This window comes from Uranotaenia lowii, chromosome 3 (assembly GCF_029784155.1).
Source record: "Uranotaenia lowii strain MFRU-FL chromosome 3, ASM2978415v1, whole genome shotgun sequence".
NCBI lineage: Eukaryota > Metazoa > Arthropoda > Insecta > Diptera > Culicidae > Uranotaenia > Uranotaenia lowii.
The window spans coordinates 315,839,860-315,984,038 of NC_073693.1; the positions used below are offsets into that span (position 1 = coordinate 315,839,860).

A 144,179-nucleotide genomic window follows, 5' to 3' on the forward strand; every position below is an offset into this window, starting at 1 on the left:
TGCTTTTCGGGAATAGACACGGTTTTTTTACGCGATTAGTATTTCAGTGTAGGAAAAACTTGGCTGTACCATGAAAAATTTATGACAAATGACCAAGTTGAATGAAATCTTCTTATGATAAAAATTCAAATAAAAAAAGCCGGTACTTGATTTTTATTCGTTGTTTTTGCCATTAAATTTATTTCAGGAACTAGGAAATAGAGGCTCTTCCACGCTTAGAAGTTGCCAACCTCTGTACTATGGGTATTTTGATGAATTGATTGTAGATAAGTTAATCAATGGTAATAGAAAACATTATAGTTTAAAAAAAAAAATTTCTTAAATAAATTTGTATGATTTAAGAATTAAAATTGCTTTCAAGTTTCATCATTCATCGCACTATCACTATCCTTCCAACCCAGCGTAGCCCTGTTGCGAAATATCTTACGTTCGAAAACCAAGAGTAACGTTCAGCGCAGTCTTCCCGGAGCACCATTACTCACTGGTCTCGAAAAGGTATCGAGCAGGAAACCGCCTGCGCTTTTCCCTAATATCTTCCTTTCCTCATTTTCGAATCCAAAGGATTCCCCTCCCACCGCCAACCGGATGTTCTCAGGTGCCCATCGATGACTAGCTGGGCGGGTAGAAACAATTCGAACCAACCAGCCAGCCAGCCAGCCCAGGCGCGCAATGAAGACGAATGCGACGGTGACTTCCGGGTGCACTCCCTGGAACGATTTTGATAGCTTGGAAGCGAGTGAAAGTTGAACGAATCTGATTAAAAAGTTACCAGCATCCGGTTCGATTCTCCTCATTCGGCAGCAGCGGCAACGACAGTTTTTGGTCTAGGTGGTTGGAGGATTTTTTTCCCGAAAGGAGCTTCTATTAATGTGCCAAGAATGTGGCGCGTTGCAATTGAACCTCCCGAACTTTTAGATTGCATTTTAAATTTAACAAATTTGGAATGAATCCTATATGTAGAATTTTTTCACGTTCGCTTTAGCCGATGACATGAATCGATTTGCCTATGGTTTACAAAGTTGATTGAAAAAGGTTTCGGTTGAAAATTTATTGCCATTTTTCAGTTCTGTACTAAATAGAAGTAAAAAGTCATGACCTCAACTATTTCAGCCGGCGATTCTTTGATGGGTGATAGTGGTCCTTAAAATCTAATCCTTAAATCTTATGATTTTTTTCTTATCTAGGAAAATCGATCTGAAATAAAACGCAACTCAAAGGTTGCCGACTTTTGTCCTGAATTTTATTTCCTTAAAAAATCTAAAGGTAAATCTTAAAATGCGTAGATTAAATGAATAAACTTTTACTGCAGTTGACTGACTCTGGTGTTTTTTTTTTCCAACTAGCAGCCAAAAATTCATTCTCCACAAAAATAATGACATCGCACTAAAGATGGATTACCATCATTTGAATATCCTTTCGTCGATGTCGATCTCACTCAATCCCGGATACAGACCATCACCGTCATCACGGGACGCGACAGACACGTCCCGGTCGCCATTCTGTGCCTTTGCCTTTGCTGCCTAAGGTTGGAATGTCAATTGAGATGGATCTCTATCTCGGCGGGTTGTTAGCCCAGCAGCTGCAGACTGACTGACTGTGCGAAGATTGTTGTGTGGCTTTTTTTTCGAAAAGAACCCCCTCTCTGGAGCCACCCACTCACAGCTTCCGGCTCTTCTTCTACAGCTGACGATGGGTGATACGATATCCCTCAAAATGCGTATCCATTTGAATGGAACCCCTCCTCGAAGCTTATTCTAGTAATTTGACGAAGGATGACGGCAACGACAAACATTCACAAAAGCTATCCATCCAAACCGAATGACAACGATCCAATTGGTGCTGCTACTGCGATGTTGAAGTTCTGGTGAAGGGGCATTACATAAACCTTAGTCCTTGGACTCCGGGATTTGCTGCTGGAAGTTTTGTTGCAGCACCGATGAATGTTTTCCAACCCAATAATAGAAGGTAGTGGCCTTGTTTGGCCTGCAGAAACGACGACGACGATAGGAGAAGGGACGATTGTTTGGTGATCCTTTTGACCGAAGAACGTATGCAAAGTTCTGTCGTTCTGTGCTTTTCCAATGTCGCCACCCTTGAAGCCATTCCTCACCCCATGGTTTTCTTTAAACCTTCTTCGGGCGGTCATTCGATGCATTTCAATGTGGGTGGTGGGAATCCTCAGCCTCGAGCGAACGACGTTGCTGAAACCGAATCGTTAGATTTACATCTTAGTACATTCGGTGTTACTATTTTTACTTTGTCCACCGGAGATGTTTAGGGTGGTCACTTTACTCATTTTTTTAAATGTCATCAATTACAAAGTTTACGAAAAAATATGGGTTTTTCAAAACTTCTTTGCTTGATAAACAAGAACTACAATGGAAATATTCCAAAATCCTATATCTATTGAATCTTTAAAGCTGACTTTTTTTTTTGTTTTTTTAACACGACAAGCATCTAGTTGTACATATGCGATAATCCTATGCCTACGACATTAGGATTCATAATATTGAAATAATGATGAACATAGTGTTGAAAAATATTGAAAAGATTGAAAATTATTAAATTTTAGGTAACGGCTTGTTTATAAAAATGGATTCATTGAGAAAAATACTTATTTTGAATCAATTAATTATTTTTTCATTGAAAAGAATTTGAGATTTGGCCTTTATTTCAAAGTTTCCGAGAAAAACGCTGCATTGGAAAAGTTATTGTTAGTTTAATGGACTACATATGTGCGAACATGTAATTATTTTCAGTGTCACTCGCTTCAAAAATTCGGGAAATTTATTATTTAAATGTTTAAACTCTCCATTTGTTCTTCCAAACTCCAATATTTAACCGAACGAGAAAAAAAAGAAGAAAATCAAACACTCTGTCATTACCGTAGAAACGAGGGGGTGGAAGGATTGGAAGTTTAATCTACTCCCCCCCCCCCCCCCCCTCTTTATGAGGTTAAAAAAATGTCAAGCAAAATGTTTTGCTTGCAACTCAAAATTTTAAATTTTTTTTATTAAATTTTGATGAACAATTAAAATTATCCAAGAGTAAAAATGTCGACTCAGAACTGAAGCAAAAACCTCTTAGGATTTTATATCAGGTCCACAATTCTAGTACAGTTGTAAAAAATCTCTCTTGTTGATGAAAAATTTTGTTCCGAATACCAAATTCCAATAAGATAAGACTAAGCTAACCAGATAGTCCTGATGTTGCCCGATTTTGTTCTCTTTATTATGATTATGAATAATATGATTTTTGTATTTCGCATAAAATTTTGTGAGAAAATTTCATCAAAATTAACATGAACGATTTTTTGGAAACCTTAAATTTGGTACAAAATGAAATTCTGAGTTTAAATATAAAAATTAGGTTTCAGGTGCTTTTCTTCGTGATTTTTATTAAATAATTTTGACATTGGCGGACATTAAGGAAAATAATGAAATTGCACGCCCCGAATTTTAGCGGAAAAAATCTGATATGCTCAAGATAGATTTATTTTGGATACTGTGATTCCAAGTTTGCATATAAACATCAAACTCGATGGCTGTGATCACATTTCAGATATATAATAATTTATTTTTGTTGGAATTCAATTTTCATCATCATTGGGGGAAAAACCTGATTTGAAGATTGGTTTGGCATTTGAAACCTTAACAACATGTATTTTTCATATTCGAAACTCATCATTTCTGAATGTGAATAATAAAAATTAAACTACAACTATGACAACATTTCAAACATTAAATTCTTTCGCAAAATTGAAGCTTGAGCAACTTTCATAATCGTGTTTAAGAATTGGAAAATCCGATACAGTTTCATCATTTGCTATTTTTATTTAGATTTACAATTTGAATTTCAAATAAATGACTAAAGAAAGTATTCTTATTTCAAAACGAGAATCCAAAATTCAAATAAGAGACATCTGGTTTGGATACAAATTTATCCTGTTGATTCATAATTAAAAAAATTATTATCCGGAACTTTGATTAAAAATTCGCCGTCAGATTCGAAATTCATATTTTGAACCCATGTTCAAAAGGCAAGATTCCGATCCGGAATTAAATTAAAAAAAAAAATCAGATTCAGGTTCAGCTCGAAGTGAAGTTTTATAATCAAGATAAACAGATCTATGTGAGAATTTCATTTAGGAATCAAACTGCAGAAGATCCCTGTTGCTAAGTTTTAATTCTAGATTCTTTAAAATTTCAATAGGCATTTCAGTCAGAAGGAAGTAAATACTAAAATTCACAATTTTTCCGACGTTTCGACATTGGTTTGGTCTTCCTCAAGGGATATATTTGCATTAAAATGTATGTGTTCCTTAGTATATCGAATGTGAGGGGAATTTTAGCTGGTATCTAACCTTTTCCTTGTATGATGTTGTCACTATGGTCATAATTCTATAAAGTTTCTAACTGATGTGGAACAATCGATACTCTCAGGAACACATTCAATATAATGCGATGTATCCCTTGAGGAATGTCAAGACCAAAGGCCAAAACGTCGGGCAAATTTTAAATTCTAGTACTTGCTTCCTTCTGACTGAAATGCCAATTTAAATTGTAAAGAGAGATAATCATCAATCGCTAAAAATTACTAAAAATTATTAATTCAAAATTTAAATTTTTATATTTTATCAAAGTCAGTTTGGCAAAACAAACCAACAGAACCCACAAAGGAATTTTACTTGGATTCATCAATACTCACATGGTTCTTATTTTAAGGTAAATTTTTTATGATTTTCATTGGTCAAAAAATTTGGATCTTATCTTCAAGCAAAAACTAAGCTCAAAATATATTGCATTGGTATTCATTATGCAAATCAAAAACATACACCGTCTGAGATAATGGCTTAACAGACTGAATAAATCAAAACTGCTTAGTTATTCAAAAACAAAGTTCTGAACTTAAATTTTTAATTTAAGCCTAGTTAACAAGGAAAGAAAATGAACCTGATTTGATTCTAAAATATAACCTCTTACTTTTAATTCTAAATATTTTGTGGTTGAGCAGAATTCTGCCATTTTTTGATAATTTTAATAGATAGGGGAGAATGAGAATACTGAATACTGAAATGTTCTTGAAAAAATTGCCAAATAGAACAAAACAACAATCTATTTTTCTAAAAAAAAAATTATTTTTTTTTAAATTATAGAAATTTAATAAAATGTTACTTGAAAATGTTTCTTATCACTTTCAAACATTAGAGTATAAGATTAACTCCTTAGAGTCATATTTTCAAAGCAATTTCAAACTCCCAATTAATTTTAAGAAAAGTTTTGCAAAATGTTTGTTTTAGAGCACCCGGATCAAAGGATCAAGTCTCCTTTAACTTTCAAACACCTGAATATGTTTTGTTCACGATAACGCTTCTAATTCATCAAAGAGTTCCTTTTTGATAAAACTTTTGCAGCATATAAATTTGAAATAACACGCTGTCAGAAAGTGCTAATAAAGGCGATCTGCAATTTTTTTTCCAAAAAGATATGATGAGAATGAGAAAAAGGGATCAAGTATCTCTATTCTACTCTACACTTTAACCCGCAAAGTTCATTATTTATTTGAATCTTCATAAAAATTTGAATTACCAGGACCTTTTATCGAAATTAAGAATTTATAACTAATACTTAACTTTAATAGAAATATTAATCAAAGCTACATAATTATATAAATTTCAATATACACTAAGGTTTTTTTTTACGCAGTATAACGTATAGGTATCCGTCGTTAACGTATAGGACTTGGAATATTTTCGCTAAAAAAACGTGTTGATTCGCGAGAGCCGTGTAGAAGAATCATATCCATGAAAAAAAATCGCGTGAAAAAAGCCGTGTTAGAAAAACTGAGCGAAATCAAACCGCGTAAAAAAGACCTTAGTGTACTCTTTATGTAGTTTTATTGTAACTAAAATCAGCATGTTACTATAATGTAATTTATGTAATTTTTTTTATATTTTCTTAATGTATGAATTGTTCAAGCAAAACTGATATGAGAAAAATTTGTCATCAAAAGTACTTGCACAAATCCAACTTCAACGGGCAACACATCATCAATTTGAAATCGGTTTTACTCATATGGAAAATAAATATTTCTTCATATTTTTAACAAATATCAACCAATGTATTGGAAAATTCTATGTAAAAATTGAATTTTTATATTCATAAAAAAAATTACATACTGGGGAATAAAAAAAAAGTCTCAAACCGTAGCTAGAATTAATTTTTTTCTTAAATGCATTTTATTAAGTTTTTTTCATCATAAATTCTCAAAAGTTGGAAATTCTGTAAGTCGTAAACAAAAGTGACTCAAATGAATATTCACATTCAATATGAGGGAAACCGCTTTAAAATTTACAATACTTTGCCCGAGATTTTTGAATATATGTAACGGTGTCTTTTTAAGGAACGAATTTAAGATAAATGAATCGGCCTCTCTGAATATTTGCCACATTAAACAGAAAACTCTTCCCTATCTAACGCACTATTCAGGAAAAAAATCAATCAGGGGATCTAGAACAACTCATTTTTCGAATATTTGCGAACAAAATGCACGGGAGATTTTTTTTTAAATTTGAACAATTTTTTTTTCAAATCTTAAAATTTTCCATGTTTATGCTAAGATGTTCTTTCGAAAATAAATAATGAATCCAATTATTTTTAAGAAAAACATTTTAGAGCCGAAAATTTCGGCCAAAACTGTGAATTTTGACAAAATAAATTTCATTAATCAATAGAAAAATCAATCAATATCAAAATCTCAATGCAATTTTGAGTTGAGGGAATAAAGTTACAATTCAATCATTTATCGTCAGATTTTTTCTCGCTCAAAATATATTTGTATCACGTACCTTTAAAGATGTGGCTTTAAAAAAAAATGATCACGCTGTTTTAATTATTTCTTAATGTTTTTTTAATTTTTAGGCAACGATGTTTAAAAAAAATATTTGAAAAATAATCATATTCAGTAATATTCATTTTATTTGGCAAATAAAACATAAAAGGTGCTGTATAAAACTTTTATTTCTGCTTCAAAAATGATTTTTTTGCATTTTTTTAAAATTAATCATGAAAGGTTTTTTGAAGCTTAAAATATGATTTTAAAATCTCTCAAAGATTTTTGATGAAAACATTTATTTCTCAATTTATAATGTGTCATTTCTAGGTTTCGAAAAAATTTCCATTTGATTTTACCAAGTTTTTATATAAAATTGCCCAGAATTGTCCGACCTTAGCTACCTTAGCCTTAGCTTTATAGCCCGTCAAATTTCTGTAACCTTTGGAAACTGCATTCTGTATTCGATAGAAAAAAAAACAAGTTTTAAAATGAAAATTAAATTCTGTTAATTTATGTTAATATTCTATTTTTACAGCTTTTTCTAAAATTTAGAGTTTATAGGAATTATTATCAGTTAAAATTTTAAAAAATTGCTTGTGTATTTTGTACAAAAATCTTGTTCTAGTCTCTCTGATCATTTTTTTTCCCTGAATATTGCGTTGGATAGGAAAAATCATTCTCTGTAATGTTGAAAATTTGCAGAGATTCCGGTTTTTAATTTTTAACGGTCCCTTAAATGATGCACAAGTACCTACTTTTTTTCTTTTAGAAAAATGTCATATTTTGATCATAACGTTAACCCATAACGTAAACCATAACGTAGATTTTTTTTTAAATTAAGTTTTTTATTTCAACGCCTGATTTTACGTTTGAAATATGAGTCAGTTGATATAAATCTGTTCTGTTTTTGATAATTTTGTAAACTAGTTTTAAATATGTTCTTCCAGTACAGTATGTACACAAAATACCAACGTTATTCAAAAACTCAGCGTTACAATCTTCTTCAATCTTGTTTTTAATTTTAAGAACTATCAGCTTTGAAATTCTGAACTATATACGTACTGGAGGCATATTTTAGAACATAAATAGTGAAATTATGATGATTTGTCATACATTTTGCCGAGAATCTACATACAAATGTGAAGCCGATTGCGTCAGCTTGTGTTTCAACCAATTGAGCTGATGCTTCCAGAAAGTAATTATTTCACCTAATGGAACTAATTTAGGGGGTGCCTCGTCAAAAATAAGGATTTTATTATTTTGGACCAGTCTTCTTTGCTTTAAATACAGTTTTTCGAACAGATAAGCTTTTGGCTATTTTTCTTTTCATTTAACCTATAGGTTTATTTCATAAAAACAACAGCTGTCTTTTTGCCCACCTTTGATGAAATAAAAATTTGGGATTTTTTTTAAAATAAGTACAGTTGCGTTTTGAAGCTTGAAATAAATGAGCATCTCTAGAAACTTATAATGTACACTTGATACAATTAATTTTTTTTTTTGAATTATCAAAAAATACCAATGAAAATTATTAAAAAAATGCTATTGAGAATCAGACTTCAAACTCACAGCCTTAAGTGATAAAAGAATGTAAGATCAATGCTATTGATTGAAGAAAATATGATTCAAAAATGCAGTTTTCACTAGTAAAGTTTTTTTTTTATTTACAACATGTTTCGTTACCCCTTCCACTTTAACAAAGTGAGCCGAGTTATCTATATAAAAATGGATTTCTGTCTATCCGTCTGTCTGTTCTCTATATATTCGGAAAATAAAGATTTGCTCGAAACTTGGCAGGAGGGTGGTTTGAGGCCGGGAAAGGTTCCAATTACAGTTTGAGACTCCTCCCTCTAACTTGAAGGGGAGAGGAGGGTCTCCCAAACAAAAAAGAAATGTTTGCATAACTTGAGAATCATTCAAGCAAATGGTACTAAATTTGTCAATAAAATATTTTTATTATTATTTGACACCCCTTCCTTTTTCAAGTTACGTGATATGAAGGGGGAAGGAGGGCTACCATAACTCGAGAATAAGTCAAGCAAACGGTTCCAGATTTTTCATGCTAGGGTATTTGGAAACTAAAAATGTTTCAATACTTGTTTGAGACCCTACCCTTCATTAAGTGAGGAGAATTGAAAGAGGGAGGGTGGCTTTCATACAATTTTAATTCCATAAATCGATAACTATTCAAGCGTGGAAATTTATTTAGACGTGAGAAAAGGTTCAATGATTATTTGAAACTCCTCCCGGATTGTATTGCAAGGATAATATGAGGGGAGGGATCCCAAGTATTTTTTTGTAATATTATATAACTGATCAAGCAAAGGGCATCAAATTTGAAATGCGAGGGTATTTGGCTGAACGAAATGTTTCCAAGATGGTTGAAGCCCTTTTCATCTTTCACTGGAGAAACGAAAGGGGGGGGGGGGGGTGGAACTCTTAATTTTTTTCGCATAACTGGAGAAATAATTTAGTAAATGGAACGAAAATTGGCATGGAACGATATTTGAATACCGAAAAGGACCCTATGGTTGTTGGAGACTCCTTCTTTATCCTAGTTGACAAATTGGAGGAGGAGAGGGGACCACCACAGTTTTTCAAATACGAATTTGGTATGGGATTGTATTTTGATATGAGTTATCTTATATATAAAAATGGAGGCATTTTCTTTGTAACAACATCACGTATGAATGGTCGGTCGGAATGAAGTGAAATGTGGTATCCAATGGGGGTCATAGATGGTTTGTATAAAATTTTTGTTTAATTTTTTTTCTAATTTTATTTTACAATTATACAAGAATCTCACTTTTTATGTGAGGGGGGTCCCCATACAAAGTTATCTCTTCTTTACATCTTCTTATATATAAAAATGGAGGCGTTTTCTTTGTAACAAAATCACGAATAAACGGTCGGTCGGAATGAAGTAAAATTTGGTTTCCGAGGGTTTTTCGGGTCAGAGATGGTTTGTATAATAGTTTCCAGAATCTCAATATTTATGGAAGGAAGATTCCCATACTAACTCAACTTTAAATGGGACACAAGCCGTACAATGTAATTTTGTTACGATTTTCATAAAAAGCGATTCGCGAGCACGATGCATCGAAGGACATGTAGATGAAATAAAACATTTATTACGATTTATTTATTAAAAGGTAAAACGAAGTTTACCGGGCCAGCTAGTATTACTATAATTATTTGGGACCCTTCCATTTTTACTGAGCTGTTGAATGCTGAAATAGATCGTCATTCATGTCACTAATGTTTAATTTGTTCTCTCAATTGGTTCTGGAGATAAAGTCGAAATAGCTGAATGTGCAAAGCCGAATAAGCCGTCAGTTTGTTTTTGGTTATAAGTTTAATCTTCGAAATGATCAAGAGGCAGAACTGAACTGAAACTTCAGAGGGGGTAGTTTTATTCTATGGATTGGATTTTTGCAAAAATATTTTAAATTGGCATAAACGGAATCAAAATAACTTCACAGATCTGCTAGAAAGTGTTGTAACTCTTTTAACGGAGGTTAAAATAGTTATTTCCTTTATCTTTCAGCAAGATGATGTCGTGATTTATGTCCCAAGAGGACTATGAAAGGGTTTGCGGAAAGAAAGAACAATTTTCCCGAGAAGCCGGGTCTTAATTTTGATCTTAATCCTCTTTAAATCTTAACAGCTTACATTCCAGATGGGCCTTAGCGGGAATTAGAAGTTGATATCAGTCCATAAGCTACACACATTTGAAAGAAACTAAGAAACTTCCAACAATTTCAAACAATTAAACAATCAAAGAATTCAATCAGCAATTATTTAATCTAAAAAAAATGTAAAATTTATATCTTATTTCTAACACTATTTTTACAATAAAAACTATATAAAAACCATTTTTATTTTTTGACATAAATTGTAAAGTGAAGAGTCAATAAAATTATTTCTGGTAACGGATTTTTTTCTTGACAAATTCAAGATCTTTACAGTAGAGGGTTGAATAAGGAAGAAGAAAAAGCATTAAAAACCTTTAACATTAGTTTAGTCCTCACTCTTAGCAGAGACAACATATTTGATTTAAGGTTTCATCGGCGTATAATTTAGTTTCAAAATTAGTGTCATTTTTCAACATGAATCAGCAGAAAACATTAAATAATGAAATGTAAAACTTTTAATTCGCGAAACTCAGGAGAAAAGTTGAAATTCACATCTTTTAATCAGAACCACCCTAAAACCTAAAACCGCCCAGGCTTAAACCCTGAGGGCTCATGTAAGTGTGACCAAAGCAAAAGATTGCAGCAGCATACGGATGAGCATTCGGCAGAGGAAGCACCAACAAAGAAATCGGAATCCTTTCATTCCGGCCATTGCTGAAGCCCCCCAACTGTGTGTGGGTGTGTGTGCTCCTCATTCTTACACCACTCTCTGGAGCCACAGGGCTGCTGTATTGCAAACAAACAAATAAATTTCCTTCCTCACGACAATGATAACAAATGGTAATTTATCACGAATTGTTTTCCAATGTCCTACCTCTACGAGTCTGGCTGAAGCGGGCTTGGGTTTGGAAAATGGGTTTTGGTTTGTGTGGAACATTCCCGTCGTGAGATGAAGGGGGAGCTTTTTTCTTTTGCTGTAACAGTTTTTTCTCCAATTTCGTCCTCTGCTACAATACACAGCCATTTGGTTAGCGGTGAATCGTTGAGCGCATTTCTGTTGCTTTTGCGGGAAACCATTCGTTGGAATGACTATTTTTTTCTATTGCTGCTATGTCTTTTTCCGATTCCGGGGCAACCAATCTCCAGGCGAGAAGATTATCGGCGAATGCACTTTGTCCTTCGATTACCGTTTTCGTATGAGGGAAGAACAAGTTTCAATTGAATGAATGTTGGGAAATCAGCTTAGCAAATGTTTTCAATTCAATGAAACTTTCCTTCGTAAATTGAAAAAAATAATTTTTACAGAACAAAATTTCAAATTTGAAAATTTCACTTTAAATTGATAGAGAAACTAAAATTTCGGAATTTTTTTAGTAGCTATAAATATTTTGAAGAGATGCTGCATCCGAAATGCTACTCAAGTCCAAAGGATTATTTCACTTTCCTAACTTCTAAACAGAAAGACCACCGAGCAACGAACGAGTGGGTGGTCATAAAATTCAAGTTAGATTGTTTCATTTATCGTATTCGTTCATACATAGGAGGACATTCCCATACCCGGGTGCAAGATGAAATAAAAAAATAAGCGTTTAAAAAAATAAACCCCTACGCTGGAGTGGACTTTATGCACTGCAAAAGTTGGAAGACATTGTGTTCATTGAATGGGAGTTCGTATGTTACTTTGTTATCGACCATTTTCCAGTGTGAAAATGTAATCGAAAATCAATCGAGTGGTTTCCACGGTTGAGTACGAAAGCTAATTATTGTTGCTAATAATTGTTTAGTAAAGAAATTACAGAACAAATAAAAAATACAGTTAAAAAAGTTTAAATATGTTAACTTTGGGATATATTGTTTGTAATATATTTTTAAATTAACATTTATTTTTAATTATAAAAATTAAATTAATTATAAATCTTGTTAAACTTTGTCATATTTTGTCTAAATCTCTTAGTCAGGGAACACTGCGTTTCATACATTGAACACAAGACATTATTCAAAATTAGTAAATTTTTAATTTTTTTAAAATTTTTTAAATTTTGTCAATTTTGTCAATTTCGTCAATTTTGTCAATTTTGTTAATTTTGTCAATTTTGTCAATTTTGTCAATTTTGTCAATTTTGTCAATTTTGTCAATTTTGTCAATTTTGTCAATTTTGTCAATTTTGTCAATTTTGTCAATTTTGTCAATTTTGTCAATTTTGTCAATTTTGTCAATTTTGTCAATTTTGTCAATTTTGTCAATTTTGTCAATTAAGTCAATTTGTCAATTTTTTTCAATTTTGTCAATTTTGTCAATTTTGTCAATTTTGTCAATTTTGTCAATTTAGTCAATTTTGTCAATTTTGTCAATTTTGTCAATTTTGTCAATTTTGTCAATTTTGTCAATTTTGTCAATTTCGTCAATTTTGTCAATTTTGTCAATTTTGTTAATTTTATCAATTTTGTCAATTTTGTCAATTTTGTCAATTTTGTCAATTTTGTCAATTTTGTCAATTTTGTCAATTTTGTCAATTTTGTCAATTTTGTCAATTTTGTCAATTTTGTCAATTTTGTCAATTTTGTCAATTTTGTCAATTTTGTCAATTTGGTCAATTTTGTGAATTTTGTCAATTTGGTCGATTTTGTCAATTTTTTCACTATTGTCAATTTTGTCAATTTTGTCAATTTTGTCAATTTTGTCAATTTTGTCAATTTTGTCAATTTTGTCAATTTTGTCAATTTTGTCAATTTTGTCAATTTTGTCAATTTTGTCAATTTTGTCAATTTTGTCAATTTTGTCAATTTTGTCAATTTTGTCAATTTTGTCAATTAAGTCAATTTGTCAATTTTTTCAATTTTGTCAATTTTGTCAATTTTGTCAATTTAGTCAATTTTGTCAATTTTGTCAATTTTGTCAATTTTGTCAATTTTGTCAATTTTGTCAATTTTGTCAATTTCGTCAATTTTGTCAATTTTGTCAATTTTGTCAATTTTGTCAATTTTGTCAATTTTGTCAATTTTGTCAATTTTGTCAATTTTGTCAATTTTGTCAATTTTGTCAATTTTGTCAATTTTGTCAATTTTGTCAATTTTGTCAATTTTGTCAATTTTGTCAATTTTGTCAATTTTGTCAATTTTGTCAATTTTGTCAATTTTGTCAATTTTGTCAATTTTGTCAATTTGGTCCATTTTGTCAATTTTGTCAATTTAGTCAATTTTGTCAATTTTGTCAATTTTGTCAATTTTGTCAATTTTGTCAATTTTGTCAATTTTGTCAATTTTGTCAATTTTGTCAATTTTGTCAATTTTGTCAATTTTGTCAATTTTGTCAATTTTGTCAATTTTGTCAATTTTGTCAATTTTGTCAATTTTGTCAATTTTGTCAATTTTGTCAATTTTGTCAATTTTGTCAATTTTGTCAATTTTGTCAATTTTGTCAATTTTGTCAATTTTGTCAATTTTGTCAATTTTGTCAATTTTGTCAATTTTGTCAATTTTGTCAATTTTGTCAGTTTGTCAATTTTGACAATTTTGTCAATTTTGTCAATTTTGTCAATTTTGTCAATTTTGGCAATTTTGTCAGTTTTGTTAGTTTTGTCAATTTTGTCTATATTGTCAATTTTGTGACTTTTGTCAATTTTGATAATTTTTTCAATTTTGAAAATTTTTGTCAATGTTTTTCAACCAAGCCTACAACTTTTCTATTACTCGGTATTTCACAAACTGGGAACCGAAAATTTAAACGATAACGGTGGTGCGCACTTTTGAGTCATTCATAACAATCATTCGTGAAAGTTTCTAAGCAAATTTGTCATTGCACAAAATTCGACAGCCAGAGCAAAGCAGCATGTCAGCCAAAATGTCATCCGGTTCGATCGTTAAAATATCCGGCCTTCCCTCAATTCATTGTCAGCAATAATTTACGAGCGCGTCCGTCAGTTTAGCCGAACAAATTTGCATCATGATTGATGTGAAAATTTTTGTGATTTTGGATTGTTTGGAAAGCGCAGTGAAATAGCAACAAAAAACAACCAATCACTTTCTTCTAAACGGCCAGACGAGAAGAAAATTGCCGCATTTTTGGAACCGGGAAAACGGAATTCATTCTGATATAACAGCATTATGAAAATCGATTGGACCTAGGAATGTTTTGAGATTCGCAGAACGCCTGCACTCGAAGAAGTGTGTTAAAAATACACATTAAATCCACTTTCTTTTTGAAAAAAAAAAACAGTAAAAAACGAATCAAAAACAGAATGCATGTCAAAATCAGTCTAGTGCCTATTGTTGTTTTGATTTCCAGTAGATGTAAGCTATTTTGAGTGACTTTATCAAAACGATTTTTTTTATTTCCCCCCCTACTGTCTCTAGTCTCTAGAAATGAAAATATATGGCATTGGTGCCAAAAACTGGGAAAGCAATCCGGAAGCATGATCCATTTTTCACACTTGATTGCGCTTGAATTGGCAAAGACGACTTTCTTCCACAGGAAAAAAAAACCCATCCAATTTCTTGGTCTAAATTTCTATTTTAAAATCTGTCACCGATGAACGAGTCTCGGTTGACTGTCAAAAGCAAACAATAATCCTACTTTCATCTTTTGGTTGACTTTCAGAAGGGTTTTCTCCGATCAAATGGAAGAAGCAAAAAGACAGTCAAAGAGATTTTTTTTTGGAAAAAGCATATTCTAGCCTTCAATAAAATCTTCCGCTTTATGAGTTAACATCTGCCAGTTTTGGGTCTCTCATTTCCTTAATCCCAATATTTTCCACAACTCGCAACTTTTCGGTGGCTGAAAGTGGCACAATGTGTTCCAATTTCGATATTTTTATCACCCCTTTTAACGGGAGGGAAAATTTGATTGGAGGGCTTGGGAAAATGGTACATGTGTACAGATTTTATTTTAAATAAATTTTGAAGGTTTGAGAAGTATGCTCTTGGTACCAAATTTCAAAATGTTCTTTAAAAAATTTGAAACCTAATATTTTTAAGGGTTTTCAAATTAAAATTCTTGAACGTCAAAGTTGAAAAGAAATAGAAAATTAATTCAGCCGAACGATCAAACATTGACTCTGCTCACTGGTGAAACCGACAGATAATTTAAGCGGCAAAAGCAAAAGCTCTTGTAAGACATTTTGTTTTCCTATAGAATAGACAATTTACGATCTTTCCAAAAAGGAAAACAGCTGAATGGTGAGATAAACTTTCATCGAAAGGTAGTGGTGGTGACCTGGTTAAAGTTTCTTAGTGAAAATTTGCCGCAAAATATGTTTGCTTCAAGTTTCCGGGTTTCAAACATCCCTTTTTTTATTTCTAATGGTAAATAAAATTAATTTGGTATATTTCTTTTGTTTCTGTAGATTTTGTATTCATTTCGTCCTTGAAGTTGTAGGAAAAATGTGCAAAATTGATCATTTTAGAAATTTAAAGCCAAGCGATTCTATTTATGTAAACTTCAATTGGTTATTAGTTTATTTGGGTAAAAACATCAACGGATCACCTGTTGATCCTAATGATTGAATGATTGAATGATGGAATTGATTCCAAATTATCAATTTTGAAAATATTCTAACCAGAATTTTTGGTTAATAAACAAAAAAAAACAAGAGAAGTTATTTTTCGGGCAACAATGATTGTGAAAATGGAGGGATTGAAAAAATGGCTGTATATAGTTCATTGTGCTTCAAAAAACTGGAAATGTCCAGACATTTCATTTCAAAATGTTCATCTCAAAATCCGGCTAATATCCGGGCAAATTTGGACAAAACCAAAGAACTATGCAACAAAAATCATGGAAAGAATGCTTGAAACAATGTGTTTTTCATCGAAACATATCAGCAGATTGATACCGTATTTGAGAATTTTGAATATTTCGATTATACTTGCTCTAGAAAAATTGTTTGGGCTGCAAAGATAAAAAAAATTTGATGACACCATTTGAATTTTTGTTTGATTTTACAAATAAAGTGATTAAAACTTGGCCGTCCGTTCATCTTGGCTTGAATGAAATTTTCCCAAATTTTGTTTCAAATATCCTGGCAAGTCCGGGTAAAACAAGTAAATCTGGCAAGTTTAGTCATGCCAATGAAAAAAATAGAAATGTTTGTAGGAAATGTTTGTGGGATAAAAAATGTTAACGGAAAGCAAAAGCTTTCAAAGTATTGAACAAACTTGAATTCTATAAAATGAATTGATAATTAAGTTCTTTTTTGTGGAGAAATGAAGAGTCATTTGAAATTTCAAGGAATAGAAATAACTGAATTCAAATAAATGTTGAAAACCGTTGAAAAAATCCTTGCTTTGTCTCCCAGTGGGACCTGAACCCTTATTCTGGACCATTGTTATCATATTTTTCAACAATTATTTTCATCGAATTCAAAACCTTAAATATTAAATTACACTGTTCGATTTGTTTTCCCATATAAAAGATTCTCTGGCTGGATGATTGAACAAAGACTACTAGGTTGTTTTTCGATTTTTTTTTTTTTTTCAGAAAAAGATAAATTCATCAAAAATATTTTTAAATAATTTTTAAAGATATCCGTGATTTTTTTTAAGTATAAAACGTTTGAAAACAAACTTCAGCCAAAGTTAAAAAAAATGATTTCAATCTACCAACTGATTTTTTTTAAGTTTAACATTCATATCAAAAAGTCGAAATTATTTTTTTTTTGACGAATCCATTTAGATTCGAAACAAGAATTAAGATAAGTTTTTAAGAAGTTGTCAATGAAATTGGATTTCGATTAAATATTTTTTTATGTCTGAAGATTTATTTTTAACAATTGTCGAAAATTCTGAGTTTAAGTTCGAGATATTCAGAATCATTTAAAGAATGTACAAGATAAATTATGATTCAAAATTTCACTTTTTATGAAGAAGAATCATAGACTGGATTAGAGTCGGTAGGTTTTATTAAACTCAATTAAGCATTCTGATTTGGATGTTATATTGAAACTTCCGGGTTGAGAAAAAATCAATTTCGGCTAAAAAATCGGGATAAAAAATCCTGTCACAGATAAAGTATACAGGATGTGTCGAGGTAAAATTTTTTTAGAGATATAGTGATTTAAATTAATCTTGTTAGGTCAAAACTTGTACGCGTTTCAAATATTAAGAAAATAACTTTCAAATTGTGATAGATTTTTCAATCAAATCTTTAAACTTGATAAAGACCGAAAAAACCATGGCGTTCCAGGAAATCTTCGAGAAGCACTGGCCGATTATACGGAAATGGCGCAGAAAGTGATAGGATATCTCAAATTAATTGACCTGTCTGAGAAAATCTGAACATATCTTGTAATTGTAAAAATTTGCATGGACTTAAATGATAAAATGGTCCTTAATAATAAAAAAAATCCAATCTTCTAACGTATAGATATGTTTTTTTTTTAATTTCATCAATTCAATAAATGCTAATATTTTTTCCATGAGAACCTTTAATTCTTTTAAATAGAATAGGTCTTCATTACAATAAATCATCAAGCCATGCGCATTCCAAAACCATAACTGAATCAAATTCGATGAAAATAGCTATAAAAAGTTTTCTATTGTGTCATTTTCAATATGGCTCATTAAAAAAGCATCCATTTTTTCCTATTTTTTTTTAATGACATAGTTTTTCAGTGTTATGAATAATCTTTCAACACCGAAACTTGTTTGTGTTTCAAATTTGGTGAAATTTTCTTATTATTGTTACAGCTGTGTTTTATTTTCACTGATTTTAAATGGAACTTAACCTTTCTTTTGAAACAGCTTTCTTATAAAAAAAAAGAAAATTAGGTTGTTATGTTAAACTTGCGTTTGTATGAAATTTGATGAATTCCAGTCTAAAATTGTTTGATTTGAGTCGTATTAAAAATTGAGTTTCTATGTGATGTGAAAAGCCATTCCTTGCAATACATCAAATCGTCATGCCAAAATAATTAAAAATAATTTAAAAATTTATTCATTACGTCTTTTCGCATAGACTCTGTATATTTATAATCCCGTTTTGGATCTCTTGGAGTGGAAGTTTGTTTATGTACTAAATTAGTTGAAAAAAAGCCAAATGATTGATTAATTTTAGTAGTATTTCACAATGTAGATGCATGGGAGCCCATTTCAAAAGAGAATGCATTGTTATTTTCGTTTTTTCGGTTGCAAATTCAACGGAAGTCATTTGAAAAAGGCTTGAGGGTTTCAAAATAATTAAAAACAATTTAAAAAATTCATTTGAATAATTTGTTTTTTTTTTAATGAAGTACCTTCAATGAATCGTCTTTTATGCCAAAGCTTCGTAGTTAATCAATTTGTATGAAAATCGTTAGAAAATTTGGTTGCATTGAGTTTCAAGTTGAATTTGTTTTGTTTTTTTGCCCTCCATTTGAAAAACAGACAACGTCAGTCATCACTTCAAATCAAAACATGACTGTGAACCGAACTTCTTGAATATCTCATCAAAATTGCATAGGCTATGTCGTTTTTTACCCAATTTATTTTGTATACGACATCCCCGTTTCAAAATTGGGAAGGGCCATTCAGTATTATAAACTTTTCACTCATCTTATTTTGGTTTATTACCAAATGTACTTAAAATTGCTCATCTTTAGTCGAGTTGTTTCATAACACACGTTGATGTTGAATAAGAGCCCTCAATTTTGAAAGCTGGCTATGTTATCAAAATCTGGAATGGAAGTCCTCCATTTTGAAAGTGATCGGCAGCATTCTGCATACAAAATTTACCTTTTATGTGACTTTACATGTGAAAATCAGTTCGAAATTATTTGATGTGTTTCGTATTTTAAGTTCATTTTCTATGGGAGCCCTAAGCACTGGGGATTCTTAAACCAATATTTGCATGTGAACCAAATTTTTAACCATCGTCAAGAAATTGTTGAAATTAAGTGTTTTTTTTTCTATGAAGCCCCCCGCCGTTTGGTAAGCGTTAAAGGTCATTCTGCAAAATAAAGAAACTACTTGGGTCAATTCGTGCTCGTATACCCCCATCCGAAAAAAATTAATTTCTTCAAGCTATTTCACAAACTATCCTTGGTAAAAAAATCTTCGGTTTCAAAATTTCAAATAATTCTGAAAATGTGTTTCTAAGTTATGGGGTCACAATAAAATCATCTCCATTTCTAAATTTAAGAAAGTTCATTTCAGAATTTTCAGTCCAGATTTCTCATATCATCAATTTATGATCATTTCCAATAACTAAGAATTATTGAAATTGAAAATATAGATGAAATTAAAACTGGTAGGGGAGAAGTGTTCCTAAATGCTCATTTTGGGTAATATGCGCATTGCGTATACAGTGTAGTTTGAGGGTAATCCACTTTTGACATGGCATAATTTTTTTCTAATTTTCATATCATATCAATAAAAAATTAAATATTTGAAAAAAAGATTTTTAACAGTTTTGTAAAAATATATTGAATTTTAATAATCTTGTTCACAGAATCTATAAACAATAAAGTTAACGGTATTCTTTCTAATCTATCTAAAAATAAAAAATTCAGAAAGATAGTTGAGCCATATATTTTTGTTTCTTTTCATCATTGAAAGAATCAATCCGAGCTCTTATTACAATCTTACCGTGAAAGTAGGAGAGCTTTATACTTGATCTGATAAAAAAATGATATTCACAAAATATTATCATGAAATTTGGTCATAAGACCGCTACAAGTTTTGTATTGAAATCAAATTCTTAAACTTCAACACCTCCCTTAAGGGGGGGGTAGGGTCTAACACTTTCAAAAAATCGATTTTTTAATTTTTTTATTTTCTTATTATAAAACATTTCAAGAATGTTGTGTCAAATTTTCAAGTCAATTGAAGCAAAACTGTAGAAGTTATAGGCCTTTATCTCCTCCTATCTTATACTGCAATAAAGCAAGAGCAGAAACTTCAAACGCGTTTTTCTCGAAAGCACATTTTTAAAGTCCGTGGACATCGTCATTTGAAAACTACTTATCCGATTCTTTTCAAATTTTGAACATATTTTCTACATATAAAATACCAGACCCCAACGTTTTTCTTTTTTGATTTTTTTTACTTTGGGGAGATTTTAGAGGTGAAAAATGGCGGATTTTTAAGTGAAAAATCGTAGTTTTTACTTCAAACAGCCACAAAAATTTCATAAAAATATTTTTAAGTTAAATAAAAACGTTGGGGTCCAGAAAAACATCTATTAAAAATATTTTGCTCTGATTTTTTGACTTCAGACGATTCTGTGCTGAGATACAGTGTCCACCGCAAATCCTGTTTTCTAAAAGGCATCCTCGAAAATGCTCCGTCACCGGCTCATTTTTCAATATTTTTCTACGAAAAAATTACTAAATGTTTTTTTAACAATGCTTTGTATAATGCAAAAAAATTGAATACATTTGTTTGAACGATAGCTCTAGAAAAAAATCGTGAAAATGGTGTTTTTTTTATACCCGTTAGACCCTACCCCCCCCCCCTTAACATTTTTGATTGATTTCTGCCAGAAATAGCAATCACAATTTTGAAAGCGATCCATGAAGTCCTGAATTATCGCAAAGAGTATTAATTTTGTATTAACAATTATGTGGAATAACAAAATTTTACATTAAAAAATCGTTAGAAATGTACCGAAAGTTCCAAAAAATATAACTTTGGATGAAAAATATTCCTTGATTCTTGCAGTACAATTCATGTAAATAAAGTATAAACCTAACTTGTTCCCCAGAAAAGATATTCGATGTTATAATTTTTTTTCCAAATTTTAATTTTCAATCCAAGCAATTTTGTCTACTTGTTTGAATGCTGTGTAATCGTAGGATAAGAATAAAAAATCTAAATAAAAACTGCTTTGCAAAGCCATGAAATTTATTGATTTATGTTACCTTTGCAAAAACATTTGATTGAATTCTTAAAAGCAATAGAAAGCAAAGTCTGCCATTAAAATATACTTTTCAATGCATTCAAGTTTTTTTTTAAATGTTATGAATTTTTCATAAAATCATTAGGTGCTTGTCATTATTGCAAAAAAAAAAATTAAGCTTAAGAATGTTCAAAACTTAAAATCAACGACAAACTTCATTTCGAGCATATTTAAATTTTCTGGTTGATTTAATGTGCAACAATTTCTGCTCCCATATAAATTTTCATACAAAATTGAAACGCGTTGGGCTAACTCAGGAATCGAAAATAATTTTTTGCTGCAATCTTTTGCGCGCTTAGCCCACCCGGTTTAGGAAATCGGTTTTTATGACTCCTTTCGTCATAAAATAAAATTTTAACAGAAGAATTGCTCAAACGTATATAAAACAGATTTTTGCTAATGTGCAAATTTTTTTCAGACTCCTATCGATTGGAACATTAGAAATAATGAGTATTCTCCTAAGTATGCGCATTTAGTTATAACAGTAATAACCAGCATTATGGGTTTGAATTTATTAAAAAGGTTTTTTTTTTCATACTTATCTTATCTCGTTGGTTTTCTAATTAAATTTTGTAAGAAAAATTATGAGAATTTTTTTATGCTATTTTTTTAATTGCTGATTTTTCAAGCAGCTTTTTAAATTGATTTAAAATTTACCAGCTAAAAAATTTAACCAGACTACATTTAAAGCTTTTTGAACAATGATAAAATCAATCAGGTTGTTTTGAATTCTTAAAAACTTTATTGGGTGGAATACAAAAAAATCAATAGGCGGTCTTATCAGATGTCAAATACACAATTTATCACTCTTATATTGGGTTCATTGAAAGTTTGAATTCTGTCTGGATAGAATACTGGTTGATTTTTTACTTGATAGAAACTATTCATCTTCACAAAGATTATGTTAAAATTTTCACTTTTCATATAACGATTTATATGACAATCAGTAAGTTCAATAATTTTTGTACTGCATTTTATTCTTATGTTCTTATTCCAAGAATTCAAGTTCAAAGATAACGGTTTGAAAGGAAAAGGTAGTTTGGATACAATAAACAGGATTTGATTCTTGTGTGTTTTTTTAAATGATTTTGACTATTCGAAAATATTCGACTTCCAGCTTGATTATCTTTTAATCTGATCTCATTCCGCCCCAAAAAAATTATCCGATAGAATTCCTGGAGTGTCAATTTGAAACTCTTGTCTTAAACCGCTATATCTTTCTTGTTTCTCTACCGATTTGTACAAAATGTATGATTTAAGGAACCTCGTAATGTAACCTGAATATGTTCCTAAACTGCAATCATTTTGTAAGGAATTGAAACACATATGTATGTAAGTACACCATTCTAATCTGTATGAAATTAACTTTCTGGTGAACATCAATTTATTGCACAAAATCCCGCGCAGGGATGAATTTCAGTGTTACGAAATTTGAAAAACAGCAAATTGATAAAAGTTCGGAAAAAGATACTTTTAAAAATTTGTCAAAAAAACTATGTTTTGAATTTTTTAAATGCGCCACATTACGTTCACTTTTCAATCAACTTTTCAAAATTTACCTTGTGTGACAAATCCATATTGACGGTTAATTGAATAAAAAGTACGGTTTTAACACCACTTTTTTACACTTTTTGTGGTAATGATCTTCATAACTTAAAAACATTTTTAACAAGCATATTTGAGTTACATTAAAGGATATCTCAAATTATAAATTTAGTACAATTGGATTCACAAGCAAGAAATATGTAGCGACACTAATGTTCTGATTTGGGAATTTTTTGTCAATAAAAAAAGTAAGGATGTAAAATTAATGATGTCAAGAATTCATTGAGAGTTCCAGAATTTTTTTAAAAGGAAGAACCTGAATAATAAAAACAATCAAGGTACAAGCCGCAAAACTTCTAATTGTTTCATATTGACACTCAAGAACTTGAAAATATTTGATTGCATTAATGCCTCTATCATTTTCAGAGCATTTTAAATCTTTACGCTGAGTATCATACAAATTTCAATAAAAGCCGGTTTCAACAGAACAATCAACGCCTATTCGTTTTTCAGACATCATTTAAAAAAAATAATATTTTATGTTTGCTTGTTTCAAGAAAAATATAAGCTACAAATTTGTTTTTTTTAAACAAAAATGGCAAGTTATGATGTCACGACTCTAATCAATGACAATTGAAAAAAAATCACAATTTGGCGCTTTGAATTTTGATCTTAAGATATAATGTTTGATTTTTACGCAACTAAACGTAAATTTTCTATACTTTTTCTTGAAAAATGGTCCGAAAACTTCGTTACGGACACTTGGAATGAGTCACACATGTTTTTTCCTAAAACTTCTAAAGATGTTGAACATATCCATCTGATTAAATGTTTTTTCTAAAATGTGTGGAAGCTGTGAGTTTAAACATGGGGCTGAAATTAAGCTGAAGTTAATTTCTCTAACATAAAAAGGATCAGCAACCAAAAAAGGAAGGATTCTGATCCATGCAACATTCTTCGGGATCACCACATTTTGGAAAAATCAGAAAAATTTTGCTGCCAAATCCACATCCACCTTCAGGCAATTGAACAAAGTAATAACGGCAGCCGTTTTGAGGAAAAGAAAATGATTTCTCCGCAATACTAGGTCCCTATAATTGGAAATTTATCCAACCGAAAGGGGCCAGTTTCCTAAATCCTAAAGAAAACAGCATAATTCCAAAACCGCACACTAGGAAATAGTCCGAATCAGCAAAAAGCAGCCTGCTCTGAGATTGAATAAAAAAGGAAAAAAAAACCTTTCGGAGCCTGTCAGTTTCTTCGTTTTTTTCAAAAAAGTAAACCCAATGACAGCCTCCTTCCGAAAAAGGTGTAGGTGTATGTTGCTGGGAAGAGAAAGGAAAATTAAGGGGGCGGGCAAGCGTTAGCAGAATAGAAAATTGGCCTTTCTGATCACGAAATGTTCACTTTTCAGCAGTGCTGAGAGATGCTGAGAGCCGGGGAAAAATAGTAACCTTTCAAATCGGATTTTCCTGCTGCGACGATAAAGGTTGGCGTCGCCGATTGATTCGGGGAAACAGGGGAGTCCTGGAAATCGAATGGATGGGATAACTTGGATAGAGACAGAGAAACAACCAAGTCAGAGAAAGTAAAGAAAAAATCTCACCGGGTTGTTAAAGGTCACAAAAGGAATCTGTAGTGGTCATCGCTTTTCGTCCCCGCAAAGGCAGCTTCCAGGAGCACTGGAACGAAACATGTCTTGATGAACCGATGAACAGTTGTGTGAACAAAATTAACAGTTCGTTGAACATATGATTCGGTCCATCGATTTCGGAGGATCTTTCAAGACTTTTAATTATATTAAAATTAAATTTCCCAATAATTTTTTAAACAAACAGAAAAAAGAGAGAATGTTATCATGAGTAATGATTCCTTTTGAAAGAGTTTTGCCAAATAAAATATATTGAGTGTAATGCTGATTCCACTATGAAATAACTTCAAAACAATTCGATCCGAGTTAATTTTAAATTTCCATGAAGCGTTCATGGGTTATTAAGTTCAACTGGTTGATCCCCTGATGTTTGTTACCAGTTATTAAATGGGTTTTTTATTCTTGAGAATCAATAGAAATTGATCTAAAAGGTTAAATATCGATATTATTTAAATGAATTCTATCAGTTAATTAAAAATTCATTGGAAAAAACATAGCTAATATGAAAAGTTTGACCAGTGGCAGCGTAATCCGTATATGGCCGAATTCTCCGGAAATCACAAAGTATGAAACAAACGATGTTTTTCGCAAGAATAAATTGAACAATTAAAGGTTTGACTAATCCGAAAAGTCAACTGCGTTTATAAAAACAACGGAAATTTAATCCAATTGGTTGATAAATCATTTTTTCAGTTAATTTTTCATTAAGAAATAAAAAGGGTAATCTGGGTAATCATTTTTTCAGATAACATTCTATTAAGAAATAAAAAGGATAAACATACATTGTAAAACCATTCAAAAGAACAAAATATTCTTTTGAATTAAAGAAAATTCGGATGTTTTTAAAATAAAAACAATTATCATCAATTTTCACGCAACGATTGGCAGACCAAGCACATTTCTGAATCCAAGTGACTTGCGATTCATCAAAATTCATGTAATTTCATCAGATAAGGTGGATCCACTTTTAAAATAAAATTTTAACAAAATTTTGTTTTAAAAAAAAATAGCTGAGTCGAAATTTGACAATAAGCCTCTGACTTTGAAGCCCACGCTTCAGAGATGGAAACCGTGAGAGAATCGAAACTAAACCGATGCAAAAAATTGCTCCCATATGTTTTTTCGATGCCTTTTGGATCACCAAGCATCAGGGTAAAATTTTGAAATGATTTGGTTGATTCCTGTGTAAGTAAGCGCAAAGCGTTTCCATTTTGTATGCAAATTTCTATGGAAGAAGAAATTATTGCTCATTAAATCATTCAGAAAATTTAATTAAGCTTGAAATGAAGTTGGTCGTTGATTTTTGGTTTTGACTATTTTTAAGCTTTACTTTTTACAAACATGACAAGCAGCTAAGCATTTCATGAAAAAAGTTATAACTTACGTAGAGAAATGAATCCAACTTAGATGAAATTTCAGGGACTAGATAAGAGAAAATCGATGTTGAAAAACATGCGAAAAAAATTCGCCTTGTCTCCCGGTGAGACTTGAACCCACATCTTGCGCCTCTCCGGGGCCCATGTATTAACATTCTTCTACAGGAGACCAACCTGGCGTATGAATATTATACTGGTTGAGTGTCGATGTCTATCGGAATGAAGGGAATAGTTCTCCCATGTGATCATAATCATTTTTCTTGGTCTATTTCTATTCCCATCATTTCATCTTACGGTAGTTGGAATCAAGTTTGGACATTTTTAAGCACGGCAAGATTTGCATTGCCTTCTCATATCCTGCACGGGTTGTCAGTTATGATGAGAAATGATGCGTTTGCCGTATTTGGATATCCAGCCAATTTCGGTGTTTGGCACCGCCTTATTTCTATTTTTAAATTGCGACCCAGAGATGGGTCATGACTCAAACATTCAGTCAGCGAAACTTTTTTTTGTAGAGAAATGAATCCAACTTAGATGAAATTTCAGGGACTAGATAAGAGAAAATCGATGTTGAAAATTTTTTTTCGCATGTTTTTCAACATCGATTTTCTCTTATCTAGTCCCTGAAATTTCATCTAAGTTGGATTCATTTCTCTACAAAAAAAAGTTTCGCTGACTGAATGTTTGAGTCATGACCCATCTCTGGGTCGCAATTTAAAAGTTATAACTTACTTTCAAATATGATTCCATTGAAAATTATTTAAAAATTACAGACTTTGCTTGCTTGAGCTTTAACACTAAACATACCGACACTTTGTATATACCTATTCATACCGCGAGCGGTCAAATGACGGCAAACACCGTTTTCTCTGTAACTCCCTTGTTTCTCAACCGATTTCTACCAAATTCATAGTTTTGAAAAGCTTATAATTCGACTCAAATATAATTTATTGGAATGGGTTTGCAAGGGTTATATTAATCAATCAATTTTGTGGTTATGCAATACAGTTTTTTTTAGATTTTTCATTCTCATCCTACAGTTACACAGCTTTCAAAAAGCAGTCAAAAACGCTAAAAAAATTTTTAATAAATTGTATAACATAGAATATCTTTTCTGTAATACAAGTTAGGTTTATGCTTTGTTCACATGATTTCTACTCCATGCAAGAATCAGGAAATATTTTTTATCCAAAGTTTTTTTTTATTTTCAGTACATCTCCGGCGATTTTTAAATTAAACATTTTGCATTCCCATACAAATTTTCATAAAAAATTAAAACTCGTTTCTCTTATTCAGGACGGGATACTTCGCTTCTAAAAATTTTGTATCTGTTTCTGGCAGCATAAAGAACAAAAAAAAGTAATGGGAGATGTAAAAATTTAAAAATTTGAAATTTCCATACAAAACTTGCAGCGGTCGAATCGACACTTGTGTGAGGAAAAAATTTAAAAAGCGAGTGATTTCTGCGTATTCAATCAAAAATTTGAATACGGAAATCTCTGTTAAAATTGTGAAAACTAATTTAAAATTAGTTAAGATGAAGTTTCGCAATGGGGATCTTGGAGCAAAAATGGTTCATAAGCATTACAACAAATTTCGAGAAAATGAGCTTTCAAGTTGTGTTTGGCAATTTTCCAAATATTTTCCGGTTTGGTTTGGGTGGGTTTGGTTTCAAAATTCAAATTAAGCAATAAATTATAATACTACCAAAAATACACAATAAATCCGGTATGACATAAACAATACTCAAAATGATAATCCTTACTCTGAATCAGCCATTTAGTTGAAAATCAATCTTAATCAGAAGAATGTTTCAAAAAATGACAGTATTTGCAAGTTTTTAATTGTATTATTTTCCATTGCTTTCCTTTATATTTAATTGAAGGATTGATTAAAAAATACTGCTGTAATATCTATAATTTGAAGAAAAAAAATCATGATTAAAATTGAATTCTCGAGGAAAAAAGGCTATTTCTACTAACTTTATAGAATTTCTCCAAAACACATTGTTAACGATTAATTCAAGAGTAGGGGAGAGGCGGGCTACATCCGCATATTAAGGAAAGCACTCATTTTCTCCCATATTCCAATAGATAGGTGTCTGAAAACTATATACACATGAGCGGACTTCTGTTTTATATACGTTAGAGTAATTACTCTGGTAAAATATCTTACAGTTTTTGTGAAAATTATGTTATAAGAAAAGAAGTCAAAATAGCTGATTTCCGAAACTGGCGGGCTAAATGCGCATATTTATGTTTTTAGCTATATTTCATTAACACTTGCAATATTTTGATATTTTTAAATTGGAAATGGTAGAAACGGATGTTGAGCATACGTCAAGGCTGAAATTCTGGTGAAATTTTTTACATCACTAGTTCTTTTGCATGAAACATAGCCATATGGCCATATTTCATGGTAATATTTTGTTCACATCGTATGTTTAGCGGATCAGTATGAAGTTCTTCTTTTTCACTGTAAGATCGTGATTTGAGCGGAGATTTAAAGTTGAAATGATAAAAAGTAAAAAATGTTTACGACTTATCTATTTTTTTTTATATAAGCATTTAACCTGCCTTAATTTGGGCATTCAGAACCTGTCTCTTACTCCAATATCTTATCATTTACAACTTTGCAAAAATCTTCAATTTGTTGAATTTCTGATTTCCAGATGAATAAGAAAGAAAAACCATTAAAATTTTTGTTCACAGAATCTGTACGCACGATAATTAAAGTTCAATATATTATAACAAAACTGACAAAAATCTTGCTTGAATTTTAAAATTATTTCGACTTTATATAACAATTTAATTTTTTCATGCCATGTGTTACGTATTACCCTCAAACTGCACTCATTAGATATGATGCGTCTTCAGCCAAATCGTCAATCGGCTGTATGCGTATATTACCCAACATGCGCATTTAGGAACACTTCCCCCTACCAGTGATCAAAGTTAAAGATTCAATCAAATTTAATATCAAAATTTTTAGTGACAAAGTAATGGTTAGAAATTGAGTGATTTCTTAAATGATTATTAAAAAACTGATAAAAATGTAAAAAAAGAATACCATTTTTTTTGGAAAATGTGAAAAAAAAACACACAAAAACAATGAGATTTTGCTCTAATGTTGTAACTTGTTATTATTTTTGGAATTTTTAATATAAGCTTACCGGAATTTTTACAGCACCTATTCGAGCTGGTCAAATTCAGAAATTTATCTAAAAAAATGGCAATTTTCGGGCATTTGATTTCGGAAATGCTGACAAAAAATCCGGGCAATATCCGCGCAAATTTGGTCACAACTAAAATCACTCAACAAAAATCAACTTGTATTTTAGGCTTTCAAAAAACCTATTATGATTATTTTCATAAAACTTGCTCAAAAAATAGATCACTCATCATCATCAAGAACAACAAATTTTTCCTGAGTCAAATTCAGAATCAGTTGTTTTTTTTGTATATTTGTAAGTTCATGAATTAATCAATGATTGATTTCACTCAACACTGATTGATTGTTAAATTTAAAAGCTTTATGTAATCAAAACTGGAGACAATACACAAAATCTGTGAATATATTCAAATTATTCTATAGATTCGAGTTTAATTCTATGAATAAGTTATTAAAATGGAAGAAAGTTTATTTTGAAACCATTTTCTTCTTAATTGTTTTAAACTTATCTTTTTGATCTTCATATTTTGCTTGTTTTTTCAAATGAATTGGCCGAATTTTAGTTCAGTGTTTTGAAATTTACAAATAAATTGAGCGCATACTAAATTCAATTTTTTTTATTTTTTTTCAAATTTTTTAAAATAAGAAAATCTTATTCAATTCCAAATTTATTTTTTTCGATTAAAAATTTAAATGTTTTAAGTAAAACATCGTTCCCACCTTTTCTTTACGTCAGGATCCAATATTTAAATTGACCTTGAAAAAAAATTAAAAGTTTATAAACGTTTCACTGATTTTTTTTATACCTCCATTATTGAATAGATCTTGGTTTTAAAGTAAATCTATTAAAATAAGATTGCCAGATTCCTCGGATATTTAATACAAACATTGGGAAAATACTCGGATTTAATCCTATGGCAAAAAAAAAACAAAAAAAAATAATAAACAAATTGTGACGTCAAATTCTTTTATTTATGCTTACAAAGTTATACAATACGATTCAAAATCTGTCCTAAAGTTTTGATGCATTTATTTTTATTCTTTTTTCATCCTTTATTTGTGTTAAATAAGTAATTCCTGGATTTCAACAAAATTGGCACGGATATTGCCCGCATTTATGATCTTAAACAAAAAATTTTGAGTATAAGCACATATCAAAGGATGTGCTTACAAATTATAAACAAGTTGATATATCTTATTAGTCAATTGGTTACCTCAAAGCCTCGAATATCCTTCCGATTTTTTTGACATGAAATGTCAAGAAAAAAGAATAAATAACAAGTCAATTGTATAATATAACAATATGAACTCAAAAAATCACATCATTTGACTCACATCTGCTAGAATTTCATAATAACATTAATTAATTCTAAGTTTAAGAACTGCAGCAAGTTGTGAAAGTCTCCTATATTCTTTTTCAAATATATGTTGCACCATCTGTTTGGCCCAAAAAGAAAATTTCTGCCCAAAAAATGTTTTAAACCATACACAGAAATAGAAATCATTAATTAATTTAAAGTTTATAAGGCTCCTCATCCAAGTTTCAGATTTCATAAAGATTGAAAAGGGCTTGTGATATAGCTCAGTTGGCAAGTCTGTTGTCTCCTGAGCCGATGTCCGCGAGTTCGAGCCCAAGAGTAAACATCGAACACAGTTGTAACGGATAACCAACTGCAACGTTGATAAAGTCGCGAATGCCATAAAGATGGTAAAAAGACTATAATCGAAACAAAAAAAAAATAATAAAAATTGAACATTTTTTATAGTTTTTTTTGTTTTGATAAGTGATGAATGCAAAAAAAAATACTCTAGGTGGCCTCCATTGCCTTCCCCTTCCTTAAACCGGCCTCGGAGATAGGTTAAATCTGGCCGGGCTGCCCGGATATTGTTAAAAAATTAACGAATTTTTCTACTAAATAAAAAAAAAATTTCTGAATGTTTTTTGTCATTTTCGTCACTTTCGTCACTTTTGTCATTTTTTTCAATTTTGTCATTTTTGTCATTTTTGTCATTTTTGTCATTTTTGTCACTTTTGTCATTTTTGTCATTTTTGTCATTTTTGTCATTTTTGTCATTTTTGTCATTTTTGTCATTTTTGTCATTTTTGTCATTTTTGTCATTTTTGTCATTTTTGTCATTTTTGTCATTTTTGTCATTTTTGTCATTTTTGTCATTTTTGTCATTTTTGTCATTTTTGTCATTTTTGTCATTTTTGTCATTTTTGTCATTTTTGTCATTTTTGTCATTTTTGTCATTTTTGTCATTTTTGTCATTTTTGTCATTTTTGTCATTTTTGTCATTTTTGTCATTTTTGTCATTTTTTTTTTATTTTTTGTCATTTTTGTCATTTTTGTCATTTTTGTCATTTTTGTCATTTTTGTCATTTTTGTCATTTTTGTCATTTTTGTCATTTTTTTTTTATTTTTTGTCATTTTTGTCATTTTTGTCATTTTTGTCATTTTTGTCATTTTTGTCATTTTTGTCATTTTTGTCATTTTTGTCATTTTTGTCATTTTTGTCATTTTTGTCATTTGTGTCATTTCTGTCATTTTTGTCATTTTTGTCATTTTTGTCATTTTTGTCATTTTTGTCATTTTTGTCATTTTCGTCATTTTTGTCATTTTTTTAATTTTTTGTCATTTTTGTCATTTTTGTCATTTTTGTCATTTTTGTCATTTTTGTCATTTTTGTCATTTTTGTCATTTTTGTCATTTTTGTTATTTTTGTCATTTTTGTCATTTTTGTCATTTTTGTCATTTTTGTCATTTTTGTCATTTTTGTCATTTTTGTCATTTTTGTCATTTTTGTCATTTTTGTCATTTTTGTCATTTTTGTCATTTTTGTCATTTTTGTCATTTTTGTCATTTTTGTCATTTTTGTCATTTTTGTCATTTTTGTCATTTTTGTCATTTTTGTCATTTTTGTCATTTTTGTCATTTTTGTCATTTTTGTCATTTTTGTCATTTTTGTCATTTTTGTCATTTTTGTCATTTTTGTCATTTTTGTCATTTTTGTCATTTTTGTCATTTTTGTCATTTTTGTCATTTTTGTCATTTTTGTCATTTTTGTCATTTTTGTCATTTTTGTCATTTTTGTCATTTTTGTCATTTTTGTCATTTTTGTCATTTTTGTCATTTTTGTCATTTTTGTCATTTTTGTCATTTTTGTCATTTTTGTCATTTTTGTCATTTTTGTCATTTTTGTCATTTTTGTCATTTTTGTCATTTTTGTCATTTTTGTCATTTTTGTCATTTTTGTCATTTTTGTCATTTTTGTCATTTTTGTCATTTTTGTCATTTTTGTCATTTTTGTCATTTTTGTCATTTTTGTCATTTGATTTTCTATCAGTTACTGGTGTCATTTTAAAAATCAGAAAGACCAATACATGAAAAAATCTTAGCAGAACATCATCTGGTAATATCATCTTATTAAAAATTATTGATTTAAAAGCATAAAAGGAATTAAGATGGAAGAAATAGAATGAAATTTCAATGGTCACTTTTGTTATTTTATTGAAAACTCATTAGAATATTCGATCGAATATTAAGCGGAATGTGTACTTGATAGAATAGTTGAAAAAGTCAATATTCGATACATCTCTAGTTCAATGGATTTTATAGATATCTTAAAATAATGTTCAAACATCATGAAGATTATCTTATGAATTCGAACATTTTTCAAAATATTGTTTTTATGCTCAAGAAACTCCCAGCCATACCGTTAATAAAGCTTCTCAGCTCCTTCAGAGTTTTGGGATCTTGAGTATTTTACACACTACTGTATCAACCATTGGATAGTCCATGCACTATTTGATTTTCCCATTCATCATTGTTATCACACCGACCGGGGTCGTCAGTTGGTTAGCAAGCTGATGGTTCACAGAGTTCAAAGTTTTCTTCCACTACACTATTTTTTTTATAGTTCTACACCATGACCCAAACTGTTCGGAAAAACACTACAAGACTCAACGAGCAGGACCTTTTGTGTTTGCGGACACAACTACACTGCGAAGCAAAAGCTAGGGGTGGTTAATGGGGTGGGGGTGGATCGAGACTGCACTTTACTTGGCCATGTCTCTCAAAATGGTGGCACCAGAAGAAAAAATAGGTACGTATATGGGAAACCGAACTGTCAACCGTCAGTTCCATTCAGAATCAACCAGTTTTGAAAAAAAAAACCGAACGATTGGCGTACGTGAGCCCAATGCGGATATTGTTCAAGTGGTTTTCCGCAATTGTAGTATTTTTTCTAAGGTTTGCGAATTACTCGGAGTTTTGTGGCTTCAGCTTCAGTGTTTTTGTTAGATTATCTTGGTGAAGATTTATTTGCCTCAGATCCAAGTTATACTTTTTTTACAACTCCGAGAGGTAAACCAATATGTTCACCAAATTTGAAGGTATTGAGAACAGATGAAAATGATAAACTTCATTCAAATATTGATGTTTGAGTTACATTTATCTAAGATCATTCGGAAAGACGTAATTTTTCAATTACTTTGTAAGTTTATTCTTCCTTTCTCTAGATTTATCGGCAAGAGTCAATCCATGCACAATTGATAACTTTTCTTCTCAACGATGCCGTCAAACATTTTTCTGAGCACTTTCCCGCATCTGAACAAACGTGGCACAATCCCAAGAATAACAGAGCATATTCCATCTTACCTCACATATGCACTTCCATTTCGTCTAGCTACATGTATGTAGGTGTCCTCAGCGATTGTTCGCTGAAACCGTATGAAGAAGCGCATCTTGCCTTTCGACTTCCTCAACCCAACTTCATCTACTCAAGCTACACGGCTGCAAGTTCTTCGAAACGTTCCGGGCGGAAAAGCTCAGGAAATGGAATCACTTGTACAAATGGAGCTTTGATGGAGATCGCCGATAAAAATATCAATTTTGGACCATAAATATGCAGTTGCTGCGATCTGCTGAAGGAGCTGCTGGTTTCGTTTTGGCCCCTTTGCAGTCAGCGAGTCTAGGGAGTGAATTTTTTTACCCGAAAGAAGAAAAGTTTTCCTACTCGCGTTATGATGGATCTATTTGGCTTTGGGGAATTTAGTTTCCTGGTATCTATGTTAGTTTTTCCGAAAAGTAGCAAATTCAATGCGGGAAGTAGTTTCACCACCAATTGAATAGTGTTTTTAATTTATTTGTGATTCATTTCTGAGTTTTATAAAGGATAGTTAAAATATTCTCTAATTAATGGGTACAATGACTACGATAGATTATGAAGGGTGATTTGAAAAATCGTGTCACAGTTCGTGTCATGTTAGCTATTTCAACCGAATTCACTTGGTATTTTTTGTCGATTGTATTCATACAGGATTAGTCAACAAGATCTAAATATTCAAGTGCTCGAAAAAAGTGACATCAAAAATTGGAAAATATTTGAAAACAGCTTGTCTGTACCCAATAGTTGCACAGGAAAACTGATGTGGTGCCTTATGTTGTCAGATTTTTTTCCAATGGTTGCACATTTTAAAAAGCTTCTTAAGACTAAGGCACCTAAGGAGCTGATACTTGGTAAGAAAGCTTATTATGAGATCTTCTGAATTATAAAATTTTCGTTTTTTAACACTCGTTCTTTTTAAGGGATTATTTACAGATGAAAAAATCACAGGACGCGATCTGTTTTGCCCCCGTTTACCCCTAAAAAAATTATTTTAAATTACAATTGCTTAAGGTCTTACTTGGAAGTTTATCGATTATAACAAAATGAATATTAAAGTTTAAAAATGGACACAACCAAGAAGGGTTTTGGTGACCAATTTTTTCAATGATTGATTTGCATTGTTTGCGCATTAATTAGAATGTTCAAATTACTTACTTACTTAATGATCCCGCGCCGATCCTCCGGTGCATAGGGCCGTGGTAAAAGACCTCCACTGTTGACGATCCGGAGCCAGCGTCTTCACCTGGTCCCAGTCAAGATTCTCGTCGACAGTTCGGATTTCAGCGGCTAGGCTTCGCCGCCACGAATTTCTGGGTCTGCCTCTTCTTCGATGACCTTCTGGATTCCAATCTAGCGCCTCTCTGCAAATCTTGTCTTCATCTCTTCGCAGCGTATGCCCAATCCATCTCCACTTAGGTTCCCGAATCTCGATTTCTAGCGCCTTTTGATGACACCGGCGATGTAGTTCCTCATTCGAGATCCAGTTGCCAGGCCACCAAGCGCGGATGATATTCCGCAGGCAGCGGTTTACAAATACTTGCAGTTTTCGCGTCGTTACCGCATATGTGCACCAAGTTTCGCACCCGTACAGCAATACGGATTTGACGTTTGAGTTGAAGGTTCGGATTTTCGTTCGTAGAGAGATCTGGCGTGACCGCCAGATGTTTCGGAGACTCGCAAACGCAAATCGGGCCTATCTGATCCGGGTTTCGATGTCTTTTCTGGTACCACCATCAGGCGTTATCTGGCTACCAAGATACTGGAAGCACTCCACTTTCTCAACTTGTTGCCCAGCTACCATTAAACTGGAGGGATTTCCTGTGTTGATCTCCATCGACTTGGTCTTTCCGACATTGACTTTGAGACCTGCTGCTTTGGAACTTTCGGTGAGGTCGTCGAGTTTGCTCTGCATATCTGGTTGTGTTTGGGTGAGCAAAACAATATCATCAGCCAGGTCAAGGTCGTTCAGTTGCTCCATTGTTGAAGGACTCCACGGTAATCCTCGGTTCGGTGCACAGTCAATCGATCCAATCAGAATCTCATCCATTACGATTAGAAAAACTATCCCCAAACTATCACTGACGTCTTATTTTGGAATCGGGAAACGTTCAGCTTGTCCGCAGGAGCTTGCTGGAGGCTCACACTCCAAACTCGATCATTTTGACGATTGACTGTTTTCTCCAAAACGAACAGTTTCTCGTCCGAAAAAATGATCTCGTCATCTGCGTGCCAACCGAGCAATTCCCGCGATCGGTGGTACCTCTTGTCCATTGTAGCTTTGGTAACCCCATGAACCACCTGTTTTTGTACGATGTACGTTATAAATCCTTGCACAGAAGCAGGCGGATTGATTCTCGGTTCATTTTGAGGTTCCTGGCCAGCTTCCGTGCAGATTGGGCGGGATTCCGTCTAATCCGGTCTCGAATAATCTTTACCAGCCTTGGAGTTCTCACAGACCTTGGTCGTCCAGATCGTGCCTTGTCCTCGGTGCCTCCGGTCTCTTGGTACCGATTTATGGTCCGGTACATGAATTTCCGGTTGATTTCGAGCGGTTTTAGATGTTTGAATATGTGTCCGGGTTTGAACCCTTTCACATATTCAGCGATAACAGCTGCTCTAAACTCTGCCATAGCTCACAACTCCATGTTAACAAACTGCACAGAAACGAAACTCTGCCACTTTGGGGAGCGAAGTTAGCCCTTTCATTTGGCATATAGATGGCACCAGAGAGATGCAACGTGTAGGCTACAGGCGACCCCAAAAAAGTGTGACAGGACTTTTTTGTCACCCTGTATATAAAAAACTAAAAATTTTCAAACTTTAAAATTTTTCTTTAATTTTTCATAAAAAACCAAATTAATTGCAACTTACCCCTTATTTTTAGCAAGGTAAAAATCGCATGGTTTTGCTTATTTAAAAATAACTGGTAAAATTAATAATTTTTCAGACTACGTCAATTTTATGGCCCATCAAACTTAAAGCTTTTGATATGCATGCGGTGAATTTCAGTGACATTCAGTTTTTAGAAGCCATTGAAGTTGAAAAGTGTTGCATGATGTCCTAGTTGACGGTACTGTTAACCCGGCCAGACCAGAGAATGCTAACACTTTATTATACAAAACATCATTTTCTTATATTGAATACATAGAAGGTATGAGTTATGATTTCCCAGCTAGTAAAAAAATTACAACTATGACATATTTTTCTAACATTTAAAATTTATTACGGATTCAATGGCGGTTGAAAAAACTTTTTCTTATCGTTGTCGAAATTTGAATTGTTTACGGTAATTATCAGTTTTCAAAAGATGATTTGCAGTATAAAAAAGGTAGAACATAAAAATTATCACCCATTATCATCAAGTGAGTCTAAAACTTAATTAGGTATATCGTATTGACTTTTAACTTTTGCATTATTTTTGAGGAATTTTACGAAAAACTATGTAATTTATGGATGGGTTATAATGATAACTTAAATATACTGAAGATTTTGATTCCTGAATTTTATACGAGCAATATTTGGGTAAATCTTGGGTATCATTGAATTAAAGAAATATTGAGTTCACGAGTTTTGCTGAGAGTAAAAATATTTAAACTTGATTCCAATTTTAGAAGGAATAAATAAGAAAAATATCAAATTTATGTTAATTACTGGTATTTGAGTTGGTCCACACACTCTACACCTTTTTTACAAAAAAATAAAAAAATAAAAAAAACATAAACTTTTCTGAATTTTGAATTTATTTTTTATCACAAGTAAATTGTGTCACATTGAGAAGAACTATTTCACAAATATTTATATATATTTTTTTAATATTTGATCGGTGGACAATCTTATTCTTAATTAAAAATTGTTTTCTGCTTGACATTTTGGATTTTACACATTACATAAACAAAATTACAGTGTGTTTCGAAGTTGTGAATGTGGTAACTCTCATTCGACATACCTGTTTCTTTGCTTGTTGTACCTTCTACTTATAACAAATCTGCCGCAACACCAACATCACTCGAAATCCCATATGCACCTAATACCGGGCACATCTTTGCTCCAGAAATTTGGAATACAGAAAGACCATCAAAACTCGTTCATTCGCCAATCGCTTTTGTTCATTTATTCTTCTCCAAGTAACTCATCCTTCAAAGTAGGTCATCCGTACAACATGAACACTTAGCCAAACACACGCTCTCAACTTTGTAATCATGTATAGTATACTTTTAAATCATCTTACTTTTTTTTTAAACAACGAATGAATAACTTTTCCGTTTACAAAGAACATTAATGTCAAGATCTTCAGAACAATTTAAATCTACTGATGGAAGGAATTTTTTTATTACATTCCATGTTTGTTTATCAAATGTTGGTTTGCAATTATGACGTACAGAATAGTGGTTCTGAATATTATCTAGTTTTATGTTTTGAACTTAACTTTTGAACTTTTAAAACTGTATCTCTATGAAATTTGAATACAATTCTGCACATTTGCACATCTTGCATGCACTCTTCGGAAATGATTGCACGAAATGTATTAACAATCATTGTTTGACGATACCAGAAATTTCTTTCTACGTAGAATTCATCCCGGGAATTCCCGGGATCCCGGGAAATATTCAAAAACATGTATAATATATGCACTTCGATTCAAATATAGCTCATTGAACAATTCGTGCAAACAAGCCAATAATTTGTTCAAAATTTACTCTTCATAATGTTTGTTCAACTTTTTTTTTTTATCAAATAAATTAATCTGTTTTCAACAATGATAAATTAAAAACAGTCGAATGAACTAGAAAAACCCTGAATAAATCAAATGAAGAATTAATTCATGGAATTGAGGGGTGACAAAAAAATTATGTTTTTATTTGTTTGATTATTCAAACCTTTTTTCGTTTTTTCTGAACACTTAACATTTTTTAAGTTTTGAAATAAACTTGGCTTTTAAAGCCAGAGGGAAACTAGTGCATTAGTGTTACTTTCGAGTTATCACAATTTGCCTACATGGTCTTGATTTTTCATATATTTTTTTAAGTGTTGTGGGTTTTTGTTCAATGAAAACTGTGTGGAGATTCATATAATCTTTTTAAACTTATCTTTTTGGATAACAAAAATTACACTAAATGGCTGCTAAATGTCTACTGCCACAGGAATCGGCATATTCCCCACGAGTTTTGTATGACTACATTTTCAAAAAGAACAATAAGAATGGTTCCGTAGGGTGTCAAGCTTTTCCAGAGAAGAAATTTCATACATGTCGGGAATTCCCGGGAATGAAACTATGATTCCCGGGAATCGGGAATTCCCTAATTTTTCACACTCTACTATCAGTCTATGAGTTTAAGATTGCTTTTGAAGGTATGGAAAAAATCAAAAGATATAATTGTGGACATCAGAAAGATTTTGAAAATAATGGGTTTCAATCAATGTTCAACTCTCTTGAAATTTTTTCAATTTTTAATTGACCATCTGATTTTTCTTCTCATTATTTGGACCAAGCCTAGCTTAATTTTTTGCTGAATTTATTTATTTTTTTCTTCTAAACTTCGATGAAATTGATATGATGTTTTGCATTTCTGTGTTCTGAATATAATGTATTAAGCTTTTTCTTCTGATTCTGATTTTAAACAAAACTTTAGTTTTGATTACAATTTTGATTTTAAGGTGATTCTAAGTTATTGAGATTAGTGTAGCCTCAAACTTTTTTCAAGAATTTTTTTAGCTTTAAATGAAGAACATCCATTTGAATAATTTCAAATTTATCGTCAAAAATAACCAATGATTTAAAAAATTGAATCTGTATTTTTTCGTACATTTTTTGTATTATGAGATTTTTTTGTTTTTTGTTCTTTTCAATTGTATTATCACTATCTGTTTTTTTTAAGTTTATATGATGGTTTCAATTAGGAAGATGCTTTTAGGAATCAATGTTCTTTTTCATTGAGCGTTTATGATAAAGCTGATATTGCTCAACAAAAATGAATTTTGAGAACACAGACAAAGAGACAGACAAACAGACAGACAAACATTAATTTTAAAATTTCTTTTAATTGTTTGAATAGTGTAAGAATTGAAATTTTCCTTAGTTATTCTAATGTTTAATGATTACTAGTTGAATTTATGATGCATTAAAGTTCTTTGAAATCTTTCACGGTAGTGAATTAGGATAAAAATATGTGAAAAAAAAATCGAGGACATATATAAGCTCGCATGCAGTGGAGGGTTAAAAATTGGTAATCAACAATTTGTTGCAAAAAAAAAAGATTTAAGTTTCCACTTGAATTTTAGCATTAATACAGAAAAAATATATGAAATTTGTTGATACTTACGGTTTTCGGAACGCAATCCGTTTTCCAATCAGCAGAAGAATTCTGCTGACCCGTCGGCGAAACCAAAACAGTTTGTTTTGGTTCCGCATGCTTTGAGTCAATTCGCAATTGAAACAATAGCGGTAATGATTGATGATGACAGCTGATGATGGTAAACACGGTACAAATGTTTACATCATCACACTGTGAAGCCAAACAACTCAATTTAGGTTCGTGGTAACTCACCAGTGTTGCCAGTTATTCTGAGTGGTTAGCTCAGAATATCACACGAAAATGAGAAAACTTATAAGTGAGGATATCACTTCAGTGAATATTGTGCTATCGCTTATGTTATAAGTAGTTCTTTAAGGACTTGACGAACAAAATGAATAAAGATTAACTCTATTCCACCACTGAAACCTGCGTTGAATTATTCATTTCAACAGGTTATGGGCCCAGATACATCTGGATACGGAAATAAAGGGTTAGTGAGAGGGGTACTCTCAAGTATATTAGCCTTGCGGTTAGCAAGTGCTTCAGCAGCCAGCGCAGAAGGACCAGCCGGGGTCGAGGAGCCAGCCAGGAGCCAGACGACCCAGCCCAGAGGGATTAGCCGGAGAACTACCAGGCAGCGAGATGTCCCAGGCCAGCCAGGAGGTGCCGCCAACGGTCGAGCCCGGGATGGTTCGCGGATCGAGAGGGTTACTCTCGATGCCGTCACGAGCCACGCTGCGGTTAGCATGCGTGAGCTCACGTCCGACGGCCGGGAGGAGTCTCTGGATCCGCAACCGGGCAGCGCGAAGGTTCGAAGGTCAACCTGGAGGAACACCCTGGAGGAGTTGGTTGGAGCTGCTAGCCGAGAGGGTTACTCTCGTGCTCTGGCTGTGCGCTGCTGTTAGCATGCTCGAGCACAGCTGGAAGCAATTTCTGGACTCCTGGAGGAGGTGGCTTGGGCTATGGTTAGTTGCCAGCGACTTTAACCACCCCATGCTGCTGAATCTTAAGGTTTCTCGAAATCATCGGGAAACGGCGTTGATGGCCAAGAGAGGTTGTTCTTCTGGGGTTACCAGAAAACAGCCTGCTAGAAAGACCCACCGCTCGCAAGCTGAGGTTATCAGCCACCAGAATCAACGTAAAGTTCGATTTGTCATCGATTCTGGTGCCACTCAACACATGGTGCGAGATCAGAGCCTGTTGGTTGATGTCAAGACTCTGGAAGAGCCATATGTCATCAACACAGCTAAGACTGGCGAGTGTTTGAGAGCCAAGCGAACTGGAACAATGCATCTGAGCAGTGTAATTGGAAAGTCCATTGTTCCAATTATACTGTACAATGTACTCGTGATTCCAGAACTCGACGAAAACCTACTTTCGGTCAGAAAGTGCACCGAGAACGGGAAGAGGGTCACTTTTCTCGGAAAGCAAGTCCAGTTTGAGTATTCAGGGGAGGTTTTCGCCCAAGGAAAACTCCTGAATGATTTATACTGCTTGGATTTGTTTTGGAGCCCTAAAACCAGGCGGAAAGCCTTGCTTGGAAGTCAGCCAGCAGTCAAACAATGGCATATGCGTCTCGGACATCTTGGCGTTGGAGCGTTGCAGCGAATGGTCCGTGACAATATGGTAGAGGGTATCTGCCATATTCCAGCCAAGGTGGAGAAACAAGCTGTCTGCGAAAGCTGTATGGCAGGTAGACAAGCAGCCAACAGTTTCCACAACGTCGAGTTGCCTAGGTCGGGTAGACCATTAGAGCTTGTGCACTCGGACGTGTGTGGGTATATGGAGGTGCCGACGTTTGACGGATTCCGTTACTTCGTCACGTTCATTGACGACTACACCCACTTCATGACCGTCTATCTGCTCAAGCACAAGAGCGAGGTGTTCGAGCGCTTCAAGCAGTTCAAGGCTATGGCATCTGCACACTTCGGTCAGAAGCTGTGCAAGCTGCGATGCGACAACGGGCGTGAATACGTTAGTAACGAGTTTCAAAGACATTGTTCTGAGAAAGGAGTTCAGATGATATTCACGGTCCCGTATACTCCGCAGCAGAACGGCGTCAGCGAGCGAGCGAATCGTACACTGATGGAAAAGGCCAGAGCGATGATCCATGGTAGCGGATTGTCGAAGACGATGTGGGGCGAAGCTGTTTTGTGCGCTGCGTACCTCACAAACAGATCACCAACAAGAGGTCTTGTGGTCAACAAGACTCCTTTCGAGATGTGGTACGGTCGGAAGCCAAAGCTGAGTAACCTGCGCATTTTCGGTTGTCCAGCGTACGCACAGATTCCCAAAGAAAAGCGGCAGAAGCTTGATCCGAAATCCAAACGTCTGGTATTCGTGGGTTACGCGAATAATGGATATCGGCTTTGGAATGGTTCGAGCCGATCCATCGAGATTCACCGCAACGTGGTTTTTGATGAAAGCAGTGTTCTGGAGCCAGTACGTGGCGGTGCTGCGCCAGAGAAGGGCATTGAGAAGTCTATCGAAGACCCACCAGAGGCCATCACATTTGAGCGGTTAGCCGATGTGTATGAGCCAGAACAACAGCCCACATCCGAGCAGCGAGACGATGCTCATGCACATGAAAACACATTCGAGCGGTCAGCTGATGTGCCAACCACAGAAATCACATCTGAGCGGTTAGCCGATGTGCCTGCTGATCCCGATCACACTGTGGTTAACAGTGTGATTATAGATGATCACGGCGAGAGCGACTACGAGAGCAGCGCGGAATTCCCGGACGATGACGATGATGACCAAGATTCCGTCACCCGTGAACCGGCCCTGAGACGAAGTCAACGAACAAGAGGGACTACACAACGCTACGTGGCTAACGTAGCCGCTGTTGTTGATGAGGAGCTACCTCAGAACATCACTGAGCTGAAGCGCCGTGACGATTGGGATTCTTGGAAGGTCGCCATCGACGAGGAGATGACAGCCCTGATGGAGAACAAGACTTGGGAAGCGGTTAGCTTGCCCCCGGGTCATAGGAAACCTATCCTGTCCAAGTGGGTGTTTACCGTGAAGGACGATGGTCGCTACAAGGCTCGATTGGTCGCGAAAGGATGTTCCCAAAGACCAGGATTGGACTACTGGGAAACCTATGCGCCGGTAGCCAAGATGGAGAGCGTTCGGACCGTCTTGGCGTTGGCGAATGAATTCGACATGGTCGTTCATCAAATGGACGTCAAAACTGCATTCCTGAATGGAAATTTAGAAGAGGTTATCTTCATGCAGTTGCCAAACGATGACGTCGGTAAATCGAAGGTCGTTCGATTACAGAAAAGCCTGTACGGCTTAAAGCAAGCGGGTCGTGCTTGGAACCAGCGATTCGACGACGAGATAAGAAAGCTTGGTTTCTATCCGTTGAAGAGTGACTGCTGCGTTTACCGATCCTGCAAGCGAGGACTCACCCTCATCCTGTACGTGGATGACATCCTAATTGCCGGAAAAGACGTTTCAGAGGTTATCTGGATCAAGACCGAGCTTGGAAGGCTATTCCAGATGAAGGATCTCCTGGAAGTCAAGACTTTCTTGGGGATGACCATCAAGCGAGACTTTCCGAATTGCGTCATCGAGATTTCCCAATCAGGATACGTCGAGAAGGTTCTGCAACGATTCGGTATGGCCGATTGTAAACCCGTAAGCACACCGCTTGACACAAACGTTCGCTGGACGAAGCTGAACGATGGTGAGGTTATCACCGAACAACCGTTCAAAGAATTGATCGGTTGTCTACAATATCTGGCGACATCTTCGAGACCAGATATCTGTGCTGCGGTTAGCGCACTGAGCAAGTACCAGGCCAGCCCGGCGGATAGGCACTGGCAAGGCCTAAAGCGTATTCTGCGATACCTTCGAGGTACGACCGATACGGCGTTGGTATTCCGCAGAAACGCGAAATCGAAACCACTCATCGGATATGCTGATGCAGATTTTGCCAACGACTCCGATGATCGAAGATCTGTATCAGGCTACGCTTACATGATCTTCGGGAATCTAGTTTCGTGGTCAACGAAACGTCAGCAGACGGTCAGTCTGTCGTCGACCGAAGCTGAGATAGGAGCCCTTTGCCATGCGGTCAAGGAAGGTTTGTGGTTAACAAACTTCCTTGCTGAATTGGGTGTGGTTAGCACTCCTTTCACGTTAATGGAGGACAACATCCCTTGCATCCAGTATCTGGAAGAGGCGCGGACTCATCAGCGGATGAAGCATCTGGATGTGAAGTATGCTTTCATCAGAGACATCATAAGAAGCGGTCAGCTATCTTTGCGACACATCTCTACTGAGGATCAGCCAGCTGATGCGTTCACGAAGGCGTTACCAAGGGCGAGGCACGCGAAGCTGTTCAGCATTCTCAATCTGCGAATTGAGGGGAGGTGTTGATACTTACGGTTTTCGGAACGCAATCCGTTTTCCAATCAGCAGAAGAATTCTGCTGACCCGTCGGCGAAACCAAAACAGTTTGTTTTGGTTCCGCATGCTTTGAGTCAATTCGCAATTGAAACAATAGCGGTAATGATTGATGATGACAGCTGATGATGGTAAACACGGTACAAATGTTTACATCATCACACTGTGAAGCCAAACAACTCAATTTAGGTTCGTGGTAACTCACCAGGGTTGCCAGTTATTCTGAGTGGTTAGCTCAGAATATCACACGAAAATGAGAAAACTTATAAGTGAGGATATCACTTCAGTGAATATTGTAAATAGCTATCGCTTATGTTATAAGTAGTTCTTTAAGGACTTGACGAACAAAATTAATAAAGATTAACTCTATTCCACCACTGAAACCTGCGATTTTCAACAAAATTTTTTTTAACAAGACTTCAAAAGCTATAAATTGATGTGTAAAACATGATAATTAGTCATTGATCATTGGCAATTGGTGGTGTGCTATAAAATTTATTAATGTTTCAAGTGTCTTTTTACTTATGATTTTTAAAGACGCTTTCCATTTTTTTATTAAAGTATCTCGTAATAATCAACAACTCAAATAAATACGTAACACATCTCGTGCAATTTATACTGATTTAAATAAAAATAGCAACTCTTTAACTAAAAACTTATTTCAATCCGTTTTTGAAAGTGAATGGGATTTCTTCAATTACATATTGTAAAGGAATACTGAAAAGAATAACTCTACTCTTTGTTCAATTTAGTGCGCATACTCGTAATCTTCTCATGTCAAAGTTTGTTTCCAGTCCACTTCAGTTTGAAATGAATTGAAAAAAGTTTTGCTGAACAGCCATTTTTTCATTACAATTTGTATCTTATTTGTATGAAACATCTCATACAACATGTATGAAGATGGTTCGAATAAACTTTCTTTCAACTCAAAAATTATTTGAATAAATTTTGCTTAATAATTCTCGAATCATACATTATACACAATTATGATGGGGGTTGTTCTTTTTTTGAATTAACATTCTGTTGGAAAAAGAGATCTCAAACGTCATATAAATATTTCTCATACCAAAGTGGCCTCCTATGTTCCCAAGTGTTTGGGAGTCCTTCACTCTTCCTATTTTCCAAGGGAGGGAGGGAATGGCCTAAAACAATCATAGATTGTATTGAAAATCCAGACAAACTTAGATAAAACCAGGCAATTTGGCAAGCTTAGTCTATAAGTCTCAGGGAACAGACAGACAGATTTTAACTGGGATAATTTTCTTACTCAAAATTTAGATTTTGATAAATACCCATAGTATTAGTATAAAATAAAGGCTGGTTTTCTATTTATTTCTGTTTTTGATCTTTGACACCAATCAAGTGAAATTCTACAAGAAACTAAATAAAATTCTAAGCATAGTTTGTGGCCAAAAAAAGTTTATGCATGAACTTTTTTCCGATTCCCTTGAGAAAATACATTCTTCAAATCAAGCTTCAAGTTTCAAAGACACACATATTTTAAGTTAAAGTATTGGCTGCCAACAGAAACCATTCTGAGGCATCACAAAATTCTCACCAAAGCTCAACCATTTCACCAGCCATGGGGGTGGATAATTTGAATCACCCCCCTCAAAACCATACCAAACCGGAAACGGGAAAGTGATACGGGGTGTGCAGTTTGGTCAAGAAACATTCTCATATTTCACTAAACCTCAAAGGAAATCCAGCTCTTGTCTCCATCGTTCTTTCGTTTGGTGCCGAGGTTCAGGAACAAGGAATCAAATGTCGATGAGTACCCGGAAGCAGTGACAGCAAGCAAAAAAAAATGGTTTGAGAAGAAAGCAAAATGCAGCTAGCGAATCGATGACCATAACATACCGAACTGGATTCCGGATTATATGGCATGCAGTTTGTGAATTAGCATGGTCAAAAATTTACAGTCTCAGAAAATTGTCCTTTTCAATTACCAAACAATTGTTAAAATTCGCAAATTTTTCAGAGTTTTTTTTTCAGAAGATCATTTCAAATTTATTTTAAAATTTTATTATAAATCCATCAATTCTACTAATTTTACCAGTCTAATGTGAGTAGAATGCTGCATACCAACTTGAACCGATGTCCCAGGATCGGTTTCCTGGATTGAAACTCCCCTGGGGAAAAGATTGCATTAGGAATGAACCATCTTGAAAAGTGGAGAATTTCGGATGCATATTTTTGAGTGTTGATGAAAGCAGGTGACTCGCTGGGATTCTTTGTGATGAAATCCCAAAAGAGAACAGAGAAATTCGTTCTGGGTACCCAGCTACAAAGTATCCATTGACGTCGTGAGAGCTTTGATCAGAGTCCATTGAAGTTCAGGTTCAACTGTTCATGTGAAATTTTTTTGAAGAAATTGTTTACCCAAATTGAATATAAGGAAGAAGAAACAATTTTTTGAACCAGGGTTAAAAATATATAAAGCAAGTTTTACTTCGAAAAGATTAACCTATGAAGAAGGATTTAAAAACGATTTTTTGTGAATTTATGAGACACTTGAAATACATTTATGAACACTTTTTTGTCAAAAATTTTAACATTTTTATCATTTTTGCCATGTTTGTCATTTTTTTCATTTTTGTCATTTTTTTCATTTTTGTCATTTTTGTCATTTTTGTCATTTTTGTCATTTTTGTCATTTTTGTCATTTTTGTCATTTTTGTCATTTTTGTCATTTTTGTCATTTTTGTCATTTTTGTCATTTTTGTCATTTTTGTCATTTTTGTCATTTTTGTCATTTTTGTCATTTTTGTCATTTTTGTCATTTTTGTCATTTTTGTCATTTTTGTCATTTTTGTCATTTTTGTCATTTTTGTCATTTTTGTCATTTTTGTCATATTTGTCATTTTTGTCATTTTTGTCATTTTTGTCATTTTTGTCATTTTTGTCATTTTTTGTCATTTTTGTCATTTTTGTCATTTTTGTCATTTTTGTCATTTTTGTCATTTTTGTCATTTTTGTCATTTTTGTCATTTTTGTCATTTTTGTCATTTTTGTCATTTTTGTCATTTTTGTCATTTTTGTCATTTTTGTCATTTTTGTCATTTTTGTCATTTTTGTCATTTTTGTCATTTTTGTCATTTTTGTCATTTTTGTCATTTTTGTCATTTTTGTCATTTTTGTCATTTTTGTCATTTTTGTCATTTTTGTCATTTTTGTCATTTTTGTCATTTTTGTCATTTTTGTCATTTTTGTCATTTTTGTCATTTTTGTCATTTTTGTCATTTTTGTCATTTTTGTCATTTTTGTCATTTTTGTCATTTTTGTCATTTTTGTCATTTTTGTCATTTTTGTCATTTTTGTCATTTTTGTCATTTTTGTCATTTTTGTCATTTTTGTCATTTTTGTCATTTTTGTCATTTTTGTCATTTTTGTCATTTTTGTCATTTTTCTCATTTTTGTCATTTTTGTCATTTTTGTCATTTTTGTCATTTTTGTCATTTTTGTCATTTTTGTCATTTTTGTCATATCTGTCATTTTTGTCATATCTGTCATTTTTGTCATTTTTGTCATTTTTGTTATTTTTGTCATTTTTGTCATTTTTGTCATTTTTGTCATTTTTGTCATTTTTGTCATTTTTGTCATATCTGTCATTTTTGTCATATCTGTCATTTTTGTCATTTTTGTCATTTTTGTTATTTTTGTCATTTTTGTCATTTTTGTCATTTTTGTCATTTTTGTCATTTTTGTCATTTTTGTCATTTTTGTCATTTTTGTCATTTTTGTCATTTTTGTCATTTTTGTCATTTTTGTCATTTTTGTCATTTTTGTCATTTTTGTCATTTTTGTCATTTTTGTCATTTTTGTCATTTTTGTCATTTTTGTCATTTTTGTCATTTTTGTCATTTTTGTCATTTTTGTCATTTTTGTCATTTTTGTCATTTTTGTCATTTTTGTCATTTTTGTCATTTTTGTCATTTTTGTCATTTTTGTCATTTTTGTCATTTTTGTCATTTTTGTCATTTTTGTCATTTTTGTCATTTTTGTCATTTTTGTCATATTTGTCATTTTTGTCATTTTTGTCATTTTTGTCATTTCTGTCATTTTTGTCATTTTTGTCATTTTTGTCATTTTTGTCATTTTTGTCATTTTTGTCATTTTTGTCATTTTTGTCATTTTTGTCATTTTTGTCATTTTTGTCATTTTTGTCATTTTTGTCATTTTTGTCATTTTTGTCATTTTTGTCATTTTTGTCATTTTTGTCATTTTTGTCATTTTTGTCATTTTTGTCATTTTTGTCATTTTTGTCATTTTTGTCATTTTTGTCATTTTTGTCATTTTTGTCATTTTTGTCATTTTTGTCATTTTTGTCATTTTTGCCATTTTTGTCATTTTTGTCATTTTTGTCATTTTTGTCATTTTAGTCATTTTTATCATTTTTGTCATTTTTGTCAATTTTGTAATTTTTGTTATTTTCAACCTTTTTATTTTGTTTTGTATTTTTCTTGTTATTTTCAATTTTGTCAATTTTTAAAAAAATGTCATTTTGAGTAATTTTATTTATTTGTGTCATTTTTTTGTCAATTTCTTTTTGTGGCAGTATTTTGTGACATTTTTATTGCTTTTTCTATAGAGAGCTATGTTTCATTTTTCAGCCATATTGCTTTAAATTTGTGTACTATTTTCATCAATGTCTCCTGATGTTTGTATCATTTTTCTTTAAATTTTTCTTTTTTATGTCCTTTTATGGTGTTTTTGTGATTTGAAATTTAATATGGTAAAATTTTTTGTTTGATTTCCAGGCTTGTTTTGCAACATGTTTGTTTCATTTTTGTATATTTATACGTCATTCTTAAATATGACTTTCTATGAAATAACTTGATTTTAATGTGTTTTTGGTTTTCATTCCTGGTGAGAAACTTATTCGTTTTTGTGTTATTTTTTAATTGATTGCATAATTTTCCAATGTCAGTTTTTCTTTCATCATTTGAGTTCTATTTAAAAATATTTTTTTTTATTGTTACTATTTTGTCGATCTAATTACGTTAATTTTTCACCGTTTCTTCGTTATTGTTACGTGTTTTTTTTATTCTTGAATCTATTTTGTGAATTTTTTGAGTCATATTTTTCTTGGTTTTTGCCATCTTCGTGTGGATATTGGCTCATTTTTAAATTATGGATGTTTTAATTTTTGCCATTTTTGTGATTTTTCGGAGTCTTTCTTGTCTCGTTTTTTAACCAGTTTTATTTATTTGTCTGTCTTTTATGTAAAATTTTTGCAGTTTTCTACCCCTACTGTATTAGTTTCGTTCCATATTTTTCTTTTTTGTGTTAATTTTGTATCACATTAGTGTAATTTTAGTGTTATTTTTCTTTATTTTTTATTAATTTAATAAGTAAGATTTTTTGGGCTTTTGTTCTTATTTACATAATAGTTTTGTTGCTTTTGCTTTCTTTGTCGTTTTATTCTGCTTTTATTTGTGGTATTTTTATATCATTTATACATTATTATGTAATTATTGTGTTTTTGTTACATATTTTTACATGATCTTTGTTCATGACTTTTTGAAAAATCAAAAATAATTTTTTTTTAAAAAACCTCTGTTTGTATTAAAAAGTTTCTGAAAGTTGATTATGGCGAATTTTTTTTTAAGATAACTCATTTTTCTGAAGTTTTTGACATTTGCAAATAATTTGCTATCGTAATAAATTTTTGATATTCCATTATTTATATCCACTTTTTGAGTTTGTTGGGGTCGAAAACTCAAAAGCTTTGAGTGGTTTTCGACATAGGCTAAATGAACAAATTTGCTTGATCGGTTATTGAAATTTGACGTTCCATTTTTACACAAACATAGGTATGCATTGAAAATTATCATGTGAACATAATTGTGTCGCGTTTCTTGACTTTGAAAAAAATGTATTTTTTTTAATTGTTCAACTGTCAAGAATATTTTAAACTAAACTTTCTTCCTTCTCTTCTTTTCTTTCAGATGAAATTGGCATAGTTGCATGGAAAAGCATTGCAGATGCAGCCCAACTTCATAACGAGCATCATTCTGAACAGATTGAATCGAACAGATTACCCGCAATCTTGATTGGCAACTAGCAATTTTGGCAGCAATTCCGATCCCAAAGTATCATCTTATCAGTCGTTGTCTTCCGTTGGATTCAGAGCATCAACTACAGACATCAAGCTTAGGACCAATCTCGGAAGCTCCCAAAACCAAAACCCACCCAGACGCCCCACCACTTCCGGCGACGTCGTCCTGGACGGTGCCGCTTGGTGGAGGCCATGCGTCGCCGGAAGCCAATCGAAGGCTTCCTTCTGTGTGGTCTCTTCTTCTGGACGCTGCTGGTGCATCTCATATCCACATGTTTGGCCATCCAGCTCGAGGAACGGATGGAGATTGTCCGGAAAGTGCTCAAGGAAGTGCCTTTGATCGATGGGTGAGTGACCCCTCATGCGTTTCAGGATGCATTAAAAGACTGATTTTGTATCGGTTTAGTCTTAACTTAATGACAATTGACAATCGTCTTTTTTCTTCCAAACTTCCTCATTCACAGTCACAACGACCTGCCGTGGAACATCCGGAAGTTCCTCAAGAACCAGCTGCGGGAGTTTCGCTTCGGCGAGGATCTGCGCTTTATTACGCCGTGGTCAACGAGCGCCTGGAGCCACACGGATCTGCGGCGGCTGAAGGAGGGCATGGTTTCGGCACAGGTGAGCAGAAAATCGATGTTGGCGTTTTGTCTCGGGTAACTCTTGGGGGGAAAATTAGCTAAACAAAGACACCAAACGTCCCTGAAAGACAGAAAGGGTCCTTATGTTTTCTCCAAACACACACATTTTTGGGAAAGGGAAACCAAATTTTCTTGCGGATTCAGCAAAGGGAAGGGCAAAGTCCCTTAATGGCCATTAAGGGAAGGAAAAACATTGTACCAATTTGCACCAAACCACACTTCGAGATGAAGGACCCAATATGGATTGAGAGATGATAATGTACATTGCGATTCGATTATTTGGTGTTTATGGTTTCGACGTTCTTCAGAAGATGAATCATAATTATAAACTCCAGAGGGAAGGAAACTCGTTCAAGGTCGTATGAAAAATTCTACAAACATTTTGATTCAGCATTTATTTTAATAACATTTTCCTATTTCTTCTACATTATTCCGTTTTCAACGATTTAAGACAAAAAAAAAGCATTTAGAACCACATTTATGCAAATAATTCAAAAGCAAGAGTAATAAAGGAGTACCCAAAGGTCCAACTGCGAAGTTCTACCAGCTCTGATATTTCAAAAAAGATTTAAAAATTCTCACATGTATAACACTTTTATAGTAAAAATTCTTTGTATTTAGTGGTTCTATAGAGTAAATTGAAATTATTTTTAAGGACTTTAATCAATTTAACTGCAATAATTCATTGGATTTTTTAAAACTATTTAAAACTCCTTAGGATGACGGATATGGAAGAAGTAACTTAAATTAGAGAATATCTGATTTTTTAGACAAAAGTATGGAATATAAAAACATGATTTTTCATTTTTAAATACAATTTGGTTGATTTTTGTTAATTTTCATTGTTTTTTTTTAAATATTTCAGCCATTTTATTTGAAAGAAATCCGCAGTTTACAAAATTTGAAAAAAAAACTTTGGTTGACCAAAATTTTCAATGTAAAATCGGGAGCTGAATCCGAAAATTAAATTAAAAAAAAATCTCAATTAAACAGTTTTTGAGTAATTCTGTAAATATGAAATTTTGTATGTAATCTACTCGACGATTTCGGCGAGTTTTAAGAATCAAAAACATTTTTACTAGTTATCCAGACGTTTTGAGCTACTCTGGCATTTTCTCCTCTTCAGTGGACATTTAAAATTATATTTAAAAAAATTAAATTTGACACTAAATTAACAATTCAAAATCAATCTTATAATTTGCTGGGCTTTGTATATACTATTTATTTTGGCTCAATTTGTTTTTTTTAGCGTTTACATATGAATACTTTTCATTATTTGTGTCAGTTTAGTTTTGATAGGGTCCTAAGCTGATTTAAAGTAACGTGAGTCTCTTTGTCTATAAACTATGTTCTGATCACCTTTTAGTTTAATATAAAATGAATCGGCAGTTATTCTTGCTTTGTAACATCCTACACGCTCTTGAATTTTTCTGTTTTTAAAATCAAATAAATTCCCGGTTTCCAAGCAATGTTGGGCTAGTCCAGTACTTATTTGTTTTCTTGATACTGATGTGCTGAGTTGTTTGATTCGTTTCTCTAAAAACTGGCTAGTCTCAGCAACGCATCATGGGGTGGCAAAAAATATATTTTTGCTTTTTATGAACTTTTTTTTTAAGATGATATGAATTGTAAGCATTGAACAACCAATCTTGAATATTTTCAGCGTTGGTTTTGCATGTGTGCTCAGAAAGGACAATAAAATTTGGACATTAACTCATCAAAATGGATAGTGTAAGTAGATTTGAAACAGTACTAACAAAATCAAAAGTTATGTGTTCACAAACAACATTTTTTGGTTGAGCTTTCATAACGTCGTATGAAATATCTTAAGAGTTCACAGAAAACTGCAGCAAAAGTTATCAGAAAAACTTTAAAATTTGTATTCCACATATAAATTATGTTATCCAGCCCACAAATATTTTAAATGTAAATAAGTTGTGACTAGTTTATGTCAGTTTTGTATTTTCTATTAATAAAACTGTTTGTTAAGATTTTGTTTTAAACGACAATATGAAAGCTCACGCAAGGTTTGAGTAGACTAAAATAAACTGACTCAGGGTATTTTTGTCCATAATTATTCAGTTTTGTCTGATGAATTAGAGAATATATTTTGCAAAAAATTGCCGTAAAAATATTATATAATTTGTGTGAAAAAGAAGTTTTCGTAAAATCTCTTTTATTTCTCCAGATATCAAAATTCTTGAAGTTTTGGTCACAATCAATAACGATTATATCCCTGCACGTTATGAACAATGTATGCTGAAATATGTTTCAAACAAATCAAAAAAATTTCCCTCTTTTTGGTTTCATAACTTTTAATGATGCAAGTATATGAAGCTATTTTTTGCATTCTATTAATTGGACTCTTAAATATATTTAAGAGACTTAAAAAGTTTTGGGCAACGCTGTTCGTTTTTCTAAGAGACCCAAAGTTTGAACCCCTTAGAGTAGATCATAAAATTATTCATGTTTTACACTTTTTTGTTGACTGTGTAAAAAAATTAAATATTTCTAAAAGAAGCTTATAAAATAAGCTTTCTAACGATATTTTTAAAATTGATGTAGCATTTCTTTTAAAGGAGAAAAATTTATTTGAATATCATTGGATCTGAAGTTTATTTTTCAAATTTATCTTAGTCGGATGCTTGTGTAATATAAAGCTACAAACAGGTTTGTGACGACTATCATTACGATTAAGTTATTTTTTGACTTTTTGCTGCCTCAAATCATATAGTGGGTCATGACTTTTTGTATTGCACACATTAAATTTCATACATATATTACATTATCATTTTAAGTTTTTTTTTGAGATTAAGTCTTTCGTTTTTGTAAAGATTACATTTTTAATTTTATGGCTGAAACGCAACACTAATGATTTGACTAAGAAAAGTTTTTCTTCTAGGCCCAAACAAAATGTTATTGTTGCAAAGTTATTCAAAGTTATTTTTGTAATACTTTAACTAATAAAAAATTCAATTTGTTCTTTCTATGATAATATTTGCAACCAATAAATTTTACAAACTCGCCGAAAAACGTCGATTAAATAGGCATACAATTCATCGCGTGGATTAAACAAAATTTAATATGAATTTTTGGATAATAAAAAAAAAGTTCTTTTACTCAGATTCAAATATCTCGAAATGCAAAACATTGATTTGAAATCTCTGCATATTGCAGATGAATAAATTTGCTTCCGATCATCTGGATATAATTTTCGCGTATGATTAACAGTATTTTGAATTTATGAGAATTTATGATAGAAATAAAATACATTTGTTTAGAGAAAAATTTTATTTTATCGACAGTTTTAGCCTCGAAAGTAGCATTTTAAAAATCTGATTTTCTTTGAACCTAGAATATACTTTTCAAAGTTGAAATTTCAATTGGTTATCTTTTAAAACTGGTTAAAATTGGAAAAGTTTTTTTTTTCTAAAACAGGCCCCTGAGGACACTTGATTCCTGGAGATACTTGTTTCCCTCGCTATATTTCGAAACCGGAATGACTTGCCAGCATAAAATGTCCTATTAAAATGTGCCAAAAAAAACAAATCAACAATGAAGATATCTCAACAAATTAAAAAAATATATTTTCGAGTTATTGAGCTTGTTTAGAAAAAATGTTACTTGAAGATCTTTTTTTATCTCATTAAAAATTTTCCCACACTAATAAGTTTAAAAAAAATTTTTTTCGAATATGTAAATCGTTAGATTCAAATAAGTATTTCATAATTCCATATTTTCAAAGCAATTGTAAATTATCAATTTTTTTTTTAAATTAAATGGTATCCAAAATGATTGTTATGGGTTTTATTCATCCCTAGAGTCCAAAATGTTGTTTTTTTTTTCTTCTGAAAAGATTGTGATCACGAAATTACTCATATTTATTCATTAACTTATGTTTATGCGCTAATTGTCTGTTAAAAAGGACTTGAAATACTGTATTCATCTAAAAACTAGAAAATTGCGCCCTAAAGTATGCAATAAAAATAGGATAGTGGACCATTTTTTGGAATTATCTTTGTCTGATACATACAAAATGTGAAGTGAGAACAAATTTGGCAAAAAATAGTCAACGTTACTTTAATCTTTGAATTTTAATTGATTTTTGCGTAAGGTCAGGGCAACTTGAATTGAGGATCAAGTCTCCTTTAGTAAAGAATCAGTTCCTTTAACTTAAAAAATTAAGCTATGATCATTTAGAATCCGTAATTTTTTGTCATTTTTGTCATTTTTGTCATTTTTGTCATTTTTGTCATTTTTGTCATTTTTGTCATTTTTGTCATTTTTGTCATTTTTGTCATTTTTGTCGTATTTGTCGTATTTGTCATTTTTCTCATTTTTGGCATTTTTGGCATTTTTGGCATTTTTGTGATTTTTGTGATTTTTGTGATTTTTATGATTTTTGTCATTTTTGTAATTTTTGTCATTTTTGTCATTTTTGTCATTTTTGTCATTTTTGTCAGTTTTGTTTTTTGTTATATATGTCATTTTTCACCCAGTTATTATGCCCTTGATTCTCCATTTACCGATGTTCGTTTCGTTTTTACCGAAAAAATTACCGAACAGTTTAACGATTTACACATGTTAGGATTTCGATTAAAAAATGACTGAACTCGGTAATTTTCGTTTACTGTGTATATCGGGATAGCGAGCGCACCCATCGCCGCTAAACCAAATCGTCAGATAAAACATAGGGTTCACTTTATGCCCCTGCAGTGACTGGTTTTCCGTTTACTTCAAAAAAAAAAAAATTAAAATGCATTTTTAAACGTTTTCATATACTTTTTCAATTTTCAACCAATTAGAAAAATACTATTTAGTGTCTGTTTTCTATGGTTAAATAAGCGTTTTCCTTAAACTTCCAAAGCGTTCGCAAAATATTCGTTTCGGGGAAATTTGACTTGTAATTTGTTGTTATTCCCGTGGCCGCAAATGATGACCGATTTTAATGATATTGCATTCATTGTGTAGGTTATTTATTCTTGTTTCTAAATATTTTAAAATGAAGTGAATTTGTTCTACAAGGTGGTCTGTAGTTGATGAATGAAGAATGAAAAAGGTCCCAAAAAATAATTTTATTTTTAAATTGCTTATAATTTCTGACAACTTTGCAGTATTTGAGTGCTTCTTTGATTTCTGAAATTGTCAATAATCTATCTATCCGACAATGAACATTTTGACCGCTTTTTTCCGGTAGAAAAAAAATGTAACTCAAAACAAAGGCATCCAATTTTGTCTATACTTCGCTGTATCTCATTTCTCAATATGCCGATTTTCTAAACACAAATTTTAATTTTTTTTTCTCGTTAATTTTATTATCATTTTCATAAAACATATTTGATCTCTAAAAAATCTCAGTTCCTCAGTAAGGTGCTTTGAAACCCGAAAGGCTTTGGAGGGTTAAGGTGGCCATTATGCCCTTACCCCCCTAAAGTCTATAAAATTTTCAGCAATGTGTTAAGTATGAACTAGAATGCGATAAATAAAAAAAAATTTAAGTTAATTTTTTAAATCTTGTAAATATAATTTTTGATTGGGAAATTGAAACGATATGCTTACCACAAACTCGATCAGTTGAACAAACATATTGTTATCCAGTATTTTTTATTCAAGATGCAATAATTTTAGCAATGACTTCAACTCACTGCTTGTATGAAAAAAAAAATGAAATGTATCTTTAAAATAAGAGCTATCGATATAATTTCTTTTTAAACTTCCCATTTAAATATCGTTCCATAAGAAATTTGAAACAATTCTGGGCAATAATCAATAGGAATGTATCTACTTTTGTCGCTCTCTACTAAACATCAAACAACAACGGTTCTCGTTAGTTGGCTAGCAGTCGTTCGATATTACCATTCTCATCATCCACGAGTTCCAAGAGTCATATCTTTTTATTTGGCTTCCATCGCCCGGCAATGGCCCCCGGGGTGTTTGTAGATAGGAGGATCCCTTGAAAAATAAAGTCACAACAAGAAAACCAGAGCCAAATATCATTCTCCGATTTCCGACGAAAAAAAAAACTGAATCTTTGAAACCTTCGGAGGACATCATCATCGTGACGGTAACAAACGGAAACCAAGCAACCTTCAGGCGGCCGGCAGCTGAAGATGAAGCTGAAGCAGTCTTACTCAAGAACGCATCTCTTTTGGGGCCGTTATCTCGGCCAATCTCGGAAGAGGCCATTTTTCCGGACAACATCATCGTTCTCGAACAGTCGTCATCATCTTGTCCTCTACTTAAATATGAAGCTCGCTTTCATCATTGATGGTTATGATTACACGCAGTTGGACAGCAGTGTCCCAAGAAAAAAAAACCCGGGAACCTAAAACTGGAGTGTGTATACCAGTTTTTGGAATGTTGACATTATGGTTGCTTACTTTTTCCTTCTTTTTTATATACATTTTGCACTTATTGCCGAATGGCTCCATAAAGATACTGAAACACTGCGGGAGCGCGATGATGATGGGTCCTTAGGTGCTGAATACTGGCTGGAGTTGACAGCCGAGCTTTGAAATAAGTGCATTAAGATATCATGTTGAAATTTTTACTTTCGGGTGGTAAAATGTGATTGAAATGTGAATGTGGATGTTATCTGAAAGGACCATTTAATGGTCAAGAGCCTAAATATCTTTAGATATCTTCTGTTCTCTAAAATACAACAAGTATATTTTTTAAATAAGAACTCGGGAATTTTAGCACCATCAATGAATATTGACAAATAAAGATTCAGAATTAGTTTATGTTGATACTGATACTTCGAATCGCAATATTTAACTTACATACATAGTTTTTGTTTATGAATCAAGTTCATTGCGAAGCTTTGATGATAAAAACAATCTTTTTTTATTTTGACTTGACTTATTTAAGAAAGCAAAATACTTCTTAATCATGAGGTCAATAGATGTCGACAATACAACTTTTATAGACATTTTTTTACCACATGCAAAGAAATTGGATTTACATGAGATAAATTTAGATCTCCTATATTTGTTTATTCTCAACAACATCCATGATCAAAACAATAATACCAAAAGATCCATATTTGGTGAACTAGAATTCGTTCATTTTATTTAAAAAAGTTGGTTTAACATTTTTGTATCAGTAACTTTTGTGGTGATACATGGTGGGTAAAAATGTCCTTCTAAGGAGCACCGTAGTTGTTTGATTTTGAGTAGAGAGCGACAAAAGCTAATACATTCGTGTTGATTGCCCAGAATTGTTTCAAATTCCTTATGGAACGGTATTTAATCGGAAATTAAAAAAAAAATCAAATCGATAGCACTAATTTTAAAGATACTTATGACCTAATGGCAAACATGACAAAAATAACAAAAATGACAATAATGACAAAAAAGACAAAAATGACAAAAATGACAAAAATGACAAAAATGACAAAAATGACAAAAATGACAAAAATGACAAAAATGACAAAAATGACAAAAATGACAAAAATGACAAAAATGACAAAAATGACAAAAATGACAAAAATGACAAAAATGACAAAAATGACAAAAATGACAAAAATGACAAAAATGACAAAAATGACAAAAATGACAAAAATGACAAAAATGACAAAAATGACAAAAATGACAAAAATGACAAAAATGACAAAAATGACAAAAATGACAAAAATGACAAAAATGACAAAAATGACATAAATGACAAAAATGACAAAAATGACAAAAATGACAAAAATGACAAAAATGACAAAAATGACAAAAATGACAAAAATGACAAAAATGACAAAAATGACAAAAATGACAAAAATGACAAAAATGACAAAAAGTTACACAAGTGACAAAAATGAAATACTATCTCTAAAAAAATGATTTTATCTTTGTTTTATTTTATCATGAATTCATTGCTATCAACTTTACTGTTGATTTTACGCACAAATGAAGTCGGGATGATTGAATGCAAATTTGTTTACTTTCAATATTCGAATACGAAACTTCAAATTATTGCTAAGCAAACCGATGTTTTGAAACGAAGTACAAGGTTTTTTTTTCCAATATTTCATATTTGAAACATAATTCAAAAATTGTTCTGCTGAAATTTACATGAATTTTATTTTCGGATTCAGGGCCTGATTTAACATTAAATATTTGGGTCGGTCTCGTAAACTTTATTGATTTTTTTTTTAAATTTTGTAATCTAGTATTATTTTTTTATTTTTATATGTGTGAACTATTCAAGCAAAATAAAAACAAAATCTCATCTCAACGCTGCATCCTTCCCGCAAACCAAACTCAGCTGCCACAAATCGAGTCGTCCCGCTCTGGATGTGGTGAGCCACTTTGTTATTGCCACTTTATTTGTTTTATGATCCTCTTCGGACTACAACACTCTGCAGCAGCACATAACCAAGCTCAACGTCAGCTTGGTCGTTCCCACGGGGGAATCGATAGGATCGGGTTAAAAAAAATATGAAGGAAAAATAATAAAACACAACAAGATGGCCACTCCAACTACCCCGAGCCTCAATGCGGAAGTTGAAGACCCCAAACAAACGCGAATGGCAGGCGACCGAAACCCATCCTTGTCGACTGATGGCGCGTAAATCACATTCTCATCGCTTTTATTTCCCGCGCTATGGTTTCTGGAAAATATACTGAAAGGAAAAAAAACTCTATATAGGAACGTTGTCCCGTTCTTGTCTTCTTGTCGTCCGTTGGTGAGCTCTGGTTCTTTAGGCTGACGATACGACCGGCCATTGAGGCAGCCTTCTAGTTCATCCACGTTGGCAATGGGAAGCTGCATTTAAATTTACGATCCATTCGTGATTTACCACTACTATGTATTTCTTCCTTCAGAGCCACGTAGAATTTTAAACGGCAATTTAACGGAACCTGCTATAGGGTTACGAACGGTGCGTACATCATGTGTAACTAGAGATGAGGGTTGATTTAAAAAAAACTATCCCAAACAGAAACATACTGTAAAAGGTTCAGTCAAAAAATGCCGGTATTTTACAAAAAGTTTATAAAAAAAATTATCAATTATGCTGGCTACAAATTTTTTTTTTTTTTTTGGAAAAAGTTATTCACTTAGTTTCTACTTAATGTTCCCTTGACGATCCTCCGGTGCAAAGGGCCGTGGTAAAAGACTTCCACTGTTGAAGATCCGGAGCCAGCGTCGTAAATTGGTCCCAGTCAAGATTCTCGTTGACAATTCGGATTTCAAATATGTTACCCAAACAATATTCAGCAAAAACACCTCAGTTTCCTGTTAATCGAAATCTAAAGGGTGATACGGTCAAAACTTGGTCAATATCAACTTGACGTATTTCTTTCAATTTTGCATTTAAAAAACCTGAACACCCCTCATTTTGAAGGTGTGTGTGTAGAATGTTGCTCCTATTTTGATTTTGGAATCCACTCTTCAGTTGTTAAAATGTTGCCAAGGAAGAAGAGCAGCGTATCAAAATTTTGCCCGCGCATCGCGAAAATCCGAGCAACTAGCACGCAAAGCTGGCAAAATCTCTAAAAGTTGCCAAATAAACCGTTACAAATGTAATTAAAGTGTTTGGAGAACGTTTGTCGACAGCCAGGAAGTCTGGATCGGGAGGAAATCGAAAACCGGAAGCCGCTGAGACGACAAAGAGAGTTGCCGGTAGTTTCAAGCGAAACCCTAACCTCTGTCTCTCCGAGATGCCGCAAATAAGCTGGGTGTATCGTCTACAACCGTGCATCGAGCCAAACAACGAGCCGGACTATCGACTTACAAGAAGGTAGAGACTCCAAATCGTGATGATAAACAAAATACGACGGCCAAATCGCGATCCCGCAGGCTGTACACGACGATGCTGACGAAGTTTGACTGCGTTGTAATGGACGACGAAACCTACGTCAAAGCCGACTACAAGCAGCTTCCGGGACAGGAGTTTTAGACGGCAAAAGGAAGGGAAAGGTAGCAGAAATTTTCAAGCACATGAAACTGTCAAAGTTCGCGAAGAAATATCTGGTTTGGCAAGCCATCTGTGCCTGTGGCTTGAAAAGCAGCATTTTCATAGCTTCCGGGATTGTCAACCAAGAAATTTACGTGAAAGAGTGTTTGAATCTGCCGCCTTTCCTGAAGAAACACCGTTGTTCCGTACTGTTTTGGCCGGATTTGGCATCTTGCCATTACGGTAAAAAGGCCATGGAGTGGTACGCCGCCAACAACGTGCAGGTGGTTCCCAAGGACAAGAACCCTCCCAACACGCCAGAGTTCCGCCCAATTTAGAAATACTGGGCTATTGTCAAGCGGAACCTAAAGAAGACAAAAAAAAACAGCAGTTGAAGGCAAACTGGCTTTCTGCGGCGATGAAGGTGGACAAGGTGGCTGTACAAAATTTGATGGCAGGGGTTAAGCGTAAGGCCCGGCAATTCGGATTTGGAAAAACGGAAGCCTAACTGAATATTTTTCCTGAATTTTATACTAATTAAACTTGAAAAAGAAATTTAATTTAATTTTTTAAATAAACGATTTCACCGATTTACACGCGTTTTCCCTTGACAAAATTTTTACCGTATCACTCTTTAAGTAAAAGATCCGAACAAAAACATGTTTCGGAAAAAAGACTGTTGATTAGCTACAGGATGCTCAAAAAATGTTCCCTTAGTGTCCAACAAGTTTAAAGCTATACGATGCACATAAGGATATATATTTTTTAAAATTTTTTAAGATCATGGCCACAAAAAATGTAAAAATGTTTTGTGAAAACCGTATTTTTCTATCGATGAACCGACGTTTAGTTCGCATCAGAAAAATTTTGAAAAGAGGGTTGTAAAGTTGAAGTAATTTTTCACACTTGCCAAAATACAAAACAAAGAATTTTTGACAAGTTTTCAAAAGCTCCTGTTTTTCGATCTTTTTGTCAATTTGAAATTTTGCAGATTTTCGATGACTTAAATTTAACCCTGCACTGGACTTTAAGTTCTTTTTTTATTTATTTATCTGGTATGACCTTAACAATTAGGACGGTTCATTGATTGGGGGTTCCTCAAGAATTTTTTTTATTTGAATGCACACGAGAAAAGTAACAAGCCGCCAACTTTCAACAGTGTCATATTGACACTCAAGAGCGGATAAGGGTAAAAAAAATCAATGGGTAATATAGCACCTTAGTAAAAATCAATTGTTGGAAAATAAAGAATTAAAAAATTATCGAAACGCAAATTAAAAAAAATGTTTTTGTATGTATCGTCTTTGGGTGCAAGAACTTTATTTAAGCTATTTGGATAAATTCGAGCATTTAACAAAGTTTAATAAATTTAAAATTCAGAAACCAATCTTTGGAAGTATTTAAATTTAAATCGAGGTAAAGTGAATTATGTTCTAATATGCGTTTATGTATAATAGAGAATGCAACCAATGCTAGCAAAGAAAAAAAAATGATCATCATAGTAAGGTTGCCATAATTTTTTCAGCACGTATCCGGGCCGGACAAATCCGGGCTATTTTATCTAAAAATCAGGAAAAATCAGGGCATTTGATTTCAAAATTGTCGACCAAAACTCCGAGCCTTATCCTGCCAAATTACTAAACAAAAATCAAGAAAAAAAAATGTTCATCAAAACTCATCAACAGATATTAAAACATTTTTTGGGTGTTTCAAAAACCTTTCATGGTTATTTGTATAAAACTTGACAAATATTTTCGTTTTGGACGCATAAAAAATTTGTCAAGTCGCAGCCCGTCCGAAGTATACGTGTTCACCACATGTAGACTTCGGACCAACCAGATTTCATTGTATAGGTTAAGGTAGTGCCACCTCTATCCCGGTACTACTTCTCCTAAATAATGAAATGTTGCGGGGTAAAGTATGGTGTACGTTAATAAGTTTTCCTCGCAAAAATGCTCTTTCGCTCTTTTCAACATCTGTAAATTTTCTTCTCACTTTTCTATCCATCTTCATCAATTTCATTTCTGATATTCTTTCTCCAAGAATATACATTTCACCGATATGCCAAAAAAATTTTTTTTATTTGGCAAATAAAGCAAAAAAATCCGATCAAAACCCAGGCTTTTTCTACATGATCCGTTCAATCAGGCCGGACCACGATTTTCCCTCATTATGTTTTAAATATTTAGGCAAACTCGAAAAAAAAACAAGACAATCTGGCAAGCTTTTAATAAAAGATTATTCGGATCATGAAATTTCGCCGAGTGATAAACCTCAAATTAATTTTACGAACATTATCCTCAATGAAGTACAATTCAAAGTCAAATTTTATTCTGAATATCCTCGATAAAAGAAAAAAATCTTATTCATTATTTTCAGTTCAAATTACTTTTTGAGACAGGTTCGAAAGGAATAAAATATGCATCCATAATCACAAAAAATAAGTTCAGTGCGTCTTTATTTCATACACCGGAAAGATGTGAGAAGATGCTTCAGAAATTCCGGTGCCAAAGTTCCCAGCATCAAAAACGTATCAGCCCTACTCCTGCAAACTAAAACGCACGAATCTAACTAAGTAAGTGAAAAATGTATCCTATCGCAAAAATCAATTTTTATGAGATCCAACATGTTATCAGAACTATTATTCTTTTACATTGTATTATGTTTATAAAAACCTCTATGAAGGGTTTGCAGGGAACTTCACGCTTAATTCCTTTCCTTGATCCAGTATCTTTTGCGGTTTTTACCACATGGTTGGCCTGGCCTTAGGAATCTCGGCAATGCATGTTTACATGCAATGCATGTTTACATGTAACGGTAACGTTGAAATGAAAAAAAAGGACGCAAGTCTTTCTTTTTCCAGGATGCTTTAATATTTTGGCTATGTTGGTAAAACAAAAAAAAGAATACACATTCAAGATTGCAGATCAATTTGGAATGTTAATTAAAACACTGTAATGATAAAGAAAGTTAATTTTTAGGTTTCATTTTTCGGAAAATAGCAAATCTTAGAATTATTTTGAATTAAGTTTAAGCTCTTATTTCAAATAAAAATCAGACATAGTGAACAAAGAAAAGAAAAATGCTAATCGTGATTACAAATCCAATACCAAATCTTCATTTGGTAAAATGAGCTTAAAATTGAGGGTAAGGAACATGGAATTTGGATGGTAATTCATACCAGCTTAAAACACAAAAATGCGATTTCATCTACATTAATCTCAAGAAGTGGATTTGTTTTTAATTTTTTTGTAGAAGAAATCTGTTTAACCAAAAGTTCAAATAAAAATTATTCAGCGTGATCAGAAATTTATAAGGACTTTTTCTTTTAGTTATGTCCACGTTCCTTGTAATCGGGCATTGAAAATTTAAACATCAATATGTTTTGTGAAGAGAACTGTAAATATTATGAATACACAAAAGGAAGCTAAAAAATGTGAACCTTTTTTTTAAAATTATTTCTTTAATACATGCATTAAATAAATAAATGTAAAAAAAACTGTTGTATTTACAAAAAAAACCAAAAGCATTTTGTGGTGAAAAAGGGTAAAAATGCTGTTAAGAATGTTGTTGAGAATTGGTTCTTGTAGTAATTTTATATAAGTATCATGATTGGTGAGAATATTCTTCTATAGCATAGGTCGGCAACCTGTGGCTCGCGAGCCGCATGCGGCTCTTTTGATGTAAAGCTGCGGCTCTTTAGTTCACTGCGCTAGTATTGTATATATTTTTGAATGAAATAATCGTGCAAATGCAATCGTGCAATTGACAGGTCCAAAAGAAAATTTTTAAATTTCATCAGATTCACCAAATGGCAAAATAACATTTTTCGTAGCCTAATTTTACAATTTTCAGCTTTTTAATGTTTTTTTACTGCACAGCGATCATGATTCAATTTATCAACTACCTTACCGTAAATGAAAAGAATAACTATTTTTTAAAACAAAAAAAAATTAATTGCAAAATCATTTGTTATGCTCTCTATGATTATTGATCACCATTAATTTACAAAATCTTATTAAAATTAATCATCCATTTAAAAAAATATTTACATCTTTGACTTAAAAATATTGGAAAAACCCCTCAATCTATTCATGTTTTAATTGAAAACGATATTTTTAACGTTATCTGAATATTGATGTCTCATCAATGCATTCCAGATTGTCCGGTTTACCCAGGGCTTGCCCAGATTTTCAAAGAAAAAAATGGTCTGGTCTGCCCGGATATCGAGGCAAAAGATCCTTTTTTTCAAGGATGATTTACAATTTTTCTAAACTTCCAATTTTCAACGTATTTTAGCGAAAAAAAAAACATGCAATTTTTGAAATTGCGAAACAAGATCTGAACGCCACTGTTATGCTTGGGTAAAAATTATTTTTCGTGTGTTTATTTTTCAGCTTTCCTCTTGCGTTTTAATGGAAAATACGTAGATTTTGGCTGGATTTGCCCAGATAATTCCCGCATTTAACTTTAAAATTTAGATACGCAATGCCCGGATTTGCCCGCCTGGATACTACAGGAAAATTCTAGAATGCCTAATCAATAAATAACGGGTTACAAAAAGTGAATAGATACATAAAATTCGAATACAAAATTTCAAAACCAATAATTGAGAATTAAAAATTAAAGTAAGACGGCTTTCCAAATTCGAATCAGCAATCAAAATAAATGGAAATTTCAGTTCGAAAAATCTAGGTATTTATCAATTTAATCGCAGGATAAATACTTGTTATCAATAACAAGCTTGATCGTTTCACCCCAAAAGCAGTTTTTTTTTATAATTAAATTGTATGTATTGAAATAAAAATGTGAACCTTTGAATCTTGGAACACATTTTGAGTTTCAAGTGTGATGCTTGCAGCTATTATTCAATAAAAGCCATGTATTGATCGAAGTTTCAGCAACCGACATAATTTTATCTTCATTTTCGATTAAGAGTAAATCATCGTTTTTTTCGTTTTAAATTAGTTTTTGTTTTTAAACTTCAAATGTATCCTTGAACTGATTTTGATAGTACAGATGTACTGTTTTTTATATAATTTGTCACGAATTTTCTATAAAGGCTTCAAAATGACATTATTACAGCATTTTACTGGTTAAACCACAATTTTTTTTTCCTATAAAATAAGGTTTAGCCAGCATTGATCAATAATAGACAAAAATTGTATTATTTCATTCAATTGGACGCACAATATCACATATGACATAAAATGAGATTTTTAAATTTCCAGATGCATAAAATTCTGAAGAGATGTTCGTTTGATGTCATGAATTTTGAAAATTCTTTCAGTTGTCAGGAACATAATTTTTGAAGATTCAAATTTCGACTGCATAAATTTTAGTTGAATGTTACCTCATACTTCTGAATTTTGGAAAGGATTATTTAAATCTGGAGAATGACTTGAAAAAGTTTGATAATTTAAAAAAAAATTCCCTTTACTTTATTATTTTAAAAGCTTTTCATTGCCGAAGAAATTATAAATATTCTGCCTCTATAAATATGTTAAAATCTTTCACTTTTACATCATGCATAGTATTCCTTGGAGCTTTATATGAATTTAAAACTTTCTTAACTCGTATTTAAATTGATAAACAATCAAAACATGTTAGAAGAGTTGAGGATCCAGAAGAAAACCCATACTGAATGGTTATCAGAAACAGATTAAAACTAATAATCTAAGAGTAAAAACTACTTTAATGGGTTTAAAGTAACTTTCGTAAAACTAATGTTCACTGATCAATCATATCTTTTGATTTTTTTTTTCAAAAACCATAAATCTTCGATGTGGCTCTTTCAAACTTTGAAATTTTCAAAAATTGAAGCTTTTGGCTCTTCCGACTCAAAAGGTTGCGACCACTGTTCTATAGCAATAAAGCCAGAAATTCTTGTTTTAGCTGCATTCGAAAGTATTCAAGTTTTTCTACTTTGCATTCTTCGGTCTCAACTAACCTATTTTACATTTTTTTTCACTTTTATGATGATCCTGTAATGATTTGGTTCGGTTTCGTCAGTTAAGCTGTCATCCCCGTGAAAAAATGTTCTTCTTAAATAAACGAAAAAGTGTGCGTTTACTTAAGGGAGATGTCCATAGTAAATTTGGAATATTTCTTACATATAATTTTTTCATATTTTTTCATGAATTGTTATAAGATAAATTTAATTTCGTTCTCAAAAAGTTTTTAAATCAATTGAATGATTTCTAAAATATGCGATTCTTAACTAACCAATTTCAAAAATAACTTAGCATTAATATTTTCCACTTTATTGTCCATAAAGCTTTTCAGAATGCAACGAAAAGAACATCAAACAAGCTCAAAAACTGATTTGTTTCCTAGTGAATCTGTAATCTTACTTGAATTTTAAGTAGGTATCCAAGTTCTTTTTTCTATCTGAGTACAATGAACCGTAAAAAATTTTTTATTCCGAATCGTTGTTTTCAGCGTTGAACACATTTGTGAAATAATTTTCTGAGAATCAGCTATAATATCTTTGGAGGATGGTTGCAAGTAGTTAGTAGAATACTATTACATGCCCCTTCCAATTCAGGCAGTTCGAGCATTTTGTGTTGCTTAGATTATACAGTTTTGTTAGTTAAAAATATGTGTTATTAACACAAGCTTCATTTTTCGTATTTTTTTGTTGTTAGTTGTTATTTATCTTGTTTTAGACATACTTAGAACTTCGTTAATTTTGTTCCTATTGCTGGTTTTTTTACCTAATGTTAAATTTCTGTTGTTTTACATTTTTTTCAGTAAGTTTGACATTTTAATTGTAATGTTTGTATTTGTTTGCAAGTTTAATGAACTTTATCATTCCTGTCATTTTTGAGTACTTTATGCGATTTGTTTTACTTTTGATATTGTTGTTATATTTTAGTCACACATTGCTCACCAAATATACGAGATATCTCATTTATTTTCGCATAACGGCAGATTCATAATGCAAATTAAATATCTTTACTTAATTCAGCCAAATTGCACACAATAATTTCAGCTACTCGAAGATTTGAAATTTGTAGGATTTGGTTCAAATGTAACTGAGATAGAGAATGTCGAATTTTGGTGTTTCCTTGCTTAGATGTTTACGTGGTCCTTGATGTGACTTGTCAAAATGTCAAAATAATACTGGTCTTTACAAGAGCATAATATAAGAAAATGTTTTTTCAAAAAACCGAAATTCTTCAAATCCCTTTTAATGATTATTCAATGTTCCATTTTCATATTGTGGAGCTTCTTTCTGAATTAATGACTTATTTAAAAAATAAATAAGCCAAATGTAGGCCTGGTTGAAAGATCTTGTAAGGTCATAGTCAGAAGTTCGACTATCGAATCATCTTTGCCGTTCAGTGGAATTTAATTGATCACTTTTTTTTTAAGGAAGATGAAGCTCACGGGCAAACTTTTGGAACCCATGAAGGAAAACAACTCTCAAAAATTATAAGTATCGATTTATGTTTAACATGCCCAAGACATTGATGAAATGATCTGAAAGTTTACGTCATTAAAATTTTTTCTCCAGCTAGCTCATGACAATTTCCTATCAAACATTTATTATCTACAATAAATAAAAAACTTTTCTTTAAAAACTTTTTGTAACAAATATTAATAGTTAATTGGTTCAATTAAATGTTCTTAAGTAATATTTTGCCAACCCTATCTCTGAAAGCTGGAAGATTAGTTTACCGTCCAATTTTCAGATTCACTTTTCCCCCACCGATGCCACTAAATGCGTTAACCTTGTGTTTATTTTTCTCTCTTCCGTTCCACAGTTCTGGTCAGCTTATGCGCCCTGCTCATCACAGCACCTGGACGCGGTGCAATTAACCTTAGAACAGATAGACTTAATACGCAGATTAGTGAATCTTTATCCGCAGCACATGGCCCTGGTGACGACGGCAGACGGTAAGTCTTATTTAGTCTTGTTGATGCATCCCTCGTTCATCTTGAGCGACAGATTTAATTAAAAGTCTTTCTAACCGGTTTTTTTCTTCCAAAATAACATTGATAGGCATCGAGGAAAGTCATCGAGCTGGGAAGCTGGCCAGTCTGATCGGCATCGAGGGTGGCCATTCGATAGGGACCAGTTTGGGGGTGCTGCGGACCTTCTACCAGCTGGGGGCCCGGTATCTGACCCTAACGCACACCTGCAACACTCCGTGGGCCGATTGTTGCAAAGTTGATGAACCGGGCCGGGTTCCTCACATAGGGGGCCTATCGCACTTCGGAACCCTGGTGGTGACGGAAATGAACCGGCTCGGGATGATCGTGGATTTGTCCCACGTTTCGGTGCCGACCATGTTGGATGCGCTGGCCACTTCCAAGGCACCGGTCATCTTCTCCCACTCCTCGGCACATGCAATCTGCAACAGCTCCCGCAATGTGCCGGACCATGTGCTGAAGCGATTGGTGAGTGTTGTTTTGGTGTAAAAAATCATATATTTAGTTACATGTTTAATCTAAAATTCACTTTCTGGATTAGTATCAGAATAGCATTTCAAAAGCAATCTTTTGAATCGATAATTTGGGACGGTTGTATTTATGAGCATATTTCTAGACTTGTTGTTCTATTCTTCTACTGATTCATCATTCTTTAGTTAGTTTAATTTCTTTGACTTCCAACTTTAATGAAACTTAAACATCCATTTTGAAAACTTAAACGAATTCCAAAGCCCATTGTATGGGTATCACCCGTAAAATTAAACTAATGTACTCTAGCTTAAGATCAACAACATCCACTCCGGAAAAATTCAAACTATCAAACCCAGAACTGTCCCTCAAATTTCCATAGCAATCATTTGATCCTTAAGGAAAAGCATGATTTTTTCCCGATGTTTTGCTTATACAGTATTTCAAACTTGTAGAAATTAGCATAAGTTGATGAAATTTTGCTATTTCCATTTTCCAGCTGATATCTCCCGGATGAGGTGAGGTATCCGGTTCCCAGAATGATATTCGACCGCATGGATCCAATCCTGGCAGGAGAATATTGTTTTTCAAGCTTTTCTTTTGATTTTTCCTAGAGTCTGTTTGCTTTGCCATTATCCCTGGGAGGGTCTGTGCTTGTGGGTGTCACTGCATCAGTTTTTCCAGCAGAGAAAACAAGAAATTAATTAAAATCCATCTGATTTTTCATGTCCTTTTTCATCCGGTCAAACGGGATATCGACTTTGTTGAATGACTCTTGCTATAAACCAAATCGGATCAGGGAGCGCGTGTCGTCGAATTTTGATTGGCATATGATTGTTTTTGGAATGGATCAAATTTTTATTGACACATAAAATATAAATAGCAATTTAAATTAATATTTACTCTCAGGCTCAGGAGCTGAAATCTTTGTGGTTATTTGTTTTGTTTTTGATATACCATTTTTTGAAATTATTTTGAAATACTGTGTTTTTTTGTTTTTTTTAACTTGATTTAAAATAAAAACTTAACACTTAAAACATTAAAAATTAAAAATAAAATTAAAGCAAATACCAAATAAACAATTTTTGACAGAATCAAATGTGTTAATGGAAAGTTGAAATGATTAAGTTTTAGAAAACCCAAATTTTACATCGATTTTTTATGCAAGGTGGACAAAACCAGTCAATATTTAATAGCTTCATCACTTGGTAAATCTTAGTAATCATTTTATTCAAACCTTAATTTAAAAACTCATCTGCACTTCTTCGAAATATTCCGGTAGTGAATTTTGAAAAGAGCAAATGTAGCAAATGTAAACAAAAAGAGCTATTATTTGGGTCAATAATTTCGTTTGGAGATCGACATTTTGTTATCACAAAGTTATTTGGATAATTTTTGGATAGCAAAAAATTTAGAAAATAAAATAATACTTTTGCCGGAAGCTTATGGAGCTGTTAAATTTTGAACGCGTTTTTCTCGAAACAGTGATGTTGGCGCATTCGGCGTATTCTTTATTCGATATCGATTCGTTCTTCCAAATAGCGACAACATTTGATTCCCTTTGATATTAAAATCGAAAAATTTTGAAGGCCTTAACCCATAACTATGTTTAAACAAGTTTGGACCATATTTTAAAACAATTCCTTGTTTTCTCATACCGTTGTAACTATTTGCCATCCTTTCCATTGTAAGTTTTCTGGGACGATATCACAGCGATTGCTTAAAGTGAGAATAATTTATTTCAAGGAAATCATTATCTTCTCATCGTTGGACGTTAAATCGGTTTTTAACATAATTTTTTTTTTCTGTGAGTATTTTCGAGAAATTCTCCACAATATAAATTTGTCCTTATCGTCCCGTTCTTTTTACTTTTAAACGGTGAAAAAATAAGAACTTTCGATAAGATCATGCATTGAGATGTTGAGCAAGGTTGTCAAAATCCTAGAAAAATCCATAATTTCTTGGATTTTTATGCAAAGTTCGTCATCATGACAGTAAAAATTCTATATTCTAGAATTTTTTACAGATTTTGTGGATTTTTTCAATGCAATTCAAAAACCTTAGGGGTTGGATTTACAAAGCTGATTTTTGAAGTCTTGTGATTTTGGTAGTGTTAATTTCCAATTTTCAAATGAAATGACTAAATTGAATGAATTCTTTCAACATTTGGCAAATTATCACAGACGTTTTGATTGATCCAAAGAAAAACAGTTTTTTTTTGTCAAGAACTCAGTATTTTTTATGCTTGCTTATGCCGATAAAAAATCTGGAATTGCATGCCAGCTAAAAATTTATGGTAGAAAAGTAAAATTCAAAAAGAAAAAAAGTAATAAATTTTATCTGAGAGAAGCTTCGCGGGCCGCACATGATGGTCTCGAAAGCTGCGGGTTGCTCATCTCTGATCTTAATAGTTTTGAAAACACAACTTTTTTTTCTGTTTCAAAGTTCATGAAATACTTTGAATAAAACTGATTATGTTTAATCCATTATTGTAATTGGTAAAAGTTTTTTGAGAGAATGTTTATTTCAAATCATTAAGTTTGAAATTTTTCTCAAAAAACTCAATGTAATCGAGGTTGATCAAAATTCATGACGCAGTAGAGAACCTGTAAAACTACAATTTTTACTATAAGGAATGAATTTTTTTTTTAATTTACCCACTAGTATAATTTACCCACTTGCATACTCTATTCTGCACGAGTTTAAATGAATTTTGAATCTTTTAGAGTTCTCAAGAAGGCTTAATTGTCTCTCTTGAAGAATTTTTTATATCATTCGCATTTCTCCCCACGAACCAAAACTTTCAAAAGATTTCCCTATTATAAAAGAAATGTGTAATTGTTAATATTCAATTCTACCAGCGCGAAACGTTGCCCAGAAAAACGAAATAAGAAACTATCTTATGACAGAGAGTTTTGAATCATATCGTATCTTTGATTTTCTATTTTATTCCATATTTGGTAATAAATAGTGTCCATTCCGGGCAATCCCAACTGGGAATTCCCGGAAAAAAAAAGATAAAAATGGGAATTACCCAATCCCTGGAAACGATCGAAAGTCCCGAGAATTCAGCAAGGTAAATTTTTAAAAACGAAAACGAATCTATACGACCAAACAATTTCAAAATGAAATATTACACGAAAATGTAATGGTCTGTTTTTAACACTTTTTATTATCTTAAACTTCCATTTTGCAAGTAGTGGGCAGCAGTAAAATCTTCGGCAAAACAAAATCTAAAACTATTTTAAACAAACGGGTAGTTTGCTATCTGACATTTAACGAGATAAGCAGTAGAATCTGAAGTCTAGCGAAGCAACTTCTATCGATAGAGTGATTTGCCAATCGTTCTCCTCTGCCCCATCGTTGCATATGATGACTAAAGTCTTCAATATTTCGGCCGTCTTTCAAATTTTACCTAAAAATAAACTGAATCATGTATATTGGAATGTTTACTGAGAAAATGAGTCTTTTTACGATTTTTTTTGGCTGAAAATTTGGCGTATAACGACAGTTTTACTTTTGGATTACTGGTAATAATAGTTTGTAACTATTTGTTGATTCTGGTTATAAAATCTCATACGGATTTGTTAGGTAGCTAAGAGGATGATCGAAAATTATCGAGAATTTCGTTGCGTAATAATTAAACGGCCCTCATATAACATGTTTTCTTTTTCTGCTTAGTAAGTGGAAAAATATGTTTACAAAGTGATGTAAGTGATTTCCGTGCTCTGGCCAACTGTTTATCACTCAGAATTTTCATATTATTTTCACTTAATGTTGATTTTTAATAACTCAACTAAAACATTAATGCGATTTAAAAAAAATAATGAAATTTTATTCTTAAATTAATTATGACGAAAATTTCTTCATAGTTCAAAAAATATATTTTTCTTATCAATCAAATCTTTAATTGGAAATATTGAGTTTATAAAACAACATGAAACATATAAAAGTAGCAATAAAACTACCTTGGTTTTGAGGTACAACTTTTATATCAGATTTATTTTGAAGTGTTTCGTCCCGAACGTTAACTCAAAATTTTCTGAAAATAATTTATAGATTGTTCTGCATAACCAAAACTTCTCACACTTCGAGATTTTCTGCTGCATCTACTACGCAGATTGGAAGATCTGCAATACATTTTTATCTCATGACATATTTTCTCAGAAGTTCAAAACTGTCGTCGGGTTAGACTCACTACTCAAAAACACAGTCATAACTTCGAGAAACTGAATGTGATCAAAAGAGTTTTTCAGCTAAAATGTTTTAGGGAAACCTTTCAATGCGATATGAATGTTTCATGAAGATTGATGAAATGCTACAGGAGTTAGATTCACTACAAATTATCCTATTTTCGCGTTAAAAATATTTTAATCAATTATATTTTTCTTATACAAATCTGCATTTTTTGGCCATAAATCAGTCGAATGGTTTGAAGCTTTGGGCGATGCTGCGATCATTCTTAAGCTTAAAATTGATATTCAGTATGTTAAATTAAATCAACTTCTTAGTGAGACAAAAAGTGGTTATTAAAAAATATTACATCTTCTTCATAGGGATATAGGGGGGCAAAACAGTTCTTGCTTTTTTATCCTTTCATCAGCAAATAGTCCCTTTAAAATATTTTACGTGTTCAAAAACCTTTTAGTTCGTTTTATGGAATGATATAAAGTTTCGTGTTGCAAGAACATATAAAGAAATAGACAAGTACTGGCTAAATAAGGTCAAATAACACTCTTCTCAGATAGGTACGATCTAATTTGATGGTACATTTGAATTTTTGAAAAAAAATTCACGTAAGATAGATACTATTTCAGGCTCTGAAACTCGTGGCTTCGATTTTTTTGGGATTATGGGTCCAAATTTTCCCAGTTGGCATCGGACGGTTCTTATGGACGACCTCCTTCAAAAGAGGCCATCTCCATATTGGATTCCATTTGAACTAGAAGTTCTCATAAAAAGCTACCGTTTCAAATATCAGCTACTTAGACTACATGGTGGCTGGGTCTTTGAAAGCCTTTTAAGATGTTCAACCATTGGAAAAAATCAGACAACAATCGGAAAGACATCAGATTTGCCTGTGCAACTACTGGACCAAACAGCCTCTTTAAAATGATTTTTTAAATTTCGATCTTACTTTTTTCGAGCATTTGAATTTTTTGATCTTGTTGACCAAGCCTGTATGAGTACCATTGACAAAAAGAAGAGAAACGAATTCGATTTAAAGGACCGAAATACTGCAGTGAAACCAAAATCATGTGCTTAGCTGTTTAACGATTGGCAAATCACCCTAGTGAAAATATTTTCCAATACTGTTAAGTTTTAACATCAAGAAGCAATCAGTTTTTTTTGTTGAAGTACTTATACATACCCACACTTCGTTTTTTGAATGCACATATTTCTAAGTACGCTGATTAATTTCGAAAAATTTGTGCAGTTTTATCCAATAAAAAAAATATTTCAAAGATTTTAATTCAGTGGTCAACTTTCTCGACCACCACGAGTAATTTTGGCATTCGAGAAAATAGTTAAAACAGTTTTCTTTTTGTCGATTTCTACCAATTTTGCGAAAAATAGGGAATTTGGATGAAATTTCGATCAAGGTTTTTATCAATTGAAATCTTTGATATTTCTTCAAGCATATGTCAAATCGTTCTGCGGTCTTCAACAAAGTTGTTGAAATAGTTGAATTTTTTAATATTAAAAAGATTCAAAATTTGTTTTCTGTTTTCTAGAAGTTTTTAAATAATATTAGTAAAGGAAGATCGATTTCACTAAAACGTATCAATTTTTAAATTTCCACACGTCATATCACCAAAACTGGAGGTGATAGACAAAATTGGCTGAATAATTCGAATTCAGCACGCCAAAAACTTTTAAAATCAGTTATTACAATAAAGGCACCAGCAATGCTGTTCTATTGTGTAAGAACTTTCATTTTCTTAATTTTGACTCAGAATTCAAGCTCACCATTTCAGATTTGCTTAATTTTTATCTGATAGTTCATTCTTTTTTTTTCCTTTTTTATAGGAATTTATGATGACTCATTATGATATTACATTTCATGTTTGGAAGATTGATTTGAAATTTTGCTTCTAGGGATATAAAAAAAGCAGTAGTTACATTTGTGCCTTAGTATTAAATGGTTTTTGTCCGTCGACTCCCATCAGAATTTTGAATCCTAAATTAGAATATTTATGTTTTTAACGTGAATTAACAGAATTCGACTTTTTGTGGAGCTGAAACAAAATTAGGTATATATAAAGTGCAGTTTTTGATTTATTAAATATTTGATAAGCTGGACCATCTTTTCGAAAATTTAAGAAAACGTTTTTTTTTTTGAAAATTTATTGAAAATTTGAATTTTATCAGCTATTTTTCAGTTATTAAAAGTGTACTTTTTGATTATCTATGAAAAACAATTATAATTTTTTTTTATTGTTACTTGAATACAAAGTGATCTAGAAATAAAATTTAGCGGGAAACATTTATATATCAGCGTCTTCCCCTTAAATTTGATGCATTTAATGTTTAAGACACATTTTAACAACAACTAAAGACGGTAATTTTGGCTGGGAAACTTTTAGGATGGTTCAAAACATTTCTGAGATATGCTTATTATTTCTAAACTGTGATAAGATAGAGGCCAACATTATTCTACAATATAGAAGAACATTATGATTCATGAAACTTTGTCGAAGAGACTGAACATTTATCTTTTGAACTGAAAGTTTAATGTCAACTTGTTTTCATTGAGTTAGGGTGGTCCTTTAAAAAATTTGTTATCTCTTGATATCTTTTAACGGTGACATTTTATCAAAAGTATTTTTTCAACAAGTTCATGTTAAGGGCTTAACCTGAAGATATATTTGTTGAATTAAGCATTTAATCGTTGTTTAAAATTTCCTTAAAATCGTCAAATCATTATGAAAATAGAGAAAATTTTTACATTTGTTTTTTAACTACTTAGAAACTACTTTAGGTCCAGTATTTGTGAGTTATTGTAGAACGAATGTACAATTTCTCTCTATTTTTAAAGAGATTTTTAGTTAAATTCATACAACGATTAAAAGCATTATTCAACAAACATTTCTCTTATTTTTTATTTTCATATTGTTAAGATTGTAACATAAACTTTCAAATGCTATCAACGATAACATTTTCGACTTGCTATGTTTTGAATTATTGAAGTTCTAAAAGAGTATTTTTTCAACACATATTTCCTCATAACTTCAAAACATAAACAAAATTTTGTAATACGTTTTGAAGCAAAATATGCACATTGTTATTCTCTAAAATGTGGTTGAATAAATAATTTTGATAAAATATCACCTTTAAAATATATCAATAAAAAAATAAATTTTTAGGACAACCCCAACTAAATTAAAAGAAGTTGTCATAACACTTACAGTTCAAGAGATAGATGTTAAGTGTCTTCGACAAAGTTTCATGAATTATTTTGTTCTACAATATTGTAGAATAATATAGGCCTCTGTCTTATCACAGTAAGACATAATTTTTGTATTTCAGAAATCTGATGAACCATCCTTAAATTTTCCAATCAAAATGTCCGTATCTAGTTGTTGTAAAAGTTTGTAATAATCATAAAATGCATCAAACTTAAGGTGAAGATATAAATAATTATTATCCTCCTTCTTATTGAATTTTGAGACCACTTTACAATGTTTAAATGGAACTGTATTTGTTTTTACCTGTTCTTTTTTTTGAAGATTTAAAAATCTAAGAAAAATCTTTTTTTATTTTATTCATGTAAAGCAAAGATCAACAGAAAACATGCTAAATGAAAAAATCTTTATTTATATTTTAGTAAAATGACATGAATTGAGACAATCTTAAACGTAGCAAGTTAAGGGTTTCAAACGTTCCAAATGTAGTGAAAATTTGATTGGGAAAACATGCAAGTGAATCAAGGTATATATCGAACGGTTTAGGTTTTTTTTTTATAAAACTGATTCTGGATCAGTTTGAAAAAGTTGATTTAGTGAAAAACTTAAGAGAAATTTATAAATTAATAAACCTTTCTTTTTTCCAAACTTATATAATTGTTTATAATTTTTTCCAACCCTTATTTTACTCCATACAGGAAAATAAGCAAAATAAATACAATCATCAAAATTTGCCTTTATTTTTATTAAGAATCCATCGTAAGTTTCAAGCTATTTTATACTTCTGATTATAACTTCAAATCAATAACAACGATTCCAGAAGTTTCTGTTTAAAATATACCTCGATTTATCATTTTAAATTAAATAATACAATCAAAATTCTTCAAATGTCATTGCAGTTATTCATGAAACTGTTGATATTTTAAGGGTTGGGGAAACTCTTAATATATATTTGGGTCTAAAACGAACCTCAATTAACTCCATTGTTCGCTATTTGATTTCCATGAAATCAAAAGTTACACATTTGTTGGTTTAGTTCTCCGAAATTAATTGGAAATCAACTCGCCCTGCCGCAGTGGCTGCTTATGAGGGAGAATCCTGCTGACTGGCTGGCTGGCCGGCCAAAAACTGGAACAGAGAGTCGTTCGGTGGTTTTTAATGGCCATCGCCCGGTTGTTTCCTGTATCTTTTGGCCAGCTCGGCCCAGCCAGGCTATTTGGCAGTTTGGATGGAATATTAGATGTACAAACCAATCTGTGACCACACTGTCCTGACCGGAATTAATGCGGATCTTTCCTTTATTCCCTGTGCAAACAAACGACGCCAACCCGGATGACCCGGAACGATGACGACGACGACCGACAACGAAACGACGACGCTGCTGCCAAAACCGACGACCCCAAAAACAACAAACCATGTTCCGATTCCGGATCCTTTGTCATCGACAACATTTAACATCAACAACAACAACAACTTCAAACTTCAAACTGGCACACCCCGGACTACAAAATCTGGAACATGATGTCGGTGGTCACCTAAACAACTTTCGTCCCCGGGCGATGCCATCATGGACTGTTGATGTGGTGATGCCCTCCATTTTGTGTGTGTACGTATGATGGCGGCCGACGCTGGTCAAACTAACATCAAACAACAACAACAACAATGGCGCTTCATCCCCTCCCCTAAAAAAACATCAACAACCAAAAACTGTCTTGCAGTCGGCAAATGGTGGCCTGGTGATGGTTGCATTCTATCCACATTTCGTTAGTTGTGGCGAGAAGGCAACCCTGAAGGATGTTGTCGGTAAGTTGGAAAATTTTACTTATTAAATACTGATGGATGTGGGATGCTCCTTTTTGCTTTTTTTGCTTCTGTTTCAGTGGTTGACTTGGTTTGGGGAATGAAGGAGGGAAACGATTTAATTTTGTGGGTGGAAAACAAATTGATGTGACCGTGATGAATTATGTTGCTGTACCTTCCTTAACCTTATTAATTTTCCACAGAGTGCCAATGCAGCTGGAAACTTATTTTTGTCATATCACAGTGGACTGGATCGATTTGGGGTCATTTATGAATTTTTCAAACCCTGGAATCTTAAAAACTTTTTTTTGGTTCGAAATTCATCCAGGTTTTTTGCAGAATTTTAAAGTAACGTTTACTTGAGTAAATTTGAACTTTTTAGGTTTCTATGGAAAAATTGAATATTTTGTCCTGAAAAATCAACATTATTTTTGTTTCTTTTGTTAAACTTGGCCTGCTTATGGTTTGTGACAATTCATGAATTCGCTAAAGGAAATTTTCCGGTGAACAACTTTGTTGAAGACTATAACTTCGTACCTTAAAAGGCAAAACAGTTATAAGCTGTTTAACAGGAGTATGTCTTTTGGTACTGAAAATCAATTAATTCACTTGACATCAGAGCAGGGTGTTTTGTGAAATATTGCATAAAAAGTTGTCATGCAATACCTCGTTAGGCACCGAAAAGTGATGTCAATTGAATTGATTGTTTGTTAATGCCAAAAAACATGCCCCCATTCAAAACCTAATAACTTTTATGTCTTATAAGAAAGGAAGTTACCTTCTGAGAATTTACAAATTGTCACAAACCATAAGCAGGCTCGGTTCCACAGAAGAAACAAATGGATGATGATTTTTTTTTGTACAAAACGTATAATTTTCCATACAAACCGAAAAAATCAAATTTACTCAAGAAATTGTTACTTAAATATTCTGAAAAAATCTTGGATGAGTTTTAAACCGAAACGAACACTCAAGACCACAGTGTTTCAGGAATTCAAAAATGACCCCAAATCGACTCAGTTCAATATAACAGAGCTTCTAGGGAATGTACGGTTTTTTTTTCGTTTTTATTGCTTCTAAATCAAACCCATTTTTTGTGACACCATTATTTTATTTAAAAAAATGATATTATTCATTTATAAACTAAAATTCAGTATCACATTGAATAAGAAACATTTTAAACGTAGTGAAAGAAAATTATTCTTTGGAATAATTTTCTGAGAAAACACATTTTAAAAAAGTACTCTCAAATTTCAGTTAATATTGCAAAATAATGCCCAAAAACCTCGCAAAAAGACCTTTTTTAAGTTGGAGCATTCTCTATATTTTTTTGACTGAATGTTTGAAATGCGGGTACGAGTTATACACCCTAAAGTATGATTATTTAAAAATCAATTTGACCTTCTGATGCCCAACCCTAGAGACGAGTAGATAATTGTTTAAGACTGGTGAAATTGTATAACGGGAAGATTTTCAGCTTTTTCAGTCAGTTCACGGATCCAAAATACCTTCTTTTCTTATTCCGACGTTTCGTTCTTTATTTGAACTTTTTCACAGGAATCTACAACAAACATATAGTGAAACTAATTGACAACAAAAAGGTAGTTAATTATAAACTTACAGAGAATTGTGTTTCTTTGTCTGGAGGATCATTAGAGATTAAATTTGCATACACTAATTGGACACTTTTCACCATCAAAACGCTAGAAATATTAAAAAGAAACACTTAGATAAGGAATCTTAAAAAAAATATATAGGGGAGATGGGGGCATAATGGCCACCTTAAGGAAAACGGTTATTTAACCAAAGAAAATAGCTATAAAATGGAGGTTACATTATTGTTTCGTGTTCAGACACTTGAAAAGCCTATTCCCTAACGGGCTGAAACGTGAAAAACTAGATGAAAATGTTAAAAAATGCATTTTAAAATATTTTGCCAAAAGCTGAAAACCAGCCACTGTGGAGGCATAATGAGAACCCCCCCTGAGGCAGTATGAGCACCATTAATCAGAGCAAGATGTGCGTTTTCTGCCGGGGAATCTAGCAGCGAATTCAATTCGATGAAGTCAGGTGAGTCGTAGATTCATCAAACAAAGCAATAACAAAATAATCTAGGTCTGTTTGTAGAATACAAACAATTCACGCACGCTCATACATTATGTGCTTTGTTCGGAGGATGATGCTACTAGCCGTATAATGTAACAATAAAAAAAATCGATCATGAATTGTGAATGGAAAAAAATCACCTCGAACAGAAATCTAACTCTAGTCTTTTGATTACCTCTCCGACACCTTACCAATAGGTTAAATTGTCGGATGAAAACTAGTCAAGGTGTGGCGCTATAAATCAATTTTAATTCGCTGCTAGATTCTACGGCAGAAAATGCTCATTATGCCTCGATAATATGGTGCTCTATATGCCCCTAGTCAACAAATTTAAGTAAAAACGTGTTTTAAAATTGATAAAAGTGAAAAATCAAAAATTTTATGATGGTAAAAATTGAGAAACAATGTGTACATCATGTTGCAGTGCGTACATTATAGATCAAGGTTATTTTAAGATCATAAGAGCTTATTTCGTGGTGCTCAAAAATTATAATATTTTCGTAACTTGAGAACCAAGCTAGTTTTTTTTAAATATCTCTGTAAAGATGATAAGGAGATTCCTTTTTTTGTGAAAAATTAATACTATAGGAAGTACGAAACAAATCCTCATGAAAATTTATTTAAGAAAATACGCACATTCGTAGAAAAGCGTAGTTCTCATTATGCCTCGGGTGCTCGTTATGCCCTCATCTCCCCTATATATATATTAAAAAAGGAAAATTTACTGTCTAGAGAGAACTCCAAACACGAAAATCAAAACTTCGAAAAAACAAATCGCCACATCAACAACATCATTTGGTAGTGCTGCAAACTAGTGATCGGAGTGTTTTTGTTTTTTCGAAGTTTTGATTTTCGTGTTTGGAGTTCTCTCTAGACAGTAAATTACCCTTTTTTAATATTTTTTAAACTTTTAAAAAAAAAAAAAAAAAGATTCCTTATTTAAGTGTTTCTTTTTAATATTGAAAGCGTTTTGTAGGTAAAAAGTGTCCAATTAGTGTATGCAAATTTAATCTTTGATGCTCCTCCAGACAAAGAAACACAATTCTCTGTAAGTTTATAATTAACTACCTTTTTGTTGTCAATTAGTTTCACTATAAGTTTGTTGTAGATTCCTGTGAAAAAGTTCAAATAAAGAACGAAACGTCGGAATAAGAGAAGAAGGTGTTTTGGATCCGTGAACTGACTGAAAAAGCCGAAAATCTTCTCGTTATACCTAGAGACGAGGTTGGAATAAATTGAAAAAAAAACAATAAAAAATTTCTTAAGTACCCTTTTTTGAAAGGGTGTGTTTTTATTTGGATACATCAATTTTTTCTTAACCATATAGTTTTTTTTACTGAACGAAAGTTGTTGCATAATTTATTTATAAACAGAGTTTTTAAAATATTCAGTTAAAAGTCAAATTTGTGTTTTAGAGTTTTCTGCCGAAACGTTTTTTATAAGAGTTATTTCAAAAAAATTTAAACTGATTTAATTTTTAAAGCTTGAGTTTATTCATAAGGAACATATTTTAATCAATCTTTCCGCTTCTTCATTTATCTATTTTCAAAATATATATTTTTGAATCCATGTCATATTTTACAAATTAGAAATAATTCTAGAAAGCACCTTGTACTCGATAACTTCAAAGCTGTTTCATAATTCGAAACAATATCATCAACTTTATCGAAAATATGAAGACGCACAAAATGAGGGAATCTTTCGCTCCAAAGTCAATTGTGAAGAACTTAACTTCATTCAAAAGTTTCATTCCAATTTTCTTTAATGGGGTGTTATTTTTGATCAAGCAATTTGAAGATTTCTAATCCTCTTTGTCACTTTATAGTTAGTTAGAAATAGTTTTTTTTTCAAAATGACAGCTTATCCATTTGAAGCTATAATAAATACTTTAAATTAAATAATTCAGACTTTGGTGTATTATTTTTAATTTTTTTTTTCTTACATCATACAAATTATTTGCAAATTTTCTATCGATACGTTACATTTTAATTTTTTTGGAAAAACAATTCCGTAGTCTTTGTGATTTTGTGAACCAAATACAAGGTAAATCGTTTTAACGAAAATAATTTTACTGTTTCTATCTTAAATATATCTTAATTTGAATTTCTTGAATTTCAGTTTCAAATTAAAGATGACAATCTCATGCAATCGAATGCAACTACTTCAATTAAACTGTAAAAATGTTTGCATACATCCAGAACATTGAATATGTAGAGTAGAATTGCAAAAGTTTTTATTGTTTCAATGGGTTGGAGTTTCGGAATTCAAATTTGGCTATAAATAATAATAAAACCAAAAAATAGATTTCTTACACCAGTTTTTTACTCATGAATTCCACACAAACTCAAAAAATAATAAATTTTTATATTAAAACAAATCAAAATTTTCATAAAAAATCACAATAAATGTTTCAAATCAATCCTATTTTCAGTATGTCATTGATAATTTTTTAAAATGATGTTCGTTATAGTGAACTAGGAATTTGCTTCAAAATAGTTGGCAGCAGTCTAGTTTACAAATTTGATACAAATTTAACAAATATTTCTTAAAATCGGATTTTAAAAAAAAACTTATTTTTCAAATAAATAATTGATTGGAAAATGATGATACATATTTGTTATTTGTTATTCATCTCAATTAACATTTCAACCTTAATTTTCAACTGGATAATTGATTAAAAATTCTGCTGTAGCATTTTAAATTTGAAAAAAAAAAATTAAGTACGATTTTTAACGTGACTTTAAAAAAAAATCCGCATGTTGGGAAATAGGTGATTTAGTTAATGATCAATAAGAAACTGATTATAAAAAACAATCCTAAATATAGTTTTTAAATAATGAAAGCACAAAGCAAATATAAATTAAGTTAACACTGCGCTTAAAAATTTAGTTCCAAAGAAGTTTGAAGTAATAAAAAAAAACTTTTCTATAAAATGCGATGAATTCATTTGGAAATCAATACAAAGTTTGATAAAAAAAAAGAAAAAAAATAGAAAAGTTTTTTAACATGTTGAAGGACTTTTTCGAAAAACACGTCCTATCATAACAAAAAATTAATTTTAAATTAGAATTATTTTTAGATAAGTTATATTAATTTAAAAAAATATTAATATTAATAATTATACGATAATAAAAAATGCTTCATTCTTAAAACTTATTCATAAAGTTTTATAGATAATTCAAGGGAACAGAATTTTGATGCTTATGCTCAAAGTTTTATTGGGTAGATTTAAGCGTCCTGAACTCGAATCATTTTTTAAATTTGGTCTATCACGTTTAGTTTTTGTCATATGGAGTTTTAAAATCTATAAGTTTTAAGTAAGATCAATTATTGATGACTTATTTAATAACAAACCTAAATTTATTAAAAAAAATATTCTGTTTTAGTTAATTATACTTAGTTTTATGGAATTATATTTGGATGATGATAATGCATGATATAAAAAAATAGAATTTAAAACTTTTTTTTAATTTCAAAAGATTTTATTGCAAGTATTTTTACATTAATACAGAAAGATTTAAAAAAAGCTTAATTTCATTCATCAAATTTGTTGAAAACTGCAAAACGGTTATATGTATATGTGATCAAAAAATATCATACATTTAATTAAGTAGATAACTTTGTTTGATTCGTTTATTTAGGAAAGGTAGCAAATATTACCCTTTTATAACTTCTTCCGCAGAACTCAAAATAACTTGAAGTCTTGAGGAAAGTTGATAATTATTTTAAAACTTTTATATATAAATGTAATGTTTAAGTTATGAAAATTTGTTATAAAATTACAGATATTTCTCAATTGATTTGATCCTATTTTCAAAAGTTATTTCAATATCAAAAGCAAATATAAAATTTGCATATTTAGATTCATGACACCTAAATCAGTCGAAATAACTTTATAATTTCATGACACCTTAAACAAATGTAAATTTTGTGGTTTTGTGTAATTTATCAAAACATGTTGAAATTTGATGCTGAGCATTTAAGGGGGGGGTAGGGTCTAACACTTTCAAAAAAAAAAACGGATTTTTTTATTTTTTTATTTTCTTATTGTAAAACATTTCAAAAATGTTGTGTCAAATTTTCAAGTCAATTGAAGCAAAACTGTAGAAGTTATAGGCCTTTATCTCCTGCTATCTAATACTGCAAGAAAGCAAGAGCAGAAACTTCAAACGCGTTTTTCTCGAAAGCACATTTTTAAAGTCCGTGGACATCGTCATTTGAAAATGTCTTATCCGATTCTTTTCAAATTTTGAACATATTTTCTACATATAAAATACCAGACCCCAACGTTTTTCTTTTTTGTTTTTTTTTACTTTGAGGAGATTTTACAGGTGAAAAATGGCGGATTTTTTCATGAAAAATCGTAGTTTTTACTTCGAACAGCCACAAAAATTTCATAAAAATTTTTTTAAGTTAAATAAAAACGTTGGGGTCCAGAAAAACATCTATTAAAAATATTTTGCTCTGATTTTTTGACTTCAGATGATTCTGTGCTGAGATACAGTGTCCACCGCAAATCCTGTTTTCTTAAAGGCATCCTCGAAAGTGCTCCGTCACCGGCTCATTTTTCAATATTTTTCTACGAAAAAATTACTAAATGTTCTTTTAACAATGTTTTGTATAATGCAAAAAATTTTAATACATTTGTTTGAACGATAGCTCTAGAAAAAAAATCGTGAAAATTGTGTTTTTTTATACCCGTTAGACCCTACCCCCCCCCCCCCCCCCCCCCTTAAAAGAACAAAAACAGAAAATAAAATTAAAACTGAAAATGGGTTCTTGAATATATTTACATATCAGCATAACGTTCCTAATGAAATTTGCGATTTTTTAGAGAGTGTATTCGAAAAAAAAATGCAACACTGTGTTTTGTGAATAACTTTTGAATGCATGGATGGAAATTGATGAAATTCCTAGTAAAGCTACCTAGGAATGTTATGTGTACGTGTACAACATTTGATGACAATCTGTCAAGTGGTTTTTGAGATAGCGTCAAATACTCAAGACTTTTGAGAAATTTTTTTGAGCAGAATCGAGAAAAATCCAGAAAAGCTCCAGTGGAAGACCCAAAAACATCTAGAAATAAAATATTAGATCAAAACTCACATTGTAAATCGTTCAAGAAGTCCTTCAGGATCCAACATTAAGCTTAAATTTGAAAAAAAGTGAAGATGATTGATTACATGAAATTGAGAGAGATGTTTTTAAAAGCTCAATCCGAAAATATGAATGGAAAGTGATAAAAAAGTCAATATTCCCAGGTTGATTCGTATAGCTATCTTAAAAGGAGGCATGACTTCATTTCTACGAGGTGGAAAAGCTGCCCACCGGTAAAATAAACAAAATACAGTGATCAAATCGTGCGCACAATATAATCGTACTGCTTGTGTGGAGGTATTTTGAAAAATTTCATAACGGATAGCAAAACGAACTCTTAAGAAGTCACTTGGCAGGATTCCAACCAGAAACTTTTCGTTGAAAAGTCTCGCCAGTATTTGGCGGAGATGAACAAGGAGAATAATTCGGGAAATTTATTGTCAGCTTGAAGAGGTTAACGATCTGTGGAAACCGCATATTACTCAGTCTTATGAAGACGTTATGAAACGATTGACAGAAAAATTCAAAGAAGATCCAAATGCGAAAATTTCCTCTGAAAAGCTCTTAAATAGGTCCCACAAAGTTTATACTCTGTTTAAATTGGATCTGGGATCGTGCCAGATCGTGCGCAAAAACGGTGGTGGAGTGATAAAAAGTTAATTATGTTGTTTTTGTGCCAAAGGAGGACAATCGGCTAAATTTGTTATAACTTCGACCAAATTCAAAATTTTGAGTTGTTTTGAAGGTCAAGTTTCAGTTAATAGAAAAATTATATCAAAAATCAAAGTCTTCAAATTTATTCACTGAACACTATCTCAAAAACCACTTGACAGAACATCACAAAAAAAATTTCACATGTAAACATTACATTACCAGAAACCTTGCTGTAAATGTAGTTAATAATAAACATGCATTTAAAAGTTATTCACTAAAAAAGAGTTGCATTTTTTTTCTAATACACTGCTTAATCAAAGGTTTAAGTAATACAGAAGAGGATTTTAGATATTTCTTGCAAATTCCGCTGACCATCGTGAGAGGTAAACGCCTGTTACATAGCTTCCAACTTTTTGATGTATAAAATAGGTTTTCGACTGAATAATTTTGAAACTGAAATGGCTCGTTTCAAAATCTGTTCTTGTTTAGTTACAATTCCAAAAAAAAAAACCAATTCTAAAAACGAAGTAGGGGTTTTTTATGTCAAGTTTTGACTTTACACATATGGTTGTTTGAAGAGCGAATCGAAATTTCAAATAAAAATAAGTGTGATATAATGTCGTAAAATGGAATTAAATTAAATGGGAATAAATTAAGATTGCAAAATGTAGAATTTTCTTGTTAACACTTATTTTGAAATATCTTCTAAGAGCAAGTTTCTTCCATTTTACTGCAATTGCATGATTCAATAACGAAATGCCGCACGATTGGAAATACCCGAACTAAATGCAGGATGTATTTAGTAAAAATGGCAGCTCACACAAATTTGGCAGTGTTGCCAGGCTTTTTTTTTATGAAAAAAGAATGCTCTGTTAGTTGCCTCTATCTCTTTTTAAAAATCCTCGAAAGATCAGTGCACTATGGGGAAAGTGGTGGCCAAAAATAGAAAAAATTACTTGCTTTGAATGACGTGTCTTGTATACCATTTGATAGCCAGAGAATTCAAACCTAGATTCCCAAAATTTCAGCCGTCTGTGATGAAAACTCATTGCACCAAGACATCAGACCTAGCAAAATTGTGAAAATTGTAGAAAAAATGCATTTGAAACAAATGCAATTTTCTCAGCGAATAATGGTCCAATTTTTTAATGTAATACACCGTTGGAAACGTAATTGTCTGAACTTTAAAAAGGGGTTTGATTTAATGGTTACACGGTTAATTTAAATTAGCGAAAAATGGGAAATTATTAAAAAAATGTTTTTTTTGGCCGAAGTTGGTCTTTACCTAACGAGCAGGGCCGAGCAGTCTCAAGAGACCACCATCACAGTTCAGTTTGGAATCTTGCGGAACGTGAGTCCAGCTGCGGATAGCTGCGGATGAGCATTTGGCACAAAGCCGAGAAAATGTTGTTTTTTTTTATAGTTATGATTATCGATTATGCAAGACTTCAATTGGCGGAGATATATTTTTGGCCACCAGTTTGCATGGAGATGCCCCATAGTGCAGTGGTTCAGACATTTTTAAATTCGAAACGAGTTGCAAATCATCTTACCCTATTTATAGTGACGAGCTAACAACATTTTAACTATCTGAAAAGGTCCCCGCCACTGTGGCGGCGCCACAACAACATCTTCAACGATCGTTGCCGAGAAATTTAATCAAGCTTTATCGAAATTGCACTTTCGCTTCCTGCTTATTCCTTTATCAGACTGGTACCTTCGCTATATTTATTTGATAGCAAGTTTCCTTACGACAGATGATGTGGCATTTATGTTCGGTTCGTCTGACATCGAGAAGAGCAGCAGTACTTTAGTTGCAACGACATTGAAAAAATTCCACCTCAACCAGCAGCTCTACTAACCTAACTGCAGCAAAACAATATTAAATTCCTGATGGCGGTTATAGTAGCAATTCAATTTTCGTTTCAAAATGTGGGTAAAACTGTTGGCCCACTATTATACCTCACTGATAGCATATTGAAATAATTGTAAACTGTGAGCTGGTTCAATCTTTTTGAACTTCAGCACACTTTATTTTAAATATTTCGCTTAGCAAAGCCACCCGAAAAGTACGATTAGAGAAATTAAGTTCGTTTTGTTCCACCAGCAAGAAGATGGAACTTTATTTGAATTTCCTAAAAAAATCTTCCCTTACGTTTTCATTCAACTTTTTCCCAGTGAAGAGCAAAACGCTGTACAAAAACTTAATTTTGGATTATAAATCTCACAAACCACATCAATATTAGGTACAAGCGAAGAAAAAGAAACACAAAATTTACCACGTCAAATGGACATCGTCATCATCATTGGCGGAGAACATGATTCAACTTTTAATTAGCACTTTCCCTCTTGTTGTATTCGTAAACAACGGAAGGAAACGGCGGTGTAGCCCGGTTGCCAACAAAAAGGCGAACCGAATTGGCTAGGGTTTAACTTTCCTCAACCACCCCAAGGGACGCAAAAGATGCTGTGGATTTTTTTTTGTGGTTGACCACCACAAAAACCACCTGTAACAGGAAGTTAGAACGGTTCAAAATTATTTCGCAAATAAATAAACCAGAATCAGAAATCAGATTCATGATTTCTTCTGGAAATAAAAGTTTTCAAACAACTTTGTACTGAGTAATTGTGAACTGTTATTTTCTCAACAATTTAACATTTTGAGTTAAAAGGGTGGATTGTTAAACATAAATATCGGAATAAATCCCTCTTGAACTCAAGCTGAGTTTTTTAGTTACAAACAACTATGTTCTACTTAATATTTGGACAATTTTTAATTATCTATCCACCTTATCGGTGAAAATGAGGTCCTTTAAAGAAAAAAAAATTTGAAGAGTATGATATTTTAAGGACGGATAGAATGTAAGAAGTAGATACTGAAAAATGTTGAACTTGAGCGAGTAGGATTTTTATAAGAAACATTTTTATCACATACCAAGTTTGTGTTCAGCACTTACTTTGAAATAGTAGATACAGATAGAGTTGCATCTACCACCACACATTAGTAGGCCAAGCAAGCCCCAGTTGGTTAACCCGCGAAGAACGAAAATTTGGTATATGATTAAAATGCTTCGGATTAAAATTTTAACCCTTCCATGAAGATTTTTACAAAGTTTTTTTTTTATTTTTTGGCTAATAAGACCGAAGCTTGTATGCAACAAACTTGCATACTATTATCGCTCAATACCTATTAATCAAGTAATTTTTTATCGAAAAATTATAAAAATCGAAAATACAAAAGGTAAATTAACTCCCATCTTCCAAAATTTGTTTTTTGGTCTTGTAATTATGAATGTTTGTTTTTTTTACAAATTGACATAAACCCCTTCGAGGTTTTTTTTTTGGAAATTTTGAAGAGGAGAAGGGAATGAAAAAGAAGTTGATATCTGTTTCAGCCAAACTTGATCTCAAAAGGTATTTAAAAATAAGTATAAATATAAAAATAAAGAAATTTGGTGATATTCATTTTACGACAATGGACACTTAATATGCGTTCACAAATTTAAACTTATTTTTAATTGCACAATTGCATAAACTTAACAATTTAAGAATTTGAAACCAACCATTTAAACATCAAATTACATTCATCAAATACTTATTTAACATATCAACAAGCTTGTAGCCAAGTGACAAATGCTTACCACTTTTTATAGTCAACATAATTAGAAAAAAAAATTAAATCAAGTATCCATTTGTTTATTACTAAACACTTTGATAATTGAAAAAAATGTCATTATAAGTTTTATGCTGATTTGAAATCTTTTTCAAAAATTTTTTTCTCAATTTTGTTTAGTGTATAATGTCCCTCAAAATATTCAACTCATCATTTGAAAGAGTTTTGATTAAACAACGCCACAGTTTTAACATTTTTTTTCCAGGAGCACAGAATTAAAGAGCTTATTTTTAAATTTTTGATTAATTTGGGTGTCCTGAACCCAAATTTCATTTGTTATAATAATTTTAATATTATAGGTTTAGTAATATAAATAATTATTAATAAGTTTTTTCTCTATCAGATCCAGTTTTTAAATCACTTTTAAAAATAGTTAGAAATCAATTAAAAAAGTTCCAACAATTTCCAACAAGACTGTATAAGATTTCAAAAAATTTAAAAATGAAGATTTTGAACAATGATAAACTTTCTAGAATTCCGCTGGAAATTTTGACTAATTCGAGTAACGAGAAGAAGTATTCTTTTTGTTTTCTTTAACCAACGCTGTAAAATATGAAGAAAATTAAATGTTTTTTTAGTAATTTTAAAACAAATTGATTTTTGGATATTATAAAAACAAAAATCCACATCGATTTTCAGTTTAAAAAAAATGGTTTAATTGAAGATTTTTTTTATAACAATGTTCATTCTATAGTTTTACCAAATATTAATGTTTGATTATATGGAGGAAAACAAACAAATTCATAATCAGTTTTTGGCTTTCATGTTGTCTTGTTGGTTTATTAGTTTGCAATGATTGATTTATTCAGATCCGATTCATTTTCAAACAAATTAAAATATATCACCCAAACTAGATTCACAAAAGTTTCTAGTTAATGAGGCTAAAATCTTTCAAATCACAATTATTAAAACATAGGCACATAAAATGCTGTTAATTTTTAATTTTTAAGATTTTAAAATGGCAAGACAATTTTATTAAAAAACTAGCAGACCCGGTAAACTTCGTCTTACCATTTTTAACTTGGCATTCTTTTTCCATTTTTCTTTGCTGTTCAACTTTAAAGAGGCATCAAATTTTGAGTTTTTAATCGTTTCACTTCCGTGAACATGTCCTAGTTTGTTTACATTTCTCTCCTTTCCGTTTACTCAAATTGTCCCGCTTAATTCTATAGGAATCCAACCTAAGAATTTTAACTCAATTCTACGGGTCTTTACTTAAATTATCATAAAATTACCTTAAATAAATCTCACATGCATCTTACATAATTTTTTTTTACTTTTCTTTAATTTGTATGTTTTGCTTAATGGTATCAGCTCTCAGCTTCCTGTTGCAAAATCGCTTTTCAGCACTCAACGTAACCATCAAACTTTGAAAGCCTCTAGCTAAATCCACGTTTTTGTAACTTGTTCCATGTATAACGATATGTTGATAAGATCTTTGTTTCATTTATTGAATACCATTTTATTGACTTACTCCGCTTTGCTCGAGTTCACTTTAACCCTTTGATGCATGACTTTTTTCAAATGAGAATTTCAGTTTTGGTTCAGCGAAATAATAATATTTTAATTCGAATAACAAAACTCAAAAGGTTTGAAGTCGTTATTTTGAGTATTATAAAAGTTATGGCCTATCAAAGATGAGAAATTATTTTTGAAATTCTTAGTTCATTTCAATACGATTTTGCTAATTTCTTCGAAACTTTGTTAAAGGCATGCAGGAAGGTGTTTGTGATTGATTGAGAATTTTAAAAAATGTTAGAATTTGCAAATTTTAAGAAATAACGGCAGTTTTCCAAAAACAGCTTTTTTCAAAATAAATTAATAAATTTGATTTTTGCAATTTTTCCGCATACTTTGTTCGATATCTCACACATACTATGAAATATAGTGATAGAAATACCATGGACTATTTTCTTTTAACATATAGAATATTTTTCGTGAATACATCACTCAAAAATATTCACGCTTTTCGAGATGTTTGGATTTTGATTAATGATGTTTTAAAACAACACTATGCATTAAATGGTTAAGGTTTAAATCAAATTCAAAAGTTTCTCATTATTTGGAATTTAGATTTTATAATGAATTTTGAATATCGGGACAATTTTTGGAGTATTTGCCCAATATTCTGCCAAACGCAGCACTTTCAGCTCCCGATTAGCTTTGGATGGTATATTTTTTAGAACTGAAGAAATAAAATCATTAGAGAAGATTTTTTACTAACCATTTTCTTTTGTTTACCATGCTCACCTATCGAAGCAGTTTGTGCTACATATTTTCACCAAAATCATATTCAAGCTAAAAATGCTAATTGAATTCCTTTGAATTTTAACCCAATTAATCAAGCAAACGATTGGTTTTGAATGAAGGTAAAAAATAAAGCTTAGTTCTTTTAGAAATGGGACACTTTCATTTGCTAATAGCTCGTTAACTAGTTATTGGATATTAAAAATTTGAACAGCATTTTGTTGCCTGTAAAAAGTACTATTCGACCTATTTTTTTCAAAATTTAAAATTTACGCGTTTTTGAGATATGTACGATGCTTGAGAAAAAGAAAAAAAAATTTTTGCACAGATTCCTTTAAAATTCGTCATTATCAAATTGATAGCTGAAAAAACCGTTGATTATTCAAAGAATTACTGAGTTTATGTGGTGGATAAGTATGCAAACACTGTCAATAATGTCCACAAAGTTCAAATCAAGCATTGGAGTGAAGCAGATGATCGGCAACAACGGTTAAGGATCATCAAGGAATGCAAGTCTCATACCAGCATTTTTAATTTTCAATAAACGAAAAGCTAAGGGTAGATCGCTGAAATGTCCAAAACAATTTTCTCCGATAAGCTGAAAGTGTTGCCTAGTGATGACTCATTGAAATCCAACCTCAAACAGCCATTTTTTGATAGTTCCAAAGCTCTTAAGCTGTAAAACCGGTACCGAAAAAAAAAACGTTCAAAAATGAGATAAAAAATAACCAAATTTGTTCATTTCGAAACAACTGTATCCACTAAAATGCTTCCAGTTTCCAGTTTCCAGAGAAGTATTGGACCAAAAAGTATCAGAAATTGAAGAAGGAAGGTGAAGCCACCTAAAATATAGATTTTACAAAGTATAAGTTGGAGAAACTGATCAATACCATGACAGAAAAAAGTGTGCGCCGGCCAATGGGAGACACCAAGAATAAAGTAGAAATTTCTTTTACAAAAAACGGTAAATATTTTTTTTCAAATTTTTTCATGAAATATCATAACATTGCCTACTTTTCCTTCATAGAAAGTATTTCGTTCAAACGAATGGTTTTTGAGATACAGGCATTTGTAACTGTCCCATTTCTAAAAGAACTAAGCTTTATGTTTAGATTTTTTGTTATTCAACTGAATCACAGCACTCTTTTTCTTTTTGATCCTAAAGGATATATATACCCTATACCCAATTCAGCCCATTGTTTTTAAAAATTCTAACTAAAGCATTGGGGTGTTCCGATTTCAAAATTTCCTGAAAAGTGTTGGAGGTGACCTGCGATTTCATTTAAGATTATGTGATATTTTCAAAATTCAATAACATTTAATTTAAATGCAGATTTAAAAAAAATTAAATAGATCGCAAAGAATTAATTATCGCAGCCTTAAATTTCATAAGTTCATTCTATTTTCTAGAAATTTTCATAGAACCATATCTCGAAACCTTATAAAATTTTTTTATTGTGAATTGCTATTTAAAAAAAACACCGGGGCAAGTGCAAATGGATATCATAGTTCAACTTTCATATTATTTCAAAAAGAAATGTCTAAGTATACATTTGTCCCATTTATTGGTGCATGTGAAAACCCATAGGTCTTTTTCAGATGCGTCAGTATAAAGACTTTAAATTGAATTTATTTCTTGTTCCTGTTTGTCTTTTTTATCAACTTTCATTTATATATCTGCAGTTTTTCTCCAGATTAAAATTATACTTGGTACTTCAATTTCACTGAATACTGTTTAACCAAAAGACCTTCATTTGAAAAAACGTTTAATAGTTTTGATATATGTTCTTCATATTCAACACAACCAACAGTGAACCTGTATACAGTTTTTCGGTGAATGATTCTTAAAAAAAAGTTGAGTTGGACCCAACCATTTATTAATGAAGAAATAGTTTATACACTTTTTGTAAATGTTGAACGTTTTCATTTGATCTGGTGTACATTTTTAATTGAAAATTCTTCTTAAAAATGCATATCCTCACTCACTTTTTGTTATAAAAAAGTGGCTTATTTTATTGATAAGTTTCACTTATGCTTGCAAAAAATCGAAAAGTTCTTTGCAATCGGCCTTTAAATAAACGTCAATCTTAAATAATCCACTTTGAAGGACAGGCTCTTGTTCAATTTATGTGTCTGTTCATTTTCATCGAATTTTGTTGTTGTTCTAAAAATTTAAAAGTGCTTGATACATCTTCAATTAAGTACATTTGTACATGTTCGAAAAACTTTCTTTTTTTCAAACGTCTACTAAGAATCTATATATTATATGCATCAGTATGAAATTCATATTTTTGAGATAACAATTGCTGCTTTAATTAACACAAAATCAAAATAGTTTGAAATTTGAAAATCTTTATATGGTTTGATTCGATCGGCAAAATATCAAATTGGGTCACATCTAGAACTCATTCATTAATATGCTGTACAAATGAGCTGGGAATAAAAAAAATTACATCTAGGCTTCATAGCGCCACCAAATGTATTGAATTATGCTTGGTTGAGAAATGCGCGCCTAAATATTCAAACCAATCAGTATGCTATTCCATGGTTACTATCCTTTTTCGACGTTTGCTCGCGACGCGACGCCTCGACCATGGAGACGAAAAACAAACCGCCCGGCGCCCAAGAGAAAGAAAATCTCGGAAAATGGAAGCCATGACTTTTATTTCATTAAAAAAAACTATAAATTTAATTATTACGAACAATTGATGGGACTTTGTGTTGTTTTTATTCGATATAAACCGATTCGCATGCCCACAGAATATTCTAAAAATAATTTCATTTGAATCAGTTCAGTAATTTCGGAGGAGTAGTACTACAAACACCGTTACAAGAGAATTTTATATAATAGATTTCTTCCTAAAAACTCATCTTTTCCATTTACATTTTGTTTAAAAATTTTCAAACAAATTTTCCCAATTCAACAGTTCCACTTAATATTAATTTTTTTTAATTTTTTTAAGATAACTTTGTTAAAGTTTCTGTGTTCTGATTTTTGGGTTATAAAAATATAATTTTCTGAGAAACCAGTCCAGCAAAAATTAATGAAAGAAAAACATTGTTTTTATTATTTGTCTTTCACCCATTATTGAAATTGACGGCGACAACGTATTCAGATCATAAGTTTTTCTTTTATTTAAAGGGTCCAACAATGTCAAGCAAAATGTACCCACTTCTATAAACTCAAAATTTTAAATCTTTATCAAATTTTGATGAACCACTAAAGTGAATTAGGATTATCAATCTCGACAGACAACTAAGGCCAAAACCTCTAAATCTCATCGCAGGCCCACAATTCTACTACAGTTTAAAAAATAATTCTCACTTGTTGATTTTAAAAGGCTGTACTTAAAAGATATTTAAAGAATGTACTTGAATAGCGCTATCAGAAGTTATTCACAACAGAAGTTAGTAAATGAACTTTGAGTGCAGTCCTTAGTCCCGAATATCATATTTTATTCGAATAATAATATTAGACTCACTACCCAAGTAACACAGATTATGCCAACTAGCATTAGGAAGTTTTATCATGGTTTAATTATGGCATTTTTTTTGTGCAGCTCGTTTTATGGCGGTTTTATTATGGCCATGCAGAATGCTTATAATTTTTTTTCGACCATATGTTTTCAGATGGTTTTGAAAACGCTAATAAAACTTTTATTAAACATGCTGTTTTAGTTATTTTGAAAGAGTTGTGAATGCTTTTTTTAAACTATAATAAAACACAAACCTAGAAGTTTGCTCCAAGCTTTTTTTGCATGTTCTATAATAGCACTCAGTGCATGATTATTAAACCGCCATAAAACTTAGTGACAGTTCTCGATCAAGATGTCAAAACAGGACACGCTCAGATTAGATAGCACACATTTGAATTGGAACTCCCATTTTTACACATTTTTGGTAAGTTATGCGTGTTGGTTTTGAGTTAAAATTAAAAAAATACGTCTTTGAAAACTTGAAATCACCGAAAGTGGTATGAATATCTTTACAATATGAGTATTGAGTGAAAGGGCCCAAATAGTAGGGAAAAAAATTGTTGCTTGACGCCATCATTAATTCAAGATGGCGGCTTCCGCTTTTATTTTCAAAGCTGTAAATTGCTGAAAATATCGTGAAACCTTCACAATATGGTTATAAGGTGAAAGTAATAAGAGAGTAGAATAAGAGTAGAAGTCAAATTTTGTTGCCCGTCGCCATCTTAAATCCAAGATGGCGGCTACCACTCAACTTGAAAATACTGTAAATGACTGAAAATCGCATAAAACCTATATTATAGGGGTATAAGTTGAAAGAAATCAAACGGTAGAAGTTGAATTTCGCTATCTGACGCCATCTTGAAATCCAAGATGGCGGCTTCCGCTAAACTTTAAAATGTTGTAAATGACCTAAAATGACATGAAACTTAGGAGGTAGTGGGTTGAAGGGCTTAACGAATAGAAGTCGAATATTGCTATCTTACGCCATATTGAAATCCAAGATGGCAGCTTTCTATAAACTTTAAAAATGCTCTAAATCATTGAATTTCGCATGAAACCTCCAAAATATGGGTGTTTGTCAATTGGGATAAGCTATAAAAAGTTTATTTTTGCATTCTGACGCTATCTTGAAATCCAAGATGGTGGCTTCAGCTGAACTTAAAAATACTGTAAATGAATGAAAATAGCATGAAACTCCCAAATATTTTGTATTGAGTGCTAAGGCTAAATGATAGAAGTCAAATATCTGTTTTCGCGTTTCTCTGAAAATCTGTAAGTGACTGAAAATCCCACAAAAACCACCACAATACAGATCCCGTTCGTTTTTGGCAACATTCGATTTTGGCAACATCGAATTTGGCACATGTGCCTAAATCAGACGGTTAACAGAAACAATATAACCTTATAGCTTTCGCAAGAATAAGACCAATACAATTTAAACATAATAGCATGATAGGAATAATAGAATTACATAAATGGCAAAAAAAAAACAAAAAATATAAACAAAACAAGAAAAGTGCTAAATGCAGTAGAAACATAATGAAAAAATTATAAAAGTGATTTAAAATCATCTAAATTGTCTTAAAATAGTAGTTTAATGTAGTATTACGTGAAAAAAGTTGTGTTCAAGCGATTTTCATTGATTAACAGTATTTTAAATTCAGTGGAAGCTGCCATCTTGGATTTCAAGATGGCGTCGGAAAGAAAAAAAATCGACTTCTAGTTTAGCCCTTTCACCCAATACCCGTATAGTGGTGGTTTAATGCGACTTTTTGTCAGCATTAAGCATTAAAAGTTGAGCGGATGCCTCCATCTTGGAGTTCAAGATGGCGTCTGATAGCGAAATTCAACTTCTACTCGTTCAGCCCTTTCACCCGATACCCATTTTGTTGGGGTTTCATGCGATTTCAAGTAAAAAAAAAATTAATTTATTTATTTTTCACAATATTTGATACATTTCAATAACTTTTTTTTTTAAATGAGGCCTTCAAGATCCTTTATTTATTTTTAAAGCTTAAAAAACTAGAAACTCTTTGGACTTATTTTCAAAAGTAATGATTAAATCATTACTTTTGAAAATAAATAACTTTTAATATCAAGGAACTTAACCCGATTAATGAGATACTCTTAGTATCACTCTTTATACTATTCTACTTGTATGCATTTTTATACACCAAAATTAATGTCAAACCAAACCCCCTCCCCCCCTCCATTAGGCAGTTCTTACTACGGCCCTGGCCCTGGTGCAAAACGTAAACTAAATTAGTATTTGTTTTGTCTTTTCAGAATTTAAAACAAGAACTCAGAATTCCATTTTTTTTTTGTTTTAATCAGTTTTTTATGATAATTCTTAATGATTATGATTATCACCTTTTCAATGATTAATTGAACATGTGTCATGATGCATATATGAAGTAAACATTGTGAACTGCAAAGACATTACCTTTTAGTTTAAAAACATGAAGAATCAAATACCTTTAAAAAATGATCAAAGTCAGAGATTTGAGCACCTGCACTTTTAAAACTTAATTTAATACATTCATCGTTTTATTTTTTTTTTAAATTAAATTTTTTAGCTACTGGGTATGTGTATTGAATTTATTCTCTTAACTTCAAAATGGATGTTTTTCCCTGATCGAGAATTGAAATTTCAAATCTTCAATAAATGATTTTTTTTTAAATTCATGGTCTAATTCTGACATGATCTGAAATGTATTTTGGAAGAAGGATTTGATGTTTTTTTAAATCTAGTTTTATTTTTAATGTTATTTATTTTTGCACTGATTTTCATGTCCAAAGATTAAAATTATTATTTATTTGAAATTTCAATTCGCATTCGTTTTCTAGTGTTTCGCAAAATTTTATTTTCAAATTTGTAAACCAATCTGCTTAAAATTTATTTTCAAGCAAATTTCTAATCCAGAATAATGAACATCTTTATGAACTATTTATCAGTTACTTCCGGAAAAAAGTATTGATTTTAATATTTGATACTGATTCTTTTAAAATCGTTACAGTTAAATTTATTATTTACTCAAGCCTGTGTCATGGTTAAAAGCAGAAAAATAGTTCTAGAATCCAATTTTCTTAGTTTTTGTGCATTTTCGGTATTGTTATTATTTCTAGCTAAATTTGAATTTTAAACACTCTGCCCCCCTCTCCACCCATGGACGGGGGCTTTACACGGGCCTGCAAAGGGATATGCATTAATGCAAAAAAGCTTATTTAAGGTTAATGGCAAACGATTTTCCATATCTGAATTTTTATCTGCAGAAATTCTCATGTTTTGGAAGTTTCGCTTTCATATTATTTTGACAGAATGCAAACTGAATGTTTCAACCAAATATTTGAAAGCTAGCGAATCGAAAATTTTGAAACATGTTTTTCGTAATCGTCTATCAGAGCCCTTTTCTTAATTTTGTTTAATTTGTATAAGATTTTCAATAGAAATATATATTTAATGGAAACGTTTTTTAACTTGAAATTTAGAGGTTTAATCTTATTTTAATTCATTGAAAATCAAAGAATTAAATCAAGCAAACAGAATGCTTTAGTTTTGCTGTGCGAGTACGGTGGGGTAAAAGTACGACCTTAGTGCTATCCTTTTTTTTGGAAACCTTTACAGTAGTTTTCCAAAAAAAATCAAGAACTGCATTTGATTCCTTGGACTTTTATCTCTTTTCTAAAAAGAGTCGAAGATAATCGTTCGACGTATTTGATAACAGTTGTGAAAATGCCTAACTGTTTTCGAAACGTAATCTTACCCCACTTCTGGGGCAAAAGTTGGTATGATGTGGGGTAAAAGTATGACCATTCACAATTCCACATTTCTGCACGAAGTCAAGTGGAAAACTATTTTCTGTCAGTCCTGGCTTTCAGCATCAGCTTCGGTGTTCGCTTTTGATACAAATACTGTAAATAGAGTAAATACCTGCACGAATTCGAAGTTCTCCAAAATTGTCCTTATTCAACTGGTTTACGAAATCCAGCTCTCATCGTATTTGAGTAAAGTCTTTAAATAAAATGCGCTGCGGTTTCCAGTGCATCAAAAAAAATGAAAAACTTTCTATTCAGGTTTACTTTAGTGGACCCTGTATATCATTGGTTGTGATTCACAGATTATTGTGCAAAACACAGACATGTTAATGAAATTCTTTCTTCTGCATTCGATAGTGGTTAAAAACAACTAAACGGACAAATTGAAACATTTATTGAAACCACAATTTTGATTGGGCAAACATGTATGCCGTTATCTTAAATATTACATCATTTATGTAAAAAAAAAACTCCTTTACGTCATTTTTCGAAGAATTTTTAACTTCTACGAAAAATAATTTTTTTTGGAGGAAGGTTTTCTAAATTGTTATCAATCCACGCCAGAGTTTGGAATTTTTACTATTCTCAGTTTGTGATAACCTCAAAATGTTTTTCTTTTATCTTGATTTTTATATTTTTCCTATCAAATTTATTAAATTTTTACCTTAGTTTACAAATGAGCAAGTATTAATATTTATTTTCGTTGATACTTTCTCACATTTCATCGATTATCATTGACAACTATACGCTTTTCTTAGGAATTTCTGGCTGTAATATGTTTGAGTTTCTGTTCGAAGAGAAAATTTTGTTTTTTGAACAGATCTCTCAAAACATTTAAATTGCAACCCTCCCAAAAAATTTTTGTTTTATTTGTGCATGTTCAAAAGTTTATCATCGAGTTGCGAATTTTTACTGTGAAACATAAATTGTTTCCCCCAACTTAATTTCAATGAAGTTATTTCGCATTCTCTAATATGAATTTGGTACCTCTTAACACAAATTGAAATTATCTAATAAACAAAAATCGGAGACCCACCTGTTTTTCATTCCATAAAGCAAACCGAAACAAGTCAACCGCCATTTATTTTCTCCCTTTCTCGGGGGGCTTTGTTCTACTGATCGTCGCCGAGACGCTTTTCTCCATTATTAACAAATTGTTTTTAATTAAGGGCTCAATTTTTAATTAAATTACTTGTTTCTCTTTCCATCCATTTTGTCTCGCTCGTCGTGGAAATCATCGGTGGCGCCGCTCATTTACTTGATCGTTTCGTCCTGTTCACCTCCCTCTTTGGGGGCCAATTTACGACGAAATGATGCCAACTTTCTGTGGTCTGTCCTCGGCCGCCCCTTCCGGAAAATTTCGTCACCATCTTGCTGCTGCTGCTCATCAACCGTGGGGCGATATCTCGGCCTAAATTTACTGGATGGCTGCCTGGCTCACCTTGGCGACAAAACGACGATGAATAATCGAAACCGACAAAAACCACCTTCTTCGTCTTCTTCTGCTTCCGGGACATCCCAACGCAATACCAACCCTCAAAACCAACCAAAAAAAAAACCCTGGGTATAAAATCCCGAACCAGCTCACATCAATCATATCCGGGATGTGGCAGGAGTGGACCACGTCGGAATCGGAGCCGGATACGATGGCGTTAATCTGTAAGTAATTGGATTCGGTTTATCAAGAGTCCTTTCCCGTTTTTTTTTTTATTTGGGCACTAGGCCTTCCTTTCGTTCGTTGTCTCTCCGTTTGAAGGATCAAATTGCTTACTTATGTTTACTTCAAGGGGGATTTCGAAGACCGCATTAATCTTGGAATTAATTATCATTAAGTGAAGAAATAGATGGCCATCCTGTTTCATGTTTTGCGGTGTTTAAAAATAGAGGCAAATTAATTTGGAACGAGCTGCAAATGACATGCTGGAGCGGAGTGTTCAAATTAATTTCGATGCGTAGTGGAATCATGGAGATGAATCTCAGGACATTTGTTTCAGTTTTGAGAGCAGTTTTTATTTGGCTCAGAGTATAATTCAACTATTGATTTTTATGTAAATACTTCAATTTGTTTCTGAATTAAGCAATAAAGCAATGAATACACAGGACAGCATTATCCATCATCATCAACAGTTATTAGAGTACCTTGATCGATAGTTACTTTCACCACTTTCACTATCGAAACAACAAATATGAAAAAAAAAAGTAGAATTAAACTTTGAAAAACATGTAAACTAAGCAACAAGATTAAAACCATTTTTGACGGACAAGCCAAATTTGACTTGCTTATATTTTATTAGAAAAGTGATTTTTATTTTGAGTATCAAGTGAAAGAAGAACACAGCCGGTAATATAACAAATTTTTTAAAAAGATACAACGGCTCACCGACAAAATTGCCAAAATCACAGAAAAATCAATAATTTTTCAAAATTTCGAGCCAATTTACATCACAGAATCTGTGACACAGAACACAGAATTTTAGAAATTTTTAAAGATTCCACAGAATTTCCTAAATTTTAAACGTTTATTTCAAAATTTCTTTTTTCATGTCAATATATTTTTGTGGTAGAACATTCGACTGAAAATATGTTTTTTCGGGGAGTTTTTTCCGGCTTGCAGTCTTGTTTTAAGCAAAAACAACGTATTGATTTACGTTTCCAACATTTCGATCCTTATTGGATCCCGAGCAGACTTTTATGGCAAAATTATAGCAAATTTTGCTATCACGCCCTGAGAGCCGAACTTGCTCTCATTTTGCTTGACATAAGGTGGTACACAGCAAAAATGAGAGCAAAGATTTTCATACTTGGTTACCAAAGTGATGCCTAGTTTTGCTAAAACTGAGAGCCGAACTACACCTCATTTTCCGAGAGCTTGGAGAGCACAATGATGCCAGTTTAAGGCATCACATAATTTAGCCTGACATCAAAATTTGGCATTATTTTGCTTTCAAAATTTTAATAAAACTACAGCAAAACGAGGTATAATTTTGTTATCCCTGTTAAAAAATTGCTTTTTATTTTTGCTATGTTCTACCGTAAGTCAACCGAAATGAGAATGAATTTGCTGATCAAGGCGTGATAGCAAAATTCAATCTTACAATTTTTTGAGTATCCAGAGTTGCCTTCAGTTATGCAACGTGTGAGCAATTTACAGCGTATCGATAAAGACAATGCTTAGGTTTTATTTGATACGGTTAATCTGAAAAAAGTATTCAAGACAATAGTCCCTATATTTTTTGATAGAAGATTTTCAAAACAATACAATACCCGAGTGGACTTTTATGGCATAATGCTCGCGATATGATGAACATCGCTTTTTATGAATGCAATATAAAAGTGAATATATTCATGGTTCAGACAAATAGCTAACATTTAAACGCCAAAATGTACAAACATTACGGATTTTTCTGCAATAAAAGCTAAACAGCAGTTAATTTATAGTATACATTCAGGCGTTTCAGATGTGCGGTACATGACAGTACGCCTCTCTTTAATCGTTCGCTACTAGGAGCTCACTTTTCAAGACCAAACGGTGCGATTGATTTCCAAAAATTTACGATCACCAAATCCTTCATGCCGGTATTTCTGGTTATAACCATGACGATTTTTGCAAAAACGACGTATCGAATAATTTTAGTTAAAGGAGCTCGCTCTTATCTAAAAGTCCTCGCCAGAAACGGAAGAGAGTGAGTCACATTGGAAAACATCTGTTCGGCGTTTTCAAATACTCTTAAATTGGTAACCTGGTCAAATGTTGAGGAAGCTAATTTTAGTTATCTTGTATGTCATGCTGTAAAATTTAAAAAAAACTTCGTTTTGGATACTTTTATTAAGCACATTTATCATTCATCTATTAAGTTGGAGAGGTACGAAATGTTGCAACCTCCGCTAAATAGAAATGTACCATGAATATCTCCCTCAGTATTTAGCGCAACTCCATATATAGGCGATATTCTTTAAACGCTGAAGTCTTATTTTATACATTGAGGCGTAACATGGCGACGTATAATGTATGTATCTATATCATTTTCATATACAGTACTCGCTCATTAGTCGGACAGTCGGGACCGTCCTACCATCGAAAACGTCCGATTATCGAAGCTGTGTTGGAATAAACATTATTTTAATCGAATTTGGATTGTTTCGTTCAAGTCATTGAGATATTATAAGGAATTTTGCCAAAAATATGTAAAAAAATAAAGATTTAAATCACTTTTAAGAGCTACAACATGTTAAAAAACCTTACTGTCCCACCAAGCTATGAATAATGGACAGATTCGAGAAACGTGAAACAATCGACAGTAACAAAATTATGAAACATTTTCAAAAATGAAAGGTCTAATGAACAGTACTTATTTAATATGTAACGGGACTTTCAACAGTGCCTCAAAACATCTTATTACCGAGTGAGTACTGTAAAAAACAACGTATGGCTTTATAAATATCAGATGCAGTTATAATTAAGTTAAGGCGATATTCATAATTACAAATTTAAATCCACAAATTACCATTTCATGATTTTTTTGAGCCGTTAAAATGATTTACCCCTGCTGAGGCTGAAAAAAAAAGCCATGAACGCGAACCTGGAAAAATGTATCTCTCCAATAAATCGACAATGCCATATCATTACATTTTGTAACATGATGAGGAACAGTTAAAAGTTGAACAGGGAACTAGTCACCCCGTTTTGTTTTTTTTTAACTTCGATTCCTTCAAATTTGTCACGATGAAAAAGTCACTTCTGGAGAATCGAAATGAAAAAATATGTGAAGGTTTTTTGTTCTGAGGTCAGTTCAAGATTAATCCCAAACCATTCTCTATCCACTTCTCCATGTCTTATGTGGCAAGGAGGACGTTATCGGCGAAAAAACATATTCGACGTTCAGTTTCACAGTGAGTGTGCGAGCTCCTTTCATGACAATCGCGAGAAAAATTAATGTGTTCTTATCTTTATCATAACATGTCATCATCCAACTTGGCATAAGCAGCGATTTAAATTAATAAACCCTTACCTGTTTGAACGCACCAACTGCTCCCTGATAGCCATTTCAGCGGCATTCGGATTTGTCCTCATCACCTCTATGGTTTTGAAATCCGGCTGCATATTTGAGGACATTACAGGCAATGAAAAGTTTGCTACCAAATGTGATAACATCCACAACGGAACGAAACAAAGCAGTCTGTAAGGCAACAATACCAAACAAAAATTAAAAATATTATTTCCATATCAAAATCCGAAATAACCTGTAATTTTGCTAGCCGCTGTTCTCTGCGTCCTGACGTAACCTGCATCACCTAAAATATCAATTCCGGAAGGCTCGTTGATCCAGGGAAGCACCGTGGGCTCTAATTGTCTGGCTGGGGGACTTTTTTTCGGGCGAGATGATCAAAACACGAACGAAAACGATAAACATAACAACAAAACATAACAACTGACAATTTTTGTTTTTCTGCACTGGAATAATTCATTCTTCCATTTTTACGTGCAAAAAACTTTATATCTAGAGATTATTGAAATTCATGATAATCATAATAGCTTTCAGTAAAATTCAGTGAAATGGTTTACGACTTAAGAATTCTGTTACATTAAATGAAATTCGTGAATTCGTTTACGGTTTCAGAGTTCTGTTACATTAAATGAAATTTATTCTACTACGGATTCAGCATCCTTCTACAACTATTCATTTTACTTAAGTGCGGCTAAACGCCTGAATGTATATATTTTAAATATGCAAAGAATTCGTATCAAGAACAAAATTTGATAACGATCTTGAAAAACTGATGATGCAAGAGCAAAACAACATTTGTTATTCTACACTCTACAGCATCAAGTCTACACAAAGGCGATTAAAATGAGTAGTTATGTAATTTAACATAATTTGTTCTGGAGATTTTAAGTAAAATTTTAAAATCCTTTTATTCAAGCGTCAAAGTTTAATCAAGCTGGTTAGGATTATGCATATGCCATAAAGCAACGTATTCAACCAAGAAAACACAATTTTGATGAAAATTTACCGAAAAATTAAAGGGAAAATCTACCGTCCACACTTACCCCATAAAACGGGGTAAGTGAAGACATCTGCAGTCCATAACAATTTACTTGATAACTTTTCTCGCTTTGCGTCTATCAAGATCTCTACAGTAAAATTTATGGAACAATTATCATAAATGAAATTTGAAGTTTTCTGGACTTCGATATAAATTTTTCTAAAGTACGAGTTAATATTAACGTTTTTGCCTGTAGGTGGTCTAAATTGTTTTTTGTCGCATCAAAGTCTCCTCGGGGCGTGAAATTTTTAACGATTCGATGATACCTTAGTGATGCCTATTTTGGCCATTAACTTTCAAAATGCGCGAACTATGCCGGTTACGAACAGATTTGCTATTTGTATTCAGTTATGACTTAATAGACTCTTAATTTTTTTTTGTATAGACTAAGTAGTTGAAATTTTTGAAAAGAAACTTAAAAAAGAAGTTTTAAGAATACTCTTTGAAAAACAATTTCAATTCACATTATTGATGATCAAGTTAGAAAACGTTTGATAATCTATATTTTTAAATAAAATTTACCAGGTTGGAAATTTCTGTGTGTGGCTGCACCTTCCTGAAATGATACGTCTTTTTTTTCAAACTCAAAATTATGTTGTTCCGGTAATTGTTCCGGAACGTCAAAATTTTGCGGCGTGTTCGTTGGTTGCTGTTCCGGTTCAAGGAGAACTAGCAACAAAGGAGTTTTTTCTATTTCATAAGGTCGAACTCAGTTTTGCTCCCTTATCGCAAGGAGGAAACAGGAAACTTAACTTTAAGTTCATAGAATCGAACTATGTTTTGAACCTCGATCAAACTTAATTTTGAGTTGGAAAAAAGGACCGTGGAAGTTCAGTTTTGTGAACCAAATTTGGCGTATTTTTGGCTTCTTAACAGTTATTCGAACCCGTTGAGATTGATTATTGAAATGTTTCAATTTTTTTCTCCAATCTATTTTTCTTCTGGGCCGATCTCCTTTGCATTGAATGTTCTATACCAGCACTACTACTTTAAAAAGAATCCCATCTCATGTTCCAATGTGCAAGCCAATATAACAATAGCAGCGACTCAACTGTTTAAATTAGTCGAATAGAAGAGATGAAGAGGATTATATAAGTAAGTAGGTGTAACTTCAGTTTTGGCCTCAGGTTTGTATTTTACATTAAAAAAAAAATGACACCTCATTTATGCCTAGTTTTGCTATCAATTCAAATTCTACACCAAATTTTGCTTCATGTTTGCTGTTGAAACCTAAATGTGGTCTCGGTTTGCTCTCAATTAAAAGTATCTGACACCTTAATTATGCCCTGTTTTGCTCTCGTATAAAATTGAACAGCAAAACATGCTATCAGTTTGCTGTTGACACCTTATTATGGTCTCAGTTTGCTATCAATTTGGGCATCAAAGTCTGCTCGGGATCTTCTTCAGGGACGAAAATATGCCGTTTTCTTGTGAGTGTCGACTCGGCTGGTAGTGTATAGCATTCGTTTGATTGCGTACAGATGTTTGCGGATAAAAAAAAAATCGTTTTTCTAGTGTTTTTGGGATAAATATTCCATTGCATTGAACTTTCAGCACAGTCTACACTTTTCACTTATCCACACTCAAAAAAATGAAAAAGCAAAAAGTAAATACAAATTAAGTGAAAATAGAAGACTGTGCTAAAAGTTTGATGCTGTGGAAAATAAATCCCAAAAACACTAAGCAAACGGATTTTTTTATTTGCAAACATCTGTACGCAGTCAAAAGACAGCTGAGTCGACACTCACAAGAATTCGGTATCTTTTCGTCCCTGAAGAAGATCCAATAAGGATCGAAACGTTGGAAACGTAAATCAATACGTCGTTTTTGCTAAAAACAAGACTGCAAGCTGGAAAAAAACTCCCCGAAAAACATGTCAATATAAATTTAAGATAATTATCTTTGATTTGGAAAAATTTTATGAAATGGGTAATGTTAATTGATTTTTCTTTAGTAAAATGTAAAAAAGACGCAATTTGACATGAATCTTAAATGAAATTGACGGAAAAAGCGTCACAGAAAACCATCACAGAATTTTTGGGTGCAATCACAGAAAGTCAGATTTTTTTTTTCGTCAAAACACAGAATTTTTTTCGGCAACCGACACGACTTGAACCTGAAGAAGCAGAGATTGTGAATTCAAGTCCTGTCGGTGGATCGCTGTATTTTTTTTCGAAAAAATGATGATATTTATAGCTGATATTTTTCCTCCACTTAATTTTCATGTTTCTTTAAAAACTTCCATCATCTTTGAAAATTTGATAGTCGACGAATTTAGAAGTTAAAAAATGTGTGTTTTAGAGGCCAGATTAAGCCATGGGGGAGCCCGGGGAAAATTTTCTCGGGGGCCCCTATGAATCAATTATTTCATATGCTGCCCCAGAGAATACATAATATTTTGAATACGCAAAGGAACCGGAAATGAGTTTTGTACATTGCCCGTAATCGTAAAATTTATATTTTAATTTCAAATGAGTAATTATTATTGGCTTTATACGGTCCAGGTTTTTCTTGAGAAGAGCACAGAAAATGTATTTTTTTTAAATCTTGGACTGTAGACAGCCTTGAATAACAAGGTAATGAAGTTATTCTAATTAAAAAGTACATATAGGTATCAGAATCAAAAGTATAAAACCAAGAATAAATTATTTGGATTAATTTCATTTCAAATTTCAAATCTCAGACTGGAATTGGAATGAAGATTCAAAAGAGGTACCAAGTTATGCCATTTAGGAAAACAGTTGTAATATTTGATTCAAATTAATTTTTGGAAAATGGGTATGGAAACAGGCAGGAGGGGGGGGAGGGGAATTTGGGGATTAAACTCCCTCCCCCATGAATTTTAAAAAATGCCAACAGCAATGTTCTTCTCTAAGCTCAAAATTTCAAATTTCTTATCAAATATTGATGAACGACTAAAATGATTCATGAGTAACAACCTCGAATCAGAACAAAAGCCAAAGCCTCGACATCTTATCCCAGGTCTACAATTCTCCTACATTTTTTTTTTCATTTTCTCCCTCGTTGGTATTAAGTTCTGAATATCGAATTTCAAGAACATATGAATAAGCTTGTCAGTTTTTTGAGATTTTTCCCAATTTTTTTTTCACCTTTTTTTTGCAAAATCAAAAAAAATTTAAAAAAAATTGCAATCTTATATGAAATAAATCAAATATTTCAGATATGCCTTAAGGAAGGCCTTTTCGCTTTTATTTGACTGAAATGCTAATTAAAATCTCAACAAATTAAACTTTCAAAATCATGTTGTGTTTCGATAAAAAAAAACAATATTTAGATTGTTTTTCTAGGAAATTCAAATCGAATAATTTTGAAATTGAGGGAAATCGTTCGGATTTACATGGCTTAGATACTCACAGGAAAAATATGGAAAGTTTAGGTTATAATCATTCCAGATTTTGTGACTCCAAATTTTACTTTAACATTTGAAATCAATGTATGTGATCAGATTCGGATTAATGATCCAATTTATTGTCCTTAAATTTCAATTTTGATCATCATTTGCAAAAAATCCTGATTCTTATTTTGGTTTGAATTTTTAATTTCGACTGATTGCATATTTCATATTTAAAACTCATTATTTAAATAGTAAATTGAATAGTAAATATTTCAAATTGCAAACCATTTTAAGAACTTTGATTTTGAATTTATATTTTGATTCTTATGCAGAATCGGAACTAAAAAAAGGTTTTGATTTAGATTCACAAGTCGAATTTTGAATTAAGAACTAAATTAAGAATTCATATTGAAAGCCAAGAATACAGAATCCAAACAAGAAATTTCTAGTAAAGGTTTCAAATACTAATTTCGCTTTTCTGAACCAAATATGAATTCATATCTGAAACTTAGATTCAAATTCGATTTCAAATACGAAATTCAAATTCCAACCTCCGGTTAAAAACAAGGATCCACATTGGAAAATCAAATTCAAAATTAAGATTCAGTTTCAGCTCGAAGTTTAGTTTTTAATCAATTTTAAAATATGAATTTAAAAATTTTATAAAGCATTAAAATTTCATAAAGAACGTAGTTAGAAAATTTTGATTCGGGATTCAAAATTAAATTTTAATATTCAATCAAAGTCAATTTGGAAACACCAACCAGCAGAAATGTGTATGAACAAAAATTTGGAATCATTTTGAAGATTTCGTTTAAAGAAAAAAATTGATTATTATATATTATATAATAATATATTATTATATATTATTATATAAAAAAAATATTTACAGGATTCTCATTAGGAATTCAACCATTAGTGTGAAATTTTTGATGGTCAGAGAACTTTTACATTTACTTCAATCGAAACATTTAAAAAAGCTTGCCAAATTTCCCAGATTTTGCCCAATTCCATTACAAAATTAGGCAACAAAATTTTGAGAAAATTGCAATTTATTCAAATAAATTTCAGATATTTTAGATACGCTTTGAGAAAGGCCAAGACCAAAGCCGAAACATTAGGAATTTAACCATAAGTGTTAAATGTTTGTTAGTCAGAGAACTTGTACATTTACTTCAATCGAAAATTCAGCTGAAAGTGTATTTTATTTGTATGTTGAGTAACATTTTTAATATTGTAAATTTTTGAAAAACAAAGTTTTGGACTAAAGTCTTTTATTTAAATAGAGTTTATAAGAGTAAAGACTTCATCGCTCAATCTTATTTGTAAATTATTGATAAATTTCAACGGTTATCTTTGCGGTTAAACAGAAATAGCTCATTTCTTACTTTTTCGAGTGAATGCAAAAAAAATTTAGAATTAGAATTAGAATTAGAAATTAGAATTTTCATGGGTTATCCATCATTTTCACTGCCTTCATTTTTTTTTAATTTGAATAACATTAGTCATATTTCTGGATATAGTTCGGATAAAATTCTGATATATTTATTATAGAGTTGTTAGTATTCGAAGAAGAAATAATTTTTAAAACGTATCCTGATCGATTTTTTCGAGCGATTTTTTGAACATTGATTTGGATACCATTGAACATAAATCTATCGATAAGTTGCATGTTCCACCGAAATATCCGCAAAGTTTAAAGTTAATGTAATATATCGTGTTATTGTTTGACAGGCCCGTGTGAAGGACTTGTCCGGGGGGGTGTTTTCGGTACTCAAATTCAGCACGAAATAATTACCATACCAAAAATGCATAGTAAATAAGAAAATTGATTTCTTAAAGTATATGTCTACTAAACACCATTACCTAAACTCGATTAAATAATAATTTATGCTTATACGATTTAAAGTAAATCAGATAAAAAGTTTCAAATCGATGCTTTCTATGGTTAGTCATTAACAAACTGTTTTTAACGTCGTTTCCTATTCTGAAAAAGAAATTTACTGAGAATTAAATGAAAGCAGTCTGGTTTACAAATTAAATTTTAAATCAGTAATTTCGAAGCACCAGAAACAGAATACAAATAAAATTTCGAAAAAAATCAGAATGTCAAGCTTCGAACCAGAATTTAAAGCTTCGGACATAAAAATCAGTGCACAGTATACATAAAAAATAACTCCTGCTTTGAAAAAAAAAAAGATAAATCCCACTTCTAAAATAAATTTCAGATCAAATCGGAAATTAACCATGGTATTGTTAAGCAAAATGATAATATGCCTAGATGATTGTTAATTTTAAATCATCCTGAGTTACACTTTTTTTCGTCATTTTCATTGGAAAGGTTATTCAAATATTCCACGATATAACATAACAATTAGAAAAATATTTCATTGAAATGTGAATTCTCGATATGGAAAAAATTAATATCCATTTGTAATTTAAGAAAATCATTAGAAACACGTTTTTGATGCTTGATTTTTATTTTGATAATAAGAATTAAATATTTACATTCACTTGAATAGTGATTAATGTCAGAGAAAAAAATATTTTTAAATATAAATTTTCTCCTAGTTCTTTTTTTTAAGTTGACAATGATAGCTTTATATTTTTGTTTCTTAATTCATCATTAAAGGATAATACCGAATAATCAATAGAAAACAGAAAAAAAAATCAAAATATAAATTTCTAAGTTGTGTTGTATATATTGAAATCAAAAAGCAAGTACTAATTTGGTTAACACAGCCCATTACAATTCAACTACGAAGTTGCTACTTCAAATTACTTTTCGACCTGTTCAAAGATTTATAAAGAAAAATCGATTTGAAAAAAGATGATTTAAAATAATAAATATTAGAAGAACGTACCTTATTTTTCTGAAGAAATATTAAGGTTTAAAGGATTTCACGAAGATTATGTTTTCTGGATACAAAAATTTAGAATTGAAACAAAACGTACCTACTAATTTGAAGAAAATGCAAAAATCTTAATAGTAGGATCATAAAGTATTGTAAATTAATTTAAACATTAATTCCAAACATGGGAAAAAATCAGTTTTCAAACATTTGAGAATTTTCAAAATTTCAAAATTATTTTTTAATTATTTTAGCTTAATAAGCATAATTATAAAATTCAATTGCAATTTCCAGTAAACAGCATTTTAAGTGCAATTTTTAATGACTTATTTGGTTAAATTTTGAGTCCTGATCTCGAATTTTTGGTCAGATTCGGTCTCCTCTAGTTTTGTTGATATAGCGATTATGGTTTTAAAAATGACTCAGATTTAGGTGAAATCCATCATTGCCAAATCCTACATAAAAAGCTAAAACTGATTACGTATTTATTTAAGTTTAGATATTTTAACTTCAGAAATACAGTGATCTTGAAAAGTAAAATTATAATGTATGTGTATGTAATGATACAATACAAGTTTTTCAGACCTTTCACAATAAAGATAAAAAAGGTTAATTTGACAAGTTTGTTGAAGACAGTAAAACTAATCGTCTTTAATTATGAATAATGAAATACTTAAATTAAACTTGGTTCAGAAAACAAGAAAAAAAACCTGAAGAAAACATCTATTACTATTTTTTAAGGAAATTGCGGCCTACGGAAAGATTGATCATTTTTCTAAATTTCTGTAATGTTTAATAGTTTAGTCGAAAAAGTACTAAAATTTCTCAAATAATTTTTTAATATTTTCAAAGGTAACTTAAAAAACACAAAACCTTATAGGAAAACAGTCAAAATACAAACAATTAAATATTTTTATCAGGGCACCCAAAGTATTTTTGAAAAACTAATAAATAGTTTGCATCTCGGAAAAATTAATTTTGTTGCCTTGTATGAATCTGAAGTTGAGAATTTGGAATAATGAGTTACACAAAGTAAAATTTTTGCTTTGGAAAATATTTCAATTCAGCATAAAATTTGTAAGGACATGAACGATTTATTTATCAAAGTGATTAGCTTGAAAGTAATGGATATTACGCTTAAGTTTCTTTTTTCTGCTGATTCTGTTGATAATCGTGAGTAGTAAATGCCTTTTACATGGCTCCTAGCTTGTTGATGTATTAAATACGTGTTTTGATGCTTGAATTTCAAAGTTAAAATGATTGGTTTAGAATTTTGAACTTATTTAGCTCCAAATCTTTAACACTAAACATACCGACACTTTGTATACACCTATTCATACCGCGAGCGGTCAAATGACGGTTTACACTGTTTTCGCTAAAACTTTCTTGTTTCTCAACCGATTTCTTTTAAATTTATAGTTTTGAAAAGCCTATAATGTGACTCAAATATGTTTCTCAGACAATTTTCAGCTACAATCAATTATTTTGAAGTTATGTTAAGTCCAAGAAATTTTTCATGAAAAAACATGCTTCGGGAAAATTGCTATAAATCTGTTCATCAGTGCTCGAAAAAAAATTCACTTAGTGCATGAGAAACCTGAAGTTAGAAGCTATATGTTGCACATACGGAAATTTTTATCAAGTTTTTTTTAAGATCATGGCCACAAAAAATGTAAAAAAGTTGTGTAAAACCCGTACTTTTCAATCAATCAACCGCCAAAGCTGTTCCTGTTACAGTAGAAAAAGTTCAAAAAAACGAATTGGAAAGTTGACGTAATTTGTCACATTTTGACATTTTTAGATTTTTTAAAATACGAAATACATAATTTATGACGAATTTTCAAAGGTAGCTGTTTTTCAAACATTTCATCAATTCGGATTTTTTATACAATTCCTACACCTAAATTCAGCTTTGCACTGGATTTTGAGTATGTTATCGTAAAGTTTAGGCAAAAAAAATATATTCGAAAGAAAGAAAATTTCATACCGGTTCTAGTGACGTAACTACATTGGCGGTGCGATGCTTGACAAAAACATAATAAACATATTTCTGAAAGTAAAACCAGAAAATTTGAGTGAAAGCTCGTTTATTTTTTCGTTTCCTTTCACCCGTCTTCGTGTGAAAAATAGCTGTGGCTGTGAGACATTGCCACCCACTGCGCCCGTCTGCCAAGCAAGAATTTGTGCTGACTTTTCTAGGACTAGGAAACTACTTCACTGTTTTATTTATCATATTTTTGTCAAGCATAGCACTGCCAATGCAGTTTCGTCACTAGAACCGGTATGAAATTTTCTTTCTTTTGCATATAATTTTTTTGCCTAAACCTTACGATAACATACTCAAAATCCAGTACAAAGCTGAATTTAGGTGTAGGAATTGTATCAAAAATCCGAATTGATGAAATGTTTGAAAAACAGTTACCTTTGAAAATTCGTCATAAATTATGTATTTCGTATTTTAAAAAATCTAAAGATGCCAAAATGTGACAAATTACGTCAACTTTCCAATTCATTTTTTGAACTTTTTCTACTGTAACAGGAACAGCTTTGGCGGTTGATTGATTGAAAAGTACGGGTTTTACACAACTTTTTTACATTTTTTGTGGCCATGATCTTAAAAAAAATTTGATAAAAATTTCCGTATGTGCAACATATAGCTTCAGGTTTCTCATGCACTAAGTGAAATTTTTTTCAAGCACTGATGAACAGATTTATAGCAATTTTCCCGAAGCATGTTTTTTCATAAAAAATTTCTTGGACTTAACATAACTTCAAAATAATTGATTGTAGCTGAAAATTGTCTGAGAAACATATTTGAGTCACATTATAGGCTTTTCAAAACTATAAATTTAAAAGAAATCGGTTGAGAAACAAGAAAGTTTTAGCGAAAACAGTGTAAACCGTCATTTGACTGCTCGCGGTATGAATAGGTATACCACAGGCGTTATTCGAAAACCGCAACACTTAAAAAAATTTTAAAAACGCAAAAATACTTGCATTTCAAAAACAAAGATAGTCCTGTCGTTAAATTTGCGAAAAAACAATTATATAAGGCGTAATCATCGTTTAAAGTTCAAAAACCGTTATTTGACCGCCTCCGGTACGTTTAGTGTTAAAAAAAAACATTCTAAAGAAGAGGTAGAGTTTTGGAGTGTCAAAATTTTAGTTTGAAAACAACAGTTTGGTAAAATTGCAACTCAAAATTTATAATTCATAGTTTCAATATAGTGTCGTGAAATAAAATGTCAATGGTTTAAAAATTCAGGACTAAATTCCGTTCTCGGTATCAGCCACTGCGTTCAGCAATTCAACAAGAACTATCCCATGCAAATCTGTAAAAGTTGGACTATAAGAAAGGAAACATAACTGCCTATTGACATAAATTGTAGATGTCAATTATCTCAAAACACGACAAAAGTTAGTTTTTTCCTAATCAGAAAAATGTCGAATCTCTATACTTTTCGACATGCTCTAAAAACAGTAGCGGAAAACGGGGTATCTTTGGCAACTTCAATATCTTAGAAGTATATTTTGATTGTATGATTCAGATACATATCTCAATTAAAATATAATCGTAGAAGCTCTGCAAAAGCATAATTCCACATAGGTTATTGACTTGTGTGCGCGTTATATTTGTGTATGTTTACATATATACGACTGTTAACTGGCCTCATATTTCTTTAAGAGACACTTAAAAGACATAAATACAATAATAATCACATTCCCCCATTCTATTACCCTCATCCAAATTTGATTTTCTAATTATAATCTTTAATCAAAATCCCGTGGCAAATATATAACTTCTAACTTCTAACGATGTTTACCCTCCCTAAATCTCTTTTCACCAATCAACTTCGAACGGAATAAACCCATCAAAATCATCGATTGATGACGCCAACAAACATCCGCTGATAATGCCAATGACGTCGATGACAGGGTCCCGCAAGGTTTGGAGGACGTTTCCCGCTATCCGTACCTGCTGGCCGAGCTGCTCGAATCGGAGAAATGGACCGAGGACGATATCGCCAAGCTGGCGGGGAGAAATTTAATTAGAGTTTTTAAACAAGTCGAACAGGTGGGTTTTGATTGTGGCTTTTGGAGAACCCAGAAAACAGAAAAAAAAAACAAAAAAGGGATGCCACTGTTTTTTTTCCGAGGTTTGCTTTTCAGCTTTCGGTCATTGTTAGCTGATGCAGTTATAATTGATATTATATTTGATTATTAAATGGGAGACACAATGATCCACAGAAGAGTTTTTAATTGAAAACTTGTTTGAGATTGTTTTATCAGTTTTCAATTAGTTTCTAACAATGGTTTCAATTAGGGAAGGTTGTTTGTACAAGTTTTTCTTTTGAAGGAATGATTGACAGCCCCTTGTTCAAATAATCAAAAAAAAAAGTTCCTGTATTTTTTATTCAGGCAATCACAATACTGATGATGATGCCAAGAAATTGAGTCATAGATATCAATCAGTATGATAAGCAGCTCCATTTTTGACATGAAATCATTTTCATAATTTAAACATTTATTTTTTCAGACATTTTGACACTTTAAAAATGTACACGTTTTAAATTTTTTGACATTTTTGACATTCTTGACATTTTTGACATTTTTAACATTTTTGTCATTTTTGACATTTTTGACATTTTTGACATTTTTGACATTTTTGAAATTTTTGACATTTTTGACATTTTTGACATTTTTGACATTTTTGACATTTTTGACATTTTTGACATTTTTGACATTTTTGACATTTTTGACATTTTTGACATTTTTGACATTTTTGACATTTTTGACATTTTTGACATTTTTGACATTTTTGACATTTTTGACATTTTTGACATTTTTGACATTTTTGACATTTTTGACATTTTTGACATTTTTGACATTTTTGACATTTTTGACATTTTTGACATTTTTGACATTTTTGACATTTTTGACATTTTTGACATTTTTGACATTTTTGACATTTTTGACATTTTTGACATTTTTGACATTTTTGACATTTTTGACATTTTTAACATTTTTTACATTTTTGACATTTTTGACATTTTTGACATTTTTGACATTTTTGACATTTTTGACTTTTTTGACATTTTTTGTTATTTTTTACATTTTTTTACATTTTTTACATTTTTTACATTTTTTACATTTTTGACATTTTTGACATTTTTGACATTTTTGACATTTTTGACATTTTTGACATTTTTGACATTTTTGACATTTTTGACATTTTTGTCATTTTTGACATTTTTGACATTTTTTAACATTTTAAACATTTTTAACATTTTTGACATTTTTGACATTTTTGACATTTTTAACTTTTTTTGACATTTTTTGTAATTTGTTACATTTTTGACATTTTTTACATTTTTGACATTTTTGACATTTTTGACATTTTTGACATTTTTGACATTTTTGACATTTTTGACATTTTTGACATTTTTGACATTTTTGAAATTTTTGAAATTTTTGAAATTTTTGACATTTTTGACATTTTTGACATTTTTGACATTTTTGACATTTTTGACATTTTTGACATTTTTGACATTTTTGACATTTTTGACATTTTTGACATTTTTGACATTTTTGACATTTTTGACATTTTTGACATTTTTGACATTTTTGACATTTTTGAAATTTTTGACATTTTTGACATTTTTGACATTTTTGACATTTTTGACATTTTTGACATTTTTGACATTTTTGACATTTTTGACATTTTTGACATTTTTGACATTTTTGACATTTTTGACATTTTTGACATTTTTGACATTTTTGACATTTTTGACATTTTTGACATTTTTGACATTTTTGACATTTTTGACATTTTTGACATTTTTGACATTTTTGACATTTTTTACATTTTTGACATTTTTGGCATTTTTGACATTTTTGACATTTTTGACATTTTTTACATTTTTGACATTTTTGGCATTTTTGACATTTTTGACATTTTTGACATTTTTGACATTTTTGACATTTTTGATATTTTTGACATTTTTGACATTTTTGACATTTTTGACATTTTTGACATTTTTGACATTTTTGACATTTTTGACATTTTTGGATTTTTTGACATTTTTGACATTTTTGACATTTTCGAAATTGATTTTTTTTTATCAGGTACGCGACCAGTTGGAGGCCCAGGGCATGCTCCCGATTGACCAATCCATCCCACCGGAGGACATCCTGGGGAGATCTTACTGTCGCTACTCGGGACCAAGAACGTGACGCAAACGGAGCTTCCCGGCGCCCTTCACGGACGTGTTTTTCACCACGGCAGTTGCCAGAACTGTCACGGCCATCACCACGAGCACAGAACAGCAACAATTAGAACCAAAGCACATTGCAGGTGTCTTCGGGACAGGTGATAGTTAAGCTTAAAAATTCTTGGAGCGGTAAGCCATCGAAATAAAAATTAGAAAAGGGTGTGGGAGAAATTTTACCATCTGCACAATTTGTACACTTCCACAAAATGAATCTCAACACACGTCATTAAAAGTAGATTATCAAATTTAAACGGAACGATCCCCAAAGATCTCGAGAAAGAAAAGTACCATACGGATTCGGTAGAACGGAGAAACCAAAAAGTCTAGATAATTAAAAAGAGTTAGCATATCACACAGCTTGATCGTAACGATCTATTTACGGTCGAACGGAGAGGTATTACTACAAATTTTATTTTATTTCTTATATTTACCGAGTAATTACTCATGAGAGTAAGTATTTTCTTGATATTAAAAATTTTCATCTCCGCACACGTATATATTTTTTTACCGAACAATAACTGAACTTTCACTCAAAACAAACAGCAAGGCAAAAAGCAAATTTACAGGAATCCGACGAATGCATGCAAAATGCGGAGCGTGTTTAAAAAAACGAAAATAAATTCTAAATTTAAACTGTTTTAGGCTTAATTGTAAAAACGAAAATAACGATACAAATTGATTAGAAAAACCAAAATCACAAACATAAATCTTAACAATAGATGTGTAGAGTTTATCAAAATGTTACATACTATCCCACAAAAAAAAGAAACAAAATCAAAAATCGTTGAAAAATAATCAATCACGAAAAATACATGTGCAAAAAATGAAAAACCGATCGTGATCCGAACTCAAAAAACGTGTCAGGATTTTTAAGTGATAGTTCCGAAAAATAAAATTAAAAAATAAACTTAAACCATCAGCAAACGGAAAAACCAAAGTGTAAATAGAACTGTCGTTCCCCCCTGCCATAGTTTTAAGTTAACACCGGTACTGGTAAGAAGGAAAAATTGCTTGGAAAATTTTATCCTTCACAAGTTTGCAGAAAACAGATCATCGCATTCATTACTGAATACAAACACAACTCGACAGAATATAAACGTAACAATCAACAAACATTGAAAAAACACTGTGCCACAGTTTGAATAGTAAGAATTGATATGGAGAGAATGCGCCCGATGTTTGGTTCATTGTTTTTTTTTCGTTTGTTCAAATAGACATCTATTTATTTAAAAAACTTTTTAATCTGTTTTTTTTTTGTTTAAATAATATGTTCAAAATTGCCCGGGTTTTAACGTGAAAGGTTTTATCCACACGACCGCAAAGTTGAGTCAGAATTTCTAAAACCGGTATTATGTCAATGAATATCTTTTTAAAAATTACTAGGTATATTTTTTTATATAATTTTTTATAGAGGTTCAACAATTCATATGAAGCAAAAAAAAAAACATAGTTATTCCAATTTGATTGCTCAGTTGCGTTTGCAGTGAAAATGTTTTCAGCATTTTCACCTCAACTGGAATATTTCGCAACGCTTAAAATAGAATCATGACCCTTATCCTCAATCTTGTACCTCCAGATGCTCAATCACAATCCTGGGTCCTGATCTTAAGGGAGGAGTAGGGTTTAAAGAAGAAATTATAAAAATAAATTATAGGCCTTTATCTCCTCTTATCTAATACTGCAGCAGAGCAGAGCAGAAACTTCAAACGCGTTTTTCTCGGAAGCACATTTTTAAAGTTAGTGGACATCGTCACTTGAAAACTACTTCACCGATTCTTTTCAAATTTGGCACATATTTTCTACATATCAAATACCAAACCCCAACGATTTTCTTTTTTTTTACTTTGGAGAGATTTTACAGATAAAAAATGGCGGATTTTTTTCGTGAAAAATCGTAGTTTTTACTTCAAACAGCCAAAAAAATTTCATAAAAAATTTTTTAAGTTAAATAAATTCGTTGGGATCCAGAAAACATCAATTAAAAATATGTTGCTCTGATTTTTTTTACTTCAGATGATTCTGTGCTGAGATACAGTGTCCACCGCAAATCCTGTTTTCTAAAAGGCATCCTCGAAAGTGCTCCATTTTTCAATATTTTTCTACGAAAAAATTACTAAATGTTGTTTTAACAATGCTTTGTATAATGCAAAAAAATTGAATACATTTTTTTGAACGATAGCTCAAAAAAAAATTCGTGAAAATGGTGTTTTTTTTACCCGTTAGACTATACTCCCCTCTTAATAAGCATCTTTTATTCCAATCCTCATCATGATCCTTAGTTGTGATTCCTGATAGTGAATACAGGACTAAGATCCGGATCTTGACTCATAATTGTAGTCTGCGATCCTGACTGACCCGAACCGTGAATCCAAATGACTACCCCCGTTCCTTATCCTGATTCAGGACCCTGGATCCCATTACTTTTGAAAGTTTAACCTTTTACAACAGACCCACTAAACAAGGCACCTCTTTCTACATACTTGATCCTCAGGGATACCACTTTAAACTTTCAGGTGCTTTGTGGGGCAGAGCCTAAAAAGCTTGGAAAACCCTAATTTTTTTATTTTTTGGATTTAAAATTTGATATTTATATTTTTTAAAACTTGATTGATAGAGCATTTCAAATCATTCATCTAAAAAAAAAATCGATGTTTTGAGCATCTTGTTAAGGAGGAGGAGTTGAGATTAATATTTTGAAATATTAGATAAAAAATGAAGGTACCTATACAGCTATATGAAAAAAATGTATTTAAGATAAACGTTAACCAAATATTCTTAATTCTTGAAATTCTTCAATTTTCATAAAATGGATTTTTACAAATTTCAAAAATTTCTTAGTATAGTTTTTCTAGTAAAATTCAACGTCGAGCTTCAAACAAAAATAAAGAACAAAATTTAAATTTTTTGAAGAAAAAAAAATTGCTTCTAATATATGCTCATGAAGAAATTATTTAACTTTTTTTGAGGCATGTTTTTGATGTTTTTCATGAGATTTGAAAACAAATTTCAAGAACTATTTTTTGGAATGAAAGCCTTCAGTTAAGTGTGAGATCTTAGTGAGTAAGCTAATACCTTCCTACTTACAATTTTTTTCTATAATAACTCAACAAGTAGATTTAAGTTTTCATTAAATTTTTAGTTTGAAATTTTTGCAGAAACTTTTAGAAATGCTCATTGAGTAGAGTAGTTAGTCATCTACATCAGTGGAAGATTCGCGAATAATTTCATTTGCGTTCATGCATTAACTCCTGATCGATGATCGATATAAGTTTCAATATCAAGAATTTGCGTATATGATCTCGAATTATATGCGAAAGGTAATAGAAAAAAAAACAGATTTATAAAAGTCAGAAAAAAGCTACATTTCTTGTATTTTTTAAACTTAAAAAGTCGTTGACGCTGAATAATGGCTAATGAAAGGACATAGAAAAATGGTTTATTTTATTATGATCACAAGCTAACAAATAAATAAATTTAGTTAAGTCAAGTCATAATTTGAAAAAAAAAAACTGTTGAACATTCGTTCAAAACAGATAAAATTTGAAAAAAAGAGAGAATAAAATGTCGATTATTTTTTAACTTTATCACCGAAAACTTTAAATAAGATAAAATGAGATGCTAAAAAAAAATTGAAACTATCATCTCTGAACTGAGTACTGCTTTTTATGTCCGATTAAAACATACTTAGAAAAATATTTGCATTACAAAACTTTTGGAAATGTTTAAAGTGTTGCAAAAAGCATTTATGGTTTTAACGATTAGTTTTTTTAATTACCTACAATAATTCAAAGAAATCTTAGAATTTGAGAACTTTCAAAAATTGTCTAGAGATCGTTAAATCATTTGAATTTCTGTTTATTCTAAATATGTAGAAATTTTTTAACATTTATTCTAAAAAAACGGAATTCGATATTTCTATGTATTTAATTTACATAAAACTTCAAGAAAAAATAGTTTGAACTACACGGCGGATTTTCTCGTGAACAGTGCATTGGAAAGGACAGTGTTTCAGCATAAATGTAGAAAATCTTCAAACATGTAATTTTTTTTTCGTTTAGGAGTTGTCGTTATCAAGATAAGGGGAACTTATTTAAATTTAACCCACGTGTAAACCAACCTGTACCTTTCAAAAATGAATTTATATATAAAGCTAAAATATCACCAACTAGTAGGTGAGATGGTTTTTACTACCGAGAACAAGTCATCCGAAGATATCAAACCTCTATGAGTTGATTTAAAGAAGTTTCGAAGTTTTGTCTAGCACAAAGCAAGTTTTGTCCCACTGTGGTACCTCTTTACCTGGGTCCTTTTTATCCTTCATCTTCATTTTTCTCCTAGATGTGGACCCACATTCTTATCCAGATTTTAGATCTAAATTATAGTCACTAGTCCTAGTCCCAAACAATGGGACCTGAATTTTTGTCCGGACCTGATCCTGGATCCTTAGACTATCTTTTTTGACGTAGAATTATGTCCTACGACATCGCAGAAGGAGAACAAATCAGCTAATTTCCAGCTTGTCAAACAAGCAGCTCGTTTATAATTAGGTATATACAATTTTTTTAGCAACCTCGGGTCCGCTGAATAACAACAACATTACGCATGTTCAATGACCGCGCAGTATCTGAATGTGTTTGACGTCAAAATCAAATGCAAGTTAAACGATATGTGCCACAAAAACGTTTTTTCAGGTAGATACGAGTTTTATAGATTCATCGCATTTGACGCTGATAGAAAATGTTATTTTTTTTTCTGAAAACGAATATTTAAAATGAACAAAAAAAGATTTTTATTTCGAAAAATCATAGAAAAAATGTAATCTTCACAGTTTAAAATAAAAATCAACTGTAATGATATGATTTTTCAAAACAAAAAACGTCAACAAAGCGAACCAACGTCTGTCTCAAGAAGTACCTGATTAAGAAATGCGAACGGATTTTGCGTCACGGAAATGCTTAGATGTTGCATGGTCGGATTACGTTGCATGGTGTGATTCTGATACATTGAAGAATATGTTTCACGGTCGGATTATGTTGTATGGTCTGATTATTTTTCATGGTAGGATTATGTCACATGGTCCGATTGTATTGCATCATCCGATTATGTCGCATAGTCCGATTTTGTCGCATAGTCAGATTTTGTAGCGTGGTTCGATTATTTCGCATGATCAGATTATGTTGCATGGACCGATTATGTTGCATGGTCGAATTATGTCGCATGGTCCGATTATGTCACATGGTTAGATTATGTTACATTGTTCGATTTTTTTCGATTAGTTTAAAAACTTTAAAATTTACATATTTTTGATCAATGAAAATAGAGTACGAATGACATACATGCAATACATACATTGACAAAAGAAAATTGTTGATATTGTACGTTCATTTTGCGGTCGTAGCTAAATTAGGAGACAGGTGGGCTAAATGCGGATACTAAGGAGAATACTCATTTTCTCTCATATTCCAATAGATAGGAGTCTGAAAACTATATTGACATAAGCGGACATCTCTTCATACACTTCCAAGAAATTCTTCTGTAAAGTCTCTTACAGTTTTTGAGAAAATGACTCTTAAATAAAAGAAATCAAAATAGTGCGCATTAATGCGCATATTCATGTCACCAGCTATATTCCTGTTGCACTTGCAATATTTTCGGATAATTTATATTATATTTCATTATTTGTTATATTTTAAACAGATTACTGTTAAGCTCTTCTCTTTCCCCTGAAGATTGTAATAAGTGGGTACATTTTATTTTCCAATGATAAAAAGTAAAAAACTTATATAGTTTGTCTATTTTTATTGATAGAGGCATTTAACCTAGGGTTGCCACCCGTCCCGCAAAAACAGGACATATCCCACTTTTTCACCAAATGTCCCGCCGTCCTGCTTTTTGCTGACAAAACGTTTGTGCAAGACTCAACCCTCTCCTATTCTACCACTTCAAAATAGTCGGTTCGTGCGTAATGGAAAGGCTTCTAATAAAATTTTTCCTTGATCATTTTCAACTCTTGTCATTTTTTCTAATCTTATTTGATCTATTTATGATTTTCAAAACTAAAAATGTTCTAACTGAAAGAAAATAAAATTCACCGATAAAGCTGTGAAAATAAAATAAGAAGTTTCACTGACTTACACTGGAAAAACCTTTATTTAGCCTCAATTTAAATTCATTGGTTAAACACAGAAAATATAATTGCCACTTCAAAAATAGAAATGTTTTTACTTTAAAAACATGAAATTCACCGATAAGGCTGTAAAAATTAAGTTGGAAGCTTTGCTGGCTTACACTAGAAAAATATAAATTTAGCCTCAATTTCAATTGATTGGTTCAAAACAGAAAATTTAATGCCATTCAAGTATAAAGTTTTATTTATTAGTGTTGTTATTACTCAAAATTAGCAGAGTTTTTCCAAAGTTCATACAAAACAAGATTAAATTACTTATGAAGTTCTTAACATTAAAGGTGGTCGGAAGATTTTAAAAACCTAACCCGATGGTTCGAAACCGAGCAATATGGTTATGAATAAACCTTGGCAAAATCCGGTCATCTGATTTCAACATATTCAGTCCGAACTCCGGACAACATCTGGACAAATTTGGTCTAAGCCATGGCATTGTTCAATAAAAATCAAAAAGAGTACACTTGAAAATATATTTTCAATCGTATTTTAGGCTTCCGAAAAATTGTTCATGATTATTTAGATTCAACTTGATTCAAAGATTTTAGACGTAAAATTAAAAGAATATATTAACTCAATTAAAGTTTTTTGGTTCAATTTTGAAAATCTGAGAAGTTTGTGGATATTCTCTTGATTCTGTTTTCTGAAAAACAGATATTGTGATGAAAGTTCGCTCAAATCACAAATTTTTCTGTGATTCCGGAAGCCTTGTTTTGAACTACAACATTTTCGACTTAAGTACTCGCAGTATACAAAGATGGAAGTTTTCTTGAAAATTCAATTTTTTTAATTAATTTCATTTCTCCATATTTTTTTACTTCCTATGAACTATTTTAGCTGGAGCTGGAGCTGAATGGTCATAAAAATTCGGGTTTCCAGAGTTTTGCGAAATATCCCTCTTTTTACGGAGATGTCCCGCTTTTTTCGTATAATGTCCCGCTTTTTTCTGAAAGTATCTGGTAAGCCCAATTCATCCTACCTTGTAAAGGCATTCAAATCCAACTATAACTTTGCAAAAAGATTCAATATTTTGATTTTTTTATTTTCAGATAAATGAGAAAAAAAACCATTAACATTTTTGATTACATTTCCTGTTCGCACAGTTATTAAAGTTCTGTATATTTAAACAAAACTATTTAATTTTTTTTAAATGTTTATATTAAATTGCTTTGAATACCAATAAAATTGATTCATGTCATGTATCAAAAGCTGATTACCCTCAAATTGCACTGATTAGATGTCTCATAACATTTTTTTTTATTGCTTATATTGCCACAAAAGCAAAACAAATTTGGAAGCAATCCTCCAGTCCTAATTTAGCGCAACGTGTTTTAATTTTGTATGGAAATTTTTAAGGCAAAACCATTTTTTTATTCAAAAATTGCCAGAGATGAAAGAAAGATCTTGAAATGGATTATGTTAATTTTAACATTTATGACTGCTCATTTTAAAGCTGTTCAACTGTAGGATAAATAAATGAATAAAAAAACCCGATTTAATACACTTAACAGTGGATTGGAGGCTTTCTTACAGAGTGTGAACTATCTTTGGAAACATATTACACAATGATGGATACCTGATTTCTGTAATATATATGATTAATCTACAAAAAAGATTATAATTTAAAAAATTGAAAGCAAAAATTACTAAACTCTATATAAAAAAAAGACGGCCAGTACGTTTTTTGGAGGATAAGCGATAAGTGAATTCAAGGAGTTCATTTACTATCAAAATATTTAAAACTGTCTAAGTTTTAGTGACACATTTCTCGACGCTCACTAGTGGTCAAGGGGTTAGCCTCCTAAACCCTCATGATAAATGTCGTGGGATCGATTTTTGGCCGTTTGATGAACTTTTTGTCAAATTTTTGATTGCCTCGGTAATTAATTTAGCGATCGCTGGCTACTGCTGCTGAGCAAATGGCTACCTTTTTTGAAGCCAACGTAAGCATGATATGTTCTATGGAATAGAACAATTTAAAACAATTTTTTTTTTGTTTTGAAATATGACCTACAGGAAAAAAAATCCAATTTTTTTTAACTAAATTCATCAAAATCGTGAAATCTAGAATAGGAGTTATTGTGGTAAGAACGTTTCAATGGAACGTACAAATTAACGGACATCATCAAAACTCATCGAGCTGAGTCGAAAAAAACGTAAAGAACTACCTGGAAAAGCCATTAAATTGCATCGATTTATTTAACCTTGACAAAAAAAATCCTTGAAAAATGTGAAAACTCTAGCCAGCAAAACCTGCCATTTTTAGATATTTTTCACTGAATTTTGTATTTTTTATTGTGAAATGGTTACAACATTTTTATGAAAGACTAAGCTTTTACTCCAAAGAATGAAGCTGAGGAATATACAACATCAACATTAAAAGACAAACCTCATTTCATGCTTATTTGAATTTTCATGATGATTTAATACGCAAAAAATTGTCTTTCTCCATACAAATTCCTATACCAAATTGAATCGCTTTGCGTTAATTCAGGGATCACCAAAAACTTCTCAAATTTTGCACATTTGCTTGGTGGCCCAAAAAAAACCAAAATACATATGGAGGTAAAAAGTCCTTACCATAAGTATTACCCAATATGCGCATTTAGGAACACTTTCCCCTACAACCTTGTTAACATTTCCTCCAGATATTTTATCGTTTACTTTTCTTTTGAAGATTGCTGAATCATTCAAGTAGTTGGTAAACCTACATTTTCATCAAAAAAACAATCTTTGAGGTCCCTTAAAATATGTGAAGGTTGTTGTAAAATCTTTCAGTTTCTTGAAATGTTATGTTTGGAATACATCGTTTTCCATCGAGTTCTTTTTGCATTGAGTATTCTTTAAAAATTTTATTAACAAATTCGTTTATTAAATCAATAGGTCTACAAGAAAAAGGATCAGGAATATGTATCGGGATAGTGTTTAAAAGCACTCGTATGAAATGGCCGTTTGAACATGGATTAAATTTTACAGTCAGCTGACTTTTTATCCATGCTTAATCTCCGTCAATTTATTATTGGAAATTTGATCAAACAAATATGAATCCAAAAATGTTTTAAATCATTCACAGTTTTTTGTTTTACCTTAAATTTCTTTGAAAGAAGCTTTTGAGAAACACGAATTTATTCATCCACAGAGCCACCTTTTAATTGACTGGAATTTTTTTTTTCGATCACCACTTCGAAACAAAACTCGTCAAAACACGATGTGATAACCATAGCCGCAATCAACGAACAAAAATGCTTTCGTTGATTTGCATTTCAATAGATTATTAAAAACAGCCACTTTAATCAGAGTATCGATCTTTCCGGGGAGCTCGATTATTTATGATTTACGGATTATCCATTCTCATTGCGTTTCCTAGATTTGCATTTTTTTCTTCTACACCCCTTCAATGGAAGAGTTTGGTTCAATTGCATTTTCCATGGAAAATTTTGTATCCGAAACTCATCAACCATCAACAGTGGCTGGTTGATGAGGGAAAAAATGGAAATAAATCCGCACATAAAAAATCAAATAAATCATCGCACTTAAAATTGCGGGCTGCTACTGCCGATTAATTGTTGACAGTTTCCGACAGCACATTTTTAATCTCAGATTAAGCTTACGTTAACACGACACCGGCGCAATGGTAAATAATCCATCAGAAGATTTGGGATTGGTTTGGTGAAGGTTTTTTTTAATTGGAAGAAACGAGAAATTAAAGGTTAAAATGTATTTTATTTTGACAATCATTAAAGAAATTATTTTTAATTTAATTGAATTTATGTTATATTAAAGCATAATTTTAGGCGCATTCTCATAACTTCATGATAAATTTGCTGAGGAAAAAAAAAAGTTCGTCACTTGATCAGAAATTCACACAAAACATTTTCCAACAACAAACCCCCACATTGTGAATTATCTTGTAAAAAGAACTAATTAGAATATTGGATTAAAATTGCATCAGTATCTAGATAATGTAAAAATCAAACCAAGTAAAGATTAAAGGATAATTTAGCCGAAAACGCGGATCAGAATGGATGCAGTAAAAGAAGTTCGTGCACGGGTTTTGCAAGCGATCGTTTTAGTCAAAATCAATCACATTTCGATGCAGAGCGTCAGACCTCTGTAAAAGAGGCAATCTTTGGAGAAGAAACTTGTAAAAATTAAAGAAATGTTTGAACTTAGCTAAATTATATATATATATACATATAGGAAACAAGTGGAATCAAATGCAAAGCAAAGTGTCGAATGTTGTACAATGGATGCAAATTGAGAGATTTAATAAAGAAAATTGAACAAATTTAATGAGTCGTTAGTGGTCTTTCCTTTTGTAATGATGACATTTGATTCGGTTTCGCATCCTTCGGAGGGAAAAGGGTCTTTTAAATGAGAATACTTTTTTTCCAGCGGCTAACAATCTGATCCGGCTTCATTTAGTCCATTTTTGGCAAATGACACCCCCAAAGGGTTGAAACACAGTGAAGAAAAAAGGAATCACGTTCCAGTTGCACCATTACCAAACTTCTAGGATGGCACACTCGAAGACGCTTACGATTCTTCGGCTTCATTATCTGTGGCAAACAATTCCGAGGTTGGTTTACTTTCGTTTGCGATATTTTTTTTTTGCTTTAATTCTGCTGCGGGTTCAGGATTCTTCCGTTTCATTTCCGGTCTGCCACAGTCAGCAGCAAACCTTGGGGTGGGAAAGAATCGAGAAAGGTAAACAAAGTAAGACAGCATCGTTTAGCATCCATTTGCGGATGCCTTTCGCCCCTCAACAGCAGCGAAATCCTCGAGCTTGCCACACAGTTTGAGGGAACCGGGAGTTTTCCCAAAAGTCTTGTTAAAGATTACCGCAACTTTTCCAAACGGTAGGGTTGTCAGACTGTTCTATTTATTCTTTAAAAAATGAACTAGAAAAATTCTCACGGTCGCCATGTACCGTTACAGGAAACCAACCATCTAGCAACCCTACCCGCTGAGTCTACATCACAAAATTAAAGTCTACACCGGAAGCGGAGCGGGGCCAGGAAGTGCGGTGGCCAACCTCCGTCAAGACTTCTGATCCACTACTTGGCCAGCAGCAAGTCCCCCAAGACGAGCGAAAAATTTTTAATGAGCAAATGTTTCAGACAGATTGCTTTTTGCCTCGCTAGTCATCATCATTGGGCCACTGCTCTGGTCTCCAAGCGTGCGGTGAGTAAGAAGGTTCCATTTCTTGACTGGACAATCCCGTCGCTCGTTAATAAATGGGAATTCATTCAATTCTTCTGGTTTCCGCCAGCCCAAAGTAAGTCTGGATGTTGTGTTTTGGCTTGTGGTGGTTACTGACGAAAAGCTGCAAACCGCAAGCTGTCATCCACTCTGGGATTAAGAATACACACTGAGGATTGGAAGGATAGAAAACAATTAAGACAGATAGCATCCAGAAAAATGTCAGTAGATAATAGCTTTCAATAAGCTTTCAATAAACTATTTAAAACAACTCATATTCCTAAAAAATGTTTCCAAACACAACTAGATCTGAACTTAATCACTGTTTAAACAAGAGAGCAAACACTTAAGGTCAGAGGATCTGAATTTAACAAGAAATAAAAATTTAAATATTTGGAATAAATTGTCAAAATTGTCAAAATTGTCAAAATTGTCAAAATTGTCTGTTCGGGGGAATCGTTCACCCAATCACGTTACCGGTTCGGACACTTGTCGGGGAATTCGCGGATCGTTATATTGAAACACTTTACTTTCGACTTGATTAATTCGCGGCGGTTTATTGCGAGATGGCTTACTGTCGACGGTGGTTTATGCTAAACTGTGCTGCTGCTGGCTGCTTCAGTCAGCTGTTTCGGTAGTCACATACTACCACACATACGCGACGGCATGACTGTCAAGCCGTGCGATGTTTTTTATCGCTGGGGGTGTTCAAGCATTTTGAATGTCGATATGTTTTTCTTCCTTTTCTAACATATGCCGCCCGCCTTGAAATATCATTTCAATTTATCTCGCTTACTCTAACGGTATATAAACATAATTCGTGTTTGTTTTGATTTCATCATAGTGCGATTCTGTTACGGTGGATCTGATTTTATACAAATAAATGCAAATTCTGCTTATAATATTGTGAAAACTAATCTAGGGTGTGAAAAAGTTCTGAAGTGTATTAGTTTATGTGTGTTCAAATGCTGCATCATATCCTTTATGTCCCGTTAGCTGCTGCATATTTGAGATCAGCTGATGAGCATGATGTGAACTGCGATGACTGCGACCTTGCAGTAGGGATACGGTTACCAGTGAGAAGAATTTGAACAAATTCTTTAAATGATGAAACTAATTTCTGCTTGTTTCACTGTTTTAGGCTGCGCTGATGTTTACTGCCGTTGTTTTGTTGCTGCTGGATCGTCGGTTTCTTACAACCCTTGTAGTGCTGAGAGATCAACTGCGGTGGTGTTCTGCGATGCAACCGACGTGTGATGTAATTCGATGACGTGCGGTGAAAATACCAGAGTGACCTGTTAGGATGAAGAGCGCTTTTTAAACCGTCGAAGTGCAAACATGAAAGGAACTTGCCTGGCGCGGAGGCCACTAGGCCTCCGCTGATTCCTCCGTCGCCTGGAGTCCTTCCTCGCTGATGATTTTGACGGTTTCCAATCTGGTCCAGTGTGCTTGGTTTTAAGCTGCGATCGACAATGCTGGCCAAGCCTGTCGATTACTGCTATGCCTGGACGAGAAGGTTGATGGTACCTATCAACCTTGCTAGGTGATATGCGCTCTGCATCTTAGGGGGAATAATTCTGCCCGAAAACGTGCACTAAATTGTGCTGGCGTTTAACGCCGCTGTTAGTCCCATTTGGACACAAATTCAATTTGAACGTGCACAATGCTGTGCTGGCGCTTAACGCCTCTGTTAGTGAAACCTTATGTTTCATTCTGACATAGTTACTGACTGACAATACATCTGACGGAATACTTCTGACTTAAACTACATGCAGCATGCTCAGGTTTCTTATATCGGACATAAAATTGTATATTCTTAAGAATTGAAATAGAAACCCAAATCTGACAAAATTTAACTCTGTTATTCTTTCTCTGATGTGACATCGTTGTCACGAATTGGTAAGATGCATATCTTCGAAATGCCTCTTTGGTAACTTCCAGATTGCGTTCGAACAGTTACAACTCTGACATTACCATCTGACCCAGGGTGAATTTCTGACACTCTTCCGATTGCCCACTGTAATGGCGGTAAATTGTCCTCTTTAAGAACTACCATCGTTCCGACCTTGATGTTATCTCGCTGTTTTGACCATTTCGTTCTGTTATGCAGATCAGACAAGTATTGAGTTGACCATCTTTTCCAAATTTGTTGGGCTGTTTTTTCCATTCTGTGCAATACATTTAAACGATTGTCTGGTACATCTTCCCAGTTCTGTTCTGGGGGAGCAGTGAGCGATTTTTGAACCAAAAAATGACCAGGAGTAAGCACTTCGAAATCGTTTGGATCGTTACTACATGGAGTGAGCGGACGTGAATTTAGAACTGCCTCAATTTGTACAACGACAGTCTGCAGTTCTTCTAGACCCAACGTGCGTGTACCAATAGTGCGCTTCAAAAGTGATTTGAACGACTTCACTGCTGACTCCCAAAGTCCACCAAAATTGGGTGATCGAGCTGGGATAAACTTAAATTCTATCCCCTGGTTTGCTGAGTGCTTTACAACCGATTCTTGGAAACTATTCTCGCTGAATAACTTGGAAAGCTCGTCGAGTTTCCGTTTGGCTCCAACAAAATTTCTGCCGTTATCACACATAATCAAACTTGGCGTGCTTCTTCGGCCACAAAACCGTTTGAAAGTGGCAAGAAACCCATCTGTTGACAAATCTGACGCAACTTCAAGATGCACAGCTTTCGTAACCAGACACACATAAATGGCTACAAATACCTTAACCGGGCGACATCGACGTTGGGGGTAAGTGACAAGGAATGGGCCGCAGTAATCTACTCCCACACGTTGAAATACTGGGTTTTGAGTCACTCTTTCCGGGGTTAAATCAGCCATAAGCTGCTCTTGAATCTTGGGTCTAGCACGAAAACAGCGTACGCAATTATGGATTATTGACCGAGCCAAACTACCTGCATGAATTGGCCAAAACTTCTGACGAACTGTTGCAATCAAAAGCTGCTGTCCAGCGTGAAACAACTTCTGATGGTAATACAACATGACTGATCTAGTAAGCGGATGTTTATAGTCCAAGATAAACGGATGTTTTCTAGTTTCAGAGATTGCTGCATTCTCTAATCGACCACCGACACAAATTATTCCATTCATCATGCGTGGATTGAGAGACAGCAACTTTGAACTGACTGAAATCTGACGGTTATTCGACAAATCTGCATATTCTTTCGGAAAACTTTCTTTTTGGGACAATCTGACTAAGCACTGAAGGGCTTCTTCTAACTCTGATGCTGACAAATATCCGACTTTTCTGTTACTGTTGTTACACTTTTGCGCATTGAAACGAAATCGCAAAAAGTACGCGGTCAACCGAATTGAATCTACAAGTGAGGCTCTCAATTCAAATATCTCATTGGTTGTCAAAGAATCAGTGACGGCAGTGACAGCTCCTCTCTCTTCGAGCAAGGAACTGGGTATTTCTGGGCAAACTTGTTGAGGTTGAGGCCAATGCGATTCCTCCAGTCGTAACCAATTGGGACCATGAAACCAAAGAGACTGATACTGTAACTGAGCGGGGGTCATTCCTCGCGATATGATATCCGCTGGGTTTTCTGTGCCTGCGACATGACTCCACACGCCCGACCGTGTAATGTGCTGGATTTCAGACACACGATTTGCCACAAAATTAGTCCATCTCGACGGTGAAGACGCAAGCCAACATTTAACTATCATCGAATCTGTCCAGAAAAAAGATTTGAAAGAAGACAGCTCCGTGCCTTTCACGAGCTTCTCAAACAGGTGAGCAAGCAGTAATGCAGACGATAGCTCTAACCTTGGAATTGACTGACGTTTCTTCTTTTTCTGGAGATTCTCTAGAGGGGCAACTCGTGATTTTGAGGTCATCAAGTGAACAACAGTTTCTCCCGATTCTGACACAGTTCTGACATAAATACAGGCCCCATAGGCCTTCTCTGACGCATCACAAAATCCATGAATTTATAATGAACTGACTGTTTTACTGACACCCACCCATCGTGGTACTGACACATTATCTAACCCAATCAAATTTCTTCTGTATTCATCCCAAGCGCTTTTCAAATCTTCGGTAAGTTCGTCATCCCATCCACATTGTAGTTTCCAAAGTTCTTGAACGAAAATTTTTGCCTGAATAATCACAGGACCGACTAATCCCAATGGATCAAATAACTTGGAAACATCTGACAAAATTGACCTTTTCGTAATGGGTGCTGAACTCTTCCAACTTGGGGTACTAAACCGAAAAACATCTGACTCTGGTTCCCATAACAATCCCAAAGTTTTCACCGTCGAGCTTGATGAATCAAGCTCCAAAACCGAACGTTCATCTCGAAGATTTTCAGGGATTTCTAAGAGTATTTCTGAGCTGTTCGAAACGTATTTTCGCAAGGACATACCTGCTGAGTCCATTAATTCTGACATTTCTTTGACTAACTGAACACCTTCTTCGATACTGTCAACTCCAGCAAGCATATCATCGACGTAGAAACAACGACCCAAAATCTTCGTCGCTAAGGGATGAGTTTTAGAACCCTGATCGGCTAGGACTTGCAAACACTTTGTTGCCAAGTAAGGCGCTGACGCTGTTCCGTAGGTTACTGTTAACAACTCGTAAGTGCGAAGGGGTTGATCGGTGGAGTCTCGCCAAAGAATTCTCTGCAATTTTTGGTCTGATTTCTGAATTTGGATCATACGGTACATTTTGGCAATATCTGCCACAATCGCAAACTGACACAATCTGAATCGCAAAACAATATCGATCAGCTCATCTTGTACAACCGGGCCAACCATAAGCGCATCATTCAAAGAGACTCCTGTCGACGACTTACAGGAAGCGTCGAAAACCACCCGTAACTTTGTCGTGGTACTTTCGGGCTTAAGAACTGCGTGATGCGGCAAATAGCAGCAAACTTCATTTAACTGACTTGAGCTGTCGATAACTTCTGACATATGACCAAGACTCTGATACTCATGAATAAATTCAGAATACAACCTTTTCAATTCAGAATCCATTGATAATCGTTTCTCCAAACTCAAAAACCGTTTCGTGGCGATAAGTTTAGAATCTCCAATCCGATTCAAAAAACCTTCTTTTTTGGGCAACGTTACAACAAATCTTCCTGACTCATCTCTGACAGTAGTATTCTTAAAAATCTCTTCACAAGCTGACTCTTCAATCGACTGAATGCTGCGAACATGACATGTTTCGAGCTCCCAAAAACGTGTAAGCTGATCTTGTATGTCACCGACTGAACAGACATAAACTTCTGACTGAGAAACTGAATTTTGATTATTGGGCAATCTACCAGACACAATCCATCCGAAAACTGTATTCTGTAATGTGGGTCCGTTCTCTAACGGCTTCATTCTTCCATCTGACAGTAAATCCATATAAAATTCGGCTCCAATTATAACATCAATTGGACCAGACTCATAAAACCCAGGATCTGCTAAACAGGCCGAACTCGGCAGCGTAAGAATCGAAGGATCAAAAGCAGCAGTAGGCAGATCAACTGTCAACCTTGGCAGTACAAAAAATTGCATCCATTCTTTAAACTGTGAAATTCTGGGGGATCTGGAACCAACTTCTGCAGAAACTAACTTCGTAGAAACCATTTGAGAAGAGCCGATGCCTTGCACCGACAAAAACGTTGGAGTTTCATGGAACTTAAGCCGTCGAGAGAATTCACGTGTCATCAAACAATGCTGAGAACACGAATCTAGCAGCGCACGTGCCAGAAGTGTATTTCCAAAACGATCCTTGATTCGGATCATCGCCGTGGACAGTAAAATATTACGAGACGGTGTAAACGGAAGTGCTACGTAATTCTGACTTGTGGTGGCTTGTGCGTTGTCTGGATTTGTGTTTGTGTTGTGTGAGTGGGTTTGCGCATGCTGTGTAGTGGTGTGCGCATGCTGTATTGGTCTTGAGTTGTGTTGTTGCTGTTGATTCATTGGCTGCGGTTGCGGTTGAAACGGTATTTGCTGCACCGAACGCGTTTGACTCTGCTGTCGGTATTGTGCCGAAAACTGCGACTGTGGAACGGAGGATCTGGAATGTAACATACTGTGGTGCTTCTGCTGACAATGATGGCAAGAACCTCGTTCACAATTTCGGTAGAAGTGGCCTGGCATCAAACAATTCCGACACAACTTGTTGCGAATGGCAGCATCCATTCGCTCGGGAACCTTCATCCGTTGAAATTTGCCACACTGGAACGGTGAGTGCCATGGATCTGCACAGAACGGACAACGTGAAACTGATCTGATGGTTGTATTACAAACTGCTGATCTCGTCTGACGGGCTTCGGATGGTGGATTTCTTGCAGAGGTGATTGATTGGAGAACAGAGCAATGACCTTGCAGGAACAGTAGCAGCTCTTCGTACGTTGGGACCTCCTTAGACCCGTAATGCGTCTCCCATTGGCGCAATGTTGCAGAATCTAGCCTAGAACACAACATGTAGACTAATATTGTGCTCCAAGACTCCGTTGGCTCTCCGATTTTCTGCAACATCATCAAGTTTTTCTCGAACTCGCTGATGAGGAAGTTCAGACCGTCGTAATTCTCCTTTTTAAGCGGTTCGAGGGCGAAAAGAGCGTCGAGATGAGCCTTCACAATCAGCTTCTTATTTTCATAGCGAACTTGTAAAGTTTTCCAGGCGACATCGTAGTTTGCCTCTGAAAGCTCTATGTTGTTGATTTCCTTCAGTGCATCACCCTGTAGAGAGGAACGTAGGTATGTAAACTTATCCATAGCCGTCAGATGCTCGTTGTCATGGATAAGGCTTCGGAAGGAATCCCGGAATGTAATCCACTCTCTTATTTTTCCACTGAAGGACGGCAAACGTATCTCTGGTAGCTTTACTCTCGAAGTATTTCCTGACGCAGACTGACTCTGACTGTTGCTGGTTGTGTTCACACCTAAGGCATCCTTATCACCTTGGAGTCTAAGGAGGTCACCTCGGATGGCGAAGTATCGGTCATCGAATTGTTGTAGAACCTTGTCGTTTTCCTCTTCACGTTGCTTGGCAATTTCTCCTTTGACTTCACTGTCAGCATCCTTCTGCTCTTTCTCATCCGCTTCATCCAGCAAAAGTTCAATTTTGCTCCGTATTTCAAAAAACTCACTGTACACAGTATCAATCACATGCAATCTCGAACTTAATTGACACCGATCACTATCAATCTGATAGGTTTGGATGAATCTATCCGTACCATCAAAAATAACATATAACTGCCGTTCACGTTTTAGCAAAGCCTTCAGCGTACTTTTAGACATTGCTACACTTTTAAATATCTGACACTGCACCAAATATGTTACACTTCAATATTAATTCACTGACCGATAAATCAACTCGACGTTCCACAGTACCGCGACGAAACCGACAACTGGCAACCCTATTGACAGCAGCGAGGGGGAGGCAATCAATAAAAAACAGCAAAGTGAAAATGTAGCGGCAGAATCCGAGACCAAATTACAGCGTACAAGGCTCACACCACATGCAACAAACCAAGACTTACTCACATGCAAAATCTTTATTATTTCTCTCAGGTAGGCCACATGCATCAAGCCACCAATCGTACACTTTACCGTTCTCGTAATAAACCAAAAAAACTTTCAGTTCCTCCTGGATCTGCTTCCAAAAAACTGCTCCCAGCTGATTGATTGCAATTTTCAATTGCACCGAAATCTGCGATGGCGTCGCGGCGTCGTCTCAGCAATAGCGATGGCGAATCCTGCGTCCAAAATGGTTCAGCTAGCAGGCAGGAACAATAGCTCGAACAGCTTCACTATTCCGCGGTCCACGGGGCTTCCACAAATGTCCTGAATCTGGCTTCGAAGGACCAAAATGTTCGGGGGAATCGTTCACCCAATCACGTTACCGGTTCGGACACTTGTCGGGGAATTCGCGGATCGTTATATTGAAACACTTTACTTTCGACTTGATTAATTCGCGGCGGTTTATTGCGAGATGGCTTACTGTCGACGGTGGTTTATGCTAAACTGTGCTGCTGCTGGCTGCTTCAGTCAGCTGTTTCGGTAGTCACATACTACCACACATACGCGACGGCATGACTGTCAAGCCGTGCGATGTTTTTTATCGCTGGGGGTGTTCAAGCATTTTGAATGTCGATATGTTTTCCTTCCTTTTCTAACATTGTCAAAATTGTCAGAACTGTTAAAATTGCTAAAACTGTCAAAATTGCCAAAATTGTCAAAATTGTCAAAATTGTCAAAATTGTCAAAATTGTCAAAATTGTCAAAATTGTCAAAATTGTCAAAATTGTCAAAATTGTCAAAATTGTCAAAATTGTCAAAATTGTCAAAATTGTCAAAATTGTCAAAATTGTCAAAATTGTTAAAATTATCACTATAAAATGTATATCTAACGTTTGCTTCAAACTTTGAAGCTTTAAGGCTTACTGAGTATCAGCCACATATCAAAATTGATCTGAAAAGTTCCACATTTCAAACCGGGCTATCAATAACGAGAGGAAACTTTTCAGCTGATACGTATCCACAGAGCTCCACCACAATCTGTAACCAAAATAACCTCAATTTTCCGCAACGTCACCTTAGCTAGGTCGAGGGCGAAAAACCACACGCCGATCCGACTGGCAGCCATAACGTGAACATTTCAACATTGAGCGAAAGGTCGAAAAAGCTACAAGCCAGACTAAATTTGCCGTGCCGCAATTCATCATTTTCCAGCTGACGGTTTCCGAGGGCGTGAAGCAAAAAAAAAAAATAAGTAGGTAAATCCACAACAATTTAATGCTGGGAATCCCCAGTTGAATTGAATCGGAAAAATCTGATATAAAAATTATTACCTTCAATATAAGCGGTTGAAAAAATTTGGTTCCCCAACGTCATATTTTTGTCTGCGACGATGTAAGAAAAATCCTGGAAAACCTAATTGAATCAAAAGTAAGCGTTACGCAATTGGCGAAAATCGAAGAAAACAGCCCTCCATCATCATTTCCCGTCAAAAAAAACTCCTCGTCCCAAATCAGGCCCCACAAGCAAAACGGGAGAAGGCAAACAAGTCGAAATTCAATTTAGACTCCCACATCCGTTTGGAAGTCGATTTTCTTTCACAGGAGGAACGAGAGAGCCTTTTTTCATACCTTCAAGCTTTCGATGCTCCATTCATTTTCCAACCGATATGGATCAATGGCTAATGTGTGGGAGTCACTGACAAGGTGCTGAGCTCGCCGGAATCCAGGAGAGGGTTCCAGGCTGTGTTGGAATGATAAAGATGACGATAATGATGGTGGTGGTGGCGAAGTGATTTGTGAGGTTTGCAAAATGAATCGCTCCATATGCTGGAGACCACGTTGCTGATTCGAAGGAGTAAGTAGCAGACAGGTGGTTTTTGGGGGAAGAAACGGAAGCCCTATCGACGACGGAAATAAGGAAAGAGCAAAAAGGCGCCAACCGGAATGGAGCATTCCGGCAAAAAGAAAGGGTTTTGTGTCGTTTCCTATATGGCATTTGCGGTCGGCTTATCGTCAACCGGAAACTTCTTTGATGTTCATCTTAACGCTTTGTTGAACAAAACTGTAATTTGATACATCTTAATGGAGTGCAAGATTTATGAAATTTGTTTCTGATACTTTTCTTGTTTAAAAAGCGATTTTAAAAATTTTGAAATTAGCATATTACGTTAAAATGTATGGTAATACATCTTGTGACAAAACTCCTCTAAGAAAAATCAATCAATGCTTTTCAAAAGTAATGCTTGGGAAGACAGGCTAATTAGATTTCTTACAACATCATTAGTCATGCATTGCCATCTACCTATTAAGGGCGGAACTTAAACTACAAACGAGAGCCCTTCATAATTAAATCCTACCGGCTTTACATTCAAAGAAACCCCTTTCAAGAAGCTCTTAAAATGGAATGAATCATTGAATCCATTTACGTTTCTTCAAAAGATCAATCAATTGTGAATACAATACAATACGCACTAGTGGTTTTCAATTTAGAACAGCATTCAGCCATTGGAAAAAAAAATTCTCGAGGCCCCTCATCTTTTAGCCAGAACTTAGTTAATGTAAGTTAGCTAGCGCAATTTAGCTGTATTCGGCTACGGTTGTTCAGGATATCTATGACTGGGTTACGTGTTTATTCACTTGTGTTCAATATATGAGGTTCTGAATTAGAAGCTCTTTTCTAGATTCTGTTTTATGGCATTTAATAGGCAAAGCATGCTCTGTTGTGTTGTGAGCCTAGTTGGTTGAAAGATTCAATTGAATCAAAACAATCGATAGATTTCTTTTAATTCAACCACGGTAAATGCAAAGTTCATATACCGGCAACTTACTACCTCCTTCATTGAGCGTTTCCGATTGATGAATGTTCGGCAGTTGTCAGTTTTTTGGGACTCCCGAGCAGACTTTGATGCCCAAATCGATAGCAGAGTGAGATCAAAATAAGGTGTCAACAGCAAATTGAGAGCATCATAAGCTGTTAGTTTTTTAACGATAGCAAAACAAGGCATCATTAAGGTTGCAATGAAATTTTATTTGATAGCAAGCGAAACCAAATTCAGCTTTCAACAGCAAGCTGTTAGCACAACTGTTAGCATTATTTGGTATAAAATATCCAATAGCAAACTAGGTTTTATTTTTCCAATAATATACTATTCTGGAGTCAAAATGACAGTATTGTTAGTCGAGTTTACCCGATATGAAAATCAGGTATTATTTAGGTTTCATATTATTTCAAAGAGTAACCAATTTGTTTGTTTATTTGTCTGGGATTTTAACACTATCGTGATATTCATCCCTTAAAAAAGATGAAATGGTGACGTGGTAGAATCCAGAACAAAGAGTAACCAAGTACTTTGTTACTCTTTTAAAAAAAAGTAACTTGAGTGATACATGATTTTGATACCGGCTAAATATCACGTGATCTGAAAAATGGGCTTGTGATATAGCTCAGTTGGCAAGTCTGTTGTCTTCTGAGCCGATGTCCACGAGTTCGAGCCCAAGAGTAAACATCGAACACAGTTGTACCGGATAAGTTTTTCAATAACGATCCGCCAACTGTAACGTTGATAAAGTCGCGAATGCCATAAAGATGGTAAAACGACTATAATCGAAACAAAAAAAAAAGTGATCTGAAAAATACATTTTTTCCATGGATAATTCCGGAGCCTTGCAAATGTCTCGCGTAACATTTTAAAAAGGCGAAACAAGCAGAAAAACGTGTTCGAAATTTCGAAACGCCTAATAAAAACTTATTCGAAAAAGATCAAGCGTATTCAATTAATGATCGGTGATTATCAAGAAATGCTACATTTTATCAGTGAGTTTCTCAAATTAAGAAATTAGGTTGTCAATCATTAAATAGTCACATTTGACAATAGTTAAGCAGATAAAAACACTGAAATGTCAAATTGGGCTGATTAAATCACCGACCAGTGAAGAGGTACAAAATTTTGTTTCTTTAAAATGATCATTATCAAAACTATTTTTAAGTTTTTAGAAAATTTAGCATTAAACAGAATAACAAATTTCATCACTCTGAGCATGCTTGCCTTATCTAGAACAAAAGCTTTGTTGATTTCGTTTGATTCCGGCACGAGTTTTTATCTTAAACGATTATTTACAATCTTTTCAAAATTTACTCAGTGTTTGTCTACAATGTTCTGTTTTGACACAGTTTAAACAAATTGATAATGTTCAGTAAAGATAAAGCGATTAAGTTAAAGAAAAATTTAAGATTCTTGCCTAGAAGTAAAAAAAATGCTGCAACGATTTTCTATTTTCCTCAACAACAACAACTAAGTTCCAATTTCAACATGCTGTCATAATTTCGGCTTTGTTTCGCCCAATCAAAAACCTTCGCCTACTTTTTGTCAACTTGAATACACCTGATTTACTTTTTTTTCTAGCGCTGCTTGAACCTTTTTAAAAACTATGTTAAAGATAAATGTATGAATTATTTAAACTTAATTGGGTTTGTGTCAAAAAAATTTCAAACGACAATTAAAAAAAGTCGTCTCGATTTTTTTTTTAAATATATGCGCCCTTTCGTTATATCAGGCTATAAAAGTTGTTTACATTCTTAAGTGGTGGTGCTGTACGGGCTGTGCATGTTTAAAAATCTTAAAATTATCGAAATATTTGTTTTTTTTTAACTGTGACAAAGATGCTTTTATTGAATAATTCAAAAGGTAAGTGAGCCTTTAGATATTCTTTCGTAATAACGCATAAAGTTGCTTGTTTTTATCTTCCAGATTACCGAACGAGAAAAGAATATTTCGGAAGAGCCCGTTACGATGCCGGTATGAACAAATGCTGTTTCTGCTGTCGCTACGAATCAATGTACCAGAACCATGTGGAAGCGGAATTTCAACGATGTACAGTGGTCTGCGGAACCTGTCTGCGATTTAGATTCCGGCTATGGCTACAATGGAACAATGTTTGTTACAACAGATATCACGGATAAATTGTCTAAACCGCTTTGTGAGAAACTAGCTGGGACTAAGTGCTTAATGATAATTATGAACAGAAGGCAGGCATATCCGGATCGAAGTAAGAAGCGTTAAAAAAATTCATCCACCGTATGCAGGTACTGTTTAAATCTTTTTTTAATTAATAATATTTTGAATTGTCAAAAATCACGGCTGGAGCTAATTGTGCTCGTTTTCGTTTGCTAAATCGGCATGAAAGGCCTTATAATTCGGCCTTATAAATCGATCCGGATAGCAATTTTTGTTGAACCAATTGAAAAGCACAGTAGCAGGAAGATACAGAGAATTTTTTGTTTATTTCACTTTTTTCAAGAACATGTTTTGTTATTCTACTAATGAAGCAAATTTTAATCGCCTTTGTATATGCAAGCCTTTCTTTATAAAGTATGTTTTTATGATGCATAAGCAAAGTCTCGAGCACATTTCTAGAAATTTCAACATAAATTTAGGCGTTAAGCGGACAAGTAAAGAGAAAAATTTTGACGATAACCGACAATTATTACCTTAACTAACTTCAGATTGAAACCTAAAATTTAGAAAAAATACACAAAATCTTTTCAAGTTTCATATTTAGGTTCAGCATTTGGACTCAAAGTTCAGATCTCACATAATTACAACAATTACAAAATCTAATGATCGATAGTTTATCGGCGTTTTTAAGTTTGAAACTATGATACGCTAGAAAATTGGTAAGAACGAAAGTATTGAAAATAATTAGTGCAAATGCGTAGTATATGAACCGTCTACTATTTACAGTTTCAAATAGTGTTTCCATTAATATCGAAGGACAGTTTAATCACAATTCAACAGACAGTTTATTTTTAAACATACGATTTTTGGTATGCCTTTTATCATTCTGTATACCGTCAGGGCTAATCAACTATATAGTTAAACATAATTCATTTTATATCACTTCAAATTTGGAAGCATATTTTTAACGCCTTTTCATATGCAATAAACGAACCTGGGAAAATGGAAAAAAAAAGTTCTTTCTTTCAATAAATATTACAAAGACTTAAGTGGTATCTGATTTTGCTCTTCATTAACTCTTTTTGACATCGTACGGAATATACAATTTCAATACTTTTGTGGAATACACCACAGGATTGCTTACAATTAAATATAATTTTATACTTTACTATACTTCGAACATGTAAATGTAAAAAAAAAATCAAAAATACTAGTTATCAGCTTTCAGCTTTTTTATTAGTTCAAGATTTTTATTCTTATTTGGAATATTGTGAGAATGACTGTTATAACAAAAATCAAACTTTATTTGGAATCTGAGTTAAAAATATTTCAAATTGAAATTAATGACTGATTTGATCTGTCATTTTTTGATGTCATACATTTCGAATCTACCATAAATATAGTAGAAAATCAGTCAATTTGAAAAAATTGAAAGTTAAACCGTCTACAGATTTGTATTAACCTTAATTGCTAACACGTTGCATATCTGTAGGCGACATGGTTACTCGAACAAACTTCTGTAGCAAAAAAGCGATCAAATATTGCTATCACGCCTTGAAAGCCTGTGCTCTTATTTAGGATTACTTAAGGTGGTAAAAACGGCAAAAATATAAGAAAAATTTTAATGCACGGATGGCGTAGGAATCCTAAATTTTGTTGTATCGAGACCTTAACTATACCTCCTTTTGGTGTCATTTTCTAAAAGTTTTGAAAGTATAATGATGCCAAATTTTGCTTTTACAGAAATTTTTGTGATACCTTGTAATGGCATCATTGTGCTCTCCAAGCTCTCGGAAAACGAGGTGTAGTTTGGGTCTCAGTTTTAGCAAAATTAGGTATCATTTTGCTAACCAAGTATGAAAATTTGTGCTCTCATTTTTGCTGTGTACCACCTTATGTCAAGCAAAATGAGAGCCGATTTGGCTCTCAGGGCGTGATAGCAAAATTTGCTATAATTTTGCCATAAAAGTCTGCTCGGGCTACCTACCCCATTTTGAGTGTTTTCTGGTAGTGCTATATTATTTTCTACCCGAATTGTCAGCTAAATTATTGTATATCTTTTTTTTACCTAAGAATTTGAACAACC

The 144,179-nt window shown here is 32.6% G+C and overlaps 2 protein-coding genes across 2 annotated transcripts; one reads left to right on the forward strand and one right to left on the reverse strand.

The window, feature by feature from the left end:
* The first annotated feature begins 50,427 nt into the window (after positions 1-50,427).
* Positions 50,428-120,735, forward strand: LOC129755546 (dipeptidase 1). Its single transcript, XM_055752095.1, has 8 exons — positions 50,428-50,870; positions 50,988-51,144; positions 68,823-68,955; positions 69,062-69,459; positions 78,584-78,668; positions 101,318-101,393; positions 115,923-116,061; positions 118,113-120,735. The coding sequence occupies exons 1-8, from the start codon at positions 50,716-50,718 to the stop codon at positions 118,218-118,220; spliced, it is 1,251 nt and encodes a 416-aa protein (XP_055608070.1). The 5' UTR covers positions 50,428-50,715; the 3' UTR covers positions 118,221-120,735.
* Positions 120,736-130,770: 10,035 nt separating this feature from the next.
* Positions 130,771-136,917, reverse strand: LOC129753759 (uncharacterized). Its single transcript, XM_055749606.1, has 3 exons — positions 134,034-136,917; positions 130,995-131,145; positions 130,771-130,936 (listed from the first exon to the last, which is right to left on the reverse strand). Exons 1-3 carry the CDS (start codon positions 136,915-136,917, stop codon positions 130,771-130,773), a joined length of 3,201 nt encoding a protein of 1,066 aa, XP_055605581.1.
* Positions 136,918-144,179: the final 7,262 nt, after the last annotated feature.

What these genes read in the sequence shown, in the direction of transcription:
- LOC129755546 (XM_055752095.1), top strand. Translation starts at nt 50,716, where the DNA reads ATGCGTCGCCGGAAGCCAATCGAAGGCTTCCTTCTGTGTGGTCTCTTC. An exon ending in CCTGGTGACGACGGCAGACG is followed by an intron (nt 68,956 to 69,061) that starts GTAAGTCTTATT and finishes TAACATTGATAG; the next exon opens with GCATCGAGGAAAGTCATCGA. An exon ending in AACCCTGAAGGATGTTGTCG is followed by an intron (nt 78,669 to 101,317) that starts GTAAGTTGGAAA and finishes ATCCCGAACCAG; the next exon opens with CTCACATCAATCATATCCGG.
- LOC129753759 (XM_055749606.1), bottom strand. Translation starts at nt 136,917, where the DNA reads ATGTCTAAAAGTACGCTGAAGGCTTTGCTAAAACGTGAACGGCAGTTA. An exon ending in AGAATTAATGGACTCAGCAG is followed by an intron (nt 131,146 to 134,033) that starts GTATGTCCTTGC and finishes CTTCTCGTCCAG; the next exon opens with GCATAGCAGTAATCGACAGG. An exon ending in CCTAGTGGCCTCCGCGCCAG is followed by an intron (nt 130,937 to 130,994) that starts GCAAGTTCCTTT and finishes TCATCCTAACAG; the next exon opens with GTCACTCTGGTATTTTCACC.